The 142976-nt window shown below is 43.7% G+C and overlaps 9 protein-coding genes, 1 non-coding gene and 1 pseudogene across 17 annotated transcripts; 6 read left to right on the forward strand and 5 right to left on the reverse strand.

Annotated features, from left to right (window-relative positions):
- The first annotated feature begins 822 nt into the window (after positions 1-822).
- LOC117863459 (rop guanine nucleotide exchange factor 12) lies at positions 823-4000 on the forward strand. The gene is made up of 6 exons (XM_034747165.2): positions 823-1661; positions 1760-2031; positions 2140-2214; positions 2311-2562; positions 2693-3013; positions 3121-4000. Exons 1-6 carry the CDS (start codon positions 1433-1435, stop codon positions 3538-3540), a joined length of 1569 nt encoding a protein of 522 aa, XP_034603056.1. The 5' UTR covers positions 823-1432; the 3' UTR covers positions 3541-4000.
- Positions 4001-5191: 1191 nt separating this feature from the next.
- On the reverse strand, positions 5192-9391 carry LOC117839975 (uncharacterized). The gene is made up of 3 exons (XM_034720430.2): positions 8782-9391; positions 7990-8070; positions 5192-5939 (listed from the first exon to the last, which is right to left on the reverse strand). The coding sequence occupies exons 1-3, from the start codon at positions 9176-9178 to the stop codon at positions 5500-5502; spliced, it is 918 nt and encodes a 305-aa protein (XP_034576321.1). The 5' UTR covers positions 9179-9391; the 3' UTR covers positions 5192-5499.
- A 3916-nt stretch (positions 9392-13307) lies between these two features.
- LOC117842042 (gamma-secretase subunit APH1-like) lies at positions 13308-17402 on the forward strand. Its single transcript, XM_034722419.2, has 6 exons — positions 13308-13530; positions 14995-15150; positions 15239-15324; positions 15895-16020; positions 16261-16388; positions 16991-17402. The coding sequence occupies exons 1-6, from the start codon at positions 13418-13420 to the stop codon at positions 17132-17134; spliced, it is 753 nt and encodes a 250-aa protein (XP_034578310.1). The 5' UTR covers positions 13308-13417; the 3' UTR covers positions 17135-17402.
- A 556-nt stretch (positions 17403-17958) lies between these two features.
- Positions 17959-24450, forward strand: LOC117864284 (D-amino-acid transaminase, chloroplastic). Of its 2 annotated transcripts, XM_034748334.2 has the most exons (5): positions 17959-18252; positions 20804-20859; positions 21462-21640; positions 21866-22539; positions 24159-24450. In XM_034748334.2, exons 1-5 carry the CDS (start codon positions 18054-18056, stop codon positions 24251-24253), a joined length of 1203 nt encoding a protein of 400 aa, XP_034604225.1. In that variant the 5' UTR covers positions 17959-18053; the 3' UTR covers positions 24254-24450. The 2 variants fall into 2 exon arrangements, with proteins under 2 accessions (XP_034604225.1, XP_072148654.1); XM_072292553.1 differs by lacking the exon at positions 20804-20859 and having other exon boundaries at positions 18124-18252.
- Positions 24451-42429: 17979 nt separating this feature from the next.
- LOC117851580 (TOM1-like protein 9) lies at positions 42430-49041 on the forward strand. Its single transcript, XM_034733420.2, has 10 exons — positions 42430-42909; positions 44254-44332; positions 44927-45025; positions 45104-45217; positions 45475-45626; positions 46157-46238; positions 46400-46485; positions 46679-46858; positions 47292-47701; positions 48087-49041. The coding sequence occupies exons 1-10, from the start codon at positions 42809-42811 to the stop codon at positions 48713-48715; spliced, it is 1932 nt and encodes a 643-aa protein (XP_034589311.1). The 5' UTR covers positions 42430-42808; the 3' UTR covers positions 48716-49041.
- A 7651-nt stretch (positions 49042-56692) lies between these two features.
- Positions 56693-59132, reverse strand: LOC117846143 (F-box protein At5g49610). Its single transcript, XM_034727264.2, has 2 exons — positions 57855-59132; positions 56693-57019 (listed from the first exon to the last, which is right to left on the reverse strand). Exon 1 carries the CDS (start codon positions 58981-58983, stop codon positions 57856-57858), a length of 1128 nt encoding a protein of 375 aa, XP_034583155.1. The 5' UTR covers positions 58984-59132; the 3' UTR covers positions 56693-57019; position 57855.
- A 26732-nt stretch (positions 59133-85864) lies between these two features.
- On the forward strand, positions 85865-87496 carry LOC140221354 (protein ANTAGONIST OF LIKE HETEROCHROMATIN PROTEIN 1-like; annotated as a pseudogene).
- A 10316-nt stretch (positions 87497-97812) lies between these two features.
- LOC117850337 (proteinaceous RNase P 1, chloroplastic/mitochondrial) lies at positions 97813-103653 on the reverse strand. 7 transcript variants are annotated; one of them, XM_034732168.2, is made up of 7 exons: positions 101911-103650; positions 101307-101396; positions 101016-101197; positions 100308-100428; positions 99603-99671; positions 98568-98775; positions 97813-98309 (listed from the first exon to the last, which is right to left on the reverse strand). In XM_034732168.2, exons 1-6 carry the CDS (start codon positions 103537-103539, stop codon positions 98671-98673), a joined length of 2196 nt encoding a protein of 731 aa, XP_034588059.1. In that variant the 5' UTR covers positions 103540-103650; the 3' UTR covers positions 97813-98309; positions 98568-98670. The 7 variants fall into 7 exon arrangements, with proteins under 7 accessions (XP_034588059.1, XP_072148659.1, XP_072148664.1 ...); XM_072292558.1 differs by lacking the exon at positions 101307-101396 and having other exon boundaries at positions 101911-103652; XM_072292563.1 differs by lacking the exon at positions 97813-98309 and having other exon boundaries at positions 98640-98775; positions 99603-99687; positions 101911-103653.
- A 1559-nt stretch (positions 103654-105212) lies between these two features.
- LOC117850346 (uncharacterized) lies at positions 105213-108355 on the reverse strand. Its single transcript, XM_034732179.2, has 3 exons — positions 108187-108355; positions 107947-108065; positions 105213-105448 (listed from the first exon to the last, which is right to left on the reverse strand). Exons 1-3 carry the CDS (start codon positions 108297-108299, stop codon positions 105429-105431), a joined length of 252 nt encoding a protein of 83 aa, XP_034588070.1. The 5' UTR covers positions 108300-108355; the 3' UTR covers positions 105213-105428.
- Positions 108356-116753: 8398 nt separating this feature from the next.
- LOC117841826 (small nucleolar RNA R71) lies at positions 116754-116860 on the forward strand. Its single transcript, XR_004637405.1, has one exon. It is a non-coding gene; the product is annotated as a small nucleolar RNA R71 (small nucleolar RNA).
- Positions 116861-132088: 15228 nt separating this feature from the next.
- Positions 132089-135230, reverse strand: LOC117835914 (uncharacterized). The gene is made up of 3 exons (XM_034715249.2): positions 135063-135230; positions 134823-134941; positions 132089-132324 (listed from the first exon to the last, which is right to left on the reverse strand). The coding sequence occupies exons 1-3, from the start codon at positions 135173-135175 to the stop codon at positions 132305-132307; spliced, it is 252 nt and encodes an 83-aa protein (XP_034571140.1). The 5' UTR covers positions 135176-135230; the 3' UTR covers positions 132089-132304.
- Between the last annotated feature and the right edge of the window lie 7746 nt (positions 135231-142976).

Consider the following 142976-nt stretch of genomic DNA (forward strand, 5'->3'; position numbering starts at 1 on the left):
AAAAATAATATTTGTCCTTTTCAATGTCTTTCCTTTTTTTCCCATGCTCGTTATCATTTATTAAAAACATAATGTACAATGGTTTATTTATGACATAAACTTAATTCGGAACTTCTTGCGTAGATAGAGTAAAGTGAAACGTACACCTGGGTTATTGTCCTTTTGGATTGCCCTGCTAAACTTAACTAATGCCTAAAGCAAAGATGGATCTGCACAATTACCTCATAATGACGGATCAACCCCTACATGTTGGCTTAATAATCATTGGAAGACTAAATTGGTACTTACCGGATAAATATTCATTTAACCCCAATCTCTATTATTTTTCTCAATGTTACAAGACAAAGGCCTGGTTTGGTTCCTCTGACTTATTTTTAGCACCCGTCACATTGAATGTTTAGATACTAATTAGGAGTATTAAACGTAGACTATTTACAAAACCCATTACATAAGTGGAGGCTAAACGGCGAGACAAATCTATTAAGCCTAATTAGTCTATGATTTGACAATGTGTTGCTACAGTAAACATTTGCTAATGATGGATTAATTAGGCTTAATAGATTCGTCTCGCCGTTTAACCTTCACTTATGTAATGAATTTTGTAAATAATCTACGTTTAATACTCCTAATTAGTATCTAAACATTTGATGTGACACGTGCTAAAAATAAGCAAATGTAACCAAAGATTCCAAAAAAACAAAGCCACGTAGACACAATTTGGTTCCAAGCCCCACCATGTGGACCGTCAGATCAGAGCAATCAGACGGTCAGTACTCCATTGACAACCAGCTTGACCGACGCACGGCACCCCGCACCAATCCGGTGGAGTGGATTTGGCGCGAAGGAGTGGGCAGCAGCGTTGTCCCGCCGTTTTTCCCGGGCTTCCTCCCTCTCCGTCCCCTCCACCTCGCCTCCCACCTCCGACCTCTAAACAAAGCAAAGGCCCCCAGCTACCGACCACCTCCACCGCCACGGGGGAGAAGGGGGCGCACGAGAAAAACCTAGAATCCCCGCCTCCCCGACCCGGCCGACGACATGCGCCGCACGTTCGTGCCCCGCTTAAATTAGCCAGGGCCGCCGCCCTCCCCCCATTTAGTCATCGGCCGGCCGGGTCGCTCGCCTAATTCATTCCCCCCGGCCGTCGTGTGCGACATGTCCTCTCCCCATTCCCTTACCTCCCGCTGCTAGCTGTTCCCTTTGCCTGAGCTCCCGCCGCCGCCGCCGCCGTCGCCGTGGGATCGATCGGTCGTCGTCGGCCCGGAGGCGGTGCGGTGAGGTGAGGGGAGCGTCCGCGGGTGCGGCGGCGCGCGTTCTTGGTACCGGCCGTCCGGCGTCGCCAGCTGGCGCCTCCTGAGGCGGCGCGGCGGTGCAAGACCGCCGGGTCCCGCGCGCCCACGCCTTGCGCGCCAAGCTCGAGGCGGTGGGCTGGGTGATGGTGCGCTTCCTCCGGCGCGGCCACAGCCTTGACAAGACCGGATCGCACGGCAGCAACAGCAACCAACAAGAGCACCACCACCACCTCCACAGGACCGGCAGCAACACGGCCGAGATGCACGAGTCCCTTGGCAACGGCGCCGGCGGCACGCCGCCGCTGCCCAACGGCCGCGCGGCGGCCGCGGGGGCGGCGCGGTCCCGGCTCGCCCGCGACGGGCCGCCCTCAGGTACACACACGCCTTTCAGCTTGGATTCTGATGATGATGGCCAGTTTGGTGATCTGATGATGCGATTCTTGCTTGGATTGTTTTGGGATCTCGTCCAGAGCTGGACACGATGAAGGAGAAGTTCGCCAAGCTCCTGCTGGGCGAGGACATGTCCGGCACCGGCAAGGGCGTGTCGTCCGCGCTCGCGCTCTCCAACGCCGTCACCAACCTGGCGGCCTCCGTCTTCGGCGAGCACCGCAAGCTGGAGCCCATGGCGCCCGACACCAAGGAGCGCTGGAAGAGGGAGGTCGGCTGGCTGCTCTCCGTCACCGACCACATCGTCGAGTTCGTGCCCACCAGGCAGACCGCGGAGAACGGCACCACCATGGAGGTTCTCCTTTTATTTTGGTTTCCGGCGACGTCCCTTCAGTTAATTCATGCCTACGGTAACAAAATTGATCTTGACACGTACGTCCATTATTGTTCTTGGCATTGCCAGATCATGTCGACGGCGCAGCGGCGCGACCTCGCGATGAACATCCCCGCGCTGCGAAAGCTGGACGCCATGCTCATCGTGAGTGTTGCTAGCTTCGTTCTCGATCTGCTCTTGTTGATGGATTATGCAATGTTCGATCGATCAACAAATACGGGATGGATGGATGGGATGCAGGGCTACATGGACAACTTCGTGGACCAGACCGAGTTCTGGTACGAGAAGGGCGGCGACAACAAGCGCGACGACGACAAGTGGTGGATGCCGACGGTGAAGGTGCCGTCGGAGGGGCTGTCGGACGTGACCCGCAAGTGGCTGCAGTACCAGAAGGAGTGCGTCAACCAGGTGCTCAAGGCGGCCATGGCCATCAACGCGCAGGTGCTCGTGGAGATGGAGATCCCGGAGATCTACATCGAGTCGCTCCCAAAGGCAAAGTCCCTTCTCGGATCAACAATTCAATCACCTCTCAAATGAAAGCATGTTAAAACTTAAAACCACTGCATATTAATTGGTTGTATTGACATGACCATGAATGAACAATGAACGCAATTGAATGCAGAAAGGGAAGACGAGCCTTGGCGACGCCATCTACCGGAGCATCACCGAGGAGACGTTCGACCCGCTTGAGTTCCTTGCCGGGATGGACCTGTCGACGGAGCACAAGGTGCTGGACCTCAAGAACCGCATCGAGGCCTCCACCGTGATCTGGAAGCGCAAGATGCAGACCAAGGACTCCAAGTCGTCGTGGAGCTCCATCGTGAGCTTCGAGAAGCGCGAGCAGTTCGAGGAGCGCGCCGAGACCATCCTCCACCTCCTCAAGCTCCAGTTCCCCGGCACGCCGCAGTCGCAGCTCGACATCTCCAAGATCCAGTACAACAGGGTACGCTCTCCATCTTGTTTCTTTCTTGCCACGTCATTTGAAATATATGTATATGTATGTATGTATATGTATGAATATATAATCCATGGCCGCTGCAACTTGATCAGGACGTCGGGTACGCGCTCCTGGAGAGCTACTCGCGCGTGCTGGAGAGCCTGGCATACAGCGTGATGTCCCGCATCGAGGACGTGCTGGGCGCGGACGCGGCGGCGCAGAACCTGACGGCGAGCGAGGCGGCGCGGCGGATGCTGGAGACGGCGGAGGCGCCGCCCGCGGCGAGGAAGCTGGACGCCAAGGAGGAGCTGGAGAAGCTCAACGAGGCGCCCGCGTCCATGACGCTGTTCGACTTCATGGGCTGGCACTTCGACCAGGACGAACTGATGAAGCGCAGGGAGGACGGCACGCTCGACCCCGACGGCGAGGCCAAGCTCCTCAAGAAGGCGCCCAGCATCGCCCCCACCAAGAAGTTCTCCTACGTCGACAGCCTCTCCTCCGGCGGCATGAGGAGCCCCTCCGCGCGCCACTGACCGGCCGGCGAGCAAGCTTAGCTCAGCCTACGATCCAACACCACGGGTGGTCGATCTTCCCGGCAAAGAAGATGATGACGACCATGGAGGATCATCCAACGATCCGGTTCTTGCACGCGTGTACATAGCTGAGGCGCAGCACGTACGTACTCACTAGTGATCGATGATGTTCTCTTCGATCTCTTACTGATTTGTTCCTTGTCCTTTTGCCTCCACGTTCTAGAAGATTCTAGAATCTAGATGTGGGGAAGAAGAGGGTGATTATTTTGGTCTGCGTACGCACTGAGAGGATTGCTGCTAGCTGCGCGTACCTACTGATTTTCTCAACTACTAGTAATGTACTTTGGGCATGGCTCTCCAGAGCGGTTATCCAGAAGAGGAGACGCCTGGGCTCTGTGGCATATGTATGAAACTTGCAGTCAGGAAAACGCAATGTATTCTTTGATTTGTTCCAAGCTAATCATTTTTCTTGACTCAGATTCTCTTTTCGATTTGCGAATTATGCATACCCAAATCCATGTGCCTCTTGTTTTCATGGATTGAATAGTTGCGAGATAATGCAAACGTTATAATGCATATAAGGATTATTAGGGCATCTGAAGTGTATAAGACCTAACTGATATTAATGCTAGACCCCACGGTAGGATGAGATTGGGCCTGCTATGTATATGACCGAACCGGTCTTTAGGGGTGGGTCCGGTTTCAGGATAAAAAAATCGCGTCCGCCCGCACCTCGTCCACATGCAAGCCTCCTGCGCACCTGTGGCCCCCACCCCGTCCTTCATTGAGTTTTTTATTCCTTAAGACCAGACCTTTGGCTTGAGATGGGTCTTTAGCTTTTTCTCTTAGGGGGTGTTTGGGAGGAGGAGATTAAATTTTAGCTCCCGTCACATCAAATGTTTGGACACTAATTAGGAGTATTAAATCTAAACTAATTACACAACCTCTAGGCTAAATCGCGAGACGAATCTATTAAGCCTAATTAATCCATGATTTGACAATGTGATGCTACAGTAACCATTCGCTAATGATGGATTAATTAGGCTTAATAGATTCGTCTCGCAATTTAGCCTAAAGGTTCTGCAATTAGTTTTGTAATTAGCTTATGTTTAGTCCTCCTAATTAGTATCCGAACCTCTGACGTGACAGGACTAAAGTTTAAGCCCCTGGTATCTAAACGTCCCCTTAAGACGACCTAGGTATGTATCAGGTCGACCTCAAGAAGCTTAGGAACCCGTTATTCCCACGCTCCGGATGCCCTTACAAAAGGTCCAATGAATAGGGAACCATCCCCTTAAGACGACCTAGGTATGTATCAGGTCGACCTCAAGAAGCTTAGGAACCCGTTATTCCCACGCTCCAGATGCCCTTACAAAAGGTCCAATGAATAGGGAACCAGAGGTCACCACAGAAAATTGTACTGAATGACAGCACTCGCTCAAACTTTAGCTTATAGCGAGCAAAAAAAAAAACCGAAAATCGCGGGCAACTTGTATCATAAATCTGCGGAAAATGTGAAACCGTACTTTTAGCGGCGTCAAACGTGTACAGAATGACTCAATTTGCCTGAGCATTTCCAACCTCCAGATATCTGCCAAAGAGGCCATGAGACAGAATGACTCAATTTGCCTGAGCATTTCCAACTTCCAGATACCTGCCAAAGAGGCCATGAGACTTCCAGATGGCATTGACTTCAGAAAATAACGTGCATACACGTATGCCCCTATCTATTTTTTTCTATGCATGTGCGAATGGGATGTGGTAAGTATAACAAAATATGAAACCCCAAACAGAGGAACTTGAGAAGCTAACTACTCCCTCATTTTCTCCGCTCTCTCTCTAGTGAAAAAAGGAACAAAAGCAATCACTTGTTAGCAATCGCACCCGAACCAGGCATTTACAACAACACCAAACCTCAACCAATAAGTGGAACTCTATGTACATTTATTTATACAGCAGTCAGGTCTCTAAATCATTCTCCTGCCTGTGTTGTTCAACGGAAGCAGTCAGGCTAGGACCATTGTGCTCGATATAGTCATCCGAGGCTTCATCCTCGTCATCAGAAGAAAGAAGGGACGAACCCATCCATTGCTTGAAACCGTCGTTTATGCGCCGCTGCATCTCTGGAGTCACTTCCATTTTGGACTCTAGCATCTCTAGACCCACATTGTGGGTAGCGTAATCGCCCTCGTCAAGAACAACTGCGGCTTTCCTTCTCAAGGAGAAGGCTGTGCCACCGTATAAAATTGCCAAACCCCAGGCTGTAATTTCATAGCACCAGAAAAGTGGAACAGAGCATGTACTTCCTAAGGCCAGCAATGTTGATCCTAGAACAATTGCCATGAGACCAAATACTACTGCAAAAACTGCATTAAGTATAGCCAGGCAACGAACACCACCTGCATAATTCCAAGATGAGATTAGTGACCCAACCAAGAAATTACCTGCACATGCATATTAGGGTTCTAGATTGGCGATACTGATACCAAGCTACAATGTAAACGTATAAACTAGAACCAGTAGCTTACACATCAGCATAATTCCAAGATGAGATTAGTGACCCAACCAAGAAATTACCTGCACATGCATATTAGGGTTCTAGATTGGTGATACTGATACCAAGCTACATTGTAAACGTATAAACTAGAACCAGTAGCTTACACATCAGCAACATACAAAGTCAACACAATTTTGGAAATCACTTGCTCACAGTGATCGATAAGTGGCCATGAACAATAACTGGGGGCTCATAACTGGTTCTGGTGTTATAACAAGACAAAGTTAGAAGTAAATGGTTATCGTTAAAAATCAATCTCATTCATAATGAACATACATCAATGAATTTGTGGCTACATCTCAACATACAAGAAGAGAACTAGTGGCTATAATAAACATTTGCAATTAAAATTGATAGCAAATGGACTAATAGAACATATAAGCTCATCCTCGGTGTTTATGATTTTGCAGTAGTAATTATGTTTGCTTAAAGAAGTTTATTCCCTGTTGTAATGCAGTGGCTAAAACATTCAGCACATAGTTGCTCAAGCATGTATACTCTAGTGCTAAGGCTGCACATATGTGTGGATTGGTGATTGCACTATGGCAGCAAGAAACCCAGAACAGAGAATTGCTCCATAACACTAAATTTTCCTAGTGTACAAATCTCTTACATACGGCAACTGTTTTCAGTCAATGTCCTGCCACCACCACACCCACAATGGATACCCAAAAAAAATACTTATATCATTCAAAGATTTGCATATGCAAGTGTCACTGAGGGGCCAATTGAAGTAAAAGAGTATAAAGAATAGAAAGAAGTCTTGTAGAAGTAAAGTGAACAAATAAGTTCAACAAAGTACAAAGGTTGGCATTGGCTTATTAGTTGACCAAAGATTAAATAAATATTGATGTCTTTGGATCTGAAGAAAAGTTTTTAGCTTTCCTTTTATATTACTTAGGAACATCAGGTCAATATTCCATGTCATGCTAGTTGCTGATTAAGTCAGATTTGGTCATTCCTGAACATAGAAATATAGAATTTTAGAGATCTAAATAATGATTGTCAAATTTCAAAGCACAAGCAACAAATCCCTATAAGTTTGGGTACCAATGATGCACTTAATGTATGCATTCTTTATGGATACCAAAGGAAACCTTTATGCTAAAAAAATAATTCGAAAAACGTGCAATATCAAATCGTGAGCGGAAAAACAGTTGCCATATGTAAGCAGGATTTGTATATAAGAAAGTTAATGTTTTCTTTGGGCGAAACATTGTACAGTCAAGACTTGCAGGAATAGGACCAAGTTGATCGACCGAAAATGACAATTATGGAGAAACAAATACGGATGAAACTGTAATCATCATGACCATTACTTATTGGATAACAAATTTATGACAGTAGCAAGTTTTCTTTCAGTGCACAATTACTTATTGTGAGGTTCTGCGGGTCACAAATAAATGGTAGTTTCATTGAGATAGTTAACAACAACAGTAGAGCTTGCTTTCTGTAGAATATACACTGACAGGAACTCAGGAAGTGCCGGGAAATACCATCAGGAGCTACTCAAGATGGAAATATAGGATCTGTGCCAGTCAAACTTCTGCTTACTAATAATGGTTAACTGCCAAATGTGCATGTTGAAACAACATATTTATTCTATCAACTAATGGCTTCCTTGACTGTCTTGTAAACCATATCTATGGTAGGTGATTGTAATAGACCATTCTGGTGGAAAAGATAATGATCTCTGTAATTCTAGGGCGAGAGAATGAAAGATCTCATGACAATCTACAAAGAATAGACTAAACAGGGGCAGGAAACTGTATGCTTCCAGAAAACTAACAGAATGTCTTAATGGATGGAATGACCTCAGCTAGCTCCATACTTTCTTAGTGCCACCAAAAGAATCTAAGTCTCATAAAAGTAAATGACAAGGGTGCGCTCACCTCTTCTAGAAGCACAGAAGTTATTCTCAACAATGCAGATCATGGGATGCCTTCTTGGAGCAGCATATGCAACAGACATTCCTGCAAGTATTGGTTTGGTGTTCAATTTGAGAGGGAAAAAATAATTTAAATTGCTGCCAATGGTTCATCTGGGAAAAAGGACTGAATAACAAAGACATTAAAGCCTGCCTAATACAAGGTCTACATGAACTATATCAACATAACTCATCTACATAATAGACAAATGAAGAGCCATGAACTGCAGCATAAATATCACTTCCCTTCAGCTAACCATAAATATCACCTCAAGAAATTAGCAGTGCAAGAAATCAATCAGGTAAATCCAACTTTCAAGTGTAAAGTTTGGCCACCTTCTTCACATAGATGTGTGTTGCAGTTGAAGTAAAGGCTGGTTCTGTGGTTATTGTGCAATGTGGAATCTAGCTGGTTACGAGAACCACTACCAACTCTAGTATTACTGTGCAAATATAAATGGATCCAAAACAGGTTCTCTCAAATAGCTGGTACATCCTGTGGCAATGCAAAGGATTTTGGTAACCAAAATGAGGCCTCTAATGCCCACTTAGGTCAAATTAAATATACCACCAGCATCAAAAAATAAAAATGCTCATGTTCACATGGTGAAGCAAGACAAAGGCACATCCTGTTCTAGATATATGCATACATGTCTCTACAAATTGCAATCAGAACCCATGATTTTTCATCCAATCCTAATGTCTGATACAGAGAGGCTACTAAACACAGCAACGGGGAACGAGATTGTGGGCTCACCAGCGACAAGGTAGGTGAGGGAGGCGCCGAAGAGGACGGCGGAGGGCACGAAGACGACCATCCAGTAGAAGTCGGCGGCCTCGGCGGTGGTCATGTAGAAGGCGCCCCCGCGATAGCGGTACGCCTCGGGCTCCTCCTCCCTGCTGCTGGCGGCGGCGGGCAGCGCCTCCAGCATGCGGCGCTCCCGGCAGAAGGGCCGCTCCGCGGGCTCGGCGGGGAATACGATCCCGAGGCTGACGCACGCCGCGGCGGCCACGGCGGCGGCGACGCAGCAGGCGGCGGCCACGGCCAGCGGGCGGCGGAGGCGCGGGAGGGAGTGCTCGTCGTCGCGGAGCGCCGCGTAGGCGCGCCGCGGCATCAGGAACGCCTGCCGCAGCGCGTCGCCGAGCAGCGCCATCTGCCGCGGCGGCGGCGGTGCGGGAGGGGAAGGGGATGAGACGAGGGTAGGGCCGCGGTGGGTGGAGGCGAGAACCCTAGACGCGGTTTTGCGGGTGGGGGAGAGGAGGATTCGGCGGCATGGGGGGAAGAATTTGGGAAGATGGTCAGGTGAGGAGGTCTCGGCTTTCGGGGGTTGGTTCGGTTGCCTTGCAGGAACGGCAAGGGGAAGAAATGCTGGTGTGCGCGAGTCTCTATGGGCTCTCAAGTCTCAACTCGTCAACACAAAAAGTTAGGCAAAAACAGTCAATATATTCCTTTTAGATATTTATTAATAAAGTAAAAGCATTAGTAATTTGAAACATATAAGGATTTATAAATTAAAAAGGCACCTTACGTATCATGGAGCTCTAAGTTCTAGAGAGAGAAAAATATTCGGAATGTGAATTTTTTAAAAAAGCATTAGAAATTTGATCGGGGCATAACTATTTCTAGTTTTAGCTGTCGGTATTAGAAATTTTGATCGTGATCAAAAGTATTTCTAGTTTCGACTGTCGGTTTCATGACGATATAAAAATTACGAACTTATTATGTTAATAAAAGTTATATCAACACACACCTTATATGATCAAAACATATACACACCCCTATAATTCTATGGACTATTGTTAGACTGATCTAACATTGATATGTATCATTAGCAGCTTAGCACTAGTCTCGCTCGTATGAGCTTAAACTCAATCAGTTTTTATGTTTTGTTCTTTTCATTTCAGTTACAGTGACAACTAACACTGATGAGTCGCTTTATTACATCAACTTATTGAAGTAGAGATGTAATTATAAAGGTCAACAACGAGGACCATAGTTCACACATTACTCAAGATTGCATGAATTGTATTCGTTTGTCAATAGTATATAGTGATGGCAAAGTGCTATTGCATTTTATCTCTTAGGTGATACCTTGCATCAGTAAAAAATATCATAGTGGCAAGCTAATAGTATCGGATGTTTGTACGTAGAAGGTGTCAAGCTTATGATATCAACATCTTAAGGCATATTTACTGGTTGAATTTCCAGTCACTTGTCTTTCCAAATAATGCACTTGAGGTTGGAGTTCATTTAGCCTCTGATACTTGAGCATCTTTACCAACTCAACTTTAGTTAAGTTCGTTTGATGTCAATAAATATGAGGTTAAGTGATATTAACCCTAAGTAGCATGCAATGATTAGACATCGAATAAAGATACCACTTTAAAAGGGATACTTGACAAGTAGATACTCAACAATACATTATATGTACTTATTAGGTCCCGTTTGGTTCCTGCTCCTAAAGTTTAGTCCCTGTCACATCGAATATTTAGATACTAATTAGAAGTATGAAACATAGACTAATTACAAAACCCATTGCACTTCGTGAGATCAATCTATTAAGGCTAATTAGTCCATGATTTGACAATGTGTTGCTACAGTAACCATTTGCTAACGATGGATTAATTAGGCTTAATAGATTTGTTTCACGAATTAACCTCCGTATGTGTAATTAGTTTTATAATTAACTCATATTTAATTCTCCTAATTAGCCTCCGAAGATTTGATCGGACACGGACTAAACTTTAGCTCAAGGAACCAAACACCCCCTTAGTGCTACATAAGTTCTAAATAGGCTAAATTTATGTGGGCCAAAAGAGAGGATAACCATATGGGTCTCATATGGTGATCTCAATATTAAGTGATAGTAACGTGATCTCATCGTAGGTTCTTCCAAAATGTTGCATTAGGTTGTTTCTTCATTGAAATCCATTAGCACTAGCCTTTTTTACGAATGCACTGACTTTTATTGATATCTAAGGGATCTTTTTTGGGTTTCGAGAGGGTATATAGAGTGACTACCGATGGCGTGTATGAACTATTGTGCTGTACCATTACAAATCTACTAAGGTGCGTTTAGACACCGCCTAATAACATCGAGCCACAACCACGCTGCAAGTGCCGCAATTCATTCACCACAGTTTTTTCGAAGCAGCGGTGGCAAGATGAACTAGCATCCTACGTCAGGTCATTGCCATGCCTAAGCAGCGGACCAGCGGTAGCAACTAAATGCAAGAGCTCAGCATCGCACTCGAGGCGTGGCAAGGTGTGACGAAGTGTGTGATAGCCACCCAACATACCCCTAATGATTCCCTTTGTCATACGCTTGTTCTCAGAGACCGCTCATTAGCCGGGACCATTTCCGACATGAAAACAAACTGTAGTATTTAACACAGGGCCTCTACGAAGCATTATTATGGCATGCATGCCATATCACAAATTCATGTATCGCCTGAATAGAGGTGGTTTGGAACCATGCCGAGCAAGGTAGAATACACTATGCCACATCATAAATTCATATATCTTTGCTGAAATGTAGTAGAGGAATGCTAACAAAGTTGGATGGTACGGTACGTTGGAAAATGAAGATCGGTTAAATTAGGAAGGGAAATTATTTGGAAGCTAATGAACCTACCGGGAACTACTATATCTTGAAGGAAAGAGTTTTTATTATTAAATTAGTAGATATAGACGTGACAAAAACCCGTATAACAAACAAATTTATCTCATGATGAAAAAGGGGAAGATGATTAAAAAAATAGCAAACGATTTTGAGAATAACAGGTAGACGATCGATCGTCAAAATTCATCAAAGAATTTCTATGATATATTGATGGAAAAAAATTAATAACCAACTCATGATAAAAAGGGGAAGATGATTGAAAAAATAGCAAACAAGTTTGTGAATAATAGGGTAGATGATTTTCAAAATTCAGCAAATAAAAGGATGGATAGGCAAATTTGGCAAATAAGTTTCCATAATACTACCTTCGTATACTATCTTCGTATCAAAATATCTAGTGCTGTTAACTTTTGATCACGTTTGATCATTCGTTTTATTTAAAAAATTATGTAAGTATTATTTAATTTGTTTGTGACTTACTCTACCAACGTAGGTATTCTAAGCACGAATTATCTTTTCGTATATTTACAATAAATATTTGAATAAGACAAATAGTCAAACGTTGCATGAAAAAGTCAATAACGACAAATATTTCGACACGGAGGGTATAGATAAAAAGTAAGCCATGTGCATATGTTATGCACATAGTTTCTTCAATTATGCAAATTGGTAGGATTGCTGAGCATGTTTACCACAAGCTAGCTAGATCTTACGTAGGTCTGCTAATTGGATTGTAATCCAACTCTAACTCACACCAATCCACATCAAGTTAATTTATTTTTTCAACCTAACTCACCCCATATTTATATTATCTAAACCCAAGCCAATCCACCTTACTAATTGATAGGACCTATAGGTTTGCTATATAAACCTATAGGCTCATATAAAAAACTCATATATATTTGAAATAAACGTGAGTCCGACATGTGGGCTCTATGTCAAGAGCCAGTAAATTTTAGCGAAATTGATCGAATTTTGTTGGAGATGATAGGGTTTGACTGCCCACTACTTTGTGCTAAATCGTATGTCTAAACATATATTTGGGCCCCGCATTAAGAGCCGAACCCTAGAATTAAAACCTCACGTTCACACTTTAAAATTTTAGCGAAATTGATCGAAATTTGTTGGAGATGACTCAATTTAAGTGTCCGCTACTTTGTGCAAAATAGTATAGCTAGATATATATATATATATATGTGGGCCCCACGTCAAGAGTTGGACCCTCGAACTAAAACTGCCCTTTAACACTTTAAAATTTTAATGAAATTGATTGAAATTTGTTGGAGATAATTTAGTTTAATAATTAGCTATTTCATGCGAAAAATATAGTTGAACTCGTCCCAAATCAAAAATTGGATCCTTAAATTGTTCTGTGAATCAAACCAATGCACCCCACAGCCACTCTCAAATTATTTCCTCTTAGAAGAAATCCGAACCAAAGCAACCATTTGATAAATCAGTCTATTAATAACTAATCTAAATAACTTCCAGAAGAAACCCAATCCATTAAAAATCATTAAACCTAATCCGGACTAATCTTACGATCCACCATTCCGTGTTTCTGTTTGACAATGCGATGGCAATGAGCCCCCAGCTTATGTTGGTCGTCGAATGGCTTGGACCGGCGAGGTGGTACAATTTACTGTAGTCATTGTTAGTCTAACCATTACAAAACTGCACGAACAGAGCATTCCTCTGCCCCCCGAAACTAGCCTGTCCTGCCCTCTTCTCCCGCCGGCGGCGAGCGGAGGCCGGGTCGCGAGAGGAGAGATGACGGTGGCGTCGGGGCTGGGGTACGCGCTCATCGCGCTGGGCCCCGCCTTCTCCCTCTTCGCCGGCGTCGTCGCCAGGAAGCCCTTCCTCGTCCTCACCCTCCTCTCCAGGTCTTCCCCCAAATCCTCGCCTGTTTCTTCAGCTTCTTCCTTTGCGTCTGGATCACTTCGTTCGTTGCGCTCTGGTAAAATCTAAGAGTTTGTTCGTCGAGATGGGAGGCATTTGATTGAGGCGTTCCTGTGTGAGGATCCGCGAGGGAAAGGCCGGCTCCGGCTCTTTGTTTAGTTGAGTTAGGGTTTAGCAGTTCCCTGCGGATTCTATTCGCTTTGATTGGTTGGTCGATTCCGTGCTCGCGACCTCGATCCGGATACTACTAGTTATAGTCAGCTCCATGGCGTGTACTGTTACTGTGTAGTGTTTGGAGCCTGATTACCTTCTTTATTCTCAATATCTGTGAATCTGGTTTGTGAATTATGGGAATTCAGACCTGTAAAACTTGAATATCCTGCATATGGTACTCCCTAGAGTTCCATGTCATCTTTTTTTCTTGGTTTCGGCATTCACCTAATTTACATTGGCACACTCTACATTGGAGATGTTGAATATATAAAGGTTCAGTGCTTGCTGGTATCAGTGAGTGGCTAACTTCTATAAAATTGAGCTAGACATAAATAAGAAAAACCTAAGCAGACATGTGTATTTACATTTTTGAGGAAACATTCTCTTGTACTTATAAATGCTTTGTGTGACTTTGGCCAATCATCCTTTTGTATGTCATTTCTAGCCAGCAGATAGAGTTTACTGTAGATGCAAAAGGAAATACCTCAGCAGAGATATCTGCCATCTGCCTGGCACTTTTCAAACAACACGTAAGGGCTCAATGGGATCTAAGCATCAATAATTCCATCCCTTGCTATTACCTATTATCAGAACTTTAGTTCGACAGTCCAAAACAGAGCAATGCTAGGAGGGAGGGAGGGGGGGGGGGGGGGCTGTACTCCTAATTAAGTGAGGCCTTTTAGACTTTGGACTCATCCATTACCTTCAAGGTTATGATCTAACTTGATAACTTGTACGTTTTGCTATTTTAAGTTGTAGACTGGTATTCTTTTTTTTTTTTTTTTTGAAAAGAGTAGACTGGTATTCTTTTAATGATGACTGATAACCTCCTTATCAGTGGATTGGATACACATGCTGTCTGGGTTGGTTAGGAAAAATCTTTACTGTCCTCTGTCATTGGACTAGTTCCCAAAAGAAATATGATTAGTTATTTTTGTTTCCAAGATAATGGATTAGTTTGAAAGAAAAATATTAGTCAACTCTATCCTCTACGTTTGAATGATCAGTTTACAAACCTGGTGAAGGAAACTAGAAACCCATTTCTCTTTATCCATGTTGAATTCAGGCCTCAATTGCACTATGGTGAGTGCCCCGTTCCCCAGCATTGCTACCCTATGTTCTTTAGTGCCTGCACCTGAAATACTTTAGTCTATTATATGTTCTCTTATAAACTTTGAAATGTAAGGATATTATCATGTTTTAAATGTAGACTTTTGCTTTATTCTTTCATGCAGCACCTTGTTTTGGCTTATAAGTTTGATAGTCCTCTCGGGAATATGGAGGGGATTTCTTCCTATAAAATCAGGAACTTGGTGGGCATATGCAATTCTGATCCTTACATCTGTTGCCTTGCAAGAAGGCACTCGTCTTGTGTTTTGGAGGCTTTACAAGTAGGTAAACCATAATAGAAGTTGATGCTCCCCTCTTTATGATAATTAGTGTTCTTATCTGCTGTGCTTATGTAAACAACTTTTCCAGGAAGATGGAAGAGATGTTAGATGCCTTTGCAGATAGAATTTCTAAGCCACGTCTTAGTTTGACAGACAAGATGCTAATTTCTTTAGGTAAGTTAATGTGATACAAGATGGAAATTATCTTTTGTGGTTCAAGGAAGACAAATTGTTTCGCCTTGCATTTCAAAGAAATTATTTCTCTGTTGCTGCCTCATCTTTTGCCCAGAGTTTTAAAGTCAAAGTATACATATTGTAGTTGCACCTGTATATTTGCCAAATTATGCCCCTGTTTTGTAGAAGGGCCAAACATTGCAATTTGTTTTCACAGAAAGATTTCCATGCCATGTTATTTATAATCCTCTAGCATATCTTTTCTTGTTTTTTTTATGGGGACTGATTCTAACAAGGTTATGTAGGCTAATAAGTGCTTGCCAGCGCTGTCAAATTTGTGCTCATACCAGAGCAAACTCAGTTTCTCTTCTTCTGCATTGTTGATTTCAAACTAGAAAGTCTTCATAACTTAGGGTTAGCTTGCATTGCTAACTCGACTGAATACTTTAAATCTGAGGATGTGCATTTTCTTACTGATTTGTTGAAGCATTGTTTTTGGCTATCTGTCTAGGTTGCCACAGATTATAATTCCTACTGCTCATACACTTCTGTCTGAAATTGTTTGTGCAGCTGGTGGTTTAGGTCATGGAGTGGCTCATGCAGTCTTTTTCTGTCTCAGCCTTTTGACTCCAGCATTCGGTCAAGCCACATTTTATGTTGAAAGGTGCTCAAAGATGCCATTTTTCCTTGCGTCAGGCAAGTGTTTTTTCCCCTTAGTACCTAATATGACTTCTCACCAAGGAAAGGAATATAAGAATTCATTCTAGTTGGGAAAACACATTTGTAAAATGTTTCTTCCAGCTTTGATGCTCATTTATTTGTCATGTTGTCAGCATATTTTGTTGCTCCCATGTCTAGTTGTATTTGACTCCAATCATGATGTTCTGAGTTTGTTTTGCATAATAATCACCGTTATCTCTATATGCTATTTTTCAGCCCTTATTGCACTTGGATTCTTGGTCATCCATACCTTCTCAATGATCATTGCTTTTAACGCATACGATGAGAGGAAGAAAAGTGACCAAATCTTTGTCCCAGTTGTTCATTTGACTGCTGCTGTAATGGTAAGAACTAGTCCTTTTTTGTTTTTGTTGTGCTGCTTGTACTTTGTTTCTCAAGATCATGTGCTGGTTACCGGTTTCTCACTTCAATGAAATGTTAATAATGCTTGAACAAATTTATATTTCTTATTATTATCATGAGTTTGTGTATAGCATTCATTTTTTCCTCTACCAACCTGAACATAGGAACAGTCCACAACTCCAGGAGCAGGCTTTAATATTGTGCTACATATATTGGGTCCTTCTAATTTACTTTTCTTTATAAAAAACTTGCATTTATAAAATTATGCTCCATAAAATCAAAGTGAAGTTTTGAATTGATGAAAGTTGAATGTGAGAAGTAACGAATGGTTGCTGCTAACTAAAAGTAACTCGTGAAATGAATGTGCAATCTCTGGTTTCATTAAGACAATGTTTACATTGAACTTAACTTCTGCCCATCTAGTAAACTTGCAGTAACACTATGTTGATTTAACCTGAGTATTTTTATTCAAGGTCATAGAGGCCAAGTCAAATTTAGGCTCTGTATGGGTTTGTTGCTTTCATCAGTGACAATGCACTGCTGAACTTGCGCCTGACGTTATCGTACCATGTGCTCATTGCAGACACTTGTTAACCTCACCCCAGGGGGCTGCCTCATTGGTACTCCTCTGTTGTTGGTCATGGCTGCGGTGACCTTGCACTACTGCTGGCGAGTGGCATGCCGGAGATTAACTGAGCACCAGCATCGGCAGCTGAACAGCAACTAGCTCTTGCCGGTGCTCCTCGCATCATGTAATTTCCCCATGTGTTTGCCTTATTCTTCTCATGTGCAGGGAAGAAAACTCGGGTGGTGAGGGGGGTGTCGTGTAGTTAGACGAGGGTTTATCGGAGTTGCAGTCTGTTAAAATGTTAGCATCTTTTTGTACCCCACTGCATATAGCGTTCCTGAACTCCATGTCTTCTGAGCCGGCGAAAACGTAGAACTATTTTAACTGATTTGATCATCAACATGGCACCCTGAATATGCATTGTGAAGCTACTGCATTTCATAATCATAGGGGGTGTTTGGTTCTTTAGTCCGGATTAAAGTTTATGTCGCATCGAATATTCAGATGTTAATTAGGAGGATTAAATATGAGCTAATTATAAAACTAATTACACAAATGGAGGCCAATTCATGAGATGAATCTATTAAATCTAATTAATTCATCATTAGCATATGTTTACTGTAGCACCATATTGTCAAATCATGGACTAATTAGGTTTAATAGTTACATATTGTCAAATCATGGACTAATTAGGCTTAATAGATTTGTCTCGCAAATTAGTTTCTAACTGTGAAATTGATTTTGTAATTAATCTATATTTAATACTTTTAATTAGGATCTAAACATTCGTTGTGACCTGAATAACCAAACGGTATCATAATTGCTTTCGGAGAGCACTATCCAAAGATGGGTGGGTCAACCTTGGCAGCAAATATTCCAACGAAGCCAATTAGCCAAACACCGGCCCGAGGAAGTTCGAATATGACAAGTGGCCCCCCACGATTGGGCCCACTAGGACGGGACAAAACAGAAAAGTCGTCGTGTCTCTGGGACGCAGACCACGAGCACGAGGAAACGTCCGCCTCCTCAGCAGTTAGCCCCGGCCCCCGTTCCACTCCACCCCACTTCTCAGAGCCCGATGGCTCACTTCCCTGCCACTCCGTCGGCCGCGGCAGCCACCGGCCACCGGGTCTCGCCCTCGCCTCGCTCTTCCGCTTCCCTGCCGCGGAGGACGACCTTGCTGCCGTCGATTGGAGCCGCCGGAGGTCCCCCTTCGCGGTCGTGGAGGGGAGCGGCGGCGGTGGTCAGGGCAGCCACGGGCTCGGACAACAAGGCCGGTGAGTGTATCTTGCGATAGGCCTTTCAACAGTGGCTCGAGGGCTGTAGGGGTAGCGTACTTGTGCGTTTTGTTCTCCTGGGGTTTATTTCAAATACTGTAGCAGCAGTTTGCATCAGTTTTCAAGTTCCTCGCTGATTCGAATTCGATCGAGCCTCTGTAGGTTTCGCATGAGGGTTGGGTTTCATTTAGTATATGAGGTAATAACTTTTGTTACAGACCCACTCTTTCTCAAGTCGTAGGGGAGACTTGTCGTTGAAGAATTTATCATTTATGCAAATCCTCTTCGCGCGATTATCTTCAAACTCGAGCTCTTGGGGCTCGAGCCATGTATTTCTGACGGGATATGCGTAATGGTACACATTTCCGGATGGAATCTGAATAATTCCAAGTAGGCAGAGGCATTTAGTTGTGTTCTTCCGGTGGAGTGTGGGTGAGTTCATGCTGACAAGTGACAAGGGACTTCGGTTGTTGGCTTGTTGGTGGCTTTATTTGATGATGATCCTGTGATGGTGATTTGAGGCCGGCAGCTTTTTGTCAAGGATTGCTACCAACTCATCCTGACCCCCTGTCATTTTCTCGTTGATTGGGATGGGCTGGAAATGGTTGGATATTTTGAATAATGGTGAATTCTATACACAAGAACACATTTTGAAGAGTGTATCTGTGGTCCCACTTTAAATACCTTCTACAAGGTTGCTTTTAAATTTAAGATTATTCTGGGAGGATTTTTTTTTCTAGATGAAAAAAGAACAGAAAGATCCTGATAAAATTGGTTGCTATCATTTTTTCATATGGTAAAGGTTGTTGATTTTCTCTCATTATGATTGCTTTTTATGTAGTACATTATACAAGGGGAAACGGAAGAGGGTGCTGGGGGCATAGACATTAGACAGAAATGCATTATGCAATTAAATGTAACTACTAAAAATGACACCGGTGTACCATGCAAACCTCAGAAATATATTTTTTCTCTCGAACACGCAGGAGAACTGCATATTATTGTATTAATATAGACGAAGAAATGAGTCATACCCCCCCCCCCCCCCTCACTAGTTAGAGAGACTTAATCGCCTTTTTACAGAAAAGATCGACCTGAGACCTGGGACAGCAGCCTAACCAACATCCCTAACCAAGAGCAAGGAAAGGACCTTAGCTCTTGCCATGGCCCACAGCTGGGCTTCATCCCTGGCTTGGCTCAAGGCAGTACCAACGCTTGGAGCAGTTCCATTAAAGACGCAGTGCATTGCAGTGCTTCCAGATGCACCAAGCTCCAAGAATGATGAGGGAGTTTATTCCTTTACATGCGTCACCAGAGACAGCTGCTTCAACCCTTTCCCACCATGCATCAAAGGACGACTCAGTGCAGGGGCGGATCCAGAACGGGACTGCGTCTCAGGCTGAGCTGCTGATTCACACCTCCTGAGCCTCCTTTTCTCTAATTGAGATCATAGTTTTTAGCTAAACACCACATATGTTAAAGGGGCTACATGGGGTCGCCCCAGGCTGCAGCCCGGGCCCTAGATCCGCCCCTGACTCAGTGGGCGTCGGAGCAAGACAGGAGAAGCCAACTCGATGGAAGAGGGAGTACCAGAACTGTCTTGCAAACACACACCCAATGAGCAGATGTTGGATGTTCTCCTCCTCCTGATCACACAACAGACATTTATCTGGATGGGGAAGGCCTCGTTGTGCCAACCGATCAGCTGTCCAGCACTTGTGAGCAACCAACCACATGAAGAAACGGCATTTGGATGGTGCCCAAGACTTCCAAATTCTCTCATATGGTCTGAATTGAATGGTTCCCTGAAAAAGAGCATCATATGCTGACTTTGCTGTATATTGTCCTGAGTTAGAAAGCCTCCAAATGTGTTTATCCTGTACCCCCACTTGAAGCTCGACCTCAGAAATCACATCCCATAACTCCAGGTACTCCATTAGGCCTTCCAAGGAAATTTCACCTTGAATATCTTCTAACCACCTTTCATTAATCATGGTTTCCAAAACTGTGCGCCTACTTGCCTTTCTTTTAGACACCAAGGCATAAACCTTTGGTGCCAAGTCCTGAATGCTTTTGCCAGCCAGCCATTTGTCTCTCCAGAAAAGAGTGTTGGCGCCATCTCCAACTTCGGTGACCACTGCCATGGAGAGGAGACAGTCCACTTCCTTGCTGACCTGGAGAGGCAGACTTGCCCAAGGCTTATTTGGTTCAGATTTCTTAAGCCATGGCCATCTTGCTCTTAGGGCAATACCCAGAGATTTTAGATCAGAGATTCCTAGTCCTCCAAGCTCCCGTGAGCGACATACTTTTGGCCAAGCGATAAGGCAGTGCCCTCCCTTTGCTTCCTTTGGACCCTTCCAAATAAAACCTCTTCTAATCTTGTCAATGGCTTTAATAGCCCAGGATGGCGATTCTGTCGCCATAGCCAAATAAACCAACATTGCTGTTAAAACAAATTGTACCTGCACCACCCTTCCTGCACGTGTCATCAAGTCCGCTTTCACCCTGGTATATATTCTTCCTGGAACTAAAGAGCATCTTTGCTGTGCAGCATCGGCTGGGACAATTATCAATCCAAACGATGTCCCTGTCTTGTCTTTCTCTGAGGTGGGCTTTCTTGTCTTTTATATTGATTGGTGGCACAGGTTTAATTAACATCTTTTGATAACATTTGTAGGACACATGGTTGGATGCTCCTTTTCTTTTGAGAGATTGTCTTAATTCATGATTATTCTCTCTTCCTGATTAATTCCTGTTAGATCAATGCACAATTGTACATCGTGTATCCACTGTTAGCATCCTGATGAAAACCATGTTCCTTTCATGTGTAGTCAGTCTTTTTAGAACCATTTGTTACAACCACAGTATGTTCAGAGTAGTTGGATTGTTTTTATTTTATGACTAATAACTGGAAAGTGGTAAAATCCGCACCTTCACACTTTAAATGTATGAATCAATTCCTTTAAAACATCTGTTATCTGTTGTGCCTTCTGCCATGCTGGAAGAATAGATGTACTATATCTGTAGAAAGCTGGACATGGTTCTGCATTAATTGATATTCTAGCAGGATGAATACTAGTAAATAATTTTTTTTGACTGTTTACTAGATCTTCATTACATTTTTGGTTAAAGTAGGTTATTCTTTTCATTATCTTTCAAAACTCAAAACTGATATACTTCAACTCTAAATCATAACTTTTCCCCTCAAGGTTGCTGAAAGGCTTGGTACGTTCCAAGCGTCTGGTGCTAGGAATCAAAATTACATGGCCATGTATTCTAGCATTTTTGGTGGAATTACAACAGATCCTTCTGCAATGGTGATACCAATCGATGATCACATGGTTCATAGAGGTCATGGGGTTTTTGATACTGCGGCTATTATGGATGGGTAAGCTCTTGTATAAGATAAATATGAACTGCACATTCATTTCAAACAGAATAACAGCTATACAAATAACCTATTGAAGGTTTTCCTCGTATTATTTTTCTTGTGTGAATGTGAACTACAGAACTTAGAACGCAAAAGCAACATTTGTTTTTTGCTATATTTCTTTGAAATTTTGATTGAGGGATCAGGATTACCTTATGTTCTGAATTGACATATTACATGCAGTCACCTCTATGAATTAGAACAGCACCTTGACCGCTTCCTGAGGTCTGCATTGATGGCCAAAATACCCTTACCTTTTGGTCGCTCAACAATGAGAAGCATGCTTATTCAAACTGTTACTGTATCAAACTGCACTCAAGGTTCACTCAGATACTGGCTGTCTGTTGGACCTGGAGACTTCCAGTTATCTTCATCTGGCTGTGCAAACCCAGCCCTCTATGCTGTTGTTATTGAAAGTCCATCCATACAAGTACCATCAGGCTGCAAAGTGGTGACATCATCTATACCAATAAAGTCGTCACATTTCGCAGTCATGAAAAGCGTGAATTACCTGCCGAATGCACTCACCAAGTTGGAAGGCGAAGAAAATGGTGCATTTACTGGCATTTGGTTGGATGATGAGGGCTTTGTCGCAGAGGGTTCCAACATGAACGTTGGCTTTGTGACGGCGGGCAAAGAGCTTCTCATGCCCCGTTTCGACAAGATACTCAGTGGGTGCACAGCAAAGCGGGTTCTGACCCTGGCTGAGCAGCTAGTAGCTGATGGAAGGCTCAGCAGGATAATATCAAGGAATGTGAGTGTTCAGGAAGGTAAGGCGGCTGACGAAATGATGCTTATTGGGAGTGGCATTCTTGTCAAACCTGTTGTTCAGTGGGATGATCAGATAATTGGCTCTGGTAAGGACAGCTCTACATGCTTATTACATACTGCATCTCAACAATAACAACGGTGTCTGATGAAATTTAACTCTATACTGTATGAAGTTGATATAGATAGGTGGAGCATGACACTGGTAGACAAACGATCTTCCATCCAGCTACAAAAGTCTCAGTCGTTTCCGGATCCGGGACTAAAAGAGCTTTAGTCCCGGGTCCAAAAATCAGCTTCGACGGGGGCTATCAATCGGGACTAAAGAGCCTCCTTAGTCCCAGTTGTAATGGCTAGGAACAATGAGGGAATCTGGTGGAGCATTTAGTTCCGGTTGGTACCAACCGGAACTAAAGGATGATCTTTAGTCCCGGTTGAAACCAACAACTGGGACTATATCCTCCCTTTTCTTTATTCCCTCGATGGACTCTCTCCGCACCAGCCTTTAATTTATCACCCCTACCGGCGGCCTCATCTCTCTCCCCACTATCTTATCCTCTTTCCCAACCCACCACCAGCCTCTCTCTCCCTCCACGCTTCCTCTCCTTCTCTCTCCTTCCTCCATTGTTTGCTGCCAGCACGGTGGGCCTCCCCGGCCGGCCCCCTGGCCACCGGTGCGTGGCCCTCCCTAGCCGCCGGTGCGCGGGTCCTCCTCGGCCGGGCCCTAGGGTGCTGGCTGCCACCAGCCGCTGTCGGCGCGCGTGTGGGCAAGATGGCGAGTGGGGGGAGCTTTTGGATACGAGAAGCTGGTGAATGTTACGTTTGCGAGTGATTCTGTAGTTTGTGATTTGTTTGTGAATGATTAATTTGCGATTGTGCTGGTGAATCCTCCATGTGTTGTGAATCAAATCGAACTCATGTGTTGTGAATTAGATCTTGTACGAATTGATTGGTTGTGTGTTCTCACTTGGGGATGGTCATGTGAGATGAGCATATATGTTTCTTGCTTCAATTTGTGAAGTGTTAATTGTTTTGATTGTCTCTGTGGTGGAGTTGGAGCTCAAGGAGGTGGTACGGTGGTCGAGGTGGAGCGGGGGGGGGGGGGGGGGGGGGGGGGGGCGAGCAGGGATGGGGGGTCAGTTTTTTTTTTGGAACTTTTTAGTCCAGATTGTTAATACTAACCAGGACTAAAGGAGGTCTTTAGTCCCGGGAGGGGGACCTTTAGTCCCGAATGATTAGTCCCAGTTGGTTTTTCGAGAAATACGAGGCTTACCAACCGGGACTAATGCTCATATTTCCACTAGTGTGATAATACACTCTGGACACCCAGAGATTGGTAGACAGTTCTGGTTCATCAGCTATTTTTAGTTTTTGTTGGAGAAGTCGACTCCCTGGATGTTAGGAAATTTCCAAATTAATCTGAGAAAAAGGAAAAAAAATCTATCCACCTAGGAACCGGATTATAATGACAGAGATCAAAAGGTCTCCCACATACCTATTTCAATAGATGGTAAATTGGCGGGGTTGATGATTTTGTGTATAACAGTAGCAACATATAGGTATCATTTTCGGCAACAGAGGTTAAAAAGCTTTTAACCGTGTTGCTGGCTTACTGCAACTCCAAAGAGCAAAATACAAACTTGTGTTTTTTTGTTTTTTAGATGGAGTACATATCAAATACTAATTGTGTTTGTTGTTTTATTTACAGGACAAGAAGGTCCAATAGCTCAAGCGCTTTATGACCTCATTCTTGAGGACATGAGATCTGGTCCGCCATCTGTTCGTATCCCCGTCCCTTACTGAAACTGTTTGTACTTTTACGTATGGGGTTATTATACGGTTGTACATGAACAGCGATTTGTAAGTTATCAGAGTTGTAAGCCCAGTCGTATAAAATCTATGTACATCGGTAACAAATAAATTGGGTTGTACAATTAATTTTTCATGGATATTGTAACAACCAGTTGTTAAAAGTATTAATGGTGAAATTTGGATGAAAAGGAGGTGTTATGGACCAAAGTCAAATTTGAGTTAAATTTGACTAAAAATTCAAATTTGGAAAAAATTGAAAAAAATATGGAATCAATCCTTGAAGGTATTTAGAATTCAAAGACATCAATTTTGAAGTCAAATTCAAGTCATGGGTATCTCAAATTCATAGTCAAAGGGGTTGATTGGAAATTAGGTTCACAATCTGAAAAATTTGCGTCTGAAAACAGTGTCAAGTATGCAACATTGAAATTTATTTCTTGAGGATTTTTCATATTCACTTTGAAAGGTTTTGGACCCCAAGTGGGCTGTAATGTCCGGTGAACATCTTGAGCATGTTGTTGGACAAGTAAAGAAAAGAATTTAAATTTTTTGGGAAGCTCAAAGTTTGAAAGCTGCATTGTTTATATTGACTGTCGAAACTGAATGGCAGTAGTTCTAAGGACAGTGAGGAATGAACATCTTTGGCTCAAAATTGTGGAAAATTCTATGTGCGAAGGTTGGGTTTTAACATGCAAAATGGAATCCCTGTCATGTGGTTAACCAGTTCCAGTAGCTGTTGGGCAAAATAAACTGAGTTTGAGTAGTTGAATTAGAGCTCAAAGATTAAGCCATGGACTGTTTAAGAGTTACTGACGAAACTGAAAGGTTGGCACTTGAGCTCTGACAGAACCAAACCCTAGCTCGATTTCGAGGCTGAAATTCACGGTGATAGAGTGGTCTTTGGTCCTCGATGCAAATTAATCAAATGTAGACCAAATGATCCTCTACAACTTTGCTTAAAGGAAATCCTAGAGCTTGAAAATTTTGAGTTGACCTTCGGGTGAATTTGGGGAAAAGAAGGGGGAGCGCCAGCAAAGGCAAGCAACACGAGATCAGGCTAGCAAGCAGGAGGTGGTGGTTGGGAAGGCGGTGAAAATTTCATATATTTACCGCTCCCGCCGTTGGAGTTATCCATTTCACCCGTCGCTCTGCTTTTTCACCGCGCTCTCGGTCGCCGGTGCGCTCCGCCGCCGTCCTGCCACTACCAGATGCTCCCCACCGCCAACACCACCGCCTTGAGCCCTTTGAACCCGTCCCGCCAGTCGTCGTCCAGCCCCATCCACCTCAGCCTCCGCCTGCCGTGTTCTTCTCCAGTGCCAGCCACCGCTCGGTCTGGTAAGGTCGCCGCCGTGGAGGGGTAGGTTGCTAGGGTTTCGGTCGTTGTCCTAGGGGTCAGGGGTGTCATGCGCGAGATTGTGATGGTGTAAGCCTAGCTTGTTGGCTTGGAGCATAGCCGGGTTGGCTGGAGCCCCTGTGCCGCCGTGCGCCAGCCTCGACCATGGCCGCCGCCATGGAGAGTCTTGCTCCGGCCATGGTGAGCTGTGGTTTGGGAGTGCGCTGTGTTGCTTAGGTCTTAGGGTAGCCTCCAGAGCCATTTGGAGTCGTTTGTTTGCCACCGGCGAGCTTTGTGCCACCGTTCAGTCTAGCGCCGCCCGCATCACCGCCTGTCTACCGCCGTTCGCTGTCGTCGTCCACCCAACCACCACTACAGTACCATCAGAAGGTGATGTAGGTTGTTGCGAGTCTAGTGGGGGTGTTCCCGTCGCTGGGGACCTCGCCAGTGACGAGCCGCCGCGGCTACCCATCGGCAGACCCTCGGTCAAGGTCGGGAGGGTGGTCTGCTGACCGGGGCCTGCGTGGTAGTGTGTGGGCTTAGGGCATGGGTGAATAGGAAAAGGGTTTTTGGATAATGTTGGTTTATAGATTTAGAAAATAGATTGGAATCCTGTTTTTATATTTAATTCATTATAATTTATAGAATTATCCAAATTTAGTGAAACCAATTTATCTAGGTGCATTTTATTTTCCTTTATGCATTTACATTCTTAAACCCTAGGATAAAATAATAAAAATTTAAGTATTTATTTAATGCCTTTGATTAAGGTATTTAAATCAATACTTACTCTTTATGAAATGCATAAAATTCTGAATAATGTTTTATTATTCACAAATACTTATTAATCCATAGGGTTTAAGTTTTTCAAATTAGAAATTAATTATAATACTTTTCTAAATAAAAGTAAAATGCTTAAGTTAGGTTGTTAAAAGAAATTAAATTGTGGGTTAATTCTTTATGGGTAGATTAGTGTTGGCTTGCAACTTTATCGTGAAGATAAGTTGTATAGTATTTGTTTCAAAAAGTTTTGCATCTCTAACTATGGCATGCATCATATCGTAGAAACAGGAGTCCCGGAAGTGGATTTCTTGGAATTCTCAGAAGAACCTTAGGAATTTGAAGAGGTTGTTGAATTGGTCCTTTGTGTTGAAGCATCTTCAGAGGAGACTAACTTTTTTGTGAATATACTTTCAGAAATTATTATTCATGAGTCTAATTATTGGTTATTTACTTATTATGCATTAAGTCTAGGAGTTGATTGCAACCTACTCTTGTGCATGATCCCACCTTGTTTATAGGACATCTTTGCCACCTGTTCAAATAATTAGTAACCATCTTACCCACCTTGTTTATAGGACATCTTTGCCATCTGTTCAAATAATTAGTAACCATCTTATGCTTAGCAACGCTTAGCTCCCTTTAAAGTAACTTCTGTTACTCAACCATTTAAGGTAAAAATTGTCATACATGTTGATGAAGGAAAATAGCTTGGAATTTTGAAATGTAGACAGAAGCTAGAAATGGTAGTTCTAGAAATGGTAGTTCTGTCTACTAACTTTAATTTGGTTAAGACCCGTTCGTTGTTTTAACCAATGATCAAGTGATATTACCTGTTGCGTTCGTTGTTTTAACCAATGATCAAGTGATATTACCTGGTTGCTTATTGTCTCTGGGGACCAGCAAAGTCCGGTAGGTTAATTGACTCACTGATTGAAAATATTCTTACCTGTGCTTGGCGTACGGGAGAAAGGTAGGGGCGTAGCCTGAAACTCACGTGGAGATCAGGCTAGATGTGGATCCCATGTGGGGGTGCGTCCCTGGGTTCGAGTAATTATATTTCCGATTGTTGGGTACTGCTAATCGAACGTTTGTTATACGCAACCTGATCAGTTTGTGCATGGGTATCTCCTGCAGGATCGGTCCGGATAGCGGCAATTCTCGGTTGTGAATGCACTTGATCATCGCTTAAGCATCGTAGAGTAATCAAATTGAATATAATATTTTCCTTGAATTAATATTGCTGTATGATGTTAGTTCCACCTGGTTGCTTAAAAATGTTTTATTCCTAGAACGGTTAGGTAAAACTAAACTAAACTAAAATGATAAAACTAAGGCTCCACTAATAGTAAGCTTTTCGTAAAAATGTGAGTCAGCCAGTACACTAAAAAGCTATCATATTCTTTGGAAACAATATTTTAAATCTACTAGTCGGGTCAGTCTTGCTGAGTACCCTCGTACTCAGGGGATCCCTTATTATTGTTTTCATAAGCACAACCGGGATCAACCGAAGAAGAAGGCTCGAAGAACTAGGGTATTTTACGGGTCTCGTAATAACCTAGAGTGAAACCTAGTTGTATAATTACTTGCCCTTAGACTTGTTTAATGTTCAAAACTCTTAGAATCGGTCTAACTTGCACTATTAAATTTGTTTCAATCTTCGGTTTGTAATAATTCGTATTTCCTGTATGTAAAAATGTAATATTTGTTGATGCTTTCTTTTCGTGGAAGCAATCCTGATGTATGGCTACGATTCAAGTCGTGAATGATTTGAGGCGTCCTAGGGACACTCGACGGACTATCGGGTTTAAACAGTACGTTTTGTATAATTGCTATTTTTATAACGATTAGGTGTTCCGTCAAAATATTGCCTACAACGATATGGCTGAAGGAAAGCAGAGTCCGAGTCAAACAAAGATGGCGCGTGAGGAGCTATAGTCGGCGTCCAGGATTTGTTACTAGGACTCAGGAGTCTGTTTAGATTACAATTACGATAGTTAGGCTATATATACGCAGTTCTCATCCCCGTTCTCGTCGTCGATCCGGCGACAATCCTTGCATCACGCACGGGCAAGTGCAAACGCGAAGGTTTCACAGAGCGGCTGCACGGCTCAGATGCCACTGGCTTCTCCTTCCACGGTGACCGTGACCCTCGTCTTACGGTGCCTTGATGCCTCCTCCGACTAGTCGGGATGCAGCAGACCCTGCACCAACTCGGCGGAGGCCAAGGAAGAGGCTCGCTGGAGAAGGGCGCGGAGGAAGTTGGGCGGCGAGCGCCATTGACAGTATAAGAAGCAGACGTCCGATGTCAGGAAAAGCAATCGTCGTCGGAGGCTCGATCGGAGCTATTGATACGGCGGCCGTGGACGCTGTGCGCTTGCCGGCGGCGGCCACACCTCCAGGGACGACTGGCGAGCGTATAAGGGAACCGGCTGAGTCCCCGGAGCCATGCTGTGCCGGTGCGGGTGCAGCCCGCCCGCGTCCTGCGGTTCCGGCGGCTGGTGCCCACGATGCTTGTCGGCTTCGGCGCTGCCGGAGACGGACGCCGACGCGTCGTCCTCGAGGGGGAGGCGGTGGAAGGTAAGGTCGGTGGACGTGGCAGCCAGGATAACTAACGACGGTGGTGGCGGCGACGAGCGGGCCCACCACGGCGCCCCCGACGATCTGGCCGTGCGGTCCCGCGAGCCATATCGGGAGGTCCCTGACGGCGCCGCGGATATGGACGGGGCCAGGAACGTGGCCGAGATGGAGAGGATCTCGTACCAGCCGCGGAGCCGCCGTCGGCGTGGGACGACGACGACGGGTGGCGGAGTGTCAAGTCGGCGACGGCGCCCGTCCCCGCGAGCACGCAGATCCCGAGGCCGCGGCGGCGCGCGAAGCCCGCGAGCGCGCGGTGGGCCACTGCCACCGAGTTCGCCTCCTCCTCGCCGACGCGGCTGCTCACCTCGTCAGAGAAGCACTCCATCTGCCGCTGCTGATGCCGGTGCGTGGAGGAGAGCCGTGCGCGGGGAAGAGAGAAGGCCGCGGAGGCGCGGGGAAGGCGACGGAGACGGCGGCCGGCGTTGACCGAGTTCGACCGACGTGGGCCGCTCGTGCGGGAAACGGCGCGGGGAACGGTTTCCTCCTCGGATATCACTAACCGCCGCAGCTCGCTTCGCTTTCAGCCTTTGACTCTGTTTGAAACAGGTTTCGACGACCCGTTGCTGCAGCGACTGTTTGACCCTGCTGGTGAGTGAACAGAGTTCTTCAGTGTTCTCTAGCCTTGTGGTTTCGTGTCTTGTCTGTGCTTGCAGGTCCAGGAAAATGGCGTTGCTGCTGAGCCCGTGTCCTCCCGGCACAAAGAAGATTTCTCGTTGGGGTTTCACTAGCCCAGGAAGCGGTGGTGGTGGTGGGTCAAGTGCGGATGAGCTCATGAGCGTTGGGACTTGGGACTCGCACAAGCGAGTGAAGAGTGCCGTGACTGTCAAGATGACTGAGAAGAGCCCAGGGTCAAGTGAGGAGGAGAAGTATGTGGTGCCAGGGAAGAGGCCCCGGTGGGGTTTCACTAGCCCACGGGGTGCTGCTGCTGCTGGCTCAAGCGCTCATGACCGGTGGGACCTTCATAAGAGAGTGAGGAGCTCAACTGAGGAAGGAGAAGAAGCAGAGTGTGTGATGAAGAGCTTGAGTGATGAGGAGAAGAAGGCATGCGGTGTCCAGACTGAGAAGCAGAGCTCGAGTGAGGAGTGCGGTGTAGAGGATGAGCAGCTGTATGCAAGACCACCGGGTTTCCTGGTTGCCGCGCCAGACCCGAGCGAACTCCCTATGCCAACATGGCTGCTGTTACCACGTTACATCGTGGATTAACCTGAGTTGTGAGTTGATGTTTAACGCTAATAAGAAGGGCTATAAATACCCATAGTTTGCTTAATAACCAGGCATAAGTTGAGAAGTTGTCTAATGCTAATAGAAGGCTATATTATAAAACAGCCGTAGCCTTACTTGTGAACTCCGAATCAAGGCCACAAAATGCTAATGCAATGCAAAATAGGCTTAATTTGCACTTAAGCACCAACCGGCCACTAATGCAAAATAGTATTTTTGCGAATCCCCCTGCCCCTTTGCCCGTCCCTCCCCCCTGCCCCTTCCTGGTGAGGGCGCCGTCGGCGAGAGGCGATTCACCGCTGCCCCTTCGCTCGTGGCGCTCCGCTCCGTTGGCCTGGTGAGGGCGCCGTTGGCACCCCTCTGCCCGTGGTGTGCCATCCTGTCGGCGCCCCTCCACAAAGCTTAATTCTAGTCGCGGTGCTTGGTCGCGTAGAACCTGGTGGTGAGGACGTCGAGCACCAGCGTGGCGGCCATGGCGATGAACCCTAGGAATGGGAACCGGCACCAGGGCGCGGCGGGGAGGCAGGGCTTGAGAGCACGTGCTGGGCATCGTGCAGCATGTGGACGAACCTCGTGGTGAGGTTGACCCTGGCCATGAACGCCTTGGCCACCCGAAACGCGGCGTTGTCCGTGCGCAGCGTGCGCCGCTTCCGGCCCGTGAGCGGCAAGCCCACCCCGAGCACCCCGGCCACCAGAATCGCCACCAGGGCCACCTCCTTGAGCTGCAACGCTACCGCGTCGGCAACGTATCTAGATGGAAGGGACGGGTGATGGGGCAGGGGGGTTTGGATGGAAGGGATAGGGGGGATTCACAAAAATACTATTTTGCATTGCTGGTCGGCGGACGTTTAAGTGCAAATTAACCCATCTCTAACCCTATCCATTGGATTAGCATCTTGTGGACTTAATTTAGAGTTTCTAAGTTTGCCAGATACGTTGCCTTGCTTGTAACTTGGCTATATAAAACAGCAGTAGATAAGGCTGTTCATAGCAAATGTAGTAGTTGGGTAGGTTGTTAAATAGTAAATTTTCTTTTACACTTTTTCAATGATCCTGGAACACCTAAAGCTCCAAGATTTGGAGGCCCCTTAGGTACCAGCTACTGTAGCACATGGGTAGAAACCTGCTGGATTTTGCCATTCCAAATCCGTACCCGTGAAAGTTATGTAAACCCATTAAAAACTCATACCCATGAGGTCATGAAGGGTATAAATTTTACCCAAACTTGTGCTCATCAGGTTAACAGGTAATATGTTTGTAAGGTTGAACCTTTGTAGGTGTTTTATAGGTTCCAAGGATGAATTACAAAACCATCAAAATGAGAAGAAAAAGAAAAACTTAGAAGAATTCTATGGCATCCAAATGATAGCAAAAATCCAGAGATAGTCTTATTCTAAGGCTTACAAATGATGGTAATGAAGCCGGGACAAAGACACGCGAAGACTTGAAGCGAATCCTGCTGGACTTGTGCACCGTCACAATCGACCGACACATTCAGTGGTGACCAAGTAAGGTCACCGAATTAGGGCCTGTTTGGGAGCACTCCACTCCAGAAAAACCAGCTCCACTCCACCAACTCCACACTTTCCTAGCTCCACTCTACCAACTTCAAAAAAATATGGAGCTGCTGCACATGTTTGGCTGATGGCAGTGCTCCAGCTCCAAAAACATGAGCACTTGTTGTGAATGGTCTATTTTAACCTTTGTGAACGGACCCACATGTCATACTCTTCTATTTTCTCCTCTTTTCTTCCTCTCTCTCCTCTCCTCTCCTCTTCTCAGTTTCCAGAGGGATCTCGAACACGTTCATCGTGGCAGCAGGGATCTCCAGCTTCCAGAGGGAGCCGTCCATGGCCTGCGGCTCCACCCATATGCGCCGCCGCGGGGAAGGTCACCCCGGCCGCACCGCCGATGGGGAGGTCGCCCCCGCCGCGTGGGCGGGCGGCGGGCGCGGCTGGCAGGGGCGGCACAGCGGGGGGCGGGCGCGCAACGGGCGGGCGGCACGGCGCGCGGGTGGGACGGGGCATTTTTTGTTTCGTTTCGCGAACCGGTACTGTGTAATGAGTGGCAATGGTGGGTAAATATCCACCAACTCCACGAGGAGATCTGTACAGAGGGTTTTTGGAGCACCTCTTGAGGTACTCCACAAAAAACGTGGATCTACCCCCCTGCTCCACCTTTTTCCTGGAGCCGGAGTCGCTGGAGCTAGACGCGTTTGGCTGCGAAATTTTTGGAGTTGGTGGAGTGGAGCAATTTTTCGTGGAGTGGAGTGCTCCCAAACACCCCCTTAATCAGTGACAAGAAGGACTGTAGCAGGGTCAAGACACTGTGATCACCGGATCATACGGTGGGTAAAAGCTCAAGGCACCGAATCAGTCGGTGACAAAGATCGACTACAGAAGAAGGCAGCGTGTACTGTGTGCACCGGCAGATACGGTGGATGTACCAGATCATCACCGAATCAGTTGGTGTGATCGGCTCAGATTCGGCTCTGGAGGTTTTGAAGCAAATTTATTGCCTCACCGATTCATACGGTGGGACCAAGAAATAGGTCATCGAAAGGGTCGATGACAAGTGAAGGCAGCGGCTCATTGCCTCACTGATTCATATGGTGATGGACAAGAAGTGACACCGAATCAGTCGGTGACCATAGGCCCTGGCGTCAATGGCTCGACGGCTAGCTGGAGTTGGCCACCGATTCATACGGTGGTGCACACTGAGGTGCACCGAATCAGTCGGTGACTGCGGTTTTGGTGACCGTTGGAGCAACGACTAGTTTTTGGGGTTGGCTCTATATATACCCCATTGCTCGGCCATTTCCACGGTGTTGGAGCTTGGAGAAACTATAGGATTGGTTCTCACATACACACAAGTGCTCTAGCCACCAAAGTGCTCAAGAGAAAATTAAGACAATTAGCATAAGGCTCAGGTCTTGATTAGTGCTAGTTTAGATCTATTAACGCATTGCTTTAGGGATTAGCCTAGAGTTAGGCAAGGTTTGCACACCTCCTTTGTATCAGTGCTTGCACGCACCAACAGTTATAAATCCGGGGCTTGTAAGTCTTGCGAGACCCTCCAACTGAGTTTGTGGAGTGGCTGCCGGTGCTTGTGATAGGGAGGAGAGGCCCTAGGCGTTTTGCCAAAGTTCTACCAAGTGAAGAGCGGCAAGGAGCATCCAGGAGAGGCTAGGTGGAGACCCACTTGTGCATGGGGAAGGCCCGTCGGCTATCCTACGGAGTTACTTGACTGGGGAGTTTATACTCTTATGCGGGCATTCCCTTTGAGAGGGGCTCCAACAATGAGAACTACTGGAAAGATTTGCTTTCCGATAACTTGGTAAAAATCACCTTGTTGCCATGCCGGGAGTTTGCCTTCTCGAGTGCCCTCTTTCAATTGAGGCAACCAACAGTGATGTCAGGGGTTTCCTCAGTAATGAAGAAACCTCTGCTGGGACCATCACTCTTAGTTTCAGAGTTCGAGGTGCGCTCTTGATGCCTTGCACAGCTTGCTGAGCCAGAACAACAATTCCAGCTGCGACAACTTGTTCTTCGTTGGAAGCAACAACAACCTAGCTAGAGGGAGCAGCAGGAACAATAGCAGTAGCAGCAGGTACATAAGAGCGTGTTGGTTCAGGGCATCTCTTCACCGAACCCTTAAATAAAGCATACACAAATGGGAAATAAAACTCTCTTAGGGCTTGTATTTCTCAAAATTGTGAACCCTTGTATAGTAGGGTGCCTCCCCTTTTATAGGGAGGCCAACTGACTTTTACATACCGAATTTACCGTCACTCAACCACTACATTCTAGGAATATGCTGTACATTTTGGTAAAGAAAAAGTCTTAATCCGATTTGTACACCCCAAACGGGTCACGCAATTCACGCCGCCGGTGTGTGTCATGCTTATAGCGTGACACCCTTCCCCCACACCTTCGCTTGAACAACTTGGACCAGCCTCCGGATTCTTTATTGAGGAAGTGCCTGGGACCTCCATGCTTTCCTTCTTGGTTCTCCACAGTAATAGATTTTTTTATTGAGGAAGTGCCTGGGACCTCCGCTTTTTCCTTCTTGGTTCTCCACAGCAAAGGTACCTGGGACCTCCGTGCCTTCCTTCTTGGTTCTCCACAGTGAAGGTGCCTGGGACCTTCACGCCTTCCATTGCTTTGTTCAATCGTCGATACCTGCAAACATGCCCAAGCAAATGCTGCTTACCTTCGCTGGTAGCTTGACGAAGGTGGCATGCGAGGGTGACAGGTGATATCTCTGATCCTGATGCCCAACAGTAGACCCTCATGGGCGAGGTCCAACTCCAGTGGGCCGAACCCTCAAAAAATCATTTGATCATGATCAAGGATATGGAACACATCTCCCTCGCGCGTTGGAATGGAGATCGCCATGAAGGTTGCCGAATTGTCGCTTTTGCCCCTACCTTTTTACCGTTGAGTGCGGTTATCGAAGCGGCACCTCTTCACGCCTATAAATAGAGAGGGGGTGTGGTAATTTTTTTGCATTCTCGTTTGTTGGGATACCCTTGCTGATTGCCTTTACACTGCTTTAAGATTCATGTTTTCCACGACACTACTTGTCTAGTTATTGCAAAGGTACGCGCACTGTTTCTTTTTCTTTTGCTTGAAAGTTTAGCTGACTCTTGCGATATTAAGATTTTTGCTTGCTTTTCTAAACTCTAGAACAACAATCGTGGCTCGTACAAAATAAACTGCCAATCTCATGGGTTCTGATGAATTAGCCGCAACCGGGCTAGGAGATGCTGCGCGTGATGCGAACGTAGCCAACGATGATTTGGGTGGTTCTCGACGAGTCCACAAAGGTGTTCTGGCATGGAATCTTTTGAGAGCAAATCCGGAAACACTAGAGATGAAGAAGAGGATGACGAGGAGGAAGAGGAAGATCCTGAAAATGTTGAGGCTAATGTTGATGAACTTGTTGCTGAATGTCCCAAAACCTGCTTCTTTGGTCATTCATTAGTGACTCAACGAGACATTGATTTTTATGTCGAGAACGGTACTTTGCCGACGGTGATTGCAGACCCCTAGATGATGAGGAAATTCCAATTCCAAAGACCAATGAGACCGTGGTATTTCATGACTTCTTTGTTGCTAGGCTGAGATTCCCTCTTGAAAAGGTTATTGCAGACATCTTCAACTTCTTCAAAGTTCAGTTGCATTATTTGACATCCAACTCCATCCCTCATCTTTTGAAGTATATTTGGAGTTGTGGTTCGTTTGGAGGTGAAGTTGAGGCTGATTCTTGCTGTACTTTTCGAACACGTCGTATCAGTGCTAGTTGATTCCTATTGCCCTCACACGTGCTCAGAAAAATAGATGGGCTGATAAATGGGATTCATATTGGGTTCTATGCTACGATTCCAGTTGTTAGTGGCCATGATATCGAGGGCAAACCCATTATGGAGTATCCACTTGCGAGTAAGATTGAAGACATAAATGCGGATTACTGTCCTCCGTTCTCAAAAAAGAGTCGTAATTCTTCTGGTAGCAACACATACTATCTTGCCAGCCAGATCATTACCACTCGAGACACAGTTGAAGAATTCTTGGCTGCTGAAATCTGACCTTCGCGGCACGGTTGGTGTCCTAAAGAGTTTCTATGACAAAAACGTTCCTGGCTTGACTCTCCCTGTTAAGTTTCCCAAATTTTGTGTTAAGAAACTTGAAGGGATGATTGGTGAACAAATTGTTGATGAGGTTGAGAGGAAATCTATTTCCTTGATTGGCATTTATTTGCATAAGGAGCATGAACAAGCCTTGAAGACCTTAAGGCACGGTGGCAAAATTAACCGTGTATTTGATGAAATGGGTGTTAGCTATGGTCCTCGCACTCGCCCTAGTACTGCTAGCAAGAAAATGATTCTGGCTGGAAATATTGGCTCTGAAATTCCCGAGACTAAAAGCAAAAAGAAGAAGAAAGCATCCAAGAAATTTCCTGACACTCCTAAGCCACCCACCTTGAGAATTGGGAGCTCCTCCACTGTTTCATGATTTGCGAAGGTGGGAGCATCGATGAAAAAGAGGAAACGAGATGTTGATGCTGCTATTGGGAGCAAACAACGCAAGATTGCTCCTTTAACCTCGCCGCTTGCAGAAGGATCACCCTCTCTCAAGGTTTCTGATTCTTCTTGTACTAAGTCTGCCGAGCAAGAAATCTGTCAGATTGAAACTGATCCCCAAAAAGTCCTAGCAAAAGAATACTATCAACGAATGGAAGAAAACAACTTTTCTCTTGATATTGAGATGCCTGGAACTTCTACTAATGTTCTTGCCGGTATGGTGGATGTTTTGGATGAAAATGATAGCTTGATATACTTGGATGAAGATGTTGTTGAGATAGAGAAGGATGTTGTTGTCTCTAGTCAAGTTTCGATGCCCGAGTCAAGCAGGGCTAAGCCTGTTGTTGATTCTTTGGAGAAACTTCCGTTACCGTTATCTCCAATTGCTGAAGTCCACTTAGGTGAAAATGATGGAATGCCCCCCCCCCCAGAAGAGAACCGTGAAGAATCTGCAATGGCAAAAGAATCTTCCTTTCCAACTTGTGCTGATGGATTTTCTTTCCCTAAGGTTCATGAAATCTCCTCGTCTACCAAAGGTAAAGGCATTTTGTCTCCCGCTAGAGGTGAATAATTTTCAAACCGCTCCTCACTTTTGATCATGATTTGCTCTGTTTCATATTTTATAGTTTTGTTGTCTTAAAATGTGCGCAGATGGCGACACAGTTGCTCAGACTTTACTTTCGATGAGTCGCGTTAACTGTGATGAGCTAAAATTGATTGAGTATATAAGGGCATTTGAGGGAGGCTCAGATGATCAACAAACTTTCAAGGGGGTTCCTGAGGTGAATTCTTGTGAGACTAACAATGGCATCCCACCTTATCAACTTTTTGATCGTTAAGGTTAAATCTTTTGATGCACACTATTATAAACTCAGACCTTTGCTTGAACTTGAACTTACATGTATTTTTCTTTGTTGCCCCTAGAATTTGAAGCTAGCATTCAAGGATTCAGTGGCCTTGAACTTTGCACCTTGATGACAACTTATGCAATTAAAGGTGTTATTGCTAGGAAACTCGGTTGCCTAATGGTTTTTGACAAAGCAGAAGACCTCCGTATTGAGAATGAAGATCTCAAAGTCGAGGTTCAGAAGCTTAAAGATCAGGTAGCCCGAATGGAATCTAACAACAATGATCTTTCTGCTAAGGTTAAAACTTTGACGAATCATAACCAACTGCAAGAAGAAGCTCTAATAAATCTTCAGAATGTTATTAACAAGTTTGCAACAAAGTTGAGTTAGCTAAAATGATCGCAACCCCGCAAGCCAAAGACTTGGTTGATAAACAAAAGATTATTTCAGAGCTAAGGCAAGTTAACCTATCTTAGGAGAAAATTTTGGAGGAGAATGAGTCTAAGTTTTGGCAGTGGGGCTTGCATGTCAATTGCCAATATCACGACGCTTTAAATCAATTTGGTGCGGAACTGCAACCTTTTTCTGGAACGAGGGATCCTGGCATATTCTTTCAATGGCTACAAGATGAAGTCATGAAATTGCTCCATGACATACAACTCGCTACCAGCATCAGAAACTCCATATTTAGCCTCTAGTGCATCCCACATCTCTTTACCAGTAACCATCATCACATATGTATCTACTATGGAATCTCCTAGCACGATGATCATTGCCCCTTTGAACACGTAAAAGATTATCATGAATATGTTGAGTGACTCGGTGATAGCATGATATGTGCAAGTGTTCAAGTTTAATCTCCTAATAAACAAGAACAAACAGAACCAAAAGAGATTCAGGATGTACCCTAGGGCGGGGCCAGTGCCAGTGGCATCGGATGCGCCGTTACCATCTGAATTTGTCATATTAATCGTGGGATGGCCTTAGTCGATGTAGTCGTACAAAGTTGACACAGTATGGTGTACGCTGTGTAGTCCCTCGAACAACCTCCTTGAAATAGTATGGTGTACGCTGTGCAGTCCCTCGAACAGCCTCCTTGAAACAGTCGGGTCATAGAGGAAGTAGCCAAATAGGGAGCGAGCAGTCGCATCAAACGCTCCCCAAAAATCTTATCGCATGCCTATCTTGAGCAGCAGACGAGGTTTCGGAGGCTCTGCTCTCGCTAGTACTGTGCACGCAGCGCTAGCGATGAGAATGCAAGGTTGAAGCAGAAAACAATAAGGGAGAAAGAGAGTGTTGGTGTTTTTCACTAATGAGAGCAAGAGAAGGTGCCTCTCTTATATAGGCTCCAAGAGGTGAGGTTCTTCGAACCTGGACATCATAATGCAATAGAAGTTACTAGTGATGGGAATAATGGTCATCAAGCTCTAGTAACTCTCAACATTTTATTGGCTATGTTAATTGAGTTAATCAATTCTCATAAACATCAATAATCACCTCTCCTCAACTTCCTATTCAAAATTGACCAATTAGTAACTCCTAACATTTATCATGAACCTTTTAACTCTTATTTGATTAATGGAAATAAATAGGCCTAACCCAATTAATCCGACAGCTTGGTCTGCCTGCTATCCGGCTGTTGCCGTTTGAACTGTTATACACGGATCATGAGTACGTGGAAGGGTAGAAAAAGTTTATCTCAGACTTGTTCTCACAGATGACATACGAGTAGAAATCCTCTCCCCATTAGGATCTGCCCTGATAGGTTTACCATGTGAAAAATCTCGTATTCGTATTTGACTCATCCTTAGACATATGCCATTTTTTACTACATTTACTGGAAAATATGTGGTGTTAGTAGTTGTTTCGATGATAAAGACACTCCTCCTCTCCCTCTCCGGTGGTTGCTTCTACATCTGCATGCCGGCCACACGGCAGTGGATTGCACTGCACAGCCTCGCCGGAAGGACGATCGCCGGGCTGTACCGGCACAGCTCCTCCGGCGAGTACCGCGTCCTGTACAGGAAGAGAAGGAGATATCACGATGGAGTTGATGTCTACTACGTCCAATGGTTAACGGACATTGGTTCGAAGAAAGCCTTTTGAGACATTCATTCTTCCACCATCAAAATCATGGTTTTGTGAGACAGCCACGTTTCTTTCGTGGACTCTAGTGCAGGTCGATGCTTCTTCAACCTTCATGATGTTGACGCCTATGGCTTACCTCCCTTTGAGTAACTAGGCACTACAGTGAGTGCCTGCAAGTGTTGCTACACAGCTGCCTGCACGCGGCTCTCCCCGGCTGGCTGGAAAAGTGCCCTCTTTTTTTTTTACATACAAATTGCTGGATGCTTTAGATGGATGGTACTCTTGGCACCAGCCGGGGTAAATGAGAGCAACACAATGATGAAACTATGTGTTCTGCAAACTGTGAGACAGAGGCCTGGTCTAAGTTGAAGTACCATATTGAATTTCCAGTGAAAGAAATGATCAATTCTACAAATTAAGAATTGCAGTTTTGATGGGACGGTCGTGTCTGAGAATGAAATGTGCATATGCTTATTGGTTGCTTCAGTTCTTTGGGTCTGTTTCTCTGTGACAGCAAGGGAAAGTTACTGCAAAGTCCTGATGGGATCATGGGTGCCCAAGGGCTAGAGGACAATGATTCAAAGCTCTTATCTGGCATGCGTTCTTCCAGAGTCAAGGCAGCCATGAGATAGCCATGTTTCTTTTGAGCGTTCTAGCGTAGGTTAATGGTGGCTGTGTAGAAGCTGTATATATATGTTGGCAGCTTGTGACTATGGTAGGTCGAGGAAAGACGGCTAAGGTATGCAGAGACCACGCAGATGGAATGTACCACATTCTACACCCATAGTGTTTCCCCATGCTCTGAAACAGAAGCATGGCGAAAATAGTGGCAAAAATTCAGGTGAAGTTGCTCGACGCCATCCTGTTCCATTGCAGTTGCGTGTTTTATACTCGCTGTGGTGCATGCGTGGCGTATTTCGCATTTGCAGATGTTAATCTGCTTTGGTGCTGACTGCTGACGGTCCAAAGGTTGTGTACATCTGCAGTTATATGGTTAGCCAGATTCAGATTGTGTCTTACTTCAAAATAAGAAAGATTCAGATTGTGCTAGTCATGTGAAGCTGTGATCAGATGGCAGGTAGCATGGAGCCAGATTGTGAATGTTTGGGTAGTGGACTTTATCAGCGAACTGTGCAATGGTTAATATTCTGAATACTTAATAGGATGTGGAACGGTGATTCAGACACGAATCATATACGAGTTGTGTTGCAGTGGGCTGCAGGCTCGTATGTTACCACTATCAACCTGAAAGCAGAAAAAGCAGGCAATTTGTACAGCAAGACGTTGCTTGTTCCGACGAGTGTTCAGTTCTCGGTAGATTCAAATTTCCTCCAAATCCGTTTGGGGTTCTGAACAAATTCTACCTCCGAACAACATGTCTCGTTCCGTATGGCTGAAAACGCGCAAGAAAGAGAAGGGGGAAAAAAAGAAACACCTGCAGGGAGCGAAGGGCCAAGAAGCATGAACAGATTTCAAATGATTCATCAGCAGCGTTTGTGACGGTATTCATTGAAGCAAAATCCTGGCCCTGTGAACTGAAGCCTGGCCTCAAAGAAGACAGCAGGTACTTATTACGTTGCATAGACCTGAACGGTGGGGTCAGTGGGCCCCCACACCCGTCAACGGCTGCGAAGGGCCGGCGGCGAGCGGCTGACGCCGGCGACCCCGTGAGCCGTGGGAGCAGTTACGCCTGCCGGCCACCCAAGTTGAGTTGCATGCAGCTCCTCTCGAGTCTCGCGTGGACTCCATTATGATATCTTACCCATCGCAGTCACCAGTCGTCGCCGTCCTGCTCCCGGGTGGGGCCCACTCGCTGGGAGAGAGAGACGACCCGCCGCCGCCGCACTGAAGAAAAGGAGGCCACAGTCCGTGTGGATTAGGTTGCCGTGCCTGTCGTCGTCGTCGGGGTATTTGGACGATTAAACATGAGCTAATTATAAAACTAATTACACAGATGCTAATTCACGAGACGAATCCATTAAACCTAATTAATTCATCATTAACACATGTTTATTGTAGGATCCCAATGTCAAAGCATGACCTAATTAGGCTTAATAGATTTATCTCGCAAATTAGTCTCCATCTGTGCAATTAGTTTTGTAATTAGTCTATATTTAATACTCTTAGTCTATATTTAATACTCTTAATTAGGATCTAAATATTCGATGTGACAGGAATTTTAGAAAGTGACCGTAGAAACAAACACCCCGTCGTCTCGTCGCCTCCGTCCCCGTCGTCGTCACACTGCTTTGAAGTTGCCGGCCATGTCTGCTGACCTTCTTTTCTTTTCCATTTATCTTGTGGCAGGAGGAAAGCGTAGCTGCATAATTGCGTTCCATTCGTTTGCTTAGTGGAGTGGATTTTGTGGCGGGCTAGAAACAAACCTGAGGTCAACGCGGTCTAGTTTGGCCGAATAGGAGACACGTGTTTCTCAGATTTTATTTCAATTTATTTAAATTTGTGCTAGCCTTGTGACGTGTGCATTTCAAAAGGAGTGTCCGATGGTGATACTTTTTTTTGGCCAAATAAGGCTTTTTTTTTCTTGCCAAAGTACCAATCGACAAGTGTTCGACCTCCGCGCATCTTTCTAAAACACAAGACCGTTTTGATGGATACATTTACTTTTATTCAGATTTTGGTGGATATAGCATTTGCACAAGTTGATTATATGGACAAATTGATTCAGTTTAAATGTTTGAGAGCCAATCTCATAGGATTGAAATTATGGCATCTTTTATCCTTCTATTTTCATTCAAAGCTTAACAAACACATGTTTCATTATGTTTTTGTGTTTTCCTTTTTTTTCAAAACCCCTAAATTTTTTTCAAAACCCCTAAAATTTCATGAGCAAGAATTTATTAAGCAGGGTGGACCCATAGTTGCAGGCACACAGTGAACTTTGGTAAAAAAAAACCCTTTTATCAGACTTCCATTAAGCAAGAATTTAGCAAAATTATTCGACTCTAATGACTAGCAGGATTATTTCTAGTATTTAGAAAAAAAAAACATCGCCGGCCTGATGCACGCAATGGGCAAATCGTCTGAACATTACATAAGCAGAATTATAATAGGCAGTGCATGATTGGTCTAGACTCCAAATGGATGTCCGTAGCAGTTAGAAGAAACTCAAGATAAAGGCCGAAAGAAAAAGACAGCAACCGAAGGAGAGAAAGCGAAGGGCGAAACAGGGCGGAGGGAAACCAACACGAACGGAGACGATCAGAAAAGTACAACGAGCAGCTTCGCCAGGTTTTATTGCGCTCGCCGAAAGACAGCCGCCTCGAACGACACGACACGGCGAGTCGGCGACCTTCGCTTCCTCCGCCACCGAATCCACCACAAAAATCACCATACCATTTCTTGGGTTCCTTTTTTCCTATTCACCGGAGGCCGGCGCCGGCCGACGAAGAAGAACAAGGGAGAAAGGAGGGATTTTTTTTGTGGGCGAAAGGCGGCGGTTTTGGTACTTTTCCTGCTCCCTCGCGTTTGCGTTGGCCGGCGGCTCCGGCTTTCAGTGAGGCGTTGTGTGGTGGTGTTCTGACGGAGCGGAGATGTCGTCGGCGATGGTGGAACGGGCGACGAGCGACATGCTCATCGGTCCGGACTGGGCCATGAACCTGGAGATCTGCGACATCCTCAATCGCGACCCTGGGTGAGGACGATCAAAGAATTTCGCTTTTTTTTTTTATTTCTTCACCTGCGGTGTTCAGTTCAGTGTTTATTCTACTGTTTTATTACTGATTCCATTTCTATCAAGTGTTGTGGGGGGACAACTCAGACTATCGAATTGTTTAGTTGGGACGATGTAAAACTTTTGGGCCGATGAATTTGTGGTTCAGGTTTACGAGTATGTGTCAGTCATCAGTTCATCATCCTCAGAATTCGGAGTGTTGGGTTCTGAATTGCTCCATTCTTTCACAGTGAAAATTTTTCACCCGAGGTGTTCGTTGGATCCATTCCTGTGGTTCTTCTGGGGTTACTTTCCTGTCGAGCTGTTTGTTACACAAGTTAAGCCTCCTGTGGAATTGAGTTATACTTTTATGTGCTGTCATGTCGTGTCTACAGGCTGAAACACAAAACTTCAGGTGTCCAAATGTTGCAATCAATCAGAATTGTTGGTTTTCAGGGGCAGGTTTTTTGTGAAGTAGAGTACAATCTGTCGTTGTGTCTCTTACTTTTATTTTCAGCAGGTTAATTTGTTTCAAATAATTGTAAATGTTTCATTTCTAAATCAATCGAACCGTTTAACTCTAGGACAGTGTTTGAACTTGTCGTGCTCAGATGGTGATCTTGATTATAATTTTTGTATTAGGATTAGTTCTTTTGGTATTTTGTTTAGATATCTAGTGAAGTCTGTGATCAGCAAATATTTAACAATGGTAAAAATTGCAAATGTTGACTTGTTTATGGATATCTGATTTGGTTCCTGTTTGTCTCATGGGACTCGGGCTAGTCATTTATGTGTGTATTTTGGTCGCTAGGATTGTCATTTATTGTCATGTAGCTTTTCGGCTAGTAACTGTGTTACGAAGTAAAGAAAAAGGGGGCATATTTAGAGGGATCTCTGCTCGGATTTTGCAATTCCAGAATTGCTATGATCCTCAGCTGAGGAATAGTTAGAAAGGACATACTTACTGCCCAGGTGTAAGGTCTTGTTTGATGCTTCTTTAAATTGTTCAAAATTGGAGTCTTGCTTAACCTTTTTGGTATGCCTTAGTTTTTCTATTTAGCAAACTGTTCTTGCACATTTGTGCCATGACATGTTCATGAAGTTAATTCTGACATTACTTTCCAATTAATGTGTAAAGTGAACATGTAATTGCTCTTGGAATTTGGTCTAATTTTATCTGTTTTACTAAGTAATGGCCAACTACATATATGACAAAAGAGAACTTCCATGAAACTAGAGCTGCATTATAGTACTTCAGGCAGCTTGTTCCTACTAAGCACTTTTGATGTGCTGTGATAATTTTGTATTAAATATTTCATAACATAGGCAAGCAAAAGATGTGGTGAAGTCCCTCAAGAAACGCATTATACACAAGAACCCAAAGGTCCAGCTTCTTGCTCTCACGGTAAATATGATTCGGAAACCCTTCCTGGTACTTGAATTCGGTTCATCATTTATTTCATTTGTTGGTTGAAACTTGGTGAATGATTCCATTGATTGGTCCTCTTTGATGTACTGTACCTTTCATATTATCTGTACTTACACATTTTCTTGAAGGACTACTTGCCCATGCATCTAATTGAGTTGTTTGTGACAACATAACTGTGATGAGTTATGTAATAACACTGAGTAATTCTTTATGGTCTTTCCAACTTGACCATTGGAATTGTTTCCATGTAGTGATGTACATGTCCTATGTGTCACAAATAGTAAGGTTAAGGAGACCATTAAGAGGATTTGATTGATACTTGTACTATCAGGATTCAGCAGTGAATGATCTGAACTTAGCAAGTTTAGTTAAGACATAATCTAGGAGTCCCTGAAAGTAAAATGATGAGAAAGGGTTATAACAGTCTAACAGGGAAATGTTCTTGTTAGCGGATTGTCAATTATAAAGATGTGCTGCATTTGAAATTGTCTGCAATAGGTCATGCTTGAAATTTGTGATAACATTTCATTAATCCTTTAGTGAATTACATAATTTTTCAACTTATTTCAGTTGCTGGAGACGATGATAAAAAATTGTGGGGACATTGTCCATATGCATGTTGCTGAGAGAGACATACTTCATGAAATGGTCAAGATAGTTAAGAAAAGGGTATGTGTGTACACTTTAAAACTTATTTTACTTATTGTCAATAACAAATTCTTAATGTCTTCGCTTTTGGGATTTTAGCATGATTATCATGTAAAAGAGAAGATACTCACACTGATAGACAATTGGCAAGAAGTTTTTGGTGGTGCACGTGCAAGATATCCTCAATACTTTGCAGCATACCAGGAGCTCTTGGTATTATTCTATACACATCAAACATATTGTCATATTTTATTCATATCTCATTGTTAGAAACTCATTTTCCCAATGACCATTGTCTACAATGTTTCGATAAGTCAGTTGCAGATTAAGTGACATTTCATTAAGCATTCAATTTTCACAATCATTAAGCATGAAAGAACATGGTTATGTTCCCTAATAAACATTCAGTGTTGAATGTGAATCTTTTGTATAACTGATTGAATAATGTTTCTCCAACCTACATATGCTAGCGCACTGGAGCTGTATTTCCTCAAAGATCAAATGGTTCTGTGCCCATCATTACTCCTCCTCAGACTCAGCCTCTACAAAACTATCCCCCTCCTTTAAGCATTTCTCAGCAGGAGGAACCTGAATTGTCCATTCCAGATTTCCCAGCATTAAGGTAATTTTTTCAAAACTTTCATTATACAATTGACATATTCAACTGCTGAAGTACAACTTAATAGGAATATGGTGCTATTCTTTTTTTTTTTCTAATTTAGCTTATGCAGATATTTTGTTCCAACGACATCCTTATCATGATGCCATTCATCTAATTAATGACTATTAATTAAAGTTGGAATTTACACTGTATGCATGTTCTATGGTTCCTTTTTTATGGATTGTTTTTGACAACTTGGTATGAAAAAAATCAACTGAAGAGCTAAAACCCAAAAATATATGCTCTCATGTACAATGTATGGTAAATGTATTCAGAATTTTATGAAGTGCTTACTTTCTGGTGGTCAGATTTGTTCTTATTTTCATATTAGGGTTTCTAAGTTTGACATTTCTTGTGGTCCTTTGCTGTAGCAATTGCTTTCTATTTCTTTCATGTTTTGTATGTTTGTGAACTTTTAATTGCTATATGCTAGATTATTTGTCCTGTGTTTTCATATACAAGTTTGGAAATGATTGTGGTTCTTTCACCAGCCTTACAGAAATTCAGAATGCACGTGGCATCATGGATATTCTTTCAGAGATGTTGGATGCTTTGGATCCGTGTAACAGAGAGGTACTTTCTTGATGCACCTGTAGCTATTCCGTCCTCAGAAAATTAATTGTGATTTATATAATGGAAGGAACTGATGATGTCCACCTTCATAAGTTCTTGACATTTTATTTCAAATCAATCAACTTGCAGTTCAAGATTTCTAAATTATACTGAATATGCAGGGACTTAGGCAGGATGTCATTGTTGACCTTGTGGATCAATGCCGTTCTTACAAGCAAAGAGTAGTACAGCTTGTCAACACTACCTCGTAAGCTTCCTTGATGACTCGTGCCAGTTTCCTTGAATACTGGCAGCTCACATGTTGGTGCCAACATATTGTATAGTGCCACTCTTAATATTATGGTGCACTATTTGCCATAATTCATTAATTGCAACTATACAGGCCAGTGTCAAATTTTACGTTTTGTTATGACTTGTGCATTGATGCTATGTTTGAACAGGAACGAGGATTTGCTCAGCCAGGGTCTTTCTTTGAACGATGATATGCAGCGTGTCCTTGCAAAACACGATGCTATTGCTGCAGGTATAGCAATTCAGGTGGAAAAGCCAAAATATCTGCAGTCACAAATTGAGAGTTCTGCAACAAGAAAGCCAGATACTGCGAAAGAACCAGTTCAGAGGTTGAAACATCATATTAAGCATTTTTTTTAAATCATTGGATAAGATTATACTAGACATATGGAACTCGTGTGTATGTGGAATTGTGGATTCTCAGGAACTCTTAGAACCAGGGTTCATCAAACTGTTCACCAGCCAAAGCCAAATCAGGGCAGTTAGTTCTTTCTGGATGTTTGGGACAAACGTTTATATAATCCCTCCGGAACCTAATTTAGTTAGGGCATAAATCATCCATATAACAAAATATCGATGGGAACAAAGATTTCTGAGGATTAGTGGGGACTGGTTGGTTCCCACAAGTGTACTAAGCCCTGCTTGGAAGTTGGAACTGGATGCAAAATTGTTTGATTGTTTCTCTCCACTAATCCTACAGCAGTAAACTAACTAGGTTCAGTTTTGCCTAACATATAACCTTTTGCTGTTTACATATTTCAGGTCTTCGGCAAGTACAAGCAGCACCAACCAGTCTCCCTTTGAGATTTTAGCGCTTCCTGCGCCTCCATCATCCAGTAGCTCAAAAGCTCCTGTGGCTCCAGCTGCTAAGATTGACCTCCTTAGTGGAGATGATTATTTCAAACCTGAACCTGCAAACTCCCTGGCACTTGTTCCTGTCACTGAATATTCAGCTTCAGACCAGAACGTCTTAGCCTTTGCAGATATGTTTGAACAAAATACTACGAACAAGAGCAACCATAATCTTCCGAACTCCTTTAATTCCTCGACTCCAAATTCTACATCCAACGCCATTGTACCTTATGATCAACAGCCAGAGTTGAACTCTACAGGTTCATGGAATGGGCAGCCAGCTTATGGAACAGGTCACCAAAAGCAAGCCCTATATTATGGTACTAGATTTCTTTCCCGGTGTTTGCTAGTTCTATAATAGTTTCACTGTGTCTATTTGTCAGAAGTTTCGAAAACATCGATCACTATACCTTTAATTAGTAGACATATATTTATTAAAACACTGCTTCCCAATAAAGTCCAAGCTAGGTACAAGGCTTTTTTCACAATAAATAGGAACGCATTATTGTTTCTTTTTTCAGAGCTATTTTCATATGTGCTGTGACTACATCAGTGTTACTTATAAACTTTATTGTAATTATGAAACACCCTTCCCTGTGTGTGGGGCTAATGCTTTATCAAATAGTTAGCTCAACTTTGTCCAAAAAATCTGCATACCAATGCATTTTAAGATAGCTCCAGCATTTGACAATCACTTGTTAACAGGTACAGATAATCGAAATGGAGGTATTCCACCAGCGCCATCAGAAATTAAGCGATCCACTAACCCATTCGACGATGACAGACCAGTTGGGCCGGCATTACAACCAGGACAATCAGCAAGCATCCATCCCCAACCAGTGCATGTCAGTCAGCAAGGTAATGGATTCATGCCTGTACAACCAATGTCAAGGGGACAGCCAGGAGGAATGCAGTTGCAGCCGGTCACTGGCACACAGCTGGTGCCTCCACAGCCACAGCCTATGCAAATGAACATGCAGTACGGTGTAATGTACCCCTCGATGCAAATGAACCAAAGAATGGGCATGTATTCCCAGCCGGCGTTTGGAGGAGGATTTTATGGGATGAACCAAGCGCAGCTGTATGGTGTTCAGATGTCTGGTTACGGATATGGCCAACCATCTGGGGGCTACTATATTCCAAATGCTGCATATGCGTATGCTAGCGCAAATGAGCATTCCCAGAGGATGAACGGCCTTTCAGTTCAAAATGGTGGTCCAAATGGAACGACGACAAATAAGCAGAGCAGACCTGAAGATTCACTCTTCGGTGATCTTTTGAGCATCGCCAAAATGAAGCAGAGCAAACCTGCAGCTGGTAAGGTTGGCAGTTGACAAGGGCAATTGCGTGGATACATAGGCTCTCCTAATTTGAAAGCTGCAGAAGCATTTCCTGATAGTACATAATTCTTTTGCCACTTTTTGTGCAATGCCAGATGGCTTATCGATGTCATGTCATCTGAGTAGGAACTCATAATGGGAAGTAGAGATTGCGATATTTGAGATGCTTATGGCAATGCTTCATAGAAAGAGTATTTATATGTAAATTCTTGAGTTCAGTAGTAATATATGTAGTCATTAGTTTCCTATGCACAAAAACCATGCAGAAACAGAGGATTCCTGGTGTCCCTAGCCATATACACCTCCTACTTTTCCCCTAACCATCTTCAGATTTCTTCTTTGTAGCACTGCCTGATTCAGGTTAGTCGCTAACCCATGCAAATGCACGGGCCAGTCACATGTTATGTAGGTTTATTAATTTTCTCAATCAGTTTAGATATAATTGGCTACAAGAGCTGCAATTTACATTCACTATAATTGGATATGGGAGCTGCATGGATTGGGTTCAAACCCCCGAACCACGGATTCTTTTCCATTATCTTAAAAAAAAGAGCTGCATGGACATTAGCTCTTTCAATAATGAACATTTGTTAAACAATTACCTCCTGCAATTGTAAATAGGCTGTTCGACATGACGACATTAGCAGGGACTCCAATTACAAATACATGTCGTATCTTCGTTCCGGGCATTCAATCTGTTCGCAACTGACCTGGGTTTCTCTCTGTTTTCATCTGAAACGAAGCATACCAGCGTCAACCACCGATGACCTTGTTGCTGGTGCGCAACAGCCGAAGTAGGCAAACCTTGCCAGCATCCGAAAAGTTTGTGGGTACCTTTTTTTTTCGAATCACATATTACAGACAAACACGCACACACACCCGCCCCTACAAACACACGCATGTACGCACACACACCCGCCCCTACAAACACACGCACGTAAAGTTTGTCGGTATCCATATTAAGCTATTTTTTTCTCGTAGAACTATGTGTCATTTCATCAAATCAATTTATTCTCAGTGTCTTTCATCGATAATTGACAAAGTGAAGCAGCGACGATAGATTGTTGATGTATTTTTTTTCCAGGTATACCTATATGTTCATCGTATTTTTTTCATATGATTTTTTCCTGGAGGAATTGCTGACGATGAAATGAACATTACGATGACCAAATTGATAGAAAGGAGGGGGGGGGGGGGGGGGGGGGGGGGGGGTGATTTATGATTGTACTGGTTACTGATCAAGCACATATTAGAGGTTGCACGGATCCTCGTCACGTAGTTGCCTTGGTGCACGTCCGCGACGCCAGTTCCAAGTGCTACCTCCCGTTGAAGAACATAGTCAAACATCAACAGAATAAGCAGCACAGATGGTTCTTCTATGTTACACCAGAATAACCGTTCAACCTGACGCATCACTGAACAGTGAGCAGTAGCATTAGGAAATGATTGTTTCGAACAAGATCAGCCAAAACTGCACTCAGCTTCTCTTTCTATTTTCCTCCCAAATCGATAGGCAGCAGACTGCATTCCCCTAAAGCAACAAACACTTAGCACATGCTGTAGATTCTCTTGGGTTAGCCTATCTGTAAAATAGAACAATTCAAAGGTGGTGTTACATAAACTCCAGTTTGTTCTCATATGAGATCCACCAATGCAAGTATGTATATTAACATGTCGGCCTTTCTTTCGAGGGTGGATTATTGACATGTTGGTGCACACTAATATAATGTGTAACTAGTAAGCAAACAATCTTTTGCTCAAGGAAAGACATATAACGCTGAAGAGTAGAAAAATCTTTTGTTCAAAGGACTAGAAATACAGAAATCTTAGCTCATATCAGTGGATCATCAGATCAGCAGAAAACAGGTACCTATTTGCATGATAAGCTAATAAGATCATGAAGCTTCCTAAAGAAACGAGGTTGTTATGAAGGATCTAACAAAGCACCAGTAATTCCAAGTCTCTGAGCAGATAGCAGCAACAGAGGAACTAGGCATATTATTCAGGACACTACTGATCAGCATCTGGCATAACCTGCCAAGTGGAAGACGTCACCACCACTAAGAAACATAGAAATCGTTGAAGGTAGAGAAAGTACATATATACCTGAAACAAATATTGGTTGATGATGATCATTATTCTCCGGTGCTCTTCATTTGATCACATAACAATGTGTAAAGAGATGGTGGTCACCCTGTAGCGCATATTATGTGCTTCAACGCATTTAAAGAATGTTAAGAAACAGCATATGAAGCAAAATTGAGAGCCTTACAACCATCCAATACTTCAGTATCATGACGAAAGATCTAATCAACTAGAAGAATCACTACTGTTCGGTTCATTGTTGCATCCTGTAGTAAATTAGTAGTGTAACCAGCTGCCCACTAAAAGCTAATTATTTGTCCTCACTGTCAGATCTGGCCTTACTTCCATTTTGTTCTTAAACTTCAGATGTCCTTGATCTTTGTTGGAGAAATGGTGAATATTATCAGTATTGACAGACACGGCAGGCCGCATCCATGTTTATGTTAGTTAAGTCTAGTAGCTCTATTAGCTTTTATTCCTATTTTACCCCTTTGCTTAGCCACCAAATTACCTCTTGGTTGGCAGCCTATATATGTACTAAAACTAGGCATTGCCCTTAGGGTTAATGAGAAAGAGATCCATTTGGCCAACAGTTTAACAGAGTACTACATTGCAGAGCCATATACTTGTTCTACCAAAGATTTCTATTTCCGCATATGTTATGCTGGAGAAGCTACATAGAAACAATAAATTGAGAAACAAAACAGAAACAAAGAACCCATGTGCATAAATTTAGCTAACATTAGATGACTGAACAACATACAGTACGTAGACGAACAACATACAGTACACTAGCATTAGCATTAGCATGGCATTTAGTTCAAGCTTGCTAATGTTATTTTCAGCATTGCCTAGTTACTTAAAGAGTAAGCCATAGACATCAAAACCATCAAGAACAATCACCATAAACGCAATGACCCTCGAAAGAAAGGTGGCTGAACTGCATGATCACCGAACTTTTTTATTTATTTTTAACCCTTTATTTTATTTATTTTTAAAAATAACCTCACCCGGACTTTATTTGCGCCGCGTAACCCTTTTGGCCGCGCCAGACCGCCTGGCGCGGCAGGAACATGCTACCGCGCCGCATGCACTGGCGCGGCGGCCCCTGCCACGCTGGCGCGGTGAGTCGCGGCGCCAGGTGGGCGCTGACGTGGGCGGGCGCTTGCCGTGCCAGCCCGCCTGGCGCGGCAGGGCCTGCACTAATTCCACGCGCCGGCTCCCTTCCTCCTCCCTCCCTCCTTTCTTCCTCCTCCAGACTTGCCCGAGCCCGAGCTCCTTGCACCGCCCCCCGCCGCCCCACCCCCAAATCCACCCAAAATCCAGCGTTTTCGGTGGGGGAAAGTAGTGGAAATCGATCCCTGCTTCGTGTGGAAGGTATTCCCCTACTTTTTCTCGTGTTTTACCGTTGCATTTGGTAGATCAGAGGATGTTTAGGTGACTTAGGGTTAGGTTAGTGATTTGAATTTTGAATGAAATGCAATGGTGTTTTGTGTTAGATGATACGTAGTTCATACGCAATTGAGTCTCTGCCCGTGATATTGACGTGTAGAACTTGTTGATTTAGGTATATATTCATTGAATCGTATAGTGCAATGTATATGTGTATTTTTTGTTTGCAATTTGTCCAATATATGTAATGTGTGTAGTTGATATGTCAAATATGTGCAATGTGTAGTGTATATGACATGGTGAAATGTTTGTATTTTGTAGATGGATCATTTAGTTCGATTTTTTGATGGTGGTGTTGTGAAACAAAATGGGGAGTTAGAGCATATGAATGAGTCAATTGAATTCTTTGATGGTCCTCCAAGTTTTAGTAATTTAGTTGACCGTGTAATGAGGAAGTATGGATGTAGAGTGGATGAGATCAGTTTGAGAGGTCGTTTTGATTGTGGGAAAGCTAGAGCTCATTATGTTCTCATGAAGTTAGCATCCGATGCGAATTGGAAGCACTATAAGGATGTAGTGCACGAAGCTAATGTTGCATGTTTGGAGGTTATAGTCGAAATTGTTCGTATGCTTGGCCCAAATGTTGTCATGAGGGAGGAAGTGGCGGTAGTGAACCATAATGGTACCCAGGAGTCAGAAATGTTGCATCATGTGTTAGGTGAAATAGAACGTGATTTTGACTTGGCTATTGCCAATGATGATTTTCCCAATAACATTTTTGAGAGGGATGAAGCAAATATAGATGTTGATAATGTCTCTATGGGTTCCGAAGATTGTGAATTGGAGGAAGATGGGGTAGTAGGTGTGGAGGTAGAGGAGGAATCACTATTTGAGAGTGGTGGGCATGAATATGAGGACGTCGGGGTAGAAAATGAAGAGGATGGACCGCAATTTGACACCACAACCGTGCATGATGTAGAAGGCATTCGTCGTATGGACGATTGTTTTTCTTACACCCAGTATGAGTTGCGATTGTTAAAAGAACGTGATGTCGAACTGCCATCCGTTCCCAATGATAAGGACATCAGTATGGTTCACAAAGCAATATGTGAATCTAGTATGGTGAATGCCGAAGGGACGTCCATTGGTGAGAGTCCAGTGATTAAGAAGGGGATGAAGTTCAATAGTCTTGAGGAGCTGAAGTTTTTCTTGGCTGACTACGCGGTGAGGTTACATAGACCTTTTAGCGTAGTTCACTCTGAGAAGAACTTAAGATACAATGTAATGTGCAAGCAAGGATGCCATTGGCGTGTATGGTCTCGGCTAATATCAAGCACCGGACAATGGAGAATTTCAAATGTTGTGCAACCGCATACTTGTCGGTCGTCACAGCCGAAGCGAGAGCATGTACAGTGCACAGCAAAGTACTTTGGACGGCGTATCCTAGGTATTATCCGTAAAGACAGCGAGACATCGGTGCCATCACTCGTGGAGTCCATCTTCATCTTTAGTGGGTACCGTGTGAAGTATTCAAAGGCTTGGCGGGTGAAGCAACACGTTGTTGCCCTGCTTTGGGGAGACTGGAAGGAGTCGTATGGCATGGTTCCTAGGGTACTCTCAGCTATAACCTACTACAATCCCGGGGTTAAATGGTGCATCGACTCATGTGGCATGATGCTTCCTGACAATGGAGTTTTGAAGCATATACTGCAAAGGGTACTTTGGTGCTTCCCTCAATGTAGTGAGGCATTTCAACATTGCCGTCCTGTGATACTTGTGGACGGTACATTCTTGACTGGCAAGTACAAGGGTACATTAATGATGGCAGTTGCTGTAGATCCAGAACAACAGCTTGTGCCTCTTGCTTTTGCCTTGGCCGAGAGTGAGAATAATGAGAGTTGGTCATGGTTTATGAAACTTGTTCGGCTACATGTTCTTGGACCTTCACGGATAGTGTGTATGATATCAGATAGGCATCATGGGCTCCTAAATTGTGCGAAGGACCACATTGATGGTTTTCCACTGCTTGTGCATAGGTGGTGCACGAGACACTTTGCTGCCAACATGTCGCGTCGGCAGAAGAGCAATCATGTGATTGGAAAATTGAAGTTATTATGCAAGGTTCATACAGAGAGAGAATTTTCTGAGAAGTTAGAAGATCTAGTGAAGGACTTGAACGACGATGCAAAAGAATGGTTGAAGGGTGAAATGGAGGACAAGGATAAATGGGCGCAGGCTTTCGATGAGGGAGGGATGCGTTGGGGTATTATGACCACGAACTACTCGGAATCACTCAACGGAGTTTTCAAAGGCATCCGAAGTAGGCCCGTCGCTGGAATTATTGAATACTCATTCAAAAAATGCAACGCCTACTTTGTGAACCGATGGCGAAAGGCACGTGAAATGTTGGATCAAGGCTATAGAATTGGGCAAGTTGCAGATGATTATTTATCAGATCCTGAGCTTAGATCCGTGCACCACTTAGCAAAACCGTACGGGCCAGAAAGGATGGTGTATTCTATAAGAAGTTACGGTACGACTAACATTGGGGGTGAGAGTCATGGAGGCCGACACTACAGAGTGGATCTGAACGAAGTTTCGTGCACCTGCAATGTTCCTCAATTGTTGCACCTTCCATGTTCACACTTCATTACAGCTTGCAAGGCAAGAGGTCTTAACTATGAAAGCCCCTTGTACATGTCACCGTTGTACTCTAGGGAGCACACCATCAAAATATGGGAATCAAGCTTTCAACCATACCTTGATCCGTCACAATGGCCGGCATATGAAGGGGTAGGGTACGTGCCTAACCCCATTTTGATGAGAAATAAAGTAGAAAGGAGGCAGAAGAAGCGTTTCACAGGCGACATGGACGTGTCGGAAGGGAGGCTTTCTGCAGATTATGATACTGGTGATTTTGATGTTGACAAGTCGGAAAATCGTTGCTCCAAGTGCCACAAGATCATTAGGAATTGCACGTACCACAATAGAAAATCTAAAGGCACTAAATCTAGAGCGAGCAGTAATAGGCCGCGTACTTCGAATAATAGGGTATGCGCATTGCTTGTATTTTGCATGGCTATCATTCTATCTTTTTTATAGTACTAAATTATCATAGTTACCGTACTTATCATATAATGAAGCTTTTTACTAACGATCTTGTTTGTTGTTTCTTTAGGATGGCGGCCCCGATGTACCCTCTTCTTGAGGCTGCTTACGACTTGCAGCACCGTGCCCACCACCTCGCGGACCTAAATGAGGTACTACATCAATTATTAACAATGGTTGCTAATTTTTGCTGATGAATGCATACCTTAGGATGAGAATTGCAAGATTTTCGTATGAAATGTTCTTATAAATTGAGGATGTGCCTATCGTTACTATTCGCTTATGTACAGTGTAAACAATTTCATACTGCAAATGTCATTTGTATCATATTTGTGTTACTTACCACTTTAGTAGCCCGTTATTCACAAATGGATTGACTTCTCATTTTTTAATAATCTTATAATGTTTTGCAGAATTTGACACCACTCAGGGCTAGGGTGCACTCACCACTTAGGTGGGATGAGCGGTACGCGGAGTACCTGCAGAGAGCAGGTTTCTTGGATCTCGCTGTTCAGGTTGTCGGGGGTCTCCCTCCAATGGACGGACCGCTGTTGACCGCTATGGTCGACAGGTGGTGTCCGGAAACTCACACGTTCCACCTGCCCTTCGGAGAGATGACCATCACAATGCAGGATGTGGCTATGATACTCGGCCTTCCATTGGATGGGCAGCCAGTGACGGGTATTATACAGAATGAGAATTGGCGTGATATGGTTGAAATGCATATTGGGATTAGGCCGCTAGAGCCAGAGGGCAGAGATAGCTCGAAGAAGACGTCCGGTGTCAGCTCGGCATGGTTGAGGGAGCACTTCGATGTGTGTCCTCCAGGAGCAAATGACGAGGTCGTGTAGCGCTATGCTCGAGTTTGGCTATGGCACTTTGTCAGTACATTCCTCCTTCCAGATGCAGCTGGGAACACAGTATCGTGGATGGTTCTCCCCATTTTAGGTCAGGTTTGGGAAAACATAGCCGTTTACAGTTGGGGCTCAGCGGCTCTTGCCTGGCTGTACAGACAGCTATGTGAGGCTTGCAGGCGCACAGCGAGGGATTCCAATGTTGGAGGGTGCACTTATATGCTGCAGATTTGGATTTGGGAGCGAATGCCCGTGGGTCGACCTTCCCGTCTCCGTGTCGATGTAAGTCACAACGGCCAATTCCTTTTTCTACTTTAATGTTCGGAAAACTATTGTATCATGTGACCAATTGGACTTACTTGCAATTTCAGCCATGGCATCGAGACGATGCTCGTCCCACGTTCTATCATGTGTGGAAGCATGTGCGGCCCGTTTGTGGCAATCCTGATAGGCGCTACAGGGCCTACACAAATGAGTTTGATGTTCTCACGCAGCACCAGGTAATTTGCTCACCATAGTTTTTTAAGCTAACTTTCGTATAATGATAGATAATAAGTATTGCTTGAAAATTTTTGAAGGTTGAATGGAAACCGTACAACCGTGAGCAGCTTAGCCATATCGTATTTTCACCGACGTGCTACAGAGACAGAGAGCTGTGGATCAAAAGTCCACTTGCATACATAGAAGGCTCTTCCGGCTGTCTTTGGATGCCTTGATTGTTTCACCTCTGCTTGCGCGCCACATCTACAAAGAGGTACCGGAAGGGCAGGAGGTACGGGACCAGCACCATTGGACTCGCCCACATAACGCACATGCCACCTACGCCGCTTGTATTTACAACCAAACGACGTCATCTCACCTGGACATCAAGTGCAACAAATTTAATACACAAATAAACTTTACACACATAATCCATACGAGCTATATACATCATTTTGATAAAATGTAAACACTCGATCTACAAAATACAAACACTGAAACATATCAACTATAGCAACTATATTAAGGAACAAAAATATAAGATTAATTAATTGAATATATAAAAAAAATACATGTCATGTAAACCACACAATTGGATGAATATATACCTAAATCGAAGCATTCAACAAGTTCTACACGTCAATATCGCGGGCAGAGACTCAATTGCGTATGAACTACGTATCATCTAACACAAAACACCATTGCATTTCATTCAAAATTCAAATCACTAACCTAACCCTAAGTCACCTAAACATCCTCTGATCTACCAAATGCAACGGTAAAACACGAGAAAAAGTAGGGGAATACCTTCCACACGAAGCAGGGATCGATTTCCACTACTTTTCCCCACCCAAATCGCCGGATTTTGGGTGGATTTGGGGGTGGGGCGGTGGGGGCCGGTGCAACAAGCTAAGGGCGCTGGTGTGTCTGGAGGAGGAAGAAAGGAGGGAGGGAGGAGGAAGGGAGCCGGCGCGTGGAATTAGTGCAGGCCCTGCCGCGCCAGGCGGGCTGGCGCGGCAAGCGCCCGCCCACGTCAGCGCCCACCTGGCGCCGCGACTCGCCGCGCCAGTGCATGCAGCGCGGCAGCGTGTTCCTGCCGCGCCAGGCGGTCTGGCGCGGCCAAAAGGGTTACGCGGCGCAAATTAAAGCCCGGTGAGGTTATTTTTAAAAATAAATAAAAAAAAGTTAAAAATAAAAAAAAGTTCCATGATCACCTTATTGCCCCTGGAAGAACGCATGCCTGACAAGGCTTTCTTTGAACCAATATCCAGTAGGCATTGATAACATACGATCCCATTGGAACTTATGCAGTAGCTTACCCGTGCTGTCACAGTGAAATATATGACAAAAACTGGAACAGTAGATCAGCACATCTCCTTTCTCTGACACAACCAATACCTCAAAACTGCATTTCATAGCAACACTCAATTCCACCATCGGAAGTTCAATCTGATGCTTCAATGACCAGACCTCTGTCTTGTAGTCCTGTAGCACCCATAGTTTCATCATCACCTTGCTCTCATCCATATGGCTGATGCCGAGCGCACCATCCATGTCAAGCAAATGCTGCCACTGCCCATTCTCAGTAGGAGGACTCATGCACCTAAAAGATTCAGAAACCGTGTCGAAAACAACTAGAGCATTTTCCTGTGAGCTGTAGACGATCCAATGCAGGCAGCTATGGAGCAAGACAGGCGGGTGCCCACAGACAAATAGCAGCCCAGCTGCGATATACTGCTTGATCGACGCTGAGACTGTAGCTGCAGGCAGCCCAATGCACCTTGGCTTTGCATAGGGGCCCACAGTGAGGATGTAGTAGGCAGAATTGAGTTCTGGATATCTCCTCCTTCGGTGCAAGATGCGGTACTCGCCCGAAGGGCTGTGCTGGTACAACCCTGCGACATTGGTGCCGATGAGGCTCGGCAGCGCGTTCCGCTGGCGCGTGGCCGGGTTGCAGATGTAGAAGCTACGATTGCAGAGGGAGAACAGGAGCAGTCCGTCGCAGGAGGCGTACACCTTGTATTGACGGAAAAGGAAGTCGTGTAAAGGGAGCCGGAGGATAGGACGGCGCTCGGCGGTGGCGGGGTCTCCCCGGAGGTCGAAGGCGTCGAGGGCATCCCCTACGACATGTACGGAGATCTGGCCACGGAAGAAGACGAGAGGGAGCGACGTCTGGCGCCGGTGGTGGGCGAGGAGGAAATCGGCGTCGGAGGTGAGGCGGCGCCACGAACCGCAGACCGCGCGGCAGCGGAGGAGCGCCTTGGCCGGCAGGCGGACGAGGATCTCCCACACGACAAGCTCATCCGGGAGGACGGGGATGACGGCGCAGGGTGACTGCGGCATGCCGCCCACCCCCCGCCCCCGCCCCGCGCGGCCCGGCGCCAAAAGCCGGCGGAATCTGTCGTTGGTCGCTCGCCGGCCGACGGTGAATCCTAGGGTTTTTGGGGCTGCGCGGCGGCGGCAACGGCGCTGTGTGGAGGAGAATCGGTAGTGGACTGGTGGTGTTTGGTTTATGGGAAATAGGGGATGGGATACGGGGTTAAACCATTTCCTAGATTTTGGGTCAGGGATAGAAGAGCAGTTCGGGCAAGGGATGATAGATTCTGGATTAGGATAGAAAAGCAGTTTGGGCGATGGAAGGGGTTCAGACACTCAAATGATAAGTTTGTATTCGAATTCGAACATTCAATATCGGTACCATATCCGAATCAGGATACTTAAAGTTGCATTTCTAAGAGCAACTCCAAGAGCTCCCTTAAACTACCCCTAAAACCTTAATTAGGGGAAAATAGCAAAAACAAGTTGCTCCAACAGATCCCCTAAACCTCCCGCAAATTTACGTCCACCCGCATCCGCAGTTATTTTTCCCATAAATATACGCGGCGCACGTCCTCCCCCAATCCGTCTATGCATGCCCACTCGCGCCTTTGTTATTCCGACGCGCACCATTTTCCTAAGTGTCTTCGGCGGCGGCGGCGCCGTTCCTTCCCCTTCGGCGGCGGCGACGCCCGGCCTGTCTTCCTCGAGCGGTGCGGTGCCCGGGCCGTCCTCCCCGAGCGGCGGCGGCGCCTGAACTTTGCTCCTCGAGCGGCGGCGGCGCCGGCGGCCGGCCCTGTCCTCCTTGAGCGGTGGCGGCACCGGGCCTCTCCTCCCCGCCAGCGGCGACGCCGGCGGCCGGCCTTATCCTCCCCGAGCGACGGTGGCGCCCGGCCTGCAGAAGGAGCCGCCAATATCCTGGTACTACCTTCCCCGAGCGGTGGCGCCCGGCCTTCCCTGAGGGCCGCGACAGGAAGGGCCACGGACGACGAATCGTCGGCAACTACTTCCCAGGTACGCCTACCAGCAGGTCAGATTTTCCCCAAATCACAGGCTTCTAGGCTCCGACGAATACTGACCATGCCTCTGTTTCTATGTGCAGCGCGAGCATTGGGTGGGCGTGCGAAGGAGGCACTGCGGCGGCGCCCGGCCTTCCCCAAGGTCTTCCCGGGCGGTAGCGGCAGCAGCGGTGCAAGTTCCCTGAGCAGCAGCAGCGCCAATGTCAAGTGCTCCCATCCGGCAAGTTCAAGATTGGCGCGGCAGGCAGAAGATGCGTCGGGTCATGGCTATCGGCGGCCCCAACGCCCAATGGAACGGCGGCATCCAAAATTTCCAGTTTGCCGGCAGTGAGTACCTTAGCCAGACTAGTGGAGGTGAGATGCGAAGTGAAGGGCAGGGTCGACGACCACCATATCCTCCGATAAACGGCCTTGCTGGCGATGACGATGATCCCCTGGTGGAGCATTACCCTGGCAGCGACGCCCCTATGCATCCTTTGAGCACATGGCCAACGGCAACAATTTTCTGAATGGTATGGTTCTCATAACTTGTTATCCTAATTCGTCAATCCATCATCCTGTAGCTGATCGTAGAACTAGCACAAACGAACACTCTCCTTATGTTCTACACTTTGAATCGAAATTCCATGCTATATTAATTCAGTTCATTGATGGTTTGATGTTATCACATATCACTAAGACTTACTGTACAATCATGCAAAGTACTTGAAGGACAAAAGCTTTGATGCACATGCTGTGTCAAATATAGTTTTCTTCTTTCTCATTTTTCTAAATGCATTTTCATTGATTGATTCCTACAACGAATTACATATGTTCAAATGTACCTTGGAACTATCTGTCATCTTATGTCCTTAAAATATACAGTAGAATTCAGAGTACTGGGATGTCATATGTTGTTGATTAATGAGCTTTGAAGACGATATACACTAGAGTTCAGAGTTCAGAGTACAGTAGAGTTCTGTTGCATGTCGTCCTGGAATTGTATTACATCTGAATCGATATTTAAGACATAACTTTGTAGAATTACTACTGCTCAATCCTTGGCTTTATCTGATCTATGCACAAAAATGCTATGGAGTTTGGGAATAAAATGTTGTGAGGGTGACCTTCATCACATCTCAAACCACAATTGTGTTTTGGAGCTTGAGACTTCAAACATTGCTTATCTTTTGCATGATTGTACAGTAAGTCCAAGTGATATTGCAGATGCAAAATATATAACTAATTGATGAGTGGTAACTAACGGTGGTTATTTGACCATATCGAGAGTTTGATCAAACAAAATAGTAGGGTCATATTAGTTCAATGCATTGATGGTTCGATGTTATCTACTTATCTTTGGTTTGTGAAGTATTCAGGCAGTAATATTTCTGAGACTGGTACAGCTGCAGCTGATTGTGGATGCTTGTATCATATCTGCATGTATTGCTTGCATGTGCTAGTAGTGTCTGATTTTTACAGTGCATACCAGAAAGAAATGAAAGTGGAATCCAACCAAAAATAATATATTTACCTTTGTTCATCAGCTTGGTAGAATTACTACTGCTCTATATTTTAGGTTCGTTGAGGTTTGATAGAAAACTTATCAGTGATTAAATGCTTGCAGGAAATGGATATTTTTCCAACATGATGATGGATGAAACCAATCAAGGGGATTTTGATAATTATAATAATACATATGATGACCAACAGTCAGAGGCAATTGAAAAAGTTCCAGCAGCCCCCTCTAGGAGGTCAAACCATAAGAGATCCAAGAATTTCAGTGACCATGAAGATGAGGTTTTGGTTTCTGGATGGCTGAATGTAAGCTTGGATCCAGTCGTAGGCAAAGATCAAAAAGGTGCCAAGTATTGGTCTCGTATCTATGAGTACTTCAATGAACACAAGACGTGTCCCTCAATGCGTACTATGAATTCTCTCATGCACCGGTGGGAGACCATACAAAAATGTGTGAACAAATTTTGTGGATGTCTATCACGGATTGAGTTAAGATGTCAAAGTGGTACTACAATATAAGACAAGGTACTTACTCACTATGCAATACCAGGTTTTGTTTCGACTATTTTATGTTTATATATCACATATGAATATCCCTTGGATGTTGGTGTGTGTAGGTTGCAGAGGCATGTGCTTGGTACAAGTCCAAATCTTCGAACATCAAAAAACATTCCAGTTCATGCATTGCTGGAATAAGCTGAGAACACAACCAAAATGGCTTGCTAAAATTGATGAATTGGCGGCTGGTAAAACATCTAACAAGAAGCAGAAGATAAGTTCAAATGCTGGCCCCAGTGCAAGTTTACCAATTGAATTAGGAGAAGGTGAGGTTCAAGGCATAGAGGATAATGCATTGACAAGGCCAATTGGTAAGAAGAAGGCAAAAGCAGCACTGCTGCAAGAGAAGAAAAAAAGTGTGACAACAACCTTAGAAAATATGTGGGCACAGAAGAAAGAAACTGATGAGGAGAAAGAGCTAAAAAAGGAGGAGAGGTTCAACAAAGCATTTGTACTTGAATAGGATCGAGTTGCTCTTGAACAGGATCGAGTTGCAAATGAAAAACTACTTCTTGAGTTGAGGAGCCAGGAGGTCCAGTGGCAAAAAAGGAGGGATGAAGAGAGGATTATGACCACGGACCTTACTGCCATACCAGATGAGCAAAAGAAATACTACATATCCTTGCACGCTGAGATCATGAGCCAACTATCTATGCCTAGTGCTTAATTACTATCATGTTTGTGTTCTGTTGATTTAGGAACTCTTTACCAGGTTTATACTTGTTTTATTCACTTTGAACCTATCGATGATTTAGCCTATTTGATATTGAACAGTAAAGTCATTTAGAAATTTCAGACTTGTTCTGTTGTGCTAATGATGACTTGCTTGGTTTGGTAATTCAGTGGTGCTTTATGTTGCTTCCTGGAAATAGGAGAGAATGGTCAGGGCTGAGCTGAATCTGCTGAATGTGCTGATGGTGCATGGGGTCCGTTGCTTCCTGGAAACAGGAGAGAGAATGGTCAGGGCTGAGCTGAATCTGCTGAATGTGCTGATGGTGCCTGGGTCTGCCGGCGTGACGATGGCCTGGGGTGTGCCGGCGTGATGGTGCCCGAGAAATAAAAAGCCTGTCGCCGGCGTGCTCGTGATGATGGCGTGAGTGGTCTGGTTTTGGCGGCGTGAGGTGCTGGGAAATAAAACGGCGACAGGAGGGTTAACGCTGCTTAGAAAATAAAAACGGATTCTAAAATGAGCCCAATACAAATGTGGTCTGATTTGAAATATTGGAGAGCTAGTTTTTAGCATTCTGCTGTAAGCTGATATGTTTTTTGGCAAATTTTTTAGCATAGTCCCCAAGACCTTATTTTGGGGAAGAATTTTTTAGCATACTCTTGGAGTTGCTCTAAGATCCAAATAGGATGAATATCAATATTCGACACATCTTAGCACTATTCGTATCTCTGAGAAAAAAATAACTATCTGTATTCGTATCCGCCATATCCGATCCGTTTTCACGGGATAAGAAGGTTTATTTCCCAAACCTTATAACTCAAGGATGGAGGGTAAAATATGTATGTTTAAATTAAAAATGAGGTAGACGCTCAGAAACACGCACGCACACTCTGAGCCATCAGCTCCTCGAGATTGAGAAGTCACCAATGACACATCGCTATCGACAGACATGTTGCCACCACTGAAAGCACAACTTGAAATAAATCTAGGAAAATACAAGCAACAACGCTGATGAACTCGAACCCTAGCGGGCATATTCCACCACAAGAAACTTTACTAGCTGAACTACACTTAGTTCGCTTGTCCCTAGTTATGTTGCTTTTTTATTAGCTCTCTGCTGCTTTACAAAGGTCATTACGGTCTTTTGATACTTATTACCCAATCCCAAACATATCCTGTACCAAAGAATGGAATGGGAAAAAAACGTATATCGGTGTCCGGTACTCATCCGATTCTTATTCTATTTTATTTCTCTACTATTCCAAACTCATTAGACATCCAATCACCACAGAAGATTTCTGGATGCGTCGGTCTACTGGATTTTTTCTTTTAGAGTTAGGAAAGGGAAAGCTTTCTAAATACTCCATCCATTCTTTGTTATCTCTGATTTTGATCAAATATATAAAAAATACCAACAGATTCAACATCCATATTAAATAGTAATTTATTTGATAATAAACTTTTTAAAATTAGAAATGTTTAACTGAGAATAAAATTAAATAAAACTACAATTAAAAACAAAGGAGTAAAACTCTGACATTCGGAGCCACTAGTCATGGATCCACCTACAGTCATGCCCGTTTCAGAGACCCTAATTTGGAGATCCTCACTAAGCATAAAACCATATTCATTCTCTATGCCATCTTACTCGAAACCGTGAAATAACAAAATTAGTGGGATGGCCACGGTTCAAAAGTGAAAACTATAGTGGATTTGTAGAACAACAACCCTGAACCCTGACTAGTAGTAAATCTCTGAAATGTACGCGATAGTCCGTGGATTTTCTGAATATGAATCCTAAATATCATTATGTTTGTATAATTTCTGAGTTAAAAATGAACTTCTTTAATTACCCACTCATAGGAGTAGCGTGACCTAATGGATTGTCAAAAAAAAACCCCTAAAATTCAGCCACTCTGTCAGTATGGTTTAAAGAAGAGGTTGTACTTGAATTTTTTTCACCCTCCCGGATAAAAACTTGTGGCCAAGATCAACAACATATGCTTCTTATCTTCTCTGACCCCATCCTTCTTATCAGCTCGCATCTCGAGCCTCGACATTGCCATTGCCCACCACCTCCCCACCACCACCCTCCCTCTGTCGCCCGTGACTCCACCCTCCTCCCTTTGTTGTTTGCCCCCGTCATCAAGCTCACCGCCACTTGTCGCCTCCACCTCCACCGCCACCTTTCCCATCTTCGACAGTTCCTGTTGCGGCCATTGTCTCAACAACCAGCTCTCACACCAAGTCGCCGCTGGTGCTCACCCCAACCCTCCGCAGCCTAACTAGGGTTTGCTACGCCCACAACCCTCTCCCCCCTCCCTCCCCGTCCCAACCACCAGCACCGCCCCCTACCTTATCACCCAAAAGCTTATTCTAGGTATGCCTAACTCCTGGAGCTCCCAGCTCTGAACCATGAACCCTTAAAGCTGGCCATAGATAGGGAGGACGGGCTGAAGATGATGAGATAGTTCTAATGTGAGAGCTATTCAAAATGCCCGGGTATGGTTTATCAATTCCCTTAAAGATTCATTTTTGAAAATTTAGTTTTGGACTCTTTGTGTTTTAAAAGTGCAACGCAAGAAGTAACTAAAAAAACTGTGTCTTCAGCGGCAAACCTCTAAAATAGGAACTGTTACCCGGAATTGCAAAAGAGTTGCAGTGCCACCCATGGTAAGGCTCACGCAATTTGATGTGCTGCATGCTGTATTGTTTCATTATGATACATAAAAAGTAACATAATTTCTAATCTAACAAAGGTCGAAATCTGGAATAATCCTTACAAACTAGAAATAAATAGATAAAACTTAACATTATGGTGAATTAATTGAAAGTAACGATGTTACTTTTCAAAAACAATTCATAGTATCTGAGAAGTTCTTGGTATAGTAAGGGTCTGTTTGGCATGGCTCCACTCCAGAACTCCATCAACTTTACCAAAAAATCCAGCCAAACATCCCAGCTCCAAAACTCCATGGAACTGCAAACTCCATGGAGCTGTAGTGCAAATGGGGGTGGAGTTTTGGAACACCTCTTTTGCAGCTCCAAAACTCTCTCTTTTGAACCTCCTCGTGGAGTTGGTGGGTAATTACCCACCAATGCCACTCGTTACAAAAAAAAATTCGTTCTTTTCCTCTGAGTCTCTCCCGTGCCCCATCTCTCCCGAGTAGAGCTCTGTTCTCCCATTTCCGCGTGCTCCTCTCTTCTCCCGTGAACCGCCGCCGCCGCCTGGAATCGAAGCCCGGCCGCCAGATCCCCTCTCAAGAGCCAAGCCCCGTCGGCTGCCTAGCCCCTCCTCACCGTCGGGAATTGAAGCTCCGCCGCCGGGAATCGAAGCCCCACCGAATGCCGGTTTCTCCTCCACCGAGCACCAAGCCTCGCCGGCTGCGTAGCCCCTCCCGGGCCCCACCGCTACCCACACCTTCCAACCGCTAGGAATCGAAGCTCCACCGCCGGGAATCGAAGCCCCGTCGCCACCCACACCTCCTGGTGATCCGCACGGTTCCTCTGTGCCCGGCTGCCCCATCGCGCGCCCATCTCCCTGCTGCCGTCGCAACCGCCCTAACACGCGCCCGTTTCCAATCCGCAGCCTGGCCGGCGGCATGTGTGCGGCTGCAGTGTGCCCCGTCTTCCCGAACCTGCCCTAGTGGGCGTGTGAGTCCAAGGAGGCCACGACCACCGTGAATGGCGCCACCGCCGGCTTGCTCGCCCGCCCACTCCGGGACCTCTTCGGATTTGGCCGGCGGTGTTGGAGAGCTTTAGAGAGGATGAAGAAGATGGGGATAGAGAGGATGACAAGTGGGGTCTGAATTAGGGGACAACAATGGCAATCAGTCTTTTTTGGAGTTCTGGAGTTCTGGAGTGGAGCTAGCTCTATCTGAAGTTCTGGAGTGGTGCAGCTCCACCCAGAGCTGGAGCCATGCTAAACAGGACCTAAGATGGAACCATTGTTCAGAACCGAACTGAATCTTTCTCTGGCTCTCTGGTTCCCCTAGTATATATATTGGGCTGTACAACACACTCGTTTTACAATATCTAAAGATACAGGAGCGCCCAAATTGGAATGAAACTGAACCGTGAACCGCTCTCTCATTCAAGCATTCGCAGGCTCATAACATAATGCGAACCTGCAACTTTTTATTATCAAATCCTTACCTAAAAGAACTTTTTATTATCAAATGAAACTATGCCACTATGCAACAGAACCCAGATGACTCCACCTACTACCCCGCTCCCTCCTGGGGCTGATGCCATTGCCATTGGCGACCCCATCCAGCCACAGCCATCCCCTGCCATATTCATCCCCAGTGAATCTGTTATCGAAAAAACTCAAATCTCCACTACTAAGGGCGTGATTGGTAGCCGGGAGGGCACCGTCCACTGCACCATCCCGAACCTTCCCGTGCACTCTCGCGTGTTCAGTTGGCCTTCCCAAACCAAAATGCCGCACCCCCCATTCCTTTCTCCCATTCCATCCCGCATCGGCCCGTCCGCCCAGAGGGCTCCTTCACTCACGATCCGGGATGGAGCGATGCTGGCGGGAATTTTTCAGTGGAGCGCGGGAGATGGTGCCATCCCGGAACTAAAGGTGTGGGAGGCTTACGATGACCTCCCATCTTCCCACCACTGTCTTCGCTCCCTTCCTCCCTGGTGCGCTTTCTCCTCTCCCTCCTCCTGTTCGACCTCGGTTCACCGGTAGATCGAGGTACTCCAGCGGCGCCCTGTGCCCCCGCCGATGCTGCAATGGTACATCTCCCCCTCCTCTTACGCTGCTTCGTCCCCTCTCCCACGCTGATCTGTTGATTCGTCTTATTTTGCTTGGTGTCGATGAACCCTAGGTTCTTCTTCTCTCAGATCCGTGCGCTCCTTTTGTTGTTCTGTATCTGGATTTATGGTTGTGATGAACCCTAGGTAGTTTGTGATGCGGATCTATGGTTGTCACATATAGAGGTCGATCTAATTTTTTTTGTTCTTGCACCATCGTCCCGGTGGATCGAGGTCCTCCGGCGGCACCCTGTGCCTCCGCTGGTGCTACGACGGTACATCTTGCTTGGTGTCGATGAATCCTAGGTTGTTTCTGATGCAGATCTATGGTTGTTCTGCATCTGCATTTATGGTTTTGATGAACCCTATGTTGTTTCTGATGCGGATCTATGGTTGTCACATATACTTGTTGATCTGATTTTTTGTGTCATTGAACCATGGCTTACTCCTTTGCAACCAATCATGCCCGTAGTACTAAGCTGAGCAAAGTGCCTAGGTTGATGATGAATCCTTGCCGCTAGAGGAGCACCTTCGGGCGTGGCAGCCACGTCTTGGATAACATGTACTTCTGAATGTTTGCTTGCTTAACAACATGACCCCAAGTTCTTCTACTGATCTCTAACGAACACTACATTGTATTCTTAGACGTGGACTTGCAAGGTAGGCGCCAGGCTGCGGCTGCTCTTGTTGCTGCTGTTGCTGCATGGTTTTTCATGTGGTTTAGAAGGAGAGCTGAGGATGCTCGATCTATTACCTATGGACCCATGGTAGAGAGGGACAAAGAGAGGAATAGCAACCTCAGATTCATTATGAATCTGATGATGTCCATTGTGTCAACCTACTAAGGATGAGGAAGGCACCTTTTTTCCAATTATGTGACTTGTTTCGGTCTAGAGAGTTGGTTATGGATAACATCCATGCCACTGTTGAAGAACAAGTTACAATGTTCTTGCATGTAGTTGGACACAACCAGAGGTTCAGGATCATTAACATGACATTTAGGAGGTCACCTGAAACTATCAGTAGGTTATTTCATCAAGTCTTGTATGCAGTTGGTGAGTTGAGAAATGAGTTAATTGTTCCACCATCCACTAGTGTTCATCCTAGGATCCTTAGCAGCAGGAGATGGAACCCATATTTCAAGGTTGGTGGCCCTTTCCTAATTGTAAACCAACTGACCTTACCCATATGGTAGTAACCTATTAATATGGCTATTTGTTTTTAGGACTGCATAGGAGCAATTGATGGGACACATGTCTTAGCTAGAGTTCCTTTGAAGATGCAAGCTGCGTTTAGAGGCAGGAAGCACACCATCACTCAGAATGTACTGGCAGCAGTGGATTTTGATCTCAGGTTCACATATGTGCTTGCTGGTTGGGAGGGATCTGCACATGATGCTCTAATTTTATTAGATGCTCTTCAAAGGGCTGATGGCCTTACAGTCCCACAAGGTACCATACCTCACATATACACATGCTAACAAATTGCACCCACTAAACTGATAAACCATCTCCATTTGTCACATTGTCTAGGGAAATTCTATCTTGTGGATGCTGGATATGCAGCCAGGCCTGGGTTTCTACCGCCATATCGTGGTACAAGGTACCACTTGAGGGAGTTTGGTTCTAATAGGCCACAAAACCAAAGAGAGTTGTTTAACCTGAGGTATTCTTCTCTTAGAGTGACAGTAGAGAGGGCCTTTGGTGCTCTAAAGAATAGGTTCAGAATTCTTGACAACAAGCCTTTCCATCCTTACAAAACCCAAGTAAAGTTGGTTCTTGCCTGTTGTATTCTACACAATTGGTTACTTAGGCATGGATACTTAAGGACTGCCATCTGATATTTTGCTTGCCTATGCTATAGTCTGACATTTTGGGTTAGCACTAACCACTAATGGTGAGGGTAGAGACACCATTCAAGGCTGCATATATTTTTGTATAGCATAGGACACATGGTTCCACTTTGTAGAGGTGATTGGGAGGGACCTGTTGGGTGTGTAAACTTGAACACCTGCACCTTGTGGTTGTGATGGATGCCATGTCTTTGTTCTGGTTATTTGACCTTTCCTGTTGGTTTACTACCTGGTGATTCCATCTTTCTTTGATCTTGCATATATGTTGGTTATTTTGAATTGTCTACTACCTGGTGATTCCATCTTTCTTTGATCTTTCATATATGTTGGCTGCTTTGTTCTGACTTGATGGTAACATATGTTATTCAAGGTAAGAAACTATGCCTATGATGATTGAAATATTTGCCCAATTAAATGCAGATGGATACCATCAGATGACCTTGAGCTTGTGAGGGACTATGACATTGTTGTTGTTGTTGTCCACTGGTACTGCTTGTTACTTATTTTTGGCTATCTTGTTGCTGATCTGTTGTCGATTTGTTGTTACTGCTTTTCTATTGGCACTGTCCTGCTGTTTCTGTTGCCAATGTGCTACTATTTCTAGTCTGCTATTGCTCTTGTGTCACTGATGCTCCAAGCTCAAGGTCAAGGGAAGATGAAAATAAAATCTGAGGCCAACACTTATTATATCACATTTACTTTTATCATACATCTACCTTTGCAATTGAATCAAGTTCTATTTTCTTTATAAGGCACAATAGCTTGGTATGTTGTGTACCGAGGTAGGAAGCCTAGGGTATATGCAAATTGGGTAACCTGTCATCAGTAGGTCACCGGTTATCCTAATTGTTGCTACAAGAGTCTTGTAGGTCACCGGTTATCGTAATTGTTGCTACAAGAGTCTTAGTTCCAAAGAAGAGGCAATTGCATCTTTCCTAGAGTACACTGGTGATGAAGATGTCAAAGAAGCTACTATCAGTTCAAAAAAGACAGCAAATAAACTTAGTTGGCTCCATATCACAGTTATGCTACAATTTATTATTATTACTGTACTGCTAGTAGTAATTAGTTGCCTTTGGAAGTAGTTTATTAGGATCATCCTTTGTAACATCGAAATAGCTCATGTTCATGAACGTTAGTGGTAACCTCACCAAAATGGTACTAGGGTGCACCAATCTCTCCCATTCAACCTACCAAACACGATCTGGTGTTTCTTGTCATACACGATAACGATCCATCCAGTGCAACCAAACAATAGCTCGCGTGATTCAGGATGACAGTAAAGTGCAACCAAGCAAACCTTCCCGCATCGCTCTATCCTGCCTCCCACCATCCGGTACAGCCCATCCATCCTGGATGGCCCCCTCCTTTGCAACAAACTAAAAAGACCGGAGTGTCCGTGTCGACGTCTACCCATGGCTCTGCCTCTCCAGCGACCCTGCCCTCCACCAATCAGCATCTGCTGGCCGTGGGGCCCACGTCCAAAGTGAAAAAGGGTGAGCGAGCATTGAGCAGCAAGTGGTGTCAGGAGGATTGAGTTCCAGTGCAGTCGCTATAGCGACTGCAACTTTAAGCGGTTGCCATATGAGAGGGGGAGTCCTGTTCATCACTGTACAACACTGCTTGGCACTATTCACCTTTTTCACATGTGGTGTTGTTCACTACTGTAGCATCACATCTGGACTATTCGCAAGGAGATCAGACGATCAAAATTGCGTGCAGTTCTTGCAGTCGCTATGGCGATCTATTAGTCCTTGCAGTCCTAGCAGTCGCTGTCAGGAGGGGTGCCACGGGGGTGACGGCGGGTGGGAGAGCTCCCTCAAGGGAGCGACGGCACGCAAGACGACGGTGCTGCCGGTGCAGCTCATAGGGGCGTGGTGGCGTCTCCGGCCAGGAAGCCGGGGAGCTCCGCGCACTTTCGTACGACCGCCCCTCAGGGGAGTAGCAGTGGGTGCGGGCAAGCTCCAGGAGCTCGCGTTCTAGCACGTGTGGCCTGGGGATGCGTGGCCGCCGGCGTCCTCACGAACCGCGCCGTCTTGGAGCTCGGCAGCGCGACGGGTGTAGGCAGCGGCGCGGCGGGGTGGGCCGCGGACATGGAGGGTGAGGGTTCTGCCTCCGTTGGTCTCGCCGCGCTGGAGTGCACATCCACGTGCACACGAGGGCGCGGGTCATGGAGGTCGCAGCGGGGTTGGGCGCCATTATCGAGGGTAGCGGGGGATGCCGAGGTGGAGCGTGTCTCCTTAATTTCTTTCCCTTCCCCACCCGCAACTAGCGAGGACGTAAGGGTGCGGCGACCCGCGACCCGAGACCTGATCGAGGGGCGGTGCGCCGCGGTCTTGCTGGCGACCATGCGGCCGCGCCCCAGCCGTCGACACCAGCCGCGGGCCCGTGCATGGTGAGGTGAAAGCAGCTCTGCGCGGGCCTGTGCCCCGGCTAGAGAACCATCGAGGTAGGCCAGACCAGCGGCGGTGGCGCAGCAGGCCCCGACCGTCGACCCCATAGCCACGGGGCGAGGTGCGCGTTGCTGGCGTGACAGTTGGAGCCCAACACGGTGCGGCATGGGCACGGCACGGGGTTCGGCGGGGCATGGCTGTCGAAGCCCTGCGTGGCACCGGGCCTAGAGGACCAGCGCTCACTACAAGAAAAAGTGGCACCGTGATTTAAGATGTCGAGTGACGAAAACCCTTCGTCGTTAGACGAGCGACCAGTGGCATCTTTATTTTGGTGTGTCACTTAGATAATGACGAATGAAAATTCGTCCCACAAGTCGTCATAAAATTGTCTTCAAGGTTGCGCCATGTTAGACAACAATCCGACGTGGCAGCGGTGTTACGACAATTTCGGTTCATCACAAATTGAAACCCGGTACATGTAAGAGCCTTCATGAGTCCAATTTTGTTGGGCCATTTTTAGCCCATTTTAGGTTTCAGCACTATTTTTAGGCCAAAAAATGTTTGTTGCACGCTATATTGGACCTTTTTCTAGGCCATAGCCCATCTAAAAAAGAGCTATTATTGCATTTCACAGTGCCATATTGGGCCTTTTTTTTCTGGGCACTAGCCCATTATTGTATTTTATAGTGCCATATATTTAATTTTGGCTGCTGATCACCATCATAATCACACCGACATAAAAATAGCTCATTTCCAATTAACAAATTGTTCACATCACTATCAATGAATAGTTCACCAGCAACAATAATGCAACATACAACAAGTTCAATAGCAACAAACAACAAGTTCACCAGCAACACACTTCAGTTGAGGGAAGGATTCACCTGGCTCTAACTGCTGCTGAAGTTTATCAAGCTAGAAATCAGAGAATGCAACTGCTTTGTGGTGTTCTTCAAAGCTTCGAGCTCTTCTGACTGAGACTTCAATGTTGTTTCTTGTGTTTTAGCCCTCAATCTCAGTGCACTCATCTCTGACTCCTATTCAGCAATCTTTTGCTGAAGTTGTACCCTCCTTGTTTCTCACTCTCTATATGAGCTTGAATTTCTTCTACCTATAGCGCAGTACCAACCCTAGTCCTTTGCTTCGAGGGTGGGTGAATGCCAGCAACCTCTCAAAATGTCCTAGATTGGACAACTTCAGCCATTGCTTCAGCAGCAGTCTTTGGTTGGCCATCTCCAAGTTGGGTGACGATTTGTTCCATCTGAGCCTAATAAAAGAAACAAAATGAAATGTCTAACAAAAGTACTCACAAATGTTTCTAGTATTATTGTTGCAAAGAAGAATGCAAAGTAAACAAATACTTATAATGGCAGCCTTTACTGGAGTGGTGTAGCCATTTTTGCTACAATGGAAGTTCTTGAAAAGATCTATTGGAGTTGGGTCTCCTTGAACATGCTTCTCCCTCTAATATGATGTGAAAACAGGAATAAACTGTTAGCTTGGAACAAGGAGCATGAGTAGGTTCATCAAATAAAGTACAAGAAAAAACATGACTTGTTCAGTTGCTGACCACAACAGGAGCTTGTGCATCATAGCTTCTAGATCATGTGCGCTGAGGAAACCTGACCGCCCCACGATTACCGGTGTTTGTAGTACACCTCTCCTTTACAATAATGAACACTCGTGTAAGAGGAACAAATTAGTACATGCAAGTGTGCTAGTGGCAAGTTGAAGTTCTATCATACCTTGTGAGGTGTGCTAGATCACATCGTAACTAGGTTGTTCCACTGGTTGTCATTTAGATTGGTCACAGGAGATTTGGTTGGGACTTCATTTGCTGGAACATCATTGAAGACCTTTTTCTTGAGCCGGTACTTCCCTTGTCTCTGTTGCGACTTGAGCATGTCAGTGCATGCCTCTATGACAGGTTGACTGGTGGTGTCAATGTCAAATTGGACCTATATTAAGCACAACATAAGAGTAGTCAGTAAAATAGTTGAAAATAAAGGATGAAAAGAACTATTCCTGGTAGATGAGTCGATATATACACACCGCCACTTTACCAATGTAGTCCTTAAGATGTTCTTCTTTCTGGGTCTTGTTGTCCTTCCAGCGAGTAAGGATCAGTATATGTCCACACAGTATGATCCCACCCTCTGATGCAACCTTTGCAGCTTGCATTGGTGCCTCTAGCCGTTTGAGCCCTTCTCGAACATTGATTGGAAGCTTGGTGTGTAACCCTCTACTTATCCTGTCCAGATCTCTACCCAACCTTCTTGAATCTCGTGGCACTTGTAGTCTTCTGGAAGGGCGTGCATCGCCTAACAATATCATTACGGTCATACATGTGTTATGTGTTAATAATGATTTGGTTGCTAATTGCGATGTTGTAATTTTTTGGCTTTGGGAAAAAGAGATCAAATGACTTGCCTTCACCAGTTGTCATGTTAATTATGTCCTCAGTGTGGGTGGCTGGTTCTTGGCCTTCGGTTGGCAATTCTTGTGAATCAGGAGTCGTCCCATTCGAAACTCCTGCCTGAGCTAAAGCCAATTCCTTGGCCTTGGTTCTAGTCACTCTAGGAGGCATACTATCAGAGGCATCAGGTGCCCGAATTCTTTTGGACAACCCTCTTCCCTCGTCGGCAGGTATGCTATCACTGATCTAATTGGATAAATTGCATAAATAAAAATAATGAGAAGCAATCCTGCATAACTGATACAAGAAACTTGGTAGGTAATAACAATGGATACCTTGTGTTGGCCTATCTCTTGGTCATATTCCGGCCGATCCTAAGCCGGGTCATACGCAGGATGTGGATCTTCACTTCTTCTAACCTAGAAAAGCATGCTTGTGACTTGTCCAATGCCGAGGGAAGCCGAAACACCATGCTTCCTTAAGATACATGCAACCCTCTGCTTTTGGTATGGATGAAGCTCCGGTTCTATATCTTAGGAAAAGAAAGAAATTTCTGTAAAATTATTGTAAACGAAACAAACTACTGTAGAAGAAACAAACTGCTGTAAAATCTAAAGGTAGAGTGCACCAAAACAACATCCAAGATAGGATGTTCCTAGCTAAAACAAGATACAGGAAAGGATGTTCCTACCCAACCTTATACGAGCTAAAAGGGCAAACAATTGTGCAAGAAACAAACTACTATGCAAGAAACAAACTTCTGTAAAATCTAAAGGTAGAGCGCACCAAAATAAGATCCAAGATAGGATGTTCCTAGCCAAAACAAGATCCAGAAAAGGATGTTCCTACCCAACCTTATACAAGCTGAAAGGACAAACTATTGTAAAAGAAATAAATTTAATGTAAAATCATAAAGGTACTGCCCACCAAAACAAGATCCAAGATAGGATATTCTTGTAGTAGCCCAAAAGATAAACTAGTAAAAGAAACAAACTAGTGTATTCATGGGAACTGCCAGATCTGCAAACAAACAGCAATGTAAAAGAAGTGACAAAACCAAATAAGGAAACTCTTTAATCGCATCATCGGGGACGCTTAATTGGGGAGGAAAACATTGTACCTGGTTGTTGAAGATAAAATGCACCTAGGTGCATTCGGTGCAGCGGTTGCACAGACCCTCCCCCCTTGCGTGCCTACCCACGGCTGACCCAGCATGCCCGCCTAGCCCACACGCCCCCGCATGCAGCTGCCTAGTTAATTAGGCACCCCTACCCGCCTAGCTGGCATGCCCACCCCGCCCTACCTAATTATGTCCCGGCTGACCCCCCTCCCACCCGCCCCTCCTAATTATACCCGCCTGGCCCAGTGCCGCCGTCCTGCCCCCCTCCCCCCTGCCCGCGCTCCTGCACGACAACCTGGTCCGCCACCGTCATGCCAAACAAGTTGCAACCTTCCGTTGCAAATACAGAAATGAAGCGGTTGCAAGTTGTCGTGTCAGTTGATTGCACCCGAGAGAATATCCTGATTGCAAACAGAAATAAAAGGTAGACTAATACGAATTTTTAAGAGTAAATTCGTTAAATTCTGAAATGATTGCAACCTGAAAAAATGTTAAGAAATCTAAAAAAAATAATGTGTAGCCTTTTAACTCACTAACCGGGTGGGGGGGGGGAGGGGGAATGGAGAAAAAAGGGCCACCAACCCCTCCCGCAGTATAGGAGAAAGAAGTCCCGTGTGTGGCATGTCCGGACTCTGGACAAAAAGCGTCCAGGTGGGGTGTATCTTTGAAAAATAAAAAAAACGAAGATCCTAGCTGCAAAAATCAGCTGCGTACCCCTTCCTCCCCTCGCCAACAAACCAGTGCATCCCTCCTCCCCCGGATCATGCCACCATAAAATCTAGTTCGGAATTCAGTTGATCTGAGGTTGCGTCCATGGCCCCGCCGTCGCTACCCCAACTTGGATCGCTGCTTCTAGCTGGGCAGCACGTCCTGCCACAGCAGATGGTGATGGTTGTCGCGGGAGAAGGAGATCCAATCGCATCGTCTCCGGCGGCGGCTACATCTGTGGTCGCGGCTCCTCCAACACCGCCGCCGATCACGCCCGTCGTGGAAGCGGTCGTCCTCGACGGATTGAGTGATCCCTTGTATCACACAACAATGCTAACGCCCCCCCGCTTTGGTTCCTCCTAGAGCACTAATCACACCTGACCCTGGCCAAAGATTCCACCCGGTGAGTGCGCATTACTCTGCAACCCCCGCTCCTCTAAATTCCAACTGCGATTTCCATGGAGAGCCCGCTCCTTTGAATTTGAATTGCGATTTTGTCGTTGTCGAGATTAGTGGATCAAGACTACGGCAAGTAAATTTCTTTTATGCACGTAAGGCTTTGGATGGTGGCGTGAGAGGACACGGGGTTAGACTGGTTCGGGTAGGAATAGCCCTACGTCCAGTATGAAGAGTTGCTCATGTTACTCACGTGAGGTCTGTAGTAGGGGTTACAAACGGGCGAAAGAGGGAGCTGGTCCCAAATCTCTTGGGTGTGCACTGATGCTCGTGAGGAGAGGGTGTGGGTTCTGTTGGCTTGAGAGTCCTCCAGTCTCAAGCCCCCTGGTTCTCCTTTTATAGCACAAGGAGGGTACCGGGATTACAGATGAGCTAGGCGTGTGGAGAAGTAAAAGAGATAAACTAAGTAAGGTAAAATACAAGGAAAAGGACTGAGTCCCCGGGTCGCCGCCTTCTGCTCCGGCCTTCGTCTCCTGTCAGTGTGGCCGCCGGAGGAGGGGGGCTCTCGTCGGATCCTGTCGACGATCCTCCGGACGACCGTTGCCGCCAAGCATGATGATGATATCTGGCCACCACAACCGTGCGCGTCGTGGGAGACGGCTGACCCCTGTAGTCCTGCGTGCTGTCCGTGGAACATGGACGTCGTGTCTCTGTCGCCGGACTGAGCGCAAAAATGGGTGGCGCTCCCTCCTGTGCCGGGCGACGCATGTAATGAGTGCCCTACGGCGAACAGGGGAGGCCGCGGCCGCTATTGCCTGTGCGGTCGAGGCTACAGTGTTCCGCCCGGGTACTTGTGGCGGGTCACGTCGAGGAACGCGGGCGCCTTTCTACGCGCCAGAGCCGCGCCGCATTTATGGCGAGATTGGTGGGGGCCCACAAGATCCGCGCCCTCGTCTGCCGGCTTGCGCCCGAGGTGGATCCTTGTCTTGTGGGCCCGGATGAGTCCGACCCTCTACGCCCGGGGTCGGGCGAGGCGGAGCCTTGCGGCGAGGGGTCGGGCGCATCCGACCCTGGGACCGTGGGTCGGGCGAGGCGGAGTTTTGCTAGCGGGGGGTCGGGCGTGTCCGACCCCGGGACCTTGGGTCGGGCGAGGCAGAGTGGAATGCTCCTTGCCCATGCCGGGTCGGTGGGGATCGCTATTGCCGCAGGTGGGCCCGGGCCTTTATGATTGTTGTTTAAGGGGTATAAGGAGATTTCCATGGAGAGCATGCTTAATTTTGGGTGTGTGGGGAGGTCTGGTTTCAATTATTTTTATTCCTGTGTGGAACACAGATTGCAAACATTCATGTAGTGTGATTGCAACCTCAACCCCCAAAATGGGAAACTAAACTGTGATGCTTGTAGTCGAAATTAATCTTAGATGTAGATTGGGGGGAGGAGCTGTCTGGTTGCAACTAGTACAAAAATAGTTGCGGATAATGATTTGTGTTTTTGGTGTGTTTGCAACTTGTGGTGTGGATTGCATCGTGGTGTATGGATTGTTTGCACTTTGTTTAAAAATTGTTGTGCTTGACGTAGGTTGCAACTTTAGATGAGGGATTGCAACATTAGTTATGATATGATTGCAACTTGTGGTTATAGTTTGATTGCAACTCTATATGTGATTGCGACATTGGTAATGATTTGGACAAGCTTTTTAGGATGCAGGATTGCAACATTAGTTGTAGTTTCATTGCAACTTGTGGTTATAGTGTGATTACAACTCTATTTGTTTGGTTATGTGCTAGAATTCATTTGTATTTTCTGCCATGTATTTTTTTTGCAGGATCCAAACATACTGGATGTATTTATCCCTAGGGTGAGGCAAACTTTTGATACAAAAAGAGATGCCTATTAGTTTTACTGCGATTATGCAAGATTGGCTGGGTTTAGTGTGATTATAAAAAGAACTAGCAAAGAGACTACGCACTGGGTTTGCAACAGAGAGGGGTTTCTAAAAAATGATAAAGAGAATGACCAGCTGTAGATTGAAAAGACAACAAAGAGAGTGGGCTGCCCTGCGTATGCTAAGGTCAAGGAGGATAAAAAGGGAAGCAATGGTTCTTTGACAATATTGTGGAAGCACATAAACACAAGCTACAACCATCACCTAGGATGGTGAGGCACATGCATGCCCACAAGCAAAGAGAAAAGGCGATGGATGACCTGTTTGCTATCATGTCACGAAATGGGGTGGCGCACCAGGTTGTGATGAATGTGATGTCTAAACAGTTTGGTGGCCGTCAAAACTGGCCATTCACAGAGAAGGATGTGAAAAACATGTAGGACCTCTGCTAAAAAAATCCTGATAAAATGCAAAAATCCAAAAAACCATAGCATAGCTAGAAATATGCTGATAACTGGAAAATAATTTACTTGTTTCTTTTTATGTTCCAGGAATGCTGAGCAAGCAAGGGAGGATAGGGATGGTGATCTGGACAAGCTTTTTCAGTTTTTTAGAGAGTGCAAAGCAAGCAACGTCTACTTTTACTGGCATGTCGATTTTGATTTGAAAACAAAGGTGCTTAGGAGCATATTCTGGAGCCATGCAAGCCAGAGGGCTGAGTGCAAGGATTTTGGAGATGTGATCACATTTGACACAACCCACAAAACAAATAGGAAACACAAGCCGCTAGCCATGTTTGTGGGGGCCAGTAACAACCTGAAGAATGTCACTTTTGGGCAAGCACTGCTTCGGGATGAAACAATAGAAACATTCAAATAGGTATTTGAAACTTTCAAGAATTGCATGGGTGGGCACCAGCCCTTTGTGATTCTGATAGGTATGATTTTATCCCAAATTGCACATCTGATGTATTCTTGGTTGCAAAACTTGATAGTTAATCACTTGCAAAAAAAATGGAGTCTGCTTGTTGCAAACTAGGTGTTGAATGGGTTGCAACCTGATTGTATTGCTCGTTCCTTTGTAAACTGTTGATTTGCTGTTTTTTTATTGTGGCTGCCGTAGATGAGGATGTAGCAATGAGAGAAGTGATAAACATTGTGTTTGACAAATCGCAACATAGGAGCTGCAGATGGCATATAACAAGGGTCTGGGAGTACAAGCTCGACCAACTGTACACACAGCAGAAAGGTAAAAACTTGAAGGAGAGGCAGGAATCTCTAATACATTATCAGCTGGGGCCTACACAGTTTGAGGTGGAGTGAAAGAAGCTAGTTGATGAGTTTGGAATCGTTGAAAACCCCGCGATTATTGCACTGTGGTACAATTGGAAGAGCTGGATCACTACTTACTTCAAAGGGATTCATTGTAGAAGAATGACATCCACACAAAGATTAGAAAGCTAGAACAGAGTGCTAAAGGATGGTTATGTTAATAATAGTACAACCCTGCACATGTTTGCAAAAAGGGTGCTGTGCTTGACTCGCTTTAGCATATAGACCACATGAATGCTGGTGAGATGCACTACTTGCATGTATTTTATTCTCACAAATAACAAATCATTCCTGCTACTGGTTGCATCTTGATTCACAAAAAAATTTGTGCAGGCTGAGGTCGTCCGAGCGTGCAAATCAAGGTTCGATGAGCAGCTGAGCAGGGTGTACACGAGAACTGTGTACCAGGAATACAAGGGGCAGTATGGTAACAGCACAACGTGTATCATAGAGCCTAATCCTGATCCAGAAGTGAAGAATGGTTACTTGGTGAGGCATGAAAAGGGCACAGGGAGCTTGTGCTGGGCGCAACATGCTTTTAGGGTGTTGGTGGACAAGGAAGCATGAGTGTACAAATGCAAATGCAAGTAGTGGGAGCACACAAGTATGCTGGTTGCAACCTTGTTACCTCTCCAGTTGCACATCAATGTCCCTGGGTGTTTATGTATAACAATGTCCCTGGGTGTTTCTGTATATTAAAAAAAATATACTGCAAAATTGCAGGGCTATTCTGCATGCACATCATAAAGGCGTTCATGCACCTCCAGGTGCAGAACATACCGGAAAAGTACATTCTCAAACGATACACCCATGATGCAAGATCTTTGGCTCCGTGGGATGATGTTGTGCAGGTTGGGCCGCGAGGCGACACGGAGCAATCACGGCTATCAAAACTACTACCTAAGTTAATGAGGCTGGCCAGAGCAGGCAACAAAACAGATCGTGTTTACGCTGAAATAGTGAGACAGATAGATAGGATTACTCCTGGAATTGAGCTTCTCCAAGCCACCAAAGTTGGTTCTTGTATGCATCCATCAGGGAGGGCAGATGGTGATTTGCTGACTGATGCGAATACAAGGCAAAATGTTGATGCTACTGCACCAACGCTGGAGTATGGTGCAGTTGTTGTGGAGTCTGATGAGCCTATGCCTGAGTCAAACCTTGATCCAACATCTACAAACTTCCTTGCTTGTACGTCATTGGCTGAGCCACCGGTGTCGCGCACAAAAGGTAGGAAATCTGGAAAGGAAAGTTAATCTGCTAAAAAGAGTAGGGAAACTGGTAATCCTTACAACACATACACAGGGGGCTATGAGAGCAAGATGTTCTAGACTTGCAATGTTATGGGCCACTATAGCACAACATGCCAGATGAACCCAAACAGGAGCAGAGCTGCAGAGAACAAAGCTAAAAAAAGGGGTGCCAAAACACAAGGTGGGATTACGAGGAAGAGAGCTGAAGTCAATTGGGAATTATAGGCACAATGTCAAACTCGCGCATGTGTTGCTTTCTTTATTTGTTGTTGTCACAGGATTGATGCTTGGTGGCAAGGCTAATTAAGTAGATGGTTCAGAGGTGGGATGGTGCTCTTATATTTTGGTAGCTAATGGTACTTAGAGTGAAAGTACCATAGGATTACCATATGTTTCTGAACATTTTTCCGATGATGTATTCTGCAAGTGTCACCTTGGTTATGTTGCCATATGTTTCTGAACATTGTGCCGATGATGTGCTGTCACTTTTCCCAATCTCATTGCATGATTCCATTTTGTTGTTCCAAGAGTGCGACATCAACAAATAAAAATGAAACCATGGATGAAACTCTAGGTCTGCTTGGTTGTCTTGCCCAAGCTTGCCCACTAGCTTTGCTTGCCAAAACTTAGCAAGGCAATCCTTACTGTGCGGTAGTTGCTATCCACCACTATGCTACTCAAATGTTTTCAACTAACTCCACACTCATAACATTTTAGTCCAGTCTATTAACTTTTCCGACAATGGTATTTACGTCTAGCTTCGCCAAGAATCATAACCAATTGCATTCAGATCAAGAGGCGCATGTTGCCTAGCTTCCTAGGGAAGCTGGCGCAACTTCCCATGGAAGGCAAGGAACTCCTTATTTAATCGTCTTCTAAACCTCACTATTCCTTTTTTGCTGTCATGCGGCTCCCGGTGCCTGTTCGTTGCCTCTGCCAACATCTACCCCAATGGACGACACCGTTCCTCGCGTCCCTCACGTCCAAACCGAAATGACACAAAGGCCATCCTTGACGCTCCCCCTCCCAACGTTCCTGGTGGCCACCGTGACGGTGGGAAGATGCGGCGACTATGGCGCAATGAAGGTGTCATAGTGGCGGATTGGCCTAATGGGGCCCCGCACGCTCTGCAGCACCTGCGGGCAGGGGCGAAGGTATAGTGTCCTTTGGGGGTGCTAATGCACCCCCCAAAAAATGAAAAATCAGTGATTAGGTTCAGATTTTCACTATATATGCACCCTCCAAAACTCGATTCTATGCACCCACAAGGAAAGTGCACCCCCCTCCAATTTGCTTTAGCTTCACTACTACCTACGAGGGTCGTCGCTGGTCAGCTGGGGAGAAGTGGGGGAAGCCCCAACACCGCCACCAAAATACCGCGACCCCTATCTCCTACCAAGCGCTGTCGCCACCTGAAGCTGGCGTGCAGTGGGTGAAGTGCCCTAGAGGCCGACCGGCCGCTCGTGGGTCCTATGGCCAATTGCTCGGCCATTGATGTTAAGTGTGCCTGCCGCATCAATTGTCCTAGTGAGCGAAGGGGTCCTGCTAGACCCGTTCCTGCTCGACGGGCCGGCGTCGCCCATGATTGTCGATGAACCGTACCGGATGGTGAGCGTCAACGTTCCTCCTGCAGGATCATCTGCTCCATAATCCTATATACACCTCACCAAGAATAGCAAGTATCACTTTGGTTATGTTGCCTTATGTTTATCTTTGCTCTGCTATTAATCAGTAACCTTAGATTTCGTTGGAACTCTAGCGATATTTGCTATCCTGTTATCTTTTGTTTGTAAGATCAATGGACTATTTCCTTTGATTGGAAGATCTTCTTGCAAACATGGATAGATTCATAGCCAAGTCCCATAGCACGTATGTACTTCATTGCATCATCGTAAGATGTCGGAACACATGCTCCTAGGAAAGCAACGAATAACACTGTCAGAATTGCATTGAATGCAACATTGCTGATCTGATAGAAAGACTTGATATAAAGTAACTTCACAACAAATGTAAATTGTGTACATTTAGATCCGGGTGACACCTTACGTTTTAAATAATCCTTTATACATTCTAACATTTTCCCTTCAAGCTCTTTAGCGTCACACATGTCGGCTATCATTTTAGGAAGTCCATCTTTAGTGCCTGCATCCTACTCCATACCCGATATGTGTTCGTTTTCCTGAACCATTTCCTAGTCACCATCTTCCTGCAAAACTGCATTATCCTCAAACACCTCATCCAGCAGAACTACAATTTCCTCAACCCTATCATCCCGCAGAATTGCATTTTCCTGAACCCCATTATCCTGCAAATTTGCATTTTTCTGAATCCTATCCTCGAATGTTTCTCCATGATGGATCCACCTAGTGTAGGTGCTTGCCATCCTAATTCTAAGTAAGTGCATTTCGATCTCTCCTACAGGACATCTAGACTGATTCGACATCCACAACATAGGCATAGTATTTGGTCATTGTCAGAGTATCTACTCTTAACAAATTTCATGAAATCATTGACCCCTTTCTCATGCTCGGGGGTAAATAGTTGACAACCGTGTATCCAACGTCTATCCATCTGTCAAATGCTCATTGTTTAGCTTTCGAATCAACAAGCAACAGGTTGGAAGTGCCTTAGGGCCTCTCCAATGTGCAAAAAAACCTGGTCCTATACAATTAATGCTTCTATGGACCCAGGTCCTAGACATTGTGTGGCCGGTTCCATATAGAACCAGGATCCATGTATGGAACCAGGTACCAGCAAATAAACAACTCAAAAGTCTGACACAAGTCTAACAACAAGTACAAAACCTCCAACTACTAACCGCACCACCAGATTCAAGTTTTAACCGTTGGCTTGTGGTCAACACGGCTACACTTGACCGTTGCCTCCCTATTTCTTCTACCCTTTGCTCTTCCTATAGCCTTTCATCTATCTATGTTCCTCTTCTTGTAGCCTTTTTCTCTTCATTTATCCGTGTTCCTCTTCCTGCAACCTTCTTCTAGTCGTTGCCTTCCAGCCTGCATAAAAGGACATGAAAGGTTCATGCTCAAAGCAACACCAATAGCCTAAGTAGGAGGAGGATAGGTTCAAGATCAAAACAACACAAACCACATTGATTGGCTCAGATGGATCCACCGGATAGAAGTTTCTCAAGATTGCTTGGCTCTGATCCCATAAATCCCAGGCCAGAAAATACAAGTTTCCAATACATCCCAAATTTCACACCAAATCATATTTCCAACTCTTTCAACCACTCTCAGTTTCCTCCCACATCTTTCAACCATGCACATTATCCCCAAAATTGCCCACCTACTCATGGATTGCAGAATTTCAATCCTTTCGGCCCTCCAGGCAACTTCCAACAATATGCCCAATATCCACCAAAATATCTAGGTTTTCAACAACAAGCACAATTTGTGCACTCTGGTGGAATATTTGGGTCTCCAGCTGGTGCATCTTCACATGGATCTAATTCAACAACACCACAATCGCAAAGAAGGGAAGTAGAGCAAGCAGAAGAAGTCAAAGATTCAAATGGTAGTAGCCTGGATGAAGGAAGGAGGGGTGTGAGAATCAATTACACAGAGGAGGAGAACCTGCAGCTAGCAAGTGCATGGCTAAAGCATTCCGTTGATCCAGGTAATGGAAATGACAAGACTGGGGAGTCTTATTGGAGGAGTGTAGCAGAAGAGTTCAATTCAAACAAGCTTGTAGGAGGAAGAACAAGATCAAAAGGATAACTAAAAAGCCATTGGGGCAAAGTTTCAGTAGCTGTTGCCAAGTTTAATGGATTTTTGTAGCGGGGAATCATATGACATGCTCATGGAAAAAGCTCGTATTATGTTCAGAAGAGAAAACAAACAAAGGCCCTTCACACTAGAATATGTATGGAAAGTTCTCAAGGATCAACCTAAATGGAAGATAAGTGTCATGGATCGTGAACATAAGAACAAGAGAACAAAAGTGGATGGATTTGGTGCATACACATCATCTTCAAATCAAGACACAAACGACGGAGAGAGACACAAAGAAAAGCATCGAGAGGGGCAAAAGAAAACAAAAGCTTGGATGAGAGGAAAAGGAAAAGAAAAGGTCATACCTTAGTCACCTTTGGGCATCCAGCCAGATGAAGACATGGTTTTGTTTCATGATTCTATGGCAAAGAGAGCAGAAGCACTGGCAAAAAAACAGTAGAAGCAGCAGCTGCAAAGGTCAAGTTTGATAAGATGAGCAAGTACTTAGAGTATGCAGACAAAGATACTTCTAACTACAGTGTAGCCAGATTGAAGATGCATAACCAAATCCTAGCAGAGCTAAGCAAGGATTTGTATCCACCTTCAGATGATTAAGCAGGTCCCCATTAGTGTGTGCTTATATATTAGAATGTACTTAGCTGTTGTAATGGACTATTGTTTTAGTTAGTACTTCTATAATGGTCTATTGTGTTTAGGGATTGTTTTAGTTACTACTGCTGTAATGGTCTATTGTTTTTAGGGAGTATCAAATGTGGTGTACTGAATGTAATGGTCTACTTAATGAAATGGCACCTCATTACGTATTAGTCGTGCCATAGTATGTTTGCTACAAGTACCATCTGAAACAGAGAGATCAATAACTCATCTATCATGAATCATGGACATATGTTAGAATTACTCATAATAAATTATGAAAAAATCACTCACTATAAAAAATCATGGAGAACTAGCTGTTGGAGAACTAGCCGTTGGAAAACTAGCTGTTGGAGAAGGTATTTGTTGGCAAGTGCCATCTATAAATAGAATATGTAGTTGGACTAGCTACCTCCACAAGACCACAACCTCCAGACCACTCTCCCATGCTTCACTTTCTTCTATGGGAACGTATCTGGTACAAACCATCTACCCCGTGCAACCTTGAAAACTATGAATCAAGATCACAAGATGCTTAATCCAATGCATAGGGTTAGTGGTGAGATTATTTTGCAGTTAAACCCCCCCACCCGCCGACCACTTTTGATGCAGCACCTTCTCCATGATATGCAAAAGTGGCCAGCGGGTTGGGGGGCTTAACTGCAAAATAATCACACCACTAACCATATCCATTGGATTAGCATCTTATGGTCTTAATTTATAGTTTCCAAGGTTGCACGGGGTAGATGTTTTGCACCAGATACGTTCCCTTCTTCTATTCGCTCTCCCAAACCAGATCACTGCCAACAATGTCTGAAGGCTCAGAAAAGCAGTCCACCAATTCAGATGATTTTTTCACAAGTGACTACCTCCACAACCTCATGTGGGAGGAAATCAATGACCCAATGGTGGCTCGAGTGGAAGCTAAGATGCAAGCTTGATTGAAGCTAAACTTCAAGCTAAAGTACAAGGTAGCAGCTCTAATCAGCGCAGCGGCTACTCACGAAGGTACATTAACAGAGACCATGAAGCTGGCCATGCCAAATTAGTTGCTGAGTACTTTTCCAACAATCCTTTGTACACTGATTACAAATTCCGCAGAAGATTTAGGTTGAGAAAGCAATTATCTTTGAAAATTGTTGAAGCATTAGGAAAATGGTCCCCATATTTTATGTTACAGAGAGATGCATTTGGCAAGGTAGGTCTTTTGGCACTGCAGAAATGCACGACTGCCCTCCGAAAGTTAGCATATGGCTCGCCAGCTGACCTTATGGACGAATCATTTGGAATTGCTGAAAGCACAACTTTAGAGTGCATGATTACATTTGTTCAAGGTGTGAGACACATTTTTGGCCAGCAATATCTTAGAAGACCTACATATGATGATATCCAGCGCTTACTTCAAGTTGGAGAGGTGCGTGGGTTTCCTGGGATGTTGGGAAGTCTTGATTGCATGCACTGACATTGGGGAAACTTTCCAGTTGCATGGAAGGGGCAATTTACACATGTTGACCATAAGGTGCCCACTATCATGCTCGAAGCAGTTGCCTCCTATGACCGTTGGATTTGGCATACCTTTTTTGGCATATCTGGTGCGAACAATGATCTCAATGTGTTGAACCAATCACCATTGTTCACATAGGTGTTACAAGGAAGGGCTCCGGAGGTTAAATTTAATGTTAATGGATTAGAATATAATATGGGTTACTACTTAGCTGATGGAATTTATCCTGAGTGGGCAACATTTGTCAAATCAATCCCTCTACCTCTAAGTCAAAAGGATAGACTGTTTGCTCCGCATCAAGAGGCAGCAAGAAAAGATGTTGATTGTGCTTTTGGGATTCAACAAAAATGTTGGGCCATTATACGTCACACTGCACATCTTTGGGACAGGAAAGAGCTAGAAGATATTATGATGGCATGCATTATTCTACATAATATGATAATTGAGGATGAGAGAGACTCCTATCAGTTGCATCAAAATGACACATATGAAGAAGGACGATCTACCAGATCAATAACAGGACTTGACCATGGACCAATACATGGATTTAGTAGAATCCTAGAGATCAATGATACTATCTATACTATAAAGAGCGAGAGAATTGAAAACAATTCCCACCGAGAGTCACACCCCCGTACCCCTCGTAGAGGACCCACCTGCCAGGCTAGGAAAAAACCTCAATCCTGCCATCAAACGTGTGACGAAGGGTGGGACGATGAAAAAACTGGATGATAGAAAATGTTTCTGCCAAAAACCTCTATTTTTTTTCTCACCATTCTTTTCTCCTTACCCACCCGCACGTACCCACCTCAATCCCGCCCGCCAATCACGTTCCTGGTTTTTTTTACTGAGGTCTCCTTCCTTTTCCTTGCTCTATCGTCCCGCGACTCCATGATTTTCTCCCTAGTTTCCTTCTTTTACATGCTCTTGATTGATTGGTAGCCTTCGTATTGGGAGCCTTCCTTTTGAGAGCCTTTAGTTTATAGGCACAATAATGGCAAGTTCTCTCCTACGTCTAGGTCTCCTTCTGGCTTCACATCCTCCTTCCACCGAGGGGCTATCGATGGACCTCCACGCCCTCACGTCGGAACTCAATCGAGATCAAAGGGCTACCGCTCCTTCCACCGAGGACTATTGGCGGACCTCCACGCCCGGGTGGTGGAACTACACGCTGCAAGTCAATTTGTTGCCGGCCCCTTTTGATCAATTTTGCAACTGCCCGGTGAAGGAAGGCTACTATTGCAGGATCATGATGGAAATCAGGTAAGTGCATAAACCTTCATCTTCTTCCTACTGCATGTTTGATCATGTAATTTCTCGACGTGATGAATCCAGATGTTTTCCGCCCTAAATCATTTTCATCTACCTAGATAGCTACAACCTGCTCCATTGCAGGTGCATTGTACCTCCGCTGATCAACTGAAATACTGGTGTTCAGCTCAATTGAGTACTCTTGAATATTAGTTACAGTACCTAAGCTCGTGAACAATTGGACATACGGGTTATACCTTCGTAGAACACCTCGTATCAAGTGAATCAGATTCCATATAATTTCACCATCAGGTAAGACCCTAAACCTTCATATAATGTAGTACTGCATGTTTTATCATGTAATTTCATGATGTGATGATTCCATGTGTTTGCCGCCCTATATGTTATGTTTATGCTGCAGACTTTTTGCCGTTGTATCATGTTACCTGTGTTGCTCTACAAATAATGATAAATTATATTCATCCATCGGATCTTTCATTACGAGATATCTGATCAAGATGGGTTGTCGAGCCGTGCTTGGAGATGTGATGAACATGCACGTAAGCAGAGCATCGATCGGTGGTGTTAAGAGAGCTAGATAAGGTATCTAATCTTTGGATGAATCCCAATGTTCTGGTTGCATGTAACATATTAAGGAGACTTATCCATGTATCCTTTTGAGAGCAGGTGAAAATGTTGATGATGCAGAATGTAAGCGGCAGAAAGCAAGGGAACAATATGCAAATATGCCATTGGATAAGGAGGCTGAGCGGAATGCAAATAGAAGGAAAGATTATCAGCGTAAAAAGGCGGAGAGACAATCAAGCAATGGCATGCTGGAACCTCTCGGACAATCAGCAGTTTGATGCATGAACCTCTAGGAGAACCATTTTGTGATGAACCACCTCTGGGATAATTAGGCAATATCTTGTACATTCATTAAAAATTGTGAGTCAGTATAGTAGGATCCTTAAGTTATGATATAGTTTTTTTTACTTTCATAGGGATATCCCATGATATTGGATCGGGTGATTTTGGTAGGGATTGGCTTAGAAGGAACCCCAGCTATACAAGAAGACTGAGAAGTTATCATATACTACCAGCTAACATCTCTGTACCAGGTCTGATAGTAGTACCTTGAGATGATGTTCAATAGTTTTTTTAATCGATGTCTTTAAGTCGATATCTTTAAGCAATTACAATTTGCATCCCAGATCTTGATGAGGTGCCTCTGGATGTTCTGGGATTTGATGGAGTCAAGGAAACGGATGACGAGAGAAGGCAAATATTGAATTGTCAGGGAGAAGCAAGCAACGTGGGTGTACAAACATTTGACTTTGCATTTACTGGTATGGCTTATATGAAACCCATGTAGCCCTAGCGTATCATCCTACATGCAGCATATTGCCTCTAATAATAGGCATGTATGTTTTGATATTTGAAGATGTACTAGTGATCAACACTGTCCCCAATGATCTGTCACTACAAGATCTGAGAGTGGAGGAAAGCATGGAAAAGGAGAGGAATGCCAAAAGAAAAGCAAATTACCATCGCTCGAAGTGCCAGGAACACGCAATCTGCCTCGACGTAGAAACACCTAATCTCGCCTTCACTGGTATGGAAGTTAAATTTTTGCTTATAAATTTGATGAATTTAATTTAATAGAGTTCCGGCTACTTGCAATTATGCTAATTTTGTGTTACAAGCAGCACAAATTGGAACTAGACAATCTGTGCTAACGGCAAACGTTGCAACTCTAGATGTAGGTTTGAAATTGTACTATCTATGGTTAAAATTTTATTTAAGCACATGGATGTGTATATAAGTTTTTTTAATAAGGTGGCCAACATATTGAAGTAGAGGTGTCTCCGGAGGAACTGAAGAGGTTAAAAGATAGGAAAATATATGCTGGACTATCTGACTTTGAAAGACAACAGAAGATATTAAAAATTACAAATGGACGGCACAATAAATTTTTTAAACGTACTATATTTGAGCTATTTTCTCAAATTCCATTAATTGTTTTATACTATATATAATAATGTTGTTCCATTTTTGATTTTTGTAGCGGAAGTGTTACATACACCTCCGAATGGAACTCTGCATTCTGAAATAACACAACTGAACACTGGTCTAAGAACAACAGGTTCTACTAATAAAACAGTTGGAGGAGAAGAGTATAACAGAGGCACATGGGAACCAGAGGATCCAATGCATGGACTAGAAGGTATTTTTATACTATATGTGTTCAGGATGTCATGGTTTTGTTAAATATTTCTAGCTATATACAATGATTATATTTTCCCATGCAACAGAGAATGATCTGGACCAAATGGCTCCAGACGATGATGGACCTGATATCCTACTAGATGATGAAGCAAGGGTGTTTCATGAGAAGGGTGAGTTTTCATAATGCATCATACATATTTGGACTTTATGTTATCTTACTATTGGTTTTTTTTTGTCATATACAGGTTTTGTGTATGAGTATCCAGAGATCCAGAGTATGTTGCAGGGGGACATGACCCTTTTGATGTAGTGTACCATAACCTACCTAAGAACCATCACGTGTTGATGAAGCTACAAAATTGTTATTTCTGCAATGCTAAGAGGTTCCCCGCTGAAAGTCCTATGTTCTGCTGCAAAAGTGGTAAGGTGCACATATATATCCCAGAAGTATCATATGAGCTTCGTCGTTTGTTTGCAAGTCAAACGGATAGAGATGCAAAATACTTTAGAAAGCACATCTGGTACTTCAACTCACATTTCTCTTTCACTAGCTTTGAGGTTTCTATTGATCAGCGTTTAACAACCGCAAAAGGTAGTGGTGTGTACTGTTTTAAGGTGCATGGCCAGATTTACCATAAGCTGGATCCACTAACTCCAAGTGGTAAAGGGCCGCATCATATGCAGCTCTACTTTTACGACACGGATGATCATCGTGTTAAGAGGTCACTTAATCTTGATAAAAATCTGATTCACTTGATCTGAGGTGTTCTACGGTGGTATAACCCGAGCTTGGGTACTGTAACTAATATTCAAGAGTACACAATTGAGCTGAACTCCAGTATTTCAATTGATCAAAGGAGGTACAATGCACCTGCAATGAAGCAGGTTGTAGCTATCTGAGTAGATGGAAATGATCCACAACATAGGTTCTCAAGGAGCATAGTCATATATGGGAAAGAAAATGACCCACACTATATTAGGTGGTACCACGGCTGCTACAACCCATTAGCATATCTATTGTTTTTTCCGGGTGGTGAGATTGGTTGGAAGGATAAGAAGATAGAGTTTCACATACCACCACCGTCAAAACCAAAGCGGAAGTATACAAAGCGTGAAAGGACATGTTTGTTTCTTTATATGCATATGAAAATATATAACTCTATCGTATACAAATTGATTTCCATGTTGTGCTAATATACGGAGTTATTTTGATAATATGCGTTGTAACATAGATGGAGCTGATGGCAATTTGGGTGAGCGTGTAAATCATAATCACCGTGGCATGGAGGGATGTAAAAAATGGAGGACTCATGGTATTAATTTATTTTGAAAGTTCTTTCATGGTTAATTAATTATTAATTATAATTATTAATTGAATTATCTACTTTTTACATGTATCCCATTCGTAGAATCGCCTGCCCATGGAGCACATGAGGGTGGATATGGACTGTTCAGTTCAGATGATGGTTATCAGTTTAATTATCATGTTAGTTTAATTTTTACTGAATTTCCAGGAGTTGAAGATGGGGCTGATGAAGGGGCTGGTAATGAAAGTGATTATGAGGAAAAGGATTATGGTGACGTGGAGGGGCTAGGTACGAACTTTCCACACAATTTTATTTCCATCTTTTAATTTTATTTTCTAATTACACAAGTGTTGCTCATTTTTTTTCTAAGTTGGTCTAATATGTATACTGGCTTTAGAATCTGGAGGATCACGCCATTGGGTCAGTGTGAGGGAATACAAGTGTTACAAGTTTCAGATCCGCGAAGGGCAATTCAATGTATTCTTTCATGCTGGTCATCTCTTTCAGCAATTATTGGTTGATTGGTATGTTAAGGTGGAGTCAATGCGTCTAGATTGGTACTCAAAACCCACGCACCAAGCTTTGATTCGTGTTAGTCTCTATTAGGTGAGAATGAGAATTGATTGTTTTATTTGAATTGCTATGTGAATATCCACAAATAAAATATCACCATTATGATGATTTATGTTGTATGTGTATATATATATATATATATATATATATATATATATATATATATATATATGTATGTATATGTATATGGTAACATATTCTCATTCATGATGGACTGGGACTTCTTGACACTCTCGCCACTGGGGAGGCTGATGCTTCCAAGACAGGGCTTAGGATTGTCCTCAGTAAACAGTTTCTGGGGAGTGACCGTGATGTTCAGTCCTGGTTCATTGATGCTATGACTTTGGTAACACGCTATGGCAAGCCTGATTATTTTGTGACTATGACATGCACTTCGTATTGGGATGAAATTGTGGTAGAGTTTGTCGGTGATTTATACCGGCCGTCTACCAAGGGGTACCCGAGGTAGCAGAATGTGTAGCGGGGGATCGCCGGACTTGGAACTTGAAGGTAAAAGTGAGGACACAAGACACAGATTTATACAGGTTCGGGCCGCCGGAGTAGCATAATACCCTACGTCCTGTTTGGGGGTGTTTGTATATTGCGCCCTGCGCTTGGGTGTTGAGGTGTGACCTGCCGAGCTAGGTACCCCTGCCCTCCTTTATATACTCCAGGGGTAGAGTACTAGTCGGATTACAAGGAGGAGTTCTAGTAGGATTACACGGGATGAGTCTTAGTAGGATTACATGGGATGAGTCCTAGCGGAATCCTAGTAGGAGTTTGACTTCTTCCTTCCTTGTGGGTATTGGGGATGTATCCCCAACAAAGTTGTTGCCTGGACAGACGACACAGGACCATTCTGATGTTGTTGCACGGGTTTACCATGCTAAGCTCGTGGATCTCCATGATTTCTTTATAAAAGAGGGTCATCTTGGTACCGTTGCTGCATGGGCACATGTGATAGAGTTCCAGAAGAGGGGTCTTCCACACGAGCACTTTCTTTTGGTTATGGAGTCTGGAAGCAAATTAAAGAGCCATGATGATTATGATAAGTATATATCAGCGGAGATTCCTGATCTGAACAAATACCCGCGGTCGCATGACATTGTTGTGAAGCACATGATGCATGGTCCTTGTGGTACCCTCAATAAAAATTGCCCTTGCATGGTTGACGGTCAGTGTTGTTTCCGGTATCCTCGGCAATTTAATGAAACGACCGAACAAGGCAAGGACACGTACCCAATATATAAAAGAAGGGAAGATGGGCAGAAAGTCAAGGTTAGAGGAGATGAATTGGATAATAGGTGGGTGGTACCTTACAATCCAGTGCTTCTTATGAGGTATAACTGCCATATCAATGTTGAGATTTGCAGTAGCATCAAGTTAGTCAAATATCTTTACAAATACCTATATAAAGGCCGTGATCGAACTTCCTTCTCTGTTGATGAAAAAGGAAATGAGTGCAGGGTAATAAATGAGATCAAGCAGTTCCGTGATGCAAGAATGATTACAGCTATAGAAGCAGTTTACAGGTTGTTTGGTTTCAAGTTGTATTCAATGTGGCCGCTTGTCCTACAGAGATGCAGGTACACCTTCCCGGTTTCCACATGGTCGCCTACAAGGCAACAGATAATCTTCAAGACATTGTGGACCTTGCTAAGCCCCAAAGGTCAATGCTAACTAAGTACTTCAAGATGAACGAACAAAGTGCTAAGGCTTGCAAATGCCTGTAGAAAGAGTTTCCAGAGTATTTCACATGGAACAAGTCTGGAAAATACTAGAAACCAAGAGTTGCAAAAAAAGGCTACAGATTGGTAGATTGGTGTACTTAAATCCCAATGAAGGTGATAGATACTACCTTTGGGTTCTGCTGAACCATGTTAAGGGTGCAACCTCATATGATAGCTTGAAAACATGGCGTGGTATAACATATGACACTTTTAGGGCAGCCGCAGAAGCGATGGGGTTTGTAGACACTGATAAGTCATTAGATGACTGTCTGACTGAATGCACGATGGTCAGGTTTCCTTCTTCTCTCCAAAGGCTTTTTGCCACTATTATGGTTTTCTGCGAGTGCGCAAACAGACACCATCTTTAGGACAAGCATTATGAATCATTGGCTGAGGATTTCCGTCGTACTAATGATAACAACACTATCGTAGAGCAGTTAGGACTACGTGATATATCATCTCATCTAAAATCCATGGGAAAAGATATCAAACACGATGGTCTTCCAGAGCTGCATGAGTCAGGTAAGATTGTTATCGAAATAAGTTTATAATTGGTCATTGGTTAAATTTTTCTTATAATATTCCATATTTTTCTTGTGTGCTGATGAACTACGTACTAGAGACCACTACAGAGAACTCACTGACGAGCAAAATCTCGGTTACGAAGAGAAACACCTAGCGATCATACATACACTAAATGCAGAGCAGAGGGCAAGTTTTAAGGAGATATTTGACCATGTTATGAAGGGCAAGGGTCAGGTTTTTTTTGTGGATGGTCCTGGTGGCACCGGTAAGACATATCTATATAAAGCATTGCTTGCAAAGGTCCGCTTTATGGACCTTATCGCCGTTGCTACGGCAACCTCTGGTATAGCAGCATCCATCATGCCTGGTGGACGCACTGCCCACTCTAGGTTCAAGATTCCAATCAAGTTGGATGATAGTACTATGTGTAGTTTTACAAAGCAGAGTGGTACAGCCGAATTGCTTAGGAGAGCATCACTCATTATTTGGGATGAGGTCGCGATGACCAAGAGACAGTGCGTTGAGGTGCTAGATAGGTCATTGCAAGATATAATGGATTGCACGCAATCATTTGGCGGTAAGGTCATGTTGTTTGGAGGCGATTTCAGACAGGTTCTTCCCATCGTGGCCTGTGGAATAAGAGCACAGATAACTGATGCTACTTTGCTCAAGTCATACATATGAGAAAGTGTTCAGCGCATCCGGCTGACCCAAAACATGAGAGCACAGTCCGACACGTGGTTCGGACTTAAAAAGAATGACCAAGTCGTATATTCCAGCTGCTAATGCTCCTGAGAAAAATAGTGTCCAAGAGGGACAACCATCTACAGCCAATGAATCAAAGCCTCCAATAAAACATGGTAGACTATTGGGTTCCAAAGATAAGAATGCTCGAAAAAGGAAGGGAGCAAAGAATCAAGATGGTCAAGTCGAGGAAAAGACAATTTAGGGAAAATATCCTGAAGAATATGAGGACATGAGTCCTTCACAAAATGAGATCTCATTAAACTATGTTGTGTCTGGAAAAATTTGGAATCATGATGAAGTCATTGTCGATGATGCATTTGCTTATAATCTTTCCCTAGAAATTATGAATGAAAATGAGGATCAAGAACCTCAGTCGGTTGAGGAATGCAAAGAAAGGGAAGATTGGCCAAAATGGAGTGATGCAATACAAGCAGAATTGAATTCTCTCACAAAACGAGAAGTTTTTGAACCTGCAATGTTGGTTATAAATGGATCTTTGTACGAAAACGAAATGAGAAAGGGGAAATCACTAGATATAAGGCACGATTAGTTGCTCAAGGATTCTCCCAAAGACCTGGTATAGATTATGAAGAAACTTATTCTCCCATGATGGATGCAACAACTTTTAGATATCTTATAAGTCTGGCAATAAAAGAGAATCTTGATTTGCGTCTAATGGATGTTGTTACATCATATTTATATGGATCACTTGATAGTGACGTATACATGAAACTTCCAAAAGGATATAAACTGCCAGGAGCAGGTTCTCGAGAACAATATTCAATCAAATTGAACAAATCGATTGAAACAATCTGGACGGATGTGGTACAATCATCTTAGTGATTTTTTGATGAAAGAAGGGTACAAGAATGATTCTATTTATCCATGTATATTCATAAAAAGATCCGGATCTGAATTTGTTATAATAGCTGTATATGTTGATGATCTAAATTTAATTGGTACTCCTCAAGGAATTACTGAGGCGATGGATTGCTTGAAGAAAGAACTTGAAATGAAGGATTTGGGCAAACAAAATTTTGCCTTGGTTTGCAAATTGAGCATCTTAAGATGGAGTGCTTTTGCATCAAGCAACTTATACAGAGAAAATACTGAAGCAGTTCTATATGGATAAAGCGCATCCATTGAGTACTCCAATGGTTGCGAGATCACTTGATGTAATGAAAGATCCTTTTGGATCGCCAAAGTGTGATAGTGAAATTCTTGGTCCTGAGGTACCATATTTAAGTGCTATAGGAGCACGAATATATCCGACCTGATATTGCATTTGCTATTAATTTATTAGCAAGATATAGCTCTTATACTACGAGACAACATCGGAATGGTATAAAGCATATACATCGTTATCTGCAAGGTACAAAGGACATGCGGAATATATTTTTCTAACAAATGCAAGGAGGGACTAGTTGGTTTTGCAGATGCAGTATATCTATCCGATCCACACAATGGTCGTTCACAGACGGGATATGCATTTATGTGTGGTGGTGCATCTATTTCATGGCGTTCAATGAAGCAAACTATAGCAGCAACTTCATCTAACCATGCAGAAATTTTGGCTATTCATGAAACTAGTAGAGAATGTGTATGGTTGAGAAATATGACACATCATATTTGTAAGGAATGCAACCTACTTTCAGAAAAAGAAGTGCCAACAGTTATACATGAAGATTATATGGCTTGCATAACTCAACTGAAAGATGGATATATAAAAGGAGATAGAGTGAAACACATCTCGATAAAGTTTTTCTTCACTCACGATCTTCAAAAGGATGGTACTATAGCAGTCCAACAAATTCGTTCAAGTGAAAATCTAGCAGACTTATTCACAAAGGCACTCCCCACTTCAATATTTAAGAAATTGACACATGGTATTAGACTGCGACGGCTGAAAGATATTAAGTGATATTGCAATGAGGGGGAGTGAATATGTGTGTACTCTTTTTCCCTTGACCTTGGTTTTTTCCCACTAGATTTTTCCTTGGCAAGGTTTTTAACGAGGCATGTATATTCACTAGTTAATGGACATCCAAGGGGGAGTGTTATGAAATACTCATTTATGTGGATGTCCATAGCCCCTATACCATCAAAGCTACAAACCTCCTATTTCAATGTTGTAACACTCCTAGCTTCAATTCTTGTAACTCCATTACTGATTCAAACTCCCATGTATGGCTATATATAGAGGACAGCTTGTACTGGTTGAAATAAGAGAAGAAAAGAGAACACATTTGCTTTCCCTCCTACTTTATTCCCACATGTTTGCATACCAATTGTTGATAGACAAAAACTAGTTATTATATAACAAGATCATATATATAATTATGCAGACACAGCAATTAAAATTCATAACAGCATATATTGAGTATGTTTTATCGGCAAGATTGCTCCCGTTGATAGGTGGACGTGTACTCGTGTGGGATTCGCGTGGGATGTTTGCTCGGCAAATTTCTCAAGGAATCATTGATCGTGCTGTGGCTCCCATGCAACAAGTTAGTACACGCATTTGAGATCCTCTCCCGCCCAAAAAGGAAAGGGTAACACAGCATATCCAGACTCAATTCAAAGCATCACCCAGTTTTAACCACCTCAAATTTTTCACTGCAATCACTGGGGGGCCTTGAATGCCATTCAACGAAAAGAATCCAAACATTATCCCCAAACATCATCTTCTTCCTCATAGGACGACATGTTAGTATCCACATCAGCACCCAGATTAGACCTCAACTGGACCACTAACATGGAAGTACGGAACTGCAAATTAATAGTTTATGGACATAGATGATGCCCTTGGGCATGTTTAGGGACCGCTGCTGATACTCTCAGATGAGTCTGGGGACTGCTGATGGCACAACTAAAAAGCCTATGTGGACGGCATTGTCAACATGCATTACATTTTGCAGTTCTAAGAAAGACTCCAACAGGGTTACTGAATGATGCAATATCCTCCAACCAGAACATATCAGATTTTTCACTACATATAATAGGATGAAGAGGATGTGGGCAACAAGAGGATACAATAGCATAATGACTAAATGTCCAGAAGGACTATTCCTTTCTCCATGGATGTCATAAGGATGTAAAACTTCATCAATGGAAGCAATGTAAGTATGCAACAAAATATCAACAGCTTGTGGTCATTTCCTGACTGCAGAAAAGCCTCTCATCAGCCGGGCCAGGGGAAAATTGTAGAGCGGGAAATGCTCTGCCTTGTTAGCATAGATCCTGTTTCAAGTAGTAGGGAATCAGGTTATAGGTTATGCCGGTTTATTAGAGAACATAGAGCCAACACAAACTGCATAACATGATAGATATATAATACTGAATTTTTTGTAACATGAGCATCTACAAATCATGATTAAGACTTTGACTATGGAGCTAAAAACAATTTTCCCCTGTTTGTATTTGACCTTATGTAACTGTCAAGTTAGCCATTCAAAACGTTTCATAGACTGATGAAGAGATGATAAATGAGATACTGACCAGAGTGATCATAAAACGATGGTCAACATTTAGCTTTACAAGGATGTCAATCTGAGTTCGATTTTAATCACATCAATGTTTTGGATCAACTCCATCTTCATGATTATCGTTCCTGTGAATTGCGTCGCGTAACACATAGCCAAGTTCGGTCCTTCTCTAGCAATCCTTCCTCTGAGATAGGGATATGCAAGTGGCCTTTCTCAGATTCCTGAATTTCAAAGAGAACAGATGGAAGAATCAAAAAAATCTGTCCACATAAAGTACAAGAAACTGAACCTGATCGAAAAGTTTTAGATTATCTTAATACTTAAATCTGCACAACTGCACTATTTTATTTGAAAATACAGTTGTATTCTCTATACAATTCCGATACATAATTGACGGTACATTATATTTCTTGGACAACTGTAAGCGATATTATTAATCGATTTGTTATGACATGCACTAAAAAATAAGCGGTACAATATTTATCCTTTTCTCTCAATTAATGAGAAAATTATGTTTTTTCTTCTTTTCTTAAGAGCCAAGGACTGATGTGGGGTACAACTGCAGAACCAAAAGAAAAAAAAAAGTTGTGTACTAAGTGAGAAAACAGCTGACCAGGAGGCGGCAGGCCAAAGAAAAAAACCTTATACAGTTAGTAGATTCTTTCTATCTATGAAACAAACTGTTCTTGCATAGTAGAGTTGATTCTATAACCCAGCATATTGATTTCATTCTGTTCAACTGCAGATATTACAGCTGTACTGCCTCAAAACCCCATTTAACAAGACCATTTATTTTTTTTCTCGAACAAGCAGGAGAGCTGCATATCTTTGTCTTAATAGAGAAAAAAACAAGACCATTTATCATTCATAATCCTCATTAAGTGTCTCAGTTCATAATCTACCTAGACACAACCTACATAATCAATGGAACATATTCAAACACTATAATTAAGCAACTAGAAAAAATTCTTAGTTTTCCAGTCAAGTAGAAGAAAGACTTGAAATGGGTATACTCCACAACTGATATATTATTTCACGAAAGTCAAACCTGAATTACAACTGAGTAAGGAGGTGGCATTCGAAATGTGACGGAGCTTTCATCATAGGTGAAGTGTACCTGTTGTGAAAATGCTCTGCTGTAAATTGTAGTGAGATACAGATTTGCTGAGCAATGGACAACTCATTTTATGATATGCATTTATGTTAGTCAAGCAATGGTTCAGGACAAAGATGATGCCTATAAAAAAATTAGGTGCTACTATTCTTTTTGGTTTTGTCCTCAAATATCATACCAATTGTATCTAAAACACTCTGCAAAACATATAGAACTAATAGATACTATTTCATGGCTTTCTAGCTAACTTTTTTTTTTAGCGGAAACAGTAGGGGAACTCCCTACTATGGTAAATATATTATAAATATATGAAAGAAATAAGGAAAACTGTACATGGCCTCAAAAGGCCCAAAATCCTAAAGGAACAAGCACTAACTACGGTCTGCTTTCTAGTTTCTTAGTGATGTAGCAATGCACGATATGGAAAATCTTTTGTCCGTGTTCAGTTTCATCTTCAGCATGTTTAAATTTTCAGATGAAAACGGTTTTTGCCTAAATATTAGCTTGTTATATGCACAAGATCAGCATCCAACAGTGTAAGGCAACAGTGTGGTAGAATATAGCAATAGTAGAATTAGCTTCAACTTCCATAGATGAGATCATGAGAACCTTCTCTTTTGTCAAATACATGATCCTCACCTGATGCCTTTCCTTCCATTTGGGGAAGAAATCTTTTTCCAATATCTGAAATGTGTGGTCTCTCATTTCATCATTGGTAATGATCAAGCATTTGCATCTGATAGCAGCGTATAGCCAGTACCTGAACTATATGGCCGAAATGTTATTTACTGCAGCAGGGCAGCATATACATTTAGGAATAATTCAAGGATAGCAATAACATAGAAAGCAAAACCAAGGATGGCAGCAAGTTGCTAAAACCACTCTGCAGAAGCAGATAATAAATAAATAGTTTTTCAAGTTGATCATAAACAAGTTCATTCCGTTCAATACATCTATATAATTTAAAATTGAGTTTTTTGAGAAACATAAATTGATATTTTAAAAGGAAAATAATGGAATTAATTGAGTAAATTCCACTGGGCCACTAAACTTGCTGTGATGGTTCAAATAGGTCATTGAACTCCTAATGTGAAACTGTTGAAGACATAAAAGTGTGACACCTCATATGACGAAGCTAGATTACAGACTAAAAGATACTAACTGGGATGGTGGGGATAAATTGTATCGATATAACATAGCAGCAGTTTAAAGAGTTACTCGTGAGCTACTTGAAGCATTGCAACAAGTTGGTGACCCACTAACCCGTAACACAATTTTCTCAAGTTAACTTCAATATGCAAATGGATAGTTGGTGCAAAGCTTCCTAGAGATATCTCAAAATCTTACCAATCATCATTTGATCCATTAGGGGTTGCGTAGATAGAATTCGCTTGCTTCCATTTCTCTACCAACTTGTGATTACCAGGTTTTTTCATGCGTTCTCCTGTGAGATGCCTATTATGTAAAACTATCAAAGGCCACTTTCTTGACGCAAACCTTTGCCTTATAGCATCAGCAACAGCATTAACCTGTCCAGTTAATCAAGGACAAGTGCAAAATAAAGATAGAGAGATTTTAAAAACTAGAAGAAAGAAAAAATTAAGAATATACAAGAAAGATTTAACACAATATGCATGCCTTATTCAAGGAAAGATGTTTGTGGCTAAAAAGGCCAACATTGGCAGCATCCACGACTGCTTCAAAAGGTCCGTGCTTTTCAAGCCATTTCTGAACATTGAAAACAGGGTCCAAAAGATAAATAGATGCCTAATGAGAGTTACGAAGAAAGTACAAATATAACCTTGCATAAAGGAGCTATGAGCTACGAAGAAACAATCCAGAATACCTATTTCTGATGCGTAAGGTTCACAATTAAAGTCCTAACAAAATCCTAATGTTATCAGTGAAAGGTCAAACTATTTCTGATATGAAGATAATAATTAGTTTTTTAGATAGCAGCACTGATAGGTTTGCGACAATGTAGGATCTAGACATTGTAGCTTATATGCAGAATTAATGTAGTTCTGTTATTTTTATCATTTTATTATTGAATAGTGTTCTGAGGATGCTCTCAAAATCAATACATTCGTTTAATTTTCATCTGGGGTATTCACATTCCTATTGCCCCAATCAATGGTTGTTGAAAGATTTTATATATCCTCAACAGTTCTGTATCATGTAAAACTCATATGTTTGACTCATGTGGGGTAAACCAAAATTACCAAAGTTCAAGGTAGATCACCTGGAATTTCTCAAAGTTTGAGTTTCTCTCTCTCTTGATAGCTAATTTTGACACAAATGTGGCAAAATCTTCTGTTTCTTTTGGGTCAAGATCTATAATAGTCAGCTTCTCTCCACAAGCTAGGCAGGCACCATTCTTGTTGATGTGCGAGCGTGTTACAGTCCATTTCCCTCTTCCTAGCCAACCAAACCCGTGCCAACCCCCTCCATTATTCTCAATAGCCTTCGAAATAACACCTGCATCCCACTTTCTCTTCCCAACTTTAGATGCTGTTGGGCTCCTAAACCAAGCCTCAAATAATTGAGCTGTGGAAAGAGATACCTGCCTGACAGCAGCCCTAAACTTATGCAGCAAATAATACACCTTGTCTCCGCGTCGCCCAACCACACTAACCCTGAGAAGCATCTTCAACTCAGCTTCTTCCGGTGTGATTCCACATTCCAACATATGGGCTTCCACTTCAAATGCTTTTTCAACATTACCACTGTTGCAAAACGCAGTCAAAGCAGGACCATATGACCGCAACTTTGGAGTTATACCGAGGTCTTTCATTTGTTTGACAACCTCAAAAGCCATGTCACCATCACCCATTGACAAAGCCATACGTGCCTTTGCAGTCAGAGCAGCCTCACTCATTTGAACTCTCTCTTTCTCTGCGCACATCTTCTCAAATATCTCAAACCCTCGTGCACGTGCATATTCTCTGAGCTCATCTCCTACTGGTATGGTAATTGTTTGCACAGTCAAATCACCTGAAGGCAACATTTCTGCCTTTTCTTTCTCCTGATCTTGAACGAGACCTTCAGATGCATCATCTACCTCTGAACCCCCCAAGCTTCCACTGGGTGATGAATCAAGTTTCTGTGCAGGACCAATACTAGTGATGCCACTAGCAGTGTTGCCACTCTTTGCTGGTTGGACAAAACCAAGGGCAGCAGAAGAGCACAGGTAAAGGAGGACATTGTAGTGGTGCTGCCCCAATCTAATCCCGTCCTCAATCGCAGAGTCAAACAGCGAGATTGCCCTCATCACATCTCCTCTCTTCGAGCACATGTCCAGCAGAACTCTCAGCTTGCCTCCCTGCTCACCACCCTTCACTCTCATCTTTTTCTTGGTCACATTTCTACTTCCTCTATCCACATCTCTTGAATTTCCAGAATTTCCTGATTCTTTTTCCCACATTCCATTTCCACCTCTAGTCCACCGTTTCCCATCCCTTTGCCATTCTTGCTCCCCAGTCCGAATCGGGCCTCTCCTCCAATTCTTCTCTTGGGACTCCCAGTCCAGACGTTCTTCGCCCACAACCCTGTCCCCTTTCTTCCACGGCCTTGGCACGCCACGGCTCCCTTCCCGCTGCAGCGGCGTGCCTGCCTCCCGTGACGTGGTGTCTCCTCGCACAGTTCCTCCGTTTGCGCCATGCCGTACTCCGGCTGAGCCAGTTCTGCCTTCCTCGGTTCTTGGAGGCCTGCCGCCGTCTCTCCGGGGCATTACGTCGAGCACCTCGCGGGCGCGGCAAGACAGTGGAGGCACAAAGCACCTGTGGGAGCCGATGAGAGGCGAGGAGGATGCAGGGAAGAGGATGTGGCGGTGGTGGGCGGGGAGAGAGTGCGTGGCGAAGAGGGAGGCCATGACGGTGGCAGAGCTGCCGTGAGTGCGGGAGCGAGGCGGGTGGAGCGTGAGGTTTAAAAGGAAGCTGGGACGAGCAGGAGATAAGGGCCCTGAGCTTATTAGTCTGATAATCTAGATTTACCGAGAATAAGCTGTCAATAAGCTGTGAGTTTGGCAGCTTGGTTATTTATGGTTGATTATCTATTCTGAATGTAAAATGACATGTATCCCTTCATAGCTGATGATAGCTTATTTGATTCATGAGTACGAGCAGAAGATGATTTTAACAATATTTTTTAAGTTAGCGAAATACAAATTTTGATAAAATAATTAGTAATACGTTCCAAGTCATTGAACTAGCCAAGACAACAAGTAGTAGTGTTTTATGCCATTTCAAATACTACCCATTAGGCCTCCTCCAATGGTACGAGGTAGTACCTAGCTTTAACACTTTAGGAGACAACGTTTCCATCTGGCTCTTAGCACATAGCTCATGATATGAACGAACCCACACGTTATTCTCACAAGTGCGTGTATGAGACTATCTCTTGATCAAGAGATAGCTATTTTCTCTTCTATTAAGATATAAGAAAATATTCTATGAGCTAGCTTATATGCAACATTAGAGGAGGCGTTAGTTCATCTCTAAGATGGACTACAACAATTCATCACCGAAAGCCACTGCTGCCTCTACTTTGCTGCTGCCTCTGCTGCTCTACTTGGGTCTGGCTGACCGCCCACCTCTTTTGCCCTGCTGCTGCCCCTGTTGCCCTGCTTTGCTCTAGCTGGCTGCCCGCCTGCTGCTCCACGCCGCCGCGTCCCTACTGCTCCCTGCAGGTCGCGTTGCACCGCCGCCTCCGCCTGACGCGCCGCGCCTGCTCCCTGCGGGCTGCAGCCTGCATAGATCTGCCATGGGGGAGTCGTTTGGCCTCGAAGAGGACGGCGATCTGAGAGGGCTGGCGCAAAACCCTAGTGTGAGGGAGAGGTCAACGGGCCAATTTCTCGCACCGCGGGACGGATTACACGTTTTGATCATAGGCAAGCTGCGGTGGGTGAGGGCCTCTCGCGGGGCAGCGCCGTGCGGTCGCCGGGATTCTCCACCGCACCGCGGTTCCCAACGGGCTAAGGTTTCGCCAAATAATTTTGGCCCAAATGGAAAGAGCATTAAGCCAATATATTTTTTTCTTTTTTGACTTATTAGGCACGACATTTTGTAGCATTGTATCGAAAAAGGATTGGGCTCCTTTTTGTAAGGAAAATGTGTAAGAAATTTCAAAGAATAAAAATAATATGGAAATTTTCAAATAAAATTTCAGGTTGATGACTTCGCATAAAAATTGGGAGGATTATGTACATGATGTACAACCTCACAAAAAAAATGTATTTGTGCCCATATATCGTCTCTCTTTCAGTGTTTCCTCGTGACGCTGCTAGAACACCCTGTGAAGTCTGAACTGTGATAACTCAGTCGGAACTCGGACGTAGTAAGTAGCAACATTGCCCATTTTACTACTGCAATCATATTTTTATTTAATTTTGGAGTACTTTTTTAGATGAGGCTTTATTCCCATGTTGAACTAAGGCTCAGGCAGTCAGGCCTATACAAGCCACATAGAACAGGGTCCTGAATTTTGCACAGCAATGTGCAAAGAACCATTAATTATTATAACAGAAATGGTGAAATGAAGAGAGAATGGCAGGAATTAACATTGGAGTTCCTTTTAGCATGATGTGCTATATGTATAGCACAATATGAACAGGGTCGTAATGAGAATTCGGCAGATCCTAGATAGATTTGAGTTATTTCTTTAGGAATCGAATAGCAGAAAGAAATAAAAATCTAACAATACAATACATAATTGCCCCCAAATTATTTGGACAGACACATTACAAAAAGGGTGGAACTGCTATCATAAAGGCATGGAGTTTCCTGCCAAGAGAAAGAAACAAGTTAAAGTGAGTTTTGTTACAGTAAGGTGTTAAGTGCAAATCAAAGCTCAAAGGAATCCCAAAAGCATGCACAACGATCATTTAACCAATCCTGGAAGAGAACAAAACTGGAACATGTAACTGTACTTAAACGTCAAAGCTAATTTCATAAGCAAATTGCATAAATTTACAATTAATAGTTTCCATGGTAAGGTAGTGGATCACTCAAGTATTGTGAACCATTATATAAAATAATCACAGCACTGCAACGAATGACCTGATCTACACTTTCATTCAGACGACCATCCATATATAGAGCATATATCAATCATTTCTCACTAATAGTCCAGCCATTATATTAGTTCTACAGAAGTTCTTTGCTCTCAAGTTCATTTGTGCTATTTATTAAAATGAAGTGTAGTTTGCATGAGTTGGGGCCCTGGGTACCAAGAAAGCCAGTGTATAAACTCATTTTTTTAGTGATAACCTAGTTTTAGCATATTTTATCATGGAGATCCATGCTGCATCAAAACAGAAGTGCCAAGGTGATGTATTGAACTAGGGGAAGCGATAGAAACAATAGTGAAACAAGATTTTGAAGTTCACTGAAGATATGCTATGCTACTAAATCATTTGCTATATTTAGTTTGCCAATCACTTGAATCACTACATCTACAAACCCATCAAGGCATGCAAGATCAGTGCCAGGAATCTCAAAGGTATCTATAACACCAGGCAAAGAAATCAGTAAACAAGTAGCACAACGTTTTCACAAGGTATAATATATGAATGGTCATCATTTGTGCATAGCCCATGTGTATAAGTGTATTCCTTTAGGATAAATGAAAATCATCAAAGACTGCCATTCCTAAATAGAAATAGAACAAAACCAAGCTTATTAAGTAAAATAGTCAGGAAAAGCATGGAAGTGAATATATTCTGGAGTCAAGGAAAAGCATGAAAATGAACATTTACACGATGATACCTAATGTCCTAATATGCAAGAGATGCGCATAAATATCCATCTGAAATTACCAGTTGCCTACAGAATAGAAAAATTCGGCAAAAAAATCCCGCCTCCCCTGCAATCTTAGAGCCAGAATTTGCGCACTTAGTTACAGTAGCAAATCCTAACATACCATCCATCAGAATAACAGGACCGTATCCAATCAAATCAAACAACTAACTTGGCCCAAACAGCCAATCTACAATGCTTAAAACTCAAAGAAACTACATTGCAAAGATCAGGGTAGCTGACGAGCACAACTTGTCGGGGATAGATCCGCAGTACCCGCAAGGAAGGAAGAAGATGACTCCTACTAGGATTCCCCTGTAATCCTACTAGGACTCATACCATGTAATCATACTAGGACTCATACCATGTAATTATACTAGGACTCCTACCTTGTAACCGACTAGTAATCCCACCCCCTGAGTATATAAAGGAGGGCATGAATCCCTAGATAGGTAGTCAAAGACCTCATAGAACCACAAAAGAGGATCAAATCCTCAACACCAAACAATACCCAAGCGCAGGACGCAATATACAACACCCCAAACAGGACGTAGGGTATTACGCTACTGTACGTAGGATACCAAGTAAAGTTAGCATGTAAAAATTCCTTTTGTATAACTTATTTTAGCCTATTTGATCAGCAAGATCAATGCTGAAGCAAAGGGTAAAATCAGTGCCAAGTTGATGTTTGGAGATACAGAAAGCAACTGAAGCATAAGTGAAAACAAGGTTTCACTGGTAAATTGTTCACTGAAGAGATGCTACGCAGTTAAATTATTTGCTACATTTTGTTTGTTAATCACTTGAATCAGTACACTAGGAACCTCAAAGATATCTGTGACACCATGCATACCAGTCAGCACTAGCGAAGTACCACAATGTTTTCACAAGGTATAACACATGGGTATAATTTACACGTGATCAATTTGTTATGCATTGGAAAAGATGAAAATCATAAAGAGACTCTGCCATTCCTAAATAGAGACAAAACAAAGCCAAGCTTATCGAGTTAAATATAGTCAGGAAAAGAATGGGAGCCAACATTTTTTGCAAAGACACCTAATATGCAAGAGATGAGTAAGAATAACCACCCGAAATTGCCAGTTACATACAAAACGGCAAAATTGAGCAAAAGATTCCATCCCTGGAATTCAACAGCGAAAATTGTGCTTTCGGTTACAGTGTCCATTGCTAATCCACATTCCTTCAGAACAGTAGGATCATATATTCATATCCAATCAAATCAAACAACTAACTAGGCTAAAGAGCCAATCCACCACGCTTAAAACTAGCTAGGATCCACAGAAACTACACTGCAAACATACATATACACATATCGAGTTTCAAGCAGATTGCAGTTAGCAACTTAGCATGCAGAAGTCAGAGCACCGGAACGAGCGACCCCTGCTCCCAGCCTCACCGAACCTAGACAACCCATTGGACCATATCCTGTCCTTCCAAGAACATGTAAGGAAGAACCGCACCTTGGGGGACGAGACACCAGCTCCGAGACTCAGACGCGATGGCCGACTGCAGCCTCGCGGACGCGACAGCGCTGTGGAGCGGCAGCGCGGAGAGCAACCCATCGGACACAAGCGGTAACCTGCAACGCCAACCATACACCAAAGCACGGCGGCCGCGTTTTACGTACAGCTAGTGTGAGCGCGAGAAAAGGAGATGTGGGAAGAGGAGACGACGCGTGGGGGAGGATGGAGGGCGCGTACCTGTTGATGCAGGAGGCGCGGCGAGAGGCGGGGAGGCAGCTGCGGTGGAGGAGGGAGTAGGAGACGGCGCGGGCTAAGGCCTTAGATCGGGCGGCGACGGCGGTGGCCGCCATTGCTGTAGTTGTGCGGAGGACCAAATTGCGGCGGAGGGCAGCAGAGGGAAGGGGATGGGATGGGCTTTTACACCGTGGCCGAAGAGGGGTTTTGGAACTTTGGGCTTTTACAGCCACTGTGGCTTTGGGCCACGTTGGCCCAGGACTAGAGCCGAATTCCGGCCCAATATCTACGACATGTTTGGTTTGTGACCCAATGAGTTGGGCTAAATTTTGGTCATGCCAAAACACAGGACACAGGGTACGTCTATCTATCACCGCACACGCGATAAGTTGTAAGGAGCAGCATACTAAATAGATATCCCACCAATTATAACCTACCACGTGCTTGCTCCCCACTAATCTAGCCCATGAGATGTTCCATGCATGCACCTACATATATATACTCCATATTATGTCTAGATACATAGAAAAACTATATATCTAGAAAATGTAAAATGATCTACAATGCTAAAGAGAGGGAGTAGCAATTTAAGAATCATTATCACAAAAGGAAGCACCATGTTGTAATAGTGTATAACTTCGATTAATATGATGAACAAGTATGTCATGAAAAAGCTTCATTGCAAATGGTGCAATGCAATGCATGACCTTAATTCTATCCACACATCGCAAGGAAGGAGGTGAGGGCTGCAACCATATTGCTTTGCTATATTTGAATGTGCATAGCTGTACCCATACTTACCACATCAATTTGGCTACAGTTTCTTCATATGCATATAACAACCCAAATGCAAGGTTGCAATGCATGAATTTCATATACTTTAAATTTAACTTCAAGAGTAAAGCCTCACGAGAAAAAAAGATACTTCAAAAAAGATACTTCAATATAAAGTTAATTTTCAGATTTATGTGACTAGTGTGAGGTACTAAAAATTAAGTGGAGGCAATTCAAATAACAAATTTAAAGCGAGTAGACCACCATGCTATTTTTACTTGCCTTCACTGAAGACGAAAAATGTAGTATCCAACCCAATATATTATAGTAGTGGAAGTTGTTGGCTCATATTGCCTAGTTGCAGGTGTATTTTGTGAGTTTAGTAACACAATTGAAGTTTAGGGGGTGAGAGGTAACTTATAATCCTTGTCGCTCTGAACATAGCACATCGGTGTTAACCCTTTTACACGAAGAGAGGATGAAAATATAAGATAGGTGATATGCATATGCGAGCCCATTCCACGTGAGGAGTTGGGCATAAGCAAATTTTGGACACTAGGTGTTACATATGGTATTCATAGTATGAATCCTTGTTGCATCTGCATGTGGATAGGCATATGGCATGACTGTGCATGACGGTGGTTCTAAGCGTCTACTGCATATGTGGTGAGGTGCCAAAAGCATCAACTTTTAAGATGTGGTAAATGTAATACCCCAGCATGATATACCATAGTAGTGGAAGTTGTTGGCCCATGGCCTAGTTGTAGTTGTAATTTGTGGGTTTAGTGCCACCGTGACAGTTAATTCTCATGTGAAAATAAAAGATAACTAGATCTTAAAAATTCCCAAAAAAAACAATATACATCCATCGATCAATCTTGTAGACTTTAATCATCATAGTGATTGGATCTATTATATTTCTAAAAAAATTGCGTACCTTTACATTATAAAATAGTCTAAAGTAACACCTTTAACCTATATCTAAATGAAGAACCTCTGTCATTACAGAAAATAATCTAAAAAACCCCTAACTTTCATCTAAATCACCCACTTAAACCATTATAAGAGATAATCTAATGTAACTCTTAATTTTACATCTAATCACCCATCTCTGTCATTGTTAAAACTTAGGCTAAATAACCCTAAATATTCTATGTATGTCATTATACATAAATATCCTAAAGTACACCAACATCGTCGAAGAGAACCTTACAACATTTACTCTATGAGAGCTAGCGATCCTGCCCTGGTGTACGAGTAGAGCAAATCCAGTACACCAAATTCTTCCGCTTCATGCTTGATCCCAAGGATGACTGCCGGTCCTACATGGGGCAGTTATATGAGCTGAACCTCGCCCTCCATTGTCGTGCCGGACCTCAAGGGCTTTTTTATGGTGTCACGCACGGTCACCAATGCTGAGATAGCTACTGCCACTTCGTAAGTCGCAGTCGAAGCTCCGACCGAGGATGCATGTGTCGGTGGATGGAGCCGAAGTTGATGACCTTCACCATGGACGGTAGAAAGGATGCCACTTTTCAAGGTGATGTTCACCGTGAGGCAGATGGCGCTTTCTTGTTTGGGAGTTTGGTGTGGTCAGATTGCAGGGATCATTTGGTTAGGGTTCTATTTGCAGTTTGCTCGGTTATCGAAGACATCGTCATAGATGTCTAGTAAATTTAATAACTTTTGCTAAATATTCTTTGGATGTTCAACGGAACAATGAGAATGTTGGGTTAATAAAAAGAATTAATTGTTGGAATGTTAGCACAGGTCATGTTATGTACACATGGAACTAAAACTAAGTTTGGTTGTGTTTTTTAGAATGATTTGATTTCCAATCTAGCGAGGCTTGTAGGGAGTCATTACTCAGCAACCAGCAAAACCTAGGCAGTTCTGCCCCTATTTTTGAGACCCTCAAACGTGCCTCCAATTCTAGCATCAGCTCCTACTTTTTCCTTTCTGTTTCAGCATATACTCTATATTTATGGTAGTTAACAACACAATAATTCAAAAATGAATATTTACATCGCATAAAATCAACAATATTCAAACCCAAATTTAAACTAAAATTCCAAAAAAAAATTAACATTGTAATGACAAATATCATGCAAACATCACAAATAGTTCAGCCAAAAATAGTGAAACACATATCTTAAAAAATCAGGTCGCAAAAAAAATCTTCAAAAATCAATGACATGAAAATAGTGGTACATAGCACCATGAATAATGGCATGAAATCATTCAATTAGTGTCGCCATTGACAGGGGAAGCCATCAACAAAGCATGTGCGAGAGAAGAGGGCTTTGGCATGACATGGAGGCGCGGCATGGTAGGCTCAATCGAGTGTCGTGGCAGCACACGGCCTTAGGACGTCATGCATGGATGACATATCCACAACCTATATCCTAGATGGAGGAACGCACATGTTGTTCATCCAAGCATATTCCACATCATCCCATGTTTCCTTTGATCTTGCCAGATATGGAACACATTGTGGGATAATTATTTATGATAACAAAAATAATAGATCTTGGTGTAAAGCACTCCTGCCGAGCTCATCCTACATCTAGACCCCATACTTCCATAGTTTCTCCACATCTTCCATTACATTCTCAAGAAAAAAACATCAATTTAGGGTTTAGGGAGCCATGTATAAGAATGGGTAGCAAAATATACTTTTACTTGTGAAAGGACCATGAAGGAAGGTTATACATGGTGAACACTGGCCATGTGATGTGTGTTTCTTTCACCATAAGAATTCATCCCATCAATACTGAATGTGAACCTTATATTAATTTTTCCACCATTGAAGTCTTTGTGATTGGCATCGATAGTTTTCAACTAGCGAGCGACGGCTAGGTGTCGAGGCTTTTTATCATCCTTCGTGGCACAATAGACATGCTAGGATGACATTGGTTCAATATTCCTAAGATTTGAGAACAAATGATTTAGGTAATCTATCACTAGCAGGTCCGTTGGTATTTCTTATGGCCTAAAGATTAATTCAAGATTAATTCTGCAAGTGCACAGAATCACGCTGTAGCATTTTACCCGAGAGTATTCCAAGGTATCGCATTTATATTTTCCACAGGGAAGCACTAGTGGCATAGACGATCGGTAAATAAATCTTTTGAGCGTTACCACAACTTAACGAGCTACAAGTCAGCAGGGATAAACATAGATAGGCGTGATAACAGTGACACAGAGGAGATCCAAGATAAATAAAGATAGAGAGCGGACTAGCTAGTTGGGAGGAGAACGAGACGAGACTAGGTTCCTAATATGAACTATCCAATCGGGTCAACTTCTAATAGAGACTAAACTAGATATGACAACAGCTAAAGAATCCATATCCTAATTCACTCTCTTAACTTCGGGCGCCCAAGGCACCACTACCTTGCAGAAAGGGATGAGAAGGGAAGTGGTACCGCCTACCCCCTAAGTCGTACAGTCTAGAACTAACATGGTGGACTACGTAGGCTGGATAGGGCTATCACCACCTGCCGGCTACCACAACTATTCCGTTGAACTGGGTGCAAATCAAGTCAGAGATAGTTCTATGTTCCACACCTACAACTAGCCATTGAGATATCCTTCGGGAATCCTACAAAGGAACCTCCTTGTCCAATCACAACAATTGGACTCAGACGTGAAACCCACTAAGAGAGATTTTAAAGATAAATCAACTAGAGCCAAAGCTAACCCACTATAGTCTAAACTAGAAATATTGCAACTAGAATAAAGTAGATGCTGAATATGAATTGACTCAATGAAAGATAGAACTTGAACTTATATTAATAACTCAAGTCTTAAAAAGGATAAAGGGAAACATATAAGAGCTTATACCAGAACTTTCGAAGACTTCTCCAGAACCCCGAGGTGAAGCTCGACTCGACTATAACTCCCAACTAAACTATCCTAACTCTACTAAGTAGCGAATGGTAGTGGAGAGCTCCTTCCTGGTGTGTCTTCTCGTTGTGTTGTGAAATCCCTCTATTTATAGCACCTAGGAGGCAGGGGGGTACTTGTAGGGATCGAGGAAAGGCATTTGGAGGTGGGTCCCTAGGTTGGTCGAACTGACTAGGCCAGCCAACCCTAGGATCCACCGCCTCGACCTGATCAACGCCTGAGAACAGCTCCTGGACATCAATTTCTTACATGCAGTTAGGCGGTTGTGCTCCGTGGAGGCCAAGGACCACGTCGGCCAAAGTGGATAGGTCGGCCGAAACTATGCCCGAAGTTGTCCGTTGCTTCATCTTATCATGTGGATGGCTTGGATCAGTCACTGGGTAAGTTGTTCGGTGAGAATTGCTTGACTTGTGGGCCCATAGATCCAAGTGAGTCGCACTCGAGCTTCTTATCAAACCGTCATTCATCAACGTGTAGGATTTTTCCTGAGTGTGTTTCTTTGTGCATGAACTAGAGGGAAGCAACATGGTTGGATCGGCCGACCTAGTGGGTTCGGCCGACCTAACCATTATGCCCAGATTCGGTGTAGAGTTTGTCCTCCTTCTTCCTGCAACAAATAATCACCAAAGCTCATGGAACTTTGTTATTCAAATAAAAATATGCCTATGGATTGGTTCATGCTTCATTATTTCCGAGGATTTGACGGTTGAATTTTGAGGATAATGACCGTCAACAAACACCCCCAAACTTAGACCTTTGCTCGTCCCGAGCAAAGCCATATTATGGTCTCGGCAAATCAGGAGTTGCATCAATGTCCCTACCCTGCGAGTATCTGTTTACAAACCAACACTCTATCTAGTGTTTTGCTCAAGTGATATTAGCATAGGTGTGGTGGTTTACCTTCATTGCGGGGCTTGCGAGGTAGAATAGCTTGACTTGGTTTCATTCCTTCCTATACCTGTTTGGGATCTTATCTCGGAAGGTTTTGAAATATTTTTCAGAATGAAACAATGTTCGTTTAGTGGTAGTCTCACTTGCTCAAGTGGTGTATGATTCCTCACCAAAGGCCTTAGCATTGCTTGAACCTACTAATTCTAATAAGGCTTATGTGGAGCTTGGGTAGGTAAAAAAAATGAGGCACGCATAGTTTGAAAATTATTGCTAAGCCAAAAATTGGTTCTATAGGGAGTTGTGATCAATAGAACTTGGATCAAGAGAGGTGTTCATGGATGATGGAAGGTGAACTCACTCATGGTATGATGGTCTTTATGTACTCCTTATTTTTGATGGATGCTTCCTTTATTTTTTCCCTCTTTCTTTTTCTTTTTTTTTCATCAGGATACTCTTTATTTTCTTTTTCTTTTTTTAATTGCCCATTTATTTTTTAGGGAATTTTTGAGGAAGATCTTTTGGCAGATGGATGGAGTATTTATTTGAAGACCGTGGACACATGGAGTATGTGGTGGATTTATGGTAAGGTGGACACTAGGCCCGGAATGGGTGCTAGTTATTACCATATATGGTGAACACTGATGGATGGATCAAAGATCAAAAGAGCACTTCCCTCAAGGACTCTAAGTTTGGTAAAGCTCATTTTCACAACTAGTGGCTATGTAGAAATTTTCATCATGTAGCATTGTATGGCTGTGGTGGAACTTGCATAACCACTAAGGAACATTTCATTTTTATTTTTGAAATAAAACATCCGAGATTTCACCGTACTAGAGTACAGGGGAAATCTACCAAAATCTTGCCATATCATACTTCACAACAACTTAGACTTGGATCAAAGCATATGCTCTCACAAATTTCAGGTTCATAAATGTGTTGCCAATAAACTTAAGCACCAGTAGAGTATTGGGTTATATACGAGACACTTGCAAAATATTGATAGAGCAACTATTCATCATTTCTAACATGAAAAGAGCATGAACAAATTCTTTACACTAGTTGGGAGTATGAAAGCAAATATTTTTGAGTTTTCAGTTTTATTTTTTTATATATATGCTGAAGTAAAAATAAGGAAAGGAAATGGATAAAATGAAAGAACTAGAGAGAACTAGACTTAGCATTGTGGTGCCTACCTTGCGGGGGCTCCTCCCCCAAACTTGTTTGGTTGCATAAACAATTGCTTGATTCCTACACACACTCACAGCTAAATGCACGTATGTGGGGTCGGTGGAACCACCAATGCTCCAATTTTTTTTTGCTCTTTTACTTACTCCAGTTCTTATGCATTGTTTGGTTCAAGAAATTCAAAATTTAAACATGCAAATGCACTAATTAAAATGGTTGCAGTAAATATGAGGATAAGTTCCGGTTTACCTCACGGTGAGTGCTCATGATTTGGAGTCCTTGAGCTAGACTTCTCTGGTGCGTTTAGCTCGATTTGTCGTTGTCCGGTCTCGGAGAGGATGACACGGATGAAGTTACTTCTTTCTTCCTCCACACCTGGATCGATTTCTTGGGTTTAGGTGTGGGGCTTTTCTTTGCTTGCTCAGAGGAATTAGGGTGTGCCTCTGAGCATTCCGTTGACTTCCCTTTGTTGGAAACCTTTGATTTTGCATTTGGCTTCTTTCGGCTATCATGTGAATGACATGGGTCGATCGAAGAGCACTCCTCTTTCCTTAACTGAAATCTGAACATCTTATCTTTCCTTTCAATGCAAAGCCGGATTACTCCAATCCTGATATTGATCCTTGCCTTGACTTTTTCTGTGTAGGAATGGTCACCCAAGGATGAGCGGCATCTCTGGATCATCTGCTGTGTCGAGGACCACGAAATCCACGGGGATGCAAGAACCTCGGATTTTCATTAGGGGATTCCGTACTATCCCCTCGGTGTAGCGGATTGATGAATCGCCTAGCTGCAAACATATCATGGTAGGGGAAAGACTAGGATAATTCAGCATGTCAAAGATTACCTTGGGCATGATGCTGACGCTTGCTCCTAGGTCACAAAGGGCCTGCCCAACGTGGTAGTCCCACATTGAACAGCTAATCGCCGGATATCCTGGATCTTCCACCTTTACTGCTGGTTCGTCCCAAGAATTCTTCCTTTGGTGCATAAACTTCGCGGCACAGTTAGCAATAGGCGGGTTCCAGGATGGTTTACTCCATGTAAACTATGCTAACATTTCCCGAGGGGGATTCTCGAGCTAACCAGGAATCCTCCCCGTTTCAGACGAAGGTAGAGAAGTGGCTAATTGAGCTACTTGTGTTTCAATCATTTTATTAAAGCTCAATTGATTCTTAATAGCACAAGAGAAAAACTCCATTTTAGAATCTAAGCTTTCAAGAATTTTATCGGTGGCATGCAACTTCTTGCTAATATTCTAGTTATTTTTTACTTGGCCTAGAACAAGATATTTAATGGACGGTTGGTTATTGAAATTACCATTATTATTGAAATTGTTACCTCCCTACGGTCGATCGAAGGAGAGGTTGGGTCTTGTATTCCAACCGTGGTAGTTGAAGTTGTTCGGCCTGTACCCATTGTTGCTGCTGCTATTGTTGCCGATGAAGAACGCATCTTCTTGTGTTTCGGGACAATCATTCCCCGAATGATCCGAATTACCACAAACCTTGCACATCATGCGAGTATCCATGGCTTGAACTTTTTCATGTGTAGGGGCCTCCAGTTTCTTCATCAAAAGGTCCATCTTGGCAGCTAACATATCCATTCCATCAATTTGGTGGACTCCACGGGTACATGGGGATGCGCGTTCATCGCCCCATCCTTGATTTGCCACCATCTTCTCAATTAGAGATCGAGCTGCCCTGACATCTAATGAGAACAAAGCACCTGCAGCAGCAGCAGCATCAATATGATCACGAGCAGTACGCTTGAGCCCGTGGTAGAAGTTCTGAATTAAGAACCAATCTTGCATGCCGTGGTGGGGACACGCTGCAATGTACTCTTGAAGGCGTTCCCATGCTTCCAGTATGGATTCATCGTTCTGCTGCTGGAAGCTTGAAATCTTGTTCCGAAGGGCATTGGTTTTCCTAATCGGAAAGAATTTGGTAAGAAATGCATTGGAACATTTCTCCCAAGTGTCTACGGTGTTGCGGTCGGCGTAGAACCATTTCTTTGCCTTCCCTAACAGTGAGAAAGGAAATAGACAAAGGCGAACAGCATCTATAGATGCACCTCTTATAGTGAATGTGCTGCATATCCGCAGAAAATGCTGAAGGTGAGCGTTGGCATCTTCATTCATCTTGCCGCAGAATGGACTAGCTTGCACCATGTTGATAAGTGCGGGCTTCAGCTCAGAAGTCCTATCCCCCACGTTTCAGGTCCAACTGGGATGTTGGTGTTGGAGGGAGCGGAGAACTCGCGGATCATCTTTCTAGCCATACTTGCTAAAGCTGATGGTGTGTTGCTGTCACGGGCAATTGGGTCCGTGTTCGAGATCTTCTGAGGGAGGGGGATGCTGCGAGGTCAGACTCTCCTCAGCAGCAATTTAGGATTGTCAAGATAATTCACTGGCGGCTCAAATTTACCTCCGGACCTACTCATGCACTGCTCTGATCCACAGAAAAGAAATAGCACAGGGGTAAGCCCGCTTGAGCAGCGGTGTGCCAAATTATGATAAGATCGAAAAGAAATATTTAATGATGTCTAATTGCCAATTGCTTCCCCGGCAACGGCGCTAGAAATGCTTGTTAGTATCTCTTATGGCCTAAAGATTAATTTCAGATTAATTTGCAAGCGCATAGAATCACTGTTGTAGCATTTCACCCGGGAGTATTCCAAGGTATTGTATTTATATTTTTTCAGAGGGAAGCACTAGTGGCGTAGACGATCTCTTAATAAATCCTTCGAGCGTTACCACAACTAAACAAGCTACAAGTCAGCAGGGATGACAATAGATAGGCACGATAATAGTGGCACAGAGGAGATCCAAGATAAATAAAGATAGAGAGCGGAGTAGCTAGTTGGGAGGAGAACGAGACGAGACTAGGTTCCTAAAATGAACTATTCAATTGGGTCAACTTCTAATAGAGACTAAACTAGATATGACAACGGCTAAAGAATCCTTATCCTAATTCACTCTCTTAACTTCGGGCGCCCGAGGCACCACCGCTTGCGGAAAGGGATGAGAAGGGAAGTGGTACCGCCTACCCCCTAAGTCCTACTGGAATTAACGTGGCGGACTATGTAGGCCGGACAGGGCTGTCACCACCTGCCGGCTACCACCACTATTCCGTTGAACTGGGTGCAAATCAAGTCAGAGATAGTTCTAGGTTCCACACCTACAACTAGCCACTGAGATATCCTCCAGGAATCCTACAAAGGAACCTCCTTGTCAGATCACAACAATTGGACTCAGACATGAAAACCACTAAGGGAGATTCTAAAGATAAATCAACTAGAGACAAAGCTAACCCACTATAGTCTAAACTAGAAATATTGCAACCAGAATAAAGTAGATGCTGAATATGAATTGTCTCAATAAAAGATAGAACTTGAAGTTATATTAATAACTCAAGTCTTACAAAAGGATAATGGGAAAGATATAAGAGCTTATACCTGAACTTTCGAAGACTTCTTCTGAACCCCGAGGTGAAGCTCGACTCGACTTTAACTCCCAACTAAACTATCCTAACTCTACTAAGTAGCGAATGGTAGTGGAGAGCTCCTTCCTGGTGTGTCTTCTTGTTGTGTCATGAAATCCCTCTATTTATAGCACCTAGGAGGTAGGAGGGTACTTGTAGGGATCGAGGAGAGGCGGTTGGAGGTGGGTTCCTAGGTTAGCCGAGCTGACCAGGCCGACCGACCCTAGGATCCACCACCTCGACCTGATCAACGCTTGAGAACAGTCCTGGACATCAGTTTCTTGCATGCAGTTAGGCGGTTGTGTTCCGTGGAAGCCAAGGACTTGTCGACCGAAGTGGATAGGTCGGCCGAAACTATGCCCGAAGTTGTCCGTTGCACCGCCTTATTATGTGGATGGCTTGGATCAGTCACTGGGTAGGTTGTTCGGTGGGAATTGCTTGACTTGTGGGCTCATGGATCCAAGTGAGTCACACTCGGGCCTCTGATCAAACTGTCATTCATCAACGCGTGGATTTGTCCCGAGTGTGTTTCTTTGTGCATGGACCAAAGGGAAGCAACATGGTTGGGTCGGCCGACCTGGTGGGTTCAGCCGACCTGACCATTATGCCCAGATTCGGTGCAGAGTTCGTCCTCTACTTTCTGCAACAAATAATAATCAAAGCTCGTTGAACTTTGTTATTCAAATAAAAATATGACTATGAATTGGTTCATGCTTCATTATTTCTGAGGATTTGATGGTTGAATTTTGAGTATAATGACTGTCAACAAACACCAAGGTAGGAACTCTTCTCTTGTCCACGCCTAGATAAGTGTCTTCTTCCAGATGACTACTTGCACTATTTTTTGCACACTTCATCCTCTTCTTCATGTTGGAGGAACCATCCTACTCTTGATGGTAATTGGCATTACTTTTGTAATGACTGGCGCCACAGTTTAAGCATTCTCAAACTTTGCATAATGGCCAGTGTAAAGGATATAGTGGTTCTAACACACATGTATTTGTTTGCTTGTTCATATTCAATGTATTAATAAGGTTCTTGAAATGTGTTTTTGGGCACAAAGTTAGGCTTGAGAAGCAAGCAAGCTAGAAGATGAAGCACAGATCATTGAAACTAGACTAGATGTATGTAGCCTTTAGCATTAAAAGTTGAAGCACGAAGCACATAAGCGTCCACTCCATCTCATAGCCCTTTGAGTCATAAATGGTTCTTGCATTAATTAAATACAACATTCGGCATGTTTATTACACGACACTACTAATGGGTTGGTGGTGTGGGTACCGCCCCTCAGGCGTCCGCACCTAAAGCTTTTTAGTGCCATTCCCTGGATCAGTAATTGGCACTGACATTAGTTGGAATGATTATCAAAGTAGGGATCAGAGGATTGAAAAAGGAAGGAATTAATGTAGTGTTAACTCACCTTTTAAGGGATAATTTAACAGCAATCAAGACGGTGCTTAGGGCTTCTAGAAGACCTAGCAAAACAAGCAAGATTGAGTACTTTTGCCAGAAGTACTAAGCAATTATCTTAACATTGTAAATTAATGACTTGCAAGGGAATTCGACAAAGTGCCGGTGTTTATTTGTAGAAGTGCCATTTCATGCAAAGTGTTACATTGTTTGGATTATTTCTAAAAGAAAATAAGTTTTTATGTATATTTATTGCTTTGGCCTGGGGGGGGGGGGGGATCGGGACCATCCCTGCTAGTGTCCAGATTTTATTAGCAGCGACTGGCGGGGTCCTACCATTACAAGGACAACTATCTTCCTACTATCTATTTTATTGTAAAGGGTGAGACTAATCAAGAGAGCTTTAACCAAGTGGGTTCTTGACTGAGAACTACGACTATTTGAATAGATTAATTAACTCTGCAGAGCTTGTACTTTGTCCATACGATCGGGTAGCCCATACCAAGGCCTTTGGCGGTGCTACCCTATGAGACCCATACCCACCAACGTTTATCTCTAGACAACATCATCTGGTTACATAAACAGATGCGGCTGGGGTCTAACAGGGGTCATATCTCATCCTTTCGTGGACACTATCCCAGGAAAAAGATGCATCATGTCAAGTTATACAGGTCCTCCGGACCTCTACTCATGACCCGTGCCGACTGAACATGAAACTATGTAAAGGTCCTGCTTCAGTCGATCTGTTGCCCACCGTGACTCTATGGGACGGTTTTCTAGATTTTGTTGGTGAGGTGTGAATCACGTCCTCACATAAGCAGGTACTCCCAAAGACCGTACCTTTTCAGCTCGTATGGTTGCAAAAAACACTGGAAAGACTTGCTCTATGAACCAGTCCTTAAGTGACCAAGGTAAGCCTCTGAATAGGAGCTTCCCACGAGGCTATTCACCTTACCTTGTATTCTCCTTAGCTTGTTGCTAGTTATGTTTAGTATATCTTTTTTGTAGAAAACTCACTCATGTGTATATTTACTTAGAAAGTGTTTGGATGTATAATCATGGTCCTAAGCCATCTAATTCTAGTGAGCCCTGAGTAGTAAGGCTATTTTCATGTTTCCTAGAGGGAAAAGTGGAGAGGCTTAATTTTATGGGTATACCTATCCTTATATTAAAAATAGTTTCAAACCATGCAATTTCATATTATTATGTCGATGAATTTTTGTACTCTGAAACATGGGATGAAGTGCATGATCAATGGGTTGGTGTTAAGATTTTCCTTGCTTGTCGAACGAAGAGTCCAAATCCTTAAATGAGTGTTCGGCTCCGAGTCAGACCTCGTATTATCGGAGGAGGCTTAGAGCACTAATTAAATAAGGAAACAATCATACAATCAATCACCAAGCAATAGCAATACAAAGTTTATTAAGGAAGGGTTTTGGAAAGGTTGGTGGTAGGGTTAAGGAACTCTTATAGGATGTGTTTGGAGACTGCTTGTATTTTATGTGGTTTTTCTTATATTTTATGTGGGCTTTCTATGTGTGGCTTCATGGATTAAGGGAGGGTTCAAGGATAGTTTCTAGGGTCTTAGGTATATTCTAAGAATCTCTAAGGTTTTATTTTGGACCTTCTATGAATTTGTTTAGGTGGTTTCTCCATTCTAGGGTCGTGGGTTATGAGTTTTGATATATATGTGAGCTCATGGTAGTGCTTAGAATATATCCTAGTATTTTTAGGAATTTATAGGGCATTTTTGGATCTAAGAAATAAAAAAAAGGATATTTTTGTGGACACTATGGGCCTTTCCTATTGGCTGAAAAGACTTTTATTCGGTTTAATATCCTAATAAAGTGCATAAAGAGTTGGGTGGCTCTAATAGGTTTATGATTTTATCTAGTATTTTGAGAATTTTGGTGGGATTTTTGGATAAAAGGATCGGGCAGAATGACATTTTGGATAAAAGGATTCCCCTGTAATCGTACTAGGACTCATCCCATGTAATTCTACTAGGACTCCTCCATGTAACCGACTAGCTATCCCGCCCCTGGAGTATATAAAGGAGGGAATGGGTATCTAGATCGGCAGAACCATGAACAATAGCCAACAATTAGGCTACTCAACACCCAAGCGCATGGCGCAATATACAAACAACCCAAATAGGACGTAGGGTATTATGCTACTCTGGTAGTCTGAACCTATATAAATCTGTATCTTTTGTCCTCACTTTTACCTTCGAGTTCTAGGTCCGGCGATCCCCCACCGACAAATCGACTACCTCGGATACTCCCTCGGTAGGTTGCCGGTATAAAACACCGACATCTGGCGCGTCAGGTAGGGGCGATCGTCGAGATCATCGGGCGAGCTTGAAGAACCTTATCTTCAAAATCAATCTACTCGATGAGAAACAAGTCACTGAGTTCTAGTCTGAAGCCAGACGCCAAGTTCCAGTTCAAGATCAATCTTCTCAGCAGCACAGCGTGGTTGTTTCTAAGCGACCGCTAATCAGCAACTCGTCGTGTCTCTGCATCAAAATTCAAGACGGAATCAACTCCGTATTCTATTACCAGCTAGCTGCCACGTCAAGCAGGAATCCAGCAGGATTCGATTTCGGTAACCGAGTCCGAAATCGGAGCAAGGCGCCTGCGACAGTGCTATTTCCAAGTCCGAAGTAAAATTCGCATCCTGCAGACAGATCAGTAAATTGCCCCCGTGCACATTTATATTCCCAATGCACAAGGAAGATCACGTTCCCTTTAAAAAAAAAAAGGCTACGACCGTGCACGAGATTGAGAGAGAGAGAGAGCAGGCCAGCATTAAGATCGAGGATAGCTGCCTCTGTCTCCTTGGCGCTCAAAGGAAATTCATCAAAAAATTACTATACTCACACAAAGGAACACCAAAATGCTTCTGAGTGCTTGGTGGCAACACCGACAATCAGCAACGCCAACGAACCACAAGACCTTAGGATCATCACCTAACGTACATAGAAGATGTACGCAGGCACTGCCATCCAGCCGCATCGCTCACCAACGACTACTTCAACTTCGTGAGGGCGCTCGGCCACCCTGCCAACGACTACATCGACATCCGGCCACGTCAACCCGCGTATGACTACTTCAACTTCGCGAGGGCGCTCGGCGATCCGCCGACGACTACCTCGACTACTGGTCTCGACTATAAAATTAGTCGGGGCAAGCCTTGCACCATCATAACCAGTCAGAATTGACTCCGACTAGCCGGCTTCACCAACAACCATCACGCCAGTGACAATCTCGACTACTTCGACGAGCGACTCACTGACGACTACTTCGACTACACCTTGATGCTCCTCGGTGACTACTCATCTCGACTAGAAAATTAGTCGGGACGGGCATCACACCATCGACAACTAGTCGTAATTGACTCTGACTAGTTGGCTTTATCAACAACCATCGCGGTTTACTCGACGACCGCCATGACTTCGTCGACAATCATCCACGAATCAAGCTAAATCACTTATCTAATTACTTTTCCATCTTGCTTCCCGCATGTAGGGCACCTCGCCGACTACCTATTTGTGTACGTCTCTTGATGGGAATTACCCTCCAGAGCTACACTTCACCGACTACTCGCCGGAGGGTAGCAAACTCTTGCGTGCAATCGCGCTCTCTTTTTGTCGCAACAGCAACTACTCCTTTTTGTCTTCTCTTAAGGTCACTAATCTTCTCGAGCAAAACACGCCTTAATTCGTGAAAGCCTCGGGTGCATCTGTCATGCCTAAGCCCATACGCGTACACAAGACAAAGATCTCACACATGCAGTGGCTGCAGCTAAACGGAGACTGAGAGCCTAAACGTAACAGGCTAACTACTCGGGAAGAATATGACCGAAACAAGAGCATGACACACAAAATCAATATTGATCACTGAATAAATTTCAGTAGTTTCAATATTCTACAAAAATGCTACATAATGTACGCATTTTTTTCAGGTCAATCTTCGGCGACAATGCTACAATATACTCAAACGTATCTCCAATGGCTTCGCTAGCTTCCAAGCTCGGGGGCTAAGCGCCAATAACTACTCGATGTAGCTCCTACGGCTCACCTAGTGCATAAGCTCGGGGGCTGGACACTGCAAAGTACTCGACGTGGTTCCTCTGGCTCACTTGGCACATAAGCTCGGGGGCTGGACGCCACAAAAAATACTCAGATGATGACTTGCATGAAGATTCAAGATCCTTGAGTTGATTGTTCAATCAATCCAAGGCTTAGGGGCTGATAAGATACACCCAATAATTGATTTTTTTCAAGTTGAAAGAAAAAGATTCAAGACTCCATTGATCCTCAGCTTGATTCTTCGATTCAACCTAAGGCTCGGGGGCTACTCCATATGGAGTGGGACTTTCGCCACCCTCCATATACAAAGACTACAATATCAAGATGATCAAAGCTTTGAGCACACCATAGCCTCATGACAGCTTTGAGAAACTTTAAAGATTCAGCCAGACAAAGTACTCGAAGAGCACCAAAACTACTCGGCGAGGATCTTAAAAGTACTCGAAGACTGCTGCATTTGACTATATTTCCTCCATCTAAAATTGTAAGTGGTTTTGGGTTTTCTGGATACATAATGTTTACTATGTATTTAGACATACCCTATATCAAGATGCATAGCAAAATCTATTAACCTCAAAAGCCAAAACGATTTACAATTCAGAATGCAGAGAGTATTAGCGAGAGCTGCACTAGTGCACCACAGGTATTCTAGGCTTTAAGGGGGCTAAGGTCATTCCTAGTGAGGAGTTCCATTTCACTATTTCCAAACGTGATGTTATCTAATAAATTTGGGTTGACAAATGAAATAAGACCTTCGATAAACAGTTTCATTACATGATTTCATAGACGAGCCATGATATTTAATTGTGATGCACAACATTGTATAAAGTCGGATGAACTGAAATCCTCCAGCCCTCAGTACCAGTTTCAACACGTTTCATAGTCTTGGAACATTATACACCAAGTTTCATCCATATGAAACACATCCCTTCTCTCTTTATAAATTCCTTACCATGTTACCTTTTTGTCTACATAGCACCTCATTTAATAATGAGATTGAAACTCCTAAGGCGCCGGCAGAAGCATGGGCACAAGGCCCACCTCATTTTTAGCAACCAGTGTATCCAGTTCGACTAGAATTTCAGCAGTTGGCGCATCCACCTCCACCAGCACCATATGCTTTTTATGATAATATGCCACCTCCTTTTTAGGGACCCCCACCACATGCTCCATTGTCTGCTCAGTTCAACCACCTGTCACAGCCACAGAGAAGTGAGCGCATCATAGGCGCATGTATACAAAGAAATTTAGAAGATGCAAGTACTGTGAGGCAAGCCGCTGACAGAATTGAGGACAACAACATAACCATCAACTATCAGTTCGGCATGCTGGGGATTGTGCCTCTGGGATCAGTACCAAGGGTGGAGCATAGGAGCACTACAAGCAGGGGTATCACGAGTACCAATTGCAAGGAGACGGGCTGCAGGGAGAGCCACATTATGACCCACCACAAGATGACCTGGACTAGAGACCAAAGGAGACGAATAAAAATGCACACGTGTGATTTGAGTTTTCTTTTCCTTTATTTTTATTTCAGCATGTGTGTTGGGTGTGCGTAGTATTTTCTGTTTAATTTTCTCTTTATTTTTAGTTTGTGTTTCACCATGCCATGCTTAATAAAATATGCATCACCTGAATATAATGATATGTGATTAATTGTGATGGTTTAAGTTCTTATCATGTTGAAAGATGATGATCGTTGCCGCTTTGTTTAATTTTTATACTTGGTTATTACACCATTGAACTAATGCTCTCTCTAACACCAACTGAAATTGACCTAAATACCAGCTTATCTTTTTGTGGAGGTTATGATAATTTGGATCCATATATTTGTTTATTGCTTTCTCTTATAAATGGATCAAAGGCTCTTTTATTTTTTGTTACAACTCATGTTGACCTTATCAATAATACTTTTTGCAATTGCTCTACCCATCCAAAGCTAAATATTCATGAGCTATAGACTGCAAAATTTATTTTTGGGTGAATCGATTCAGGATCTATTGCTGTGGTATTGCTGGCCTTTCTATCCATGCACTGTGGATTTCTACATTGGAAATTTTGCAAACTTCACTGGCATCCAAACCTAAACCCAAATATCATTTTTGTGATACCACAACTCAATTTGAGTATGGAAATATTTCAACAAAGATTTGGAAAATTATCAGTGCATGGAATAAAAAGGGGTGGAAACAGAGATCAAAAGGGGCCAGGTCAATCAGCCTGGGGTGTCCCCCCTCTGTTGCCTCTAAAATTTGGCATGGAAGTCCCTATAGTGGAGTAAGATAATTTTTTCCAAAAGATCAAAAATTTTGGTCCTTACATCAGCAATTTATCTTTCTTCCTTTTCATGCTTAAGGACGAGCATCGTCTAAGCATGGGGGAGAGTCATCGCATTATCTCTGACTACTACTGAGTAAGTAATATGTTGCAAAGAGTTTTGAGGAGCAAAAATAAAATATATATATATATATATATATTGTGAAAAAAGAAAGAATGAAAGAAAAAGGAAAAAGAAAGAAAGAAAATGATGATGAGAAAAGGAGAAAAAGAAATAAAATACTCATCAATTCTTTGATCTTCATAAAAATTCCAAGTGCTTTCAAGATTGAGGATTACTCCATACTCATTATTCCAACCATGTGCAATCCGATTACAAGCACTTCATTTGTGCCTCGCGATCACTCTTTGCCCTTGCACATGTCCACTATCTAAATGTGTGTGTTCATTCTAAGGTTTGTTTAAAATTGAGAGAAAAATAATAAATTTATTGTGGGATATGCTTAAATGATGTCTACCCCCATATTAGAAAAGGCTGGTTGCAACTTGAATATTAATTGAAAAAATTCTATGTGAGCATTATATTTTCTTATGTGTGATCAAGTGCAGGATTAAACATCGAAAGGCAACGCTGATTTCTATTGAAGACTTACTCGAGGACAAGCAAGGTTTAAGCATGGGGGATTGTTGACGCTCACTATTGACACACTTTTACCCCTATTTATCTTAAATAATGACATGAATTTAATATCTAAACTATTGATTACACCTAATAAACCGGTCATTTTGTCATATCGCAAGGACTAGCTCAGGATCAAAAAGGAATCAAAGAAGATCAAGCGGAGATTTGGAAAGTCATTGAAGATCAATTTCATCCCAAAGCAACAGACGTGACAGGCCCACATGCAAGTGAAAAGAAGATTCTAGAGCACCAGGGGAGACTTGGAGACGAAGCAGGACACGTGGGGCCAAAAGAAAGGCCCAGGCCGATCGGCCTGGGGGTTTCCTTCGCCTCCTCGCCTTCCAATTTTTGCCATGCGCTCTCTAGACTATAAGTACCCAAAAAATCCATCGAGCCCCATATCCAAGATGACATACTCGACATGAAGCAACAGAGAAGCAGAAGGAGATTGAGGGACACCTCTCCGAGAGCCGAGGGTTGTGCAGCAATTGGAGACTAGTGTAGGCAAACCTCTGTCGGCGTGATCACCCTACGAGCAAGATCACCCAGAGATCCAAGTAAAGCTTTACACATATTATATGAGCGATGACAAGTTGGAGAAGTTCTAGCACAGGTTTGAGGGACTTGATGAGCAGAGAGAACAATGAGCAATTGCAATGAAGTTTAAATTGTTGATCTCAGTTCAGTTTCTTTTTAAAAAGTTTTATTGAAAATCTTCTGAGATTTGTGTAAATTTGAGAGCAAGAGAGTTTATTCATTGTGGGTTGTGCTTAAATAATATCAATACTCCATATGCATTGTGGGTTGTGCTTAAATAATATCAACTCTCCATATTAGAAAAAGCTGGTCACAACTTGAATATTAATTGAAAAATCTTTTGAGAGCATTATGTTTTCTTGTGTATGATCATGTGCAAGGTTGAACACCGAAAGGCAACGCTGATTTCTATTGAAGACTTACTAGAGGACGAGAAAGATTTAAGCATGGAGGGATTGTTGACACTCGTTATTGACACACTTCTACCCTATTTATCTTCAATAATGACATGAATTTAATACCTAAATTAATGATCATACTTAATAAACCGATCATTTTCACATGTGCAACATATTTTGGAAGCTATTCTATTTTCGCGGGAAATTGGACTTAATGGGGCATATTTGGATAAAGCCGGAAACAAGCAACGAACCAGACGAAGACGAAGGCCAATGGGCCTAGGAAGGGCCTAGGCTGATCGGCCAATAGAGGCCCAGGCCGATCGGGCCAGGGTCCCCTGGTCCCCTCTCAAGCTTGTTTTTGGCAAGTGATCTCCAAGATGACATAAGATCTAAGTTTGCGAAGATATGGTAGAGGTCAGTTCGGGATCAAAGAGAAGCAAGCGAAGAATTGGAAGGTTATCAAAGATTAATCTCGTCTCGAAGCTATCAACGTGCTAGGTCCACATGAAGCGAAAAGAAGACTCCAGGACACCAAATAAGACTTGGAGACGAATGAAGGCCCGAGCAGGCAAAAGGAAGGACCGGTCTGATCGGACTGGGCCCCCCTAGGACGATCGGCCTAGGGTGTTCCTTTGCCCGATCACCTTCCAATTTCAGCCACAAGTTCGCCAGACTATAAATACCCCAATTTTCTACCGAGCCCCATATCCAAGACGACGTATTCCATGTGAATGTAAGGATCAGTGGCCCAAGATGGGAGTGAGGGGTTAAATTGGGACTTTTTTTTGAAATCTAGAATGAGAAAAACAAACTTTAACCTAGATAACTAGTGATGCCCAAACTACAAGGTTCAAACCTATGAACTAAGTACACTATCAGGGATAAAACCTAGCAATGAGCACACTAAGATATATATTGCAACCTAGGCAAGGTATGAGCAAAATAAACACAACAAGAACAAGAGCAAAACAAGTAAATTGCAGGAAGTAAATGCTCAAAAGAAGTGCTAAAATATAAAGAGAGAGGACACGAGACAACCGGATTTTTTTCCCGTGGTATCGAGGAGTTGACGCTCCCCCCTAATCCACGTTGGAGCACCCACTAAGGATTTTGCTCTCTCTCAAGCCACCAAGACTTGAGTGCTCACTAAGAGTGTCCCTTCTCCATCTCCGGAATGGCGGACTTCAAACCGTGTACAAGATCTTCCTCTTGGGGCTCCCACAATCTCCAAGAGCTCTCCAAGAACCTCCAAATCACCAAGATCGTCTAGGTGACATCAACCACCAAGAGTAATAAGCCTCAATGCTTCACTTGACCAGCACTAAGCTCAGCCATGAACTAGATGCACACTTATGAGTCTCAAGCACTAAGAGAAGTCCTTAATCTTGCAAATCACAAATCACTTTTGGCTCTAGCACACTCTCACTTGCTCATGGGCTGCTTGAAGTCTTCAAGGTGTCAAGAGCAACTCAAATGACTCAGGGGAGGGGTATAAATAGGCCAGAGAACACTAGCTAGCCATTAGAAAAGTGCTACAGAAAAGCACACCATCGGATGTTCCCATGGTTTCCATCCCCAGTGCTTTGAAACATCCGGTCACTCACAGTTCAAATTCTAGCTGTTAGACAAGTAACAGTGAAAAGTTCATCCGATGGTTGCTCCGACAGTCTTGAGCTGAGCATCGGATCATCCGGTGCTGAAGAGAGTTTGGCCAAAAACCTTCTGGAAGTTTCAATTGAAAATGTGCTTGCTCCGACGCATTCATTCGATGGTCATACGTAGGGCGTCGGATCAACCGGTGCTGAAGGTCCAGAACCCAAAAACCTTCTGGAAGTTGGAATTGTAAATATGCTTTGTCCGATGGTCTGTACCAATTTGTCCGATGGTAGCATCGGCACAACTGATGCCTTCCTCCAAAGATTCCAGCCTTGAAAAATTCATCCGATGCAACTAAAAAATAGGGCATCGGAATATCCGGCGGTCCCTTATCTTTATAACTCATCCAATTCAATCTCCTTTGAGGTTTTCATTGATTTCTTTGCTTCTTAAGTTCTTCCATGAGTTATTTGAGCTACAAAGTGCTAGAGAGTACTGAGTGTGCATCATTTTCATGGCTAGCTTCACATGATCAAGCTACTACCATCGAAGCCCCTCTTAATAGTACGGTCCATGAGCTACGAACTAGCAAAACCTATACTACACCAAGTGTCCTTCATCTCCTTGTGACACTTTGTTCTAGAACCTTGTCACATTAGCTCCATGTCTGTTTTCTCAATTCAAATTATGGGCCACATTCCAATACACTCACGACAAGATAACCAAGATATATCCGCTTCAAAGCACACGGGTTAGTCACAAGCATAAGGTTGTCAAAGGTGCGAAAAGGGCCTAGATGATGCCTAGGTGCTTCAATCTCCCCATTTTTGGTGATAGATGACAACATACAAGTAGAGATATAAAAATTTGAATTTAAAGCACAACTCAAATAAGTAATGCATGACAAGATAAGGAGAAGGTAAACAATCACATATGCATTAACTTAAATGTAACCACACACATGAGTAGATATGTCAACAACCCAACAAGCACAAAAGCCAAATGACATGTCTATACATGAAGATCCACAAAAGAACCAACAAACTCCCTCCAAGCTCCCCCTATCTCGACTCCCCCTATCTTTCTCCCCCTTTGGCAACGAAGCACCAAAAAGGAGGCTCTAGTCCTGCTGAGACGATGAAGTAGGCGGTGAGGCAGAGGTGGCGACTCCAGAGGGCTGCACAACGAATCCCGAGATGTCGGCATCGGAGCTTGAGCCAGAAGTGGTGGGAGAACCCTCGCGAAGAACTGGGTCAACACGAGAGGAAGTAGGCACACCCTCGGGCACAGGTGAAGAAACATCTATAGTGACAAGCCTGGAAGAAGTAGATGTAGCTTAAGTGTTGCCCTGAGAAACTGTCCTCTTAATCTCAGAAGCCATCTTTGTGTTACTCTACTAAGTGATAGAGCGGAGAGTGGCATCCATCTTGTCAAGCCCCTCAGACCGAGGTGTCACAAAGGACAGAAGAGGAGAACTGAACCTCGAACCTGGGATAGAGGGATTTGTTGTATGCTCGAACACTAGTGGAACTGTAGAGAATAGAGTAGACACCTTAGTCGACATCTGACTCGAGAACTGACCCTGCCGTAGCTGCTCAAGATGGACTACAACAATTAATCACCAAAAGCCATTGCTACCTCTGCTCTGCAGCTTGTTCCGCTTTGCTGCTGCCTCTGCTGCTCTGCTTTGCTCTAGTGGGCCGCCCGCCTCCTTTGCTCTACTGCTGCCCCTGTTGCCCTGCCGCCTACTGCTCCGCACCGCCGCATCCCTACTGCTCCCTGCAGGTTGTGTCGCGCCACGCCTGCTCCCTATGGGCTACGCCGAACCGCCGCCCGCCTGGATCTGCCGTGGGGGAGCCGTTTGGCCTCAGAGAGGGTGGCGGACTGAGAGGGGCAGCGTAGAACCCTAGTGCGAGGGAAAGAGAGAGGTCGACAGGCCGAATTCTCTTACCGCGGACAGATTACGCGTTTTGGTCACAGGCAAGCTGCGGTGGGGGCGAGTCTCTCGCAGGGCAGCGCCGTGCGATCATCAGGATTCTCCACATTCTCCCAACGCACCGCGCCGCAACTGCAGTTCCAAACGGGGCCAAGGAATCGCCAAATAATTTTGGCCCAAATGGAAAGAGCATTAAGCTAATTCTAACTCCAATTTGTATTTTTTTCTTTTTTGACTTATTAGGCACGACATTTTGTAGCATTGTATCGAAAAAGGATTGGGCTCCTTTTTGTAAGGAAAATGTGTAAGAAATTTCAAAGAATAAAAATAATATGGAAATTTTCAAATAAAATTTCAGGTTGATGACTTCGCATAAAAATTAGGAGGATTCTATTCATGATGTACAACCTCTCACAAAAAAAATGCATTTGTGCCCATGTCTCGTGTCTCTTTTCAGTGTTTCCTCGTGATGCTGCTAGAACACCCTGTGAAGTGTGATAACTCAGTCGGAACTCGGACGTAGTAAGTAGCAACATTGCCCATTTTACTACTGCAATCATATTTTTATTTAATTTTGGAGTACTTTTTTAGATGAGGCTTTATTCCCATGTTGAACTAAGGCTCAGGCAGTCAGGCCTATACAAGCCACATAGAACAGGGTCCTGAATTTTGCACAGCAATGTGCAAAGAACCATTAATTATTATAACAGAAATGGTGAAATGAAGAGAGAATGGCAGGAATTAACATTGGAGTTCCTTTTAGCATGATGTGCTATATGTATAGCACAATATGAACAGGGTCGTAATGAGAATTCGGCAGATCCTAGATAGATTTGAGTTATTTCTTTAGGAATCGAATAGCAGAAAGAAATAAAAATCTAACAATACAATACATAATTGCCCCCAAATTATTTGGACAGACACATTACAAAAAGGGTGGAACTGCTATCATAAAGGCATGGAGTTTCCTGCCAAGAGAAAGAAACAAGTTAAAGTGAGTTTTGTTACAGTAAGGTGTTAAGTGCAAATCAAAGCTCAAAGGAATCCCAAAAGCATGCACAACGATCATTTAACCAATCCTGGAAGAGAACAAAACTGGAACATGTAACTGTACTTAAACGTCAAAGCTAATTTCATAAGCAAATTGCATAAATTTACAATTAATAGTTTCCATGGTAAGGTAGTGGATCACTCAAGTATTGTGAACCATTATATAAAATAATCACAGCACTGCAACGAATGACCTGATCTACACTTTCATTCAGACGACCATCCATATATAGAGCATATATCAATCATTTCTCACTAATAGTCCAGCCATTATATTAGTTCTACAGAAGTTCTTTGCTCTCAAGTTCATTTGTGCTATTTATTAAAATGAAGTGTAGTTTGCATGAGTTGGGGCCCTGGGTACCAAGAAAGCCAGTGTATAAACTCATTTTTTTAGTGATAACCTAGTTTTAGCATATTTTATCATGGAGATCCATGCTGCATCAAAACAGAAGTGCCAAGGTGATGTATTGAACTAGGGGAAGCGATAGAAACAATAGTGAAACAAGATTTTGAAGTTCACTGAAGATATGCTATGCTACTAAATCATTTGCTATATTTAGTTTGCCAATCACTTGAATCACTACATCTACAAACCCATCAAGGCATGCAAGATCAGTGCCAGGAATCTCAAAGGTATCTATAACACCAGGCAAAGAAATCAGTAAACAAGTAGCACAACGTTTTCACAAGGTATAATATATGAATGGTCATCATTTGTGCATAGCCCATGTGTATAAGTGTATTCCTTTAGGATAAATGAAAATCATCAAAGACTGCCATTCCTAAATAGAAATAGAACAAAACCAAGCTTATTAAGTAAAATAGTCAGGAAAAGCATGGAAGTGAATATATTCTGGAGTCAAGGAAAAGCATGAAAATGAACATTTACACGATGATACCTAATGTCCTAATATGCAAGAGATGCGCATAAATATCCATCTGAAATTACCAGTTGCCTACAGAATAGAAAAATTCGGCAAAAAAATCCCGCCTCCCCTGCAATCTTAGAGCCAGAATTTGCGCACTTAGTTACAGTAGCAAATCCTAACATACCATCCATCAGAATAACAGGACCGTATCCAATCAAATCAAACAACTAACTTGGCCCAAACAGCCAATCTACAATGCTTAAAACTCAAAGAAACTACATTGCAAAGATCAGGGTAGCTGACGAGCACAACTTGTCGGGGATAGATCCGCAGTACCCGCAAGGAAGGAAGAAGATGACTCCTACTAGGATTCCCCTGTAATCCTACTAGGACTCATACCATGTAATCATACTAGGACTCATACCATGTAATCATACTAGGACTCCTACCTTGTAACCGACTAGTAATCCCACCCCCTGAGTATATAAAGGAGGGCATGAATCCCTAGATAGGTAGTCAAAGACCTCATAGAACCACAAAAGAGGATCAAATCCTCAACACCAAACAATACCCAAGCGCAGGACGCAATATACAACACCCCAAACAGGACGTAGGGTATTACGCTACTGTACGTAGGATACCAAGTAAAGTTAGCATGTAAAAATTCCTTTTGTATAACTTATTTTAGCCTATTTGATCAGCAAGATCAATGCTGAAGCAAAGGGTAAAATCAGTGCCAAGTTGATGTTTGGAGATACAGAAAGCAACTGAAGCATAAGTGAAAACAAGGTTTCACTGGTAAATTGTTCACTGAAGAGATGCTACGCAGTTAAATTATTTGCTACATTTTGTTTGTTAATCACTTGAATCAGTACACTAGGAACCTCAAAGATATCTGTGACACCATGCATACCAGTCAGCACTAGCGAAGTACCACAATGTTTTCACAAGGTATAACACATGGGTATAATTTACACGTGATCAATTTGTTATGCATTGGAAAAGATGAAAATCATAAAGAGACTCTGCCATTCCTAAATAGAGACAAAACAAAGCCAAGCTTATCGAGTTAAATATAGTCAGGAAAAGAATGGGAGCCAACATTTTTTGCAAAGACACCTAATATGCAAGAGATGAGTAAGAATAACCACCCGAAATTGCCAGTTACATACAAAACGGCAAAATTGAGCAAAAGATTCCATCCCTGGAATTCAACAGCGAAAATTGTGCTTTCGGTTACAGTGTCCATTGCTAATCCACATTCCTTCAGAACAGTAGGATCATATATTCATATCCAATCAAATCAAACAACTAACTAGGCTAAAGAGCCAATCCACCACGCTTAAAACTAGCTAGGATCCACAGAAACTACACTGCAAACATACATATACACATATCGAGTTTCAAGCAGATTGCAGTTAGCAACTTAGCATGCAGAAGTCAGAGCACCGGAACGAGCGACCCCTGCTCCCAGCCTCACCGAACCTAGACAACCCATTGGACCATATCCTGTCCTTCCAAGAACATGTAAGGAAGAACCGCACCTTGGGGGACGAGACACCAGCTCCGAGACTCAGACGCGATGGCCGACTGCAGCCTCGCGGACGCGACAGCGCTGTGGAGCGGCAGCGCGGAGAGCAACCCATCGGACACAAGCGGTAACCTGCAACGCCAACCATACACCAAAGCACGGCGGCCGCGTTTTACGTACAGCTAGTGTGAGCGCGAGAAAAGGAGATGTGGGAAGAGGAGACGACGCGTGGGGGAGGATGGAGGGCGCGTACCTGTTGATGCAGGAGGCGCGGCGAGAGGCGGGGAGGCAGCTGCGGTGGAGGAGGGAGTAGGAGACGGCGCGGGCTAAGGCCTTAGATCGGGCGGCGACGGCGGTGGCCGCCATTGCTGTAGTTGTGCGGAGGACCAAATTGCGGCGGAGGGCAGCAGAGGGAAGGGGATGGGATGGGCTTTTACACCGTGGCCGAAGAGGGGTTTTGGAACTTTGGGCTTTTACAGCCACTGTGGCTTTGGGCCACGTTGGCCCAGGACTAGAGCCGAATTCCGGCCCAATATCTACGACATGTTTGGTTTGTGACCCAATGAGTTGGGCTAAATTTTGGTCATGCCAAAACACAGGACACAGGGTACGTCTATCTATCACCGCACACGCGATAAGTTGTAAGGAGCAGCATACTAAATAGATATCCCACCAATTATAACCTACCACGTGCTTGCTCCCCACTAATCTAGCCCATGAGATGTTCCATGCATGCACCTACATATATATACTCCATATTATGTCTAGATACATAGAAAAACTATATATCTAGAAAATGTAAAATGATCTACAATGCTAAAGAGAGGGAGTAGCAATTTAAGAATCATTATCACAAAAGGAAGCACCATGTTGTAATAGTGTATAACTTCGATTAATATGATGAACAAGTATGTCATGAAAAAGCTTCATTGCAAATGGTGCAATGCAATGCATGACCTTAATTCTATCCACACATCGCAAGGAAGGAGGTGATGGCTGCAACCATATTGCTTTGCTATATTTGAATGTGCATAGCTGTACCCATACTTACCACATCAATTTGGCTACAGTTTCTTCATATGCATATAACAACCCAAATGCAAGGTTGCAATGCATGAATTTCATATACTTTAAATTTAACTTCAAGAGTAAAGCCTCACGAGAAAAAAAGATACTTCAAAAAAGATACTTCAATATAAAGTTAATTTTCAGATTTATGTGACTAGTGTGAGGTACTAAAAATTAAGTGGAGGCAATTCAAATAACAAATTTAAAGCGAGTAGACCACCATGCTATTTTTACTTGCCTTCACTGAAGACGAAAAATGTAGTATCCAACCCAATATATTATAGTAGTGGAAGTTGTTGGCTCATATTGCCTAGTTGCAGGTGTATTTTGTGAGTTTAGTAACACAATTGAAGTTTAGGGGGTGAGAGGTAACTTATAATCCTTGTCGCTCTGAACATAGCACATCGGTGTTAACCCTTTTACACGAAGAGAGGATGAAAATATAAGATAGGTGATATGCATATGCGAGCCCATTCCACGTGAGGAGTTGGGCATAAGCAAATTTTGGACACTAGGTGTTACATATGGTATTCATAGTATGAATCCTTGTTGCATCTGCATGTGGATAGGCATATGGCATGACTGTGCATGACGGTGGTTCTAAGCGTCTACTGCATATGTGGTGAGGTGCCAAAAGCATCAACTTTTAAGATGTGGTAAATGTAATACCCCAGCATGATATACCATAGTAGTGGAAGTTGTTGGCCCATGGCCTAGTTGTAGTTGTAATTTGTGGGTTTAGTGCCACCTTGACAGTTAATTCTCACATGAAAATAAAAGATAACTAGATCTTAAAAATTCCCAAAAAAAAACAATATCAATCTTGTAGATTTTAATCATCATAGTGATGGGATCTATTATATTTCTAAAAAAATTACGTACCTTTATATTATAAAATAGTCTAAAGTAACACCTTGAACCTATATCTAAATTAAGAACCTCTGTCATTACAGAAAATAATCTTTCGAGCGTACCACAACTTAACGAGCTGCAAGTCAGCGGGGATAACCATAGATAGGCGTGATAACAGTGACACAGAGGAGATCCAAGATAAATAAAGATAGACAGCGGACTAGCTAGTTGGGAGGAGAACGAGACGAGACTAGGTTCCTAATATGAACTATCCAATTGGGTCAACTTCTAATAGAGACTAAACCAGATATGACAACGGCTAAAGAATCCATATCCTAATTCACTCTCTTAACTTCGGGTGCCCGAGGCACCACCACTTGCGGAAAGGGATGAGAAGGGAAGTGGTACCGCCTACCCCCTAAGTCCTACAGTCTAGAACTAACGTGGTGGGCTACGTAGGCCGGACAGGGCTGTCACCACCTGCCGGCTACCACAACTATTGCGTTGAACTGGGTGCAAATCAAGTCAGAGATAGTTCTAGGTTCCACACCTACAACTAGCCACTGAGATATCCTCCAGAAATCCTACAAAGGAACCTCCTTGTCCAATCACAACAATTGGACTCAGACATGAAAACCACTAAGAGAGATTCTAAACATAAATCAACTAGAGCCAAAGCTAACCCACTATAGTCTAAACTAGAAATATTGCAACTAAAATAAAGTAGATGCTGAATTGAATTGACTCAATGAAAGATAGAACTTGAACTTATATTAATAACTCAAGTCTTGCAAAAGGATAAAGGGAAAGATATAAGAGCTTATACCAGAACTTTCAAAGACTTCTTCGGGACCCCTGACGTGAAGCTCGACTTGACTCTAACTCCCAACTAAACTATTCTAACTCTACTAAGTAGCGAATGGTAGTGGAGAGCTCCTTCCTGGTGTGTCGCGAAATCCCTCTATTTATAGCACCTAGGAGGCAGGGGGTACTTGTAGGGATCGAGGAGAGGCGGTTGGTGGTGGGTCCCTAGGTTGGCCGAACTGACCAGGCCAATTGACCCTAGGATCCACCACCTCTACCTAATCAACGCCTCAGAATAGCTCCTGGACATCAGTTTCTTGGATGCAGTTAGGTGGTTGTGCTCCGTGGAGGCCACAGACTTGGTCAGCCAAAGTGGATAGGTCGGCAGAAACTATGCCCGAAGTTGTCCATTGCACCCCCTTATCATGTGGATGCTTGGATGAGTCACTGGGTAGGTTGTTCGGTGAGAATTGCTTGACTTGTAGGCCCATGGATCCAAGTGAGTCACACTCGAGCCTCTGATCAAACCGTCATTCATCAACGCGTGGGATTTGTCTTGAGTGTGTTTCTTTGTGCATGGACCAGAAGGAAGCAATATGGTTGGGTCGGCCGACGTGGTGGGTTCGGCCGACCTAACCATTATGCCCAGATTCGGTGCAGAGTTCGTCCTCCTGCTTCCTGCAACAAATAATCACCAAAGCTCATGAAAATTTGTTATTCAAATAAAAATATGTCTATGGATTGGTTCATGCTTCATTATTTTTGAGGATTTGATCGTTGAATTTTTAGTATTATGACTATAAACAAACACCAAGGCAGCACAGATCATTGAAACTAGACTAGATGTATGTAGCCTTCAGTATTAAAAGTTGAAGCACGAAGCGCATAAGTGTCCACTCCATCCCATAGCCCTTTGAGTCATAAATGGTTCTTGGTTGCCTTCCTTAGTGTCTTGAAATTATGTAATCCTTTATCACCCCATAGCAACACTTCCAATTTAACATGGCACAATAGTTCCTACATTAATTAAATACAACATTTGGCATGTTCATTACACAACACCACTAATGGGTTGGTGGTGTGGGTACCGCCCCTCGTGCGTCCGCACCTAAAGCTTTTTAGTGCCAGTCCCTAGATCAGTAATTGGCACTGACATTAGTTGGAATGATTATCAAAGTAGGGATCAGAGGATAGAAAAAAGAAGGAATTAAAGCAGTGTTAACTCACCTTTTAAGGGATAATTTAACAGCAATCACGATGGTGCTTAGGGCTTCTAGAAGACCTAGAAAACAAGCAAGATTGAGTACTTTTGCCAGAAGTACTAAGCAATTATGTTAACGTTGCAAATTAATGACTTGCAAGGGAATTCGTGGGAAGTTCTAGTGTTTATTCGCGGAAATGCCATTTTATGCAAAATGTTACATTGTTTGGATTATTTCTAAAAGAAAATAAGTTTTTATGTATATTTGTTGCTTTGGCCCTAGGGGGGGTCAGGACCTCCCCTGCCAGTGCCCAGATTTTATTAGCAGCGACCGGCAGGGTCCTGCCATTACAAGGACAACTATCTTCCTACTGTCTATTTTATTGTAAAGGGTGAGGCTAATCAAGAGAGCTTTAACCAAGTGGGTTCTTGACTGAGAACTATGACTATTTGAATAGATTAATTAACTCTGCAGAGCTTATACTTTGTCCATACGATCGGGTAGCCCATACCAAGGCCTTTGGCGGTGCTACCCTATGAGACCCATACCCACCAGCGTCTATCTCTAGACAGCATCATTTGGTTCCATTAACAAATGCGGCTGGGGTCTAACAGGGGTCATATCTCATCCTTTCGTGGACACTATCCAAGGAAAAAGATGCATCATGTCAAGTTATACAGGTCCTCCGGACCTCTACTCATGACCCATGCCGACCGGACATGAAACTATGTAAAGGTCCTTCTCCAGTCGATCTGTTACCCACCGTGGCTCCTTGGGATGGTTTTCTAGATTTTGTTGGCGAGGTGTGAATCACGTCCTCACATAAGCAGGTACTCCCAAAGGTCGTACCTTTTTAGCTCGTATGGTTGCACAAAAACACTAGAAAGACTTGCTCTATGAACCAGTCCTTAAGTGACCAAGGTAAGCCTCTGAATAGGAGCTTCCCACGAGGCTATTCACCTTACCTTGTATTCTCCTTAGCTTGTTGCTAGTTATTTTTAGTATATCCTTTTTGTAGAAAACTCACTCCTTTGTATATTTACTTAGAAAGTGTTTGGATGTATAATCATGGTCCTAATCCATCTAAGTCTAGTGAGCCCTGAGTAGTAAGGCTATTTCTATGTTTCCTAGAGGGAAAAATGGAGAGGCTTAATTTTATGGGTATACCTATCCTTATATTTAAAATAGTTTCAAACCATGCAATTTCATATTATTATGTCCATGAATTTTTGTACTTTGAAACATGGGATGAAGTGCATGATCAATGGGTTGGTGTTAAGATTTGCCTTGCTTGTCAAACGAAGAGTCCAAATCCTTAAATGAGTCTCCGACTCCGAGTCAGACCTAGTATTACCGGAGAAGGCTTAGAGCACTAATTAAATAAGGAAACAATCATACAATCAATCACCAAGCAATAGCAATACAAAGTTTATTAAGGAAGGGTTTTGGAAAGGTTGGTGGTAGGGTTAAGGAACTCTTATAGGATGTGTTTGGAGACAGCTTGTATTTTATGTGTTTTTTCTTATATTTTATGTGGGTTTTCTATGTGTGGCTCCATGGATTAAGGGAGGGTTCAAGGATAGTTTCTAGGGTCTTAGGTATATTCTAAGAATCTCTAAGGTTTTATTTTGGACCTTCTATGAATTTGTTTAGGTGGTTTCTCCATTCTACGGTCATGGGTTATGAGTTTTGATATGTGAGCTCACGGTAGTGCTTTAAATATATCCTAGTATTTTTAGGAATTTATTGGGCATTTTGGGAGCTAAGAAATAGAAAAGGGATATTTTTGTGGACACTATGGAGCTTTCCTATTGGCTGAAAAGACTTTTATTTGGTTTAATATCCTAATAAAGTGCATAAAGAGTTGGGGTGGCTCTAATAGGTTTATGATTTTATCTAGTATTTTTGAGAATTTTGGTGGGATTTTTGGATAAAAGGATCGAGCAAAATGACATTTGGTGTATGTTTGGCGGGGTGTACCTAGCGTTTTTTCTCTGTTTGAGAGACAGGCTGACCTCATTAGCGGGGCGTGTCGGGGGTGTACCTAGTGCCAGCACGGCAAGCGCCACGTAAGGCATTACCCGATGGATGCGCCAGAGCACGGCTGCGAAGGCAAAGGACCTCGTTGGAGCCGGTTACACCAGCCAGCTCCGGCTTTGGATGGGGGCAAGAACTGATCGTGGAGGGAGGGAAACTTATGGCGAGTCGAGTGGGTAGGTCTGGGGCTAGGGAGGGACGGTAGCTATCAGTGAAGCCCGTTGGAGTAGCGATGGTGGGTTAGGCGAAAAAGGAGCAGAGCGTAGAGGCTTTTGCTTGGGGTTTTGAGGGTCAGGATGGGTCTGGAGTGTCGTGTGTGTGCGTGTGGGTGGTTGTCAGTGACGGAAGCTCACTGGCAGTGAGCGGCAGAGTGGGGAAAGAACGGTGGCACTCCGATGAGCGGAGCGTGTGGGGTTTCAGAGGTGGGGAAGGGCTGGGAAAAGAATGAGAAGAGCACGAGGTGATGCCGTAGCTCACCAGAGACAGGATTTCAGCTCGGAGGGCATTGACGGCAAGCGGCGGCGATGGCAGTAGGCGGTGGCGACAGTCTTGCGCGGGGCAGCCGGCAGAGCGGCACTGCGGCGCGGGAACGAGTGGCTAGGGCTACGCATCACCCTCAGCTTCATCCTGGCCCGGCTCTAGGGGGTAGGGCACGTTGACGATGGGTGGAGGCGGCACAGCTCCTTCTTATTCCAGCGAGAGAAGGAGAGGTGGTGGTGTAGGGCGAGGAGGTGCCTGGTGAGGGCTATTTATAGCTCCAGGGGATCCTGGCAGGTGAGCTCGAGCTCGCGGGTGGGCTCGGGGCGAGTGGATAGGTTTGAGTCCCATTAATGGCGGGAGACCATGGCGTCGGGTGGTGGTTGTGGTGGAGCCAAGGGTTTGTGAGGGGGAGAGGATGCTCTAACCCGAAGGATGGGAGGTGGGGAGGTGTGGCAGTGCGGTGCGCATGGGGCGGGGTGGGGTGGGGAGGCGGCCGGAGGGGGTGCATCGCAACGCAGGTTGCGTGGGCAGGAGGGATGAATCGGAGACAGCGAGAGGTGGAATAAGGGGAGGAGGAGAAGATGACGACGTGGGTGAGTGGGCTGGGCCGCGTCGTTGGGTCACGGTGCTCGCAGACCTTTTGGTCTGTTAGGCCATGCGGGAGGGGAGGCGGGGCGAGCCGGGCTGGTGGGAGAGGTGGGCTGGGTCGGCTAAGCCAAGGAGAGGGGAAAGGAGGTTGCGGCCCATTCAGGAAATAAGAGGGTTTAGTATTTGTTTGAATGGGTTTTTGATTTAATTTGGATTCAAATTTGAAATGGGTCCAAGTTCGTATAAGTTTTGGAACTTTGCACTTTTCTAAATTTCTAGAGCACACATATGCATTCATATGGGTGATGTTTACTATGCATACAAGAATTATTTAAAAAAATTTGGATATTAGAAGAAAAGAAGGTAGGTGTCATATTTGTTTGAAATTTTTTAAAAAATCCTCATTTTTAAATGTCTTAAATTTTCGGGGTGTTACAGGTGGTCGCCCGTCAGTATAAATAAGAGCATTTGTCCTGGTGGTTGGTGGTTGCTTAAGTTGATCACTACTAGCGCAAATGCACTAGCACCGGCAGACCTTTAGCCGTCGCCCGTCGGCCACCTGGCATTTATGCTGGGGTTGCTTAAGTCAGACTGCTAATGTCAAAAAACGAGGGCCAGCACCAAATCAGTTTTAAAATTAAAGGTTTAGTAGTGTTTAACACAATTGGAAGCTTGCCAATTTTTTTTAATCAATTACGGGCAAACTAAGAGCGAGAACTGATTCCAAGGTGGGTGGTAGCAGCAAAGGAAAAGAATATAGAGGGATAGAGAGGTAGGTGTAGGGCCTCAATTGATGGGATTGATGCCATACTCTGAAGATCAGCAATGATTTTTTTTCGACCGCATGAACAAAAATGGATTGGATACATATTTGCGTCCATGTTTTAATGAATTCAATATTAGGGAATTTTCTTATATAGCACCAAGAAAACTCATAATCCCTCGTATATCATCGATGTGTCTACACATGTGACCCCACAGTCACTGACACTGGCATATAAGAGATTTAGGGTTTAACTAGTGCCATGTGAGGAAATTTTCATTGAATATTAGATCTTTTTCAGAATGGACTGTATATCTTTTAAGCGAGTACAGATGAACATCGGATGTAGAATATAGAATCAAACATTCTACTC

The sequence above is a fragment of the Setaria viridis genome, chromosome 1 (assembly GCF_005286985.2).
Source record: "Setaria viridis chromosome 1, Setaria_viridis_v4.0, whole genome shotgun sequence".
Classification (NCBI taxonomy): domain Eukaryota; kingdom Viridiplantae; phylum Streptophyta; class Magnoliopsida; order Poales; family Poaceae; genus Setaria; species Setaria viridis.

Bases quoted from the DNA above. Each gene is read 5' to 3' on its own strand.
- LOC117846143 (XM_034727264.2), bottom strand. From the start codon at position 58,983: ATGCCGCAGTCACCCTGCGCCGTCATCCCCGTCCTCCCGGATGAGCTT.
- LOC117839975 (XM_034720430.2), bottom strand. From the start codon at position 9,178: ATGGCGCTGCTCGGCGACGCGCTGCGGCAGGCGTTCCTGATGCCGCGG. The intron at 8,071-8,781 runs GTGAGCCCACAA...CAATACTTGCAG, and splicing joins CCTCACCTACCTTGTCGCTG to GAATGTCTGTTGCATATGCT. The intron at 5,940-7,989 runs GTGAGCGCACCC...GGAATTATGCAG, and splicing joins CTTCTGTGCTTCTAGAAGAG to GTGGTGTTCGTTGCCTGGCT.
- LOC117863459 (XM_034747165.2), top strand. From the start codon at position 1,433: ATGGTGCGCTTCCTCCGGCGCGGCCACAGCCTTGACAAGACCGGATCG. The intron at 2,032-2,139 runs GTTCTCCTTTTA...TGGCATTGCCAG, and splicing joins AGAACGGCACCACCATGGAG to ATCATGTCGACGGCGCAGCG. The intron at 3,014-3,120 runs GTACGCTCTCCA...CAACTTGATCAG, and splicing joins CCAAGATCCAGTACAACAGG to GACGTCGGGTACGCGCTCCT.
- LOC117851580 (XM_034733420.2), top strand. From the start codon at position 42,809: ATGTCGTCGGCGATGGTGGAACGGGCGACGAGCGACATGCTCATCGGT. The intron at 42,910-44,253 runs GTGAGGACGATC...TTCATAACATAG, and splicing joins ATCCTCAATCGCGACCCTGG to GCAAGCAAAAGATGTGGTGA. The intron at 45,026-45,103 runs GTATGTGTGTAC...TTGGGATTTTAG, and splicing joins TCAAGATAGTTAAGAAAAGG to CATGATTATCATGTAAAAGA.
- LOC117835914 (XM_034715249.2), bottom strand. From the start codon at position 135,175: ATGGCGGCCACCGCCGTCGCCGCCCGATCTAAGGCCTTAGCCCGCGCC. The intron at 134,942-135,062 runs GTACGCGCCCTC...TTGGCGTTGCAG, and splicing joins CGCGCCTCCTGCATCAACAG to GTTACCGCTTGTGTCCGATG. The intron at 132,325-134,822 runs GTGCGGTTCTTC...TTCTCTTGGCAG, and splicing joins CTGGTGTCTCGTCCCCCAAG to GAAACTCCATGCCTTTATGA.
- LOC117864284 (XM_034748334.2), top strand. From the start codon at position 18,054: ATGGCTCACTTCCCTGCCACTCCGTCGGCCGCGGCAGCCACCGGCCAC. The intron at 20,860-21,461 runs GTGGGCTTTCTT...TTTCCCCTCAAG, and splicing joins CTGTCTTGTCTTTCTCTGAG to GTTGCTGAAAGGCTTGGTAC. The intron at 22,540-24,158 runs GTAAGGACAGCT...TTTTATTTACAG, and splicing joins TGATCAGATAATTGGCTCTG to GACAAGAAGGTCCAATAGCT.
- LOC117850337 (XM_034732168.2), bottom strand. From the start codon at position 103,539: ATGGCCTCCCTCTTCGCCACGCACTCTCTCCCCGCCCACCACCGCCAC. The intron at 100,429-101,015 runs GTAAGATTTTGA...CATATAGTTCAG, and splicing joins AATGGATCAAATGATGATTG to GTACTGGCTATACGCTGCTA. The intron at 98,776-99,602 runs GTTTGACTTTCG...TTTGAAATTCAG, and splicing joins CTTACTCAGTTGTAATTCAG to GAATCTGAGAAAGGCCACTT.
- LOC117842042 (XM_034722419.2), top strand. From the start codon at position 13,418: ATGACGGTGGCGTCGGGGCTGGGGTACGCGCTCATCGCGCTGGGCCCC. The intron at 13,531-14,994 runs GTCTTCCCCCAA...TCTTTCATGCAG, and splicing joins GTCCTCACCCTCCTCTCCAG to CACCTTGTTTTGGCTTATAA. The intron at 15,325-15,894 runs GTAAGTTAATGT...TTGTTTGTGCAG, and splicing joins CAAGATGCTAATTTCTTTAG to CTGGTGGTTTAGGTCATGGA.
- LOC117850346 (XM_034732179.2), bottom strand. From the start codon at position 108,299: ATGGCGGCCACCGCCGTCGCCGCCCGATCTAAGGCCTTAGCCCGCGCC. The intron at 108,066-108,186 runs GTACGCGCCCTC...TTGGCGTTGCAG, and splicing joins CGCGCCTCCTGCATCAACAG to GTTACCGCTTGTGTCCGATG. The intron at 105,449-107,946 runs GTGCGGTTCTTC...TTCTCTTGGCAG, and splicing joins CTGGTGTCTCGTCCCCCAAG to GAAACTCCATGCCTTTATGA.